Source organism: Hipposideros armiger, unplaced genomic scaffold (genome assembly GCF_001890085.2).
Source record: "Hipposideros armiger isolate ML-2016 unplaced genomic scaffold, ASM189008v1 scaffold_430, whole genome shotgun sequence".
NCBI lineage: Eukaryota > Metazoa > Chordata > Mammalia > Chiroptera > Hipposideridae > Hipposideros > Hipposideros armiger.
In genome coordinates, this window is record NW_017731780.1 from 1,251,554 (window position 1) to 1,352,694 (window position 101,141).

At 35.1% G+C, this 101,141-nt stretch overlaps 1 protein-coding gene across 1 annotated transcript; it reads right to left on the bottom strand.

Annotated features, from left to right (window-relative positions):
* Positions 1-23,061: 23,061 nt before the first annotated feature.
* On the bottom strand, positions 23,062-100,026 carry MICU3 (mitochondrial calcium uptake 3). Its single transcript, XM_019664790.1, has 15 exons — positions 99,632-100,026; positions 73,286-73,439; positions 70,503-70,534; positions 65,874-65,952; positions 62,309-62,356; positions 59,613-59,695; positions 56,674-56,745; positions 54,846-54,884; positions 45,259-45,354; positions 39,254-39,354; positions 38,559-38,730; positions 30,496-30,604; positions 28,301-28,458; positions 27,152-27,220; positions 23,062-25,384 (listed from the first exon to the last, which is right to left on the bottom strand). The coding sequence occupies exons 1-14, from the start codon at positions 100,019-100,021 to the stop codon at positions 27,152-27,154; spliced, it is 1,602 nt and encodes a 533-aa protein (XP_019520335.1). The 5' UTR covers positions 100,022-100,026; the 3' UTR covers positions 23,062-25,384.
* Positions 100,027-101,141: the final 1,115 nt, after the last annotated feature.

Genomic DNA, 101,141 nt, shown 5'->3' on the forward strand with positions numbered 1-101,141 from the left:
GGTCCCCTTCCCGACCCGGTGCCTCCCGCGCCGGGCAGCCCAGGGGCGCCCCGGTGGGAGTGAAGGTGCCCACCCTGACCCTTCGCCTTCTGGTTGGGCCCTGGATTCGGGGTGAACCCGAGGAGGCGGGTGTCGCGAGGCAGGTCGGCGGGGCCGCTCGTGGGCGCGTGGGGGGCGAGGGCGACCCCCTCCGCGGCGCCCGCCGCTCAGGGAGCCTGAGCGACCACACTTGGAGCCGAGAGGCCCTCGGGGAAGGGGAGGTGATAGCGTGGACCCCGGAGATGGCCGTTCCGGACGGGACCCCTCACCTGCCCGAGGCAAGTAGGAGTAAGTCGCCCACCCGGGTAAATGCGCCCCCGGAAAGTCTTTAGGCGCCGCGGCCAAGGGCCCTTCCTGCCTGCTGCTTGGAAAATTCTCGCTTCCACTTGTGGCTCCCGGTAAACAGGCGGAGGGCGGCGAGCGCCGGGCTGCTTTTCCGCCCTGCAGGACGGTGCGGTTTGGGCGGGGAACCGTCTTCACGCTCCGGCTTTTTTGGGGGGAAGCCGGAATGCGCCGCTAAGGGGAGTGCGGAGCCATCTCCTGGCGTGAAAGGGGCTGGGAGTGAGGAAGGTTTTGGTTGTGAATCCAGAGACCACGGGAGTTAGAAACACAAATTATATGCTCTGAGAATTTGAACTCGTCTGTTGTTTCCTGACTCTTAAGAGTCACCATTCCCACCGCCCCCTCCAAAGAGTAGGGGGTTCCTTCCGTGTCCCCTTTCCCTATCCTTTTCTGCGTTAGTGTTGTCTTGTGTGGTGGCAGTGCTAAACTTAGCGCAGAGCTGGGTCTGAACTGGGTGCTGAAAATCCTGGAAAGAATCCTAAAGGTAGTTAGACCAAAGGCCTGGTTTTACGATGGACGAAATGGAAAAAATACGAATGCTTCTGAGAGACCCCCCCCCCCCCCCCCGCCCATCTGATTGTGAAAACGCCTGATTCTGCACGGAAACAACTCAGTAAATGCAGTGTATCTGAATTATATACATAGTTGCTATGTATAATGGGCACGATTGTACTTAGCATGAATGGATATGTATACATGTACACCACACAGCCACCATGTTGAATGAGAATATTCATATGGAGAATGAAAAGAGAAAATAAAAGTTAAAAAAAAGCACTGATTTGCGTAAATTTAGTCAAAGAAATCGAAGCTCTTATGTGTTGGCGATTATTTTTCTGTGACTCGATTAAACAGCAAGTTAACCTCTTCGAAAATAGTTACTATATTACACACACATCCAAATCTCTTTGCCCTTCCATCAGAAAAAAACATAGAAAATGCCAGTCAAGTTTCTGTGGGCTTTAAATAATAGAAATGAGAATATTTTTGTCCCACGGAATCACTTTATTTTGGCATAGTACATTTTGCCCTCTATTGGATACCCTGTAGGGTAGATTAACAGTATAAACATAACTTCCCTGGAAATCGTAATTTTTCCCATGGATGTCAACCTCATGCTCCCAATCAGAAGAGACTAAAACAAGAAATCAAAGTCCCTGCCAGGACTGAAATACCCTCACAGAGATGAGCAAATCCATGATTGAAGGTCACTCAAGACACTAAGGAGTGAAAAGTAAGGGATCCAATTTCCCTCAATGGAAGAAAGTGCAAATTGTGCCTCTTTAGATAGCAGATGCTACAATGCCCTGTGCTGCTTTTATTCTAACAGTCTTACAAGGTCTTGAGGTTAGAAATGCAATAGAATTCTATAATGCATAGTTTTCACATCTTAACTTTTCTGGGAGAATATGCAGGTGTAACATCTTTGCAGGAGGCTACATTTTTTTTACTGATCTAAAATGTTATTTGTTCACATTTATAATAAATCTTTGTGAAACAATTGCAACCTATTCTTAACCACTTTAAGAGTAGTACTATTACTGAGTTCTCCAAGGGTACCACTCTTATCTTTAAAAAAAAAAAAGTCAAGCTCAGGAAGAATCCTCTCTCTGAAAAGCCACGCGATGACAAGTTTTATCCCTGCACAGTCACTAATTAGGCATAAGCACATGCATGCAATGCACATATGTGAGCTCTTTGGTAAGAAGCCAATACTTAGACAGTAGGCTTTGATGAGAGTGGAAGGATAATTTTATTTTTTAGGAATAGAGAGCCTTGATTTTATTATTATTATTATTATTATTATTATTATTATTTAGGACTGTATCAACAGGAAATAATTTGAAGGTCATAGACAAGAAGAATCTTCACTAGAGACTTAACTCTTTAGAGAGAAGTACAGATGATTCAACTCACCAATTTTAGATAATTACAACAAATTGTGAATTAAATGCAATCGTTTTGATAAAACTGATACAGTCATTTATGAAAAAGAGTCAGACACAGCAAAGGAGGGAGAGGGCAGCACTAAGGAGAAAAAGAGCAAGGGGATGGCCAGACAGGTGGGAGGGCGAGGGGAGCATCCCAGAAGAGGAGAAAGGCTCCCTTACCCGGCCCACCCAATCCCTAAGAACCATAATTACATCCTTACCAGGCCTTGGCTTGGATGCGCTGCCCACTCATTAATTCATCAGTCATTAACCTCTCAAAATTTCAAAACCCCTGTTATCGAATCCCGCTCCCATGAAGGAAACTCAATCTTGCTCTTTGCCCTCTAGCCAAAATCGACCTTGAACCAGTCCCCCAGATTCTTTAGTCCCCCAAACTTCAACTCTATCTTGCCATCATGGTTAATATTGCAAATTTCCCTCCTTCTTCCAGATCCAGATTAAAATTTTCACTTACTCTCTTTTCCATTATATGAATCAAGAAGAGCGGGCCCACTGACCCACCTTGTGGCTAGGGAGCATGGACCTCTCTTCCTGCTGCCTATACCAACCTCATCTCATCTTTTCAGTCAAACCACCTACCAGAAACTTTATTAGGTCACTTGCTTCATATTTATTCCTTCCTTTTGAAAGTGTTGTCAGAGGTTGCATCTTTGAAAGTAAGGTCAATTTATTACTCTCAGTTATGTGACAAATTGTGTTGATCTTGCTACCAGTGTATGGTACTTGACAAATGCTGCCTTCTAAATTTTATAAAGACTGACAGGAATGAAGCTGAGGTCTAGGTCTGCTCTTTTACTTACAAATCTCTCATCTTTACTAGAGTGATCTGTGGAAATACTGGTAGATCCTGTTTCATTGTTTTCTTAAACTAAGCTTATCTCCTTTTGGGGGAAATATCTCTTTGGAAATCAGCAGTCCATATCAATGACTCCAGCATTAATTGCACTTTTATGATAGTGGCCAAGGTATTCTCTGTAGGAGAACTATAGCATGCTCAAATCACATGTTGTTTATGGACACATGTAAAATAAAATCAGTCTTAGGGAAATTGGTTTAGGGTACGTGCTAAGATACTGTTGGGCTCTCAGAGATTTATAGTTTGCAATTAACCTAGGGATGGAATAGAATATCATGAATATAATTTCAAAGGCCTAAGCAATGTATGGTTAATTGGGTCAAAACATTGGAAAAAATTGCTAAAGTGGGAAAAACTGGCAAATCTTGCCATTCAAGCACTCTATGATCTCTATGATAGTATTACTGTATTTTGCCACTAGATGGCAGGCTCACACCAAGCAGCATAGCTCTGCCATCTTTTCATAGAGATTCAGTCGCATCACCATCAGCTTAACCAAGCCAATTATAAATTATGAATTATAACTTCGTGACAAATTATATATACTTATAACTAATTATAATTGTACAATTTTATGTTATAATTCAGTGGTTAATGATTAATAAAAAAACCATATTCAGAAAATTGAAAAGAATTAAGAGGCCATTTTTCTATGTAGCAGATCACTCTGATCCTACTTCCACTTCTTTACACTAAGGTTAATCTTTTTAGAACTAAAACTGGAACTTTTCATTTAAATGAATCCTTTGCCCTACATCCACCCCTCTCCCTTGCCCCCAAATGGGGAGAAGGCAGTGTCTATGAACCCAAAAGGTAAGCAGATAGTTTCTCCCCATGGACCAGTAGGGATCTTTACAAGATGACACAATTGCACAAGTTAAATTAGAGATTATGAGAAGTGACTGGTGTGGAATGGAGAGGTCAATGGCCAGCAGAGTGGCCAAGGGCAACAGAACCCTGAATGTGGTGGCTCACGTCCAGTGGTGTCAAGGCCAGAGATGTCATCGTAGGCAGACTGTCTTGATGCAAGGTCTTGGCCATGGATCAAATTCATCTGTGCCAGCTCAAGCTTGATTCTGCAGGCTTCCTACTGATTCTGGGGGGGGGGAGAGGGAGGGCGGGGGAGGGGTTTCTACACCTCCAAAACATTTTTTTGGTGTGTTAATTAACTAAGATTGATTCTGTTTGCAACCAAGAACATTGACTGGAACATAGCTTTAATCTCATTCTCCATTTCTTTTTTTTTTTTTTAAGATTTTATTGGGGAATTAGGGGAGGGGAACAGTGTTGGGGAATTGGGGAAGGGGAACAGACAAGTTGTTCTTAAATCTTCGTTGTGGAGGGTGCCAGTTGCCATCTGGCTTCCCGTAGGCAGCTCGTGGCCTCTAAGCTCAAGGTGCTGTGTTCAATCTTAGTTGTGGGTGGGCATAGCCACCATCTCATACGGTTGTCGAACCAGCGTGGGCTACGCCCACCTGCAACTACAACTGAACTCAGCACCTTGAGCTGAACTGCTGCCCGAATGGCTCAGTGGATAGAGCGTGTGCTCTTAACAACAAGGCTGCTGGGTTCGACCCCTGCATGGGATGGTGGTTATGCTCATTTCTTAAAGAATCAGTTTCAGCTCATGGAGACTGAGGCACTATGAGACATAGGAAACAGGAATTAGTGATGGAAGATCCTCCTTGTTGCCCTTCAAGTCACATTCTCTAGACATGTACTGTCCAATAAGTAGCTGCTAGCCACAAGAGGCTATTCAAATTTAATTAACATTTATTATAATAAAATAAAATTTAAAAATTCAATTTCCTTAGCTGTAATAGCCATGTTTTAAATTCTCATAGCCACATGTGATGTGGCTTGTGATGACTGCATTAAACAGTAGAGCCCTATCTAGAACATTGCCATCATCACAGAAAGTTCCACTGGACAGAATTGACTAGATATTTTATCTCGTCTGACTATTCACGAGGTAGGCTTTATATTTATAAATGCAAGAAACAAAAAGTACGCTTTCTGAGTCTATCTCTACTGTTTTGCAGAAACAACAAAATGAGAGGTAACAGAAAATTGAAGACACCTTTAGGTTCACAGTATTAGGAGCTTTCTTCCCTTGAAGACATGAGTCTAAAGAGCAAGGAGCCAGTTGGGTGAAAATAGAGGAATAAGAGGTAACACTTTAGATTCTTCAACCTGAGGCTTGTGTACAAATGATTGCTTTCAAAGGATACACAGGGAGAAACTGAGAATACTATACTCAAATTCTTATACAGAAAGCTAAATCTTGGATTTAGCTTTTCAACCACAGTGCTTGAAGATAGAACCTTATTCCTGGATAACTCTAACCTTGAAGCACAGAATTGTCTATCTTCATTCAGTGGCCATCAGAACTCTTTCTGTTCTGTTGCATGATCAGATACTCACTGGGGCACCCAGACAATAATTGGTTATATGCAGCTCTGTCTCTCTCAAGCTGTAGGCTAGATTAGTCATGCTGGGTTTTCTGTATGGCATATGTGGGAGGAGATGGAATTAATGTGTCTTGACCAATGATCTGTATAAACCCACATTGGCTCTGGCTCAAGACACTTTCTTTTCCTGAAAAAAAAATATACAAAAATTTAATGCTTCATATTAATAAGTAGTTCCAAGTGTTGTCAAATAATTTAAATATAACTTGGAGATCAAGCTCACGTTGCAATTTGTAATTATAAAAGGGAAAAAGTCTAAGTAAGTTTTTCTCAGGCTTTCAAAAAGAGCAGGCCAAATGAAAAAATAAATATTTAATGATGACATTTAACAGAAAAGGCATGTTGGCCTCAGATTCGTAGTAGAAAAATTTTTGATCATCAGGGACTCTTCCATCAGCTAGAATTTGTCCAGTGTAAATTATGTCTTATATCTTGGAGTCTTTAAGTCTGTAATTATTTTCAAGTGATACTTAGATAGTTGTGAATTTCTTTTTTTCTTTTTAAACCTTTCTCCATTTAATCATATTTCAGTCTCTTTGATAATGGGTTGTGCTATTAAGTTCTATGTTGGCAGTGGAATATCAGTAACCTTTATATCTGGAATATGAGACAACAAGGGTGATTTTTCTTTTCTTTTCTTTTTTTTTTTAAAGATTTTATTGGGGAATTGGGGGAAGGGAACAGCATTGGAGAATCAGGGAAGGGGAACAGACAGGTAGACAAATTGCTGTTTTGTTCTTCAGTCTAGTTGTGGAGGACGTCACTTCACTGGCCCATGTGGGTATTATCATTGTGCTCTTCCTGGGTGAGGCAGTCGGTAGCCGGTCATTGGTCGGCCGCTCACGGCGGCTCACTGCAGCTCACACTGGCTGCCAGCCACTCACATAGCTCACGACAGCCCACTGCAGTCCCGCTGCAGCCCACGCCGTTGCCGGGGACTCACAGCAGCCCAGCTCCAGGTCGAGCTGTTGTTCATCATCTTAGCTGTAGAGGGCACAGCGTGACTGGCCCTCAATGTGGGATCCGAACCGTGGCCCTGCTGCTCAGAGCCGGCGTCCCAAGTGAGCTCTTAACCAGCTGAGCCCCTAGGCCAGCCCCAGGGGTGGTTTTTCAAAACTCAGTATAGAGGTTGAGGGTTCAGAATACATATGAGTAGAGGCACCCCCTTCAAGACAACTACTGTTAGACCAACAAATGGTACAGAATAATGGAATGTGGGGTTATTTTTCCACAATGTTCACTCATATAGAAAAAGGGTACATTTATGTCAAACTATATACTGAAATATTCTCATTTGGAAGAACATTAAATTTACTCCTGGGGACACTGAAGAGAAGATGACACTGCATCACATTTGCATTGCAAAAGCACGGTAATATATCAGGCTGGATATTTAGAAATAACTGAAGGACCAGTGTCAGAGTTTGGTCTTCCTCAGGGGTTGCAACTGAAAAATCTGGGTGTGAATTTCAGTTCTGCCACTTACTAGCTCTTTGATCTTAAGCAAGTTACCTAAATATTCTGGCATTTCCTTTTTTTTTTTTTTTAAAGATTTTTTTGGGGAATTGGGAGAGGGGGACAGTGCTGGGGAATCAGGGAAGGGAAACAGACAAGTTGCTGTTTTTTGGTTCTTCAGTCTAGTTGTGGAGGAGGTCGCTTCACTGGCCCATGTTGGTATTGTGATCATCACGCTCTTCCTGGGTGAGGCAGATCAGTCGCCGGCCTCTGGATGGCCGCTCACAGCGGTTCTTGGAAGCTCACACCGGCTGCTGGCCACAGACTGTAGCTTATGGCAACCCACTGCAGCAGGGCCTGCAGCCTACGCTGTCAACTCATGGCATCCCAGCTCCAGGTTGAGCTGTTGTTCACCATCTTAGCTGTAGAGGGCAGTGTCACTGGCCCTCATGTGGGATCCGAACCGGGGTCCCACTGCACATAGCTGGCGTCCCAAGCCAGCTCTTAACCAACGTGCCACTCGGTTGGCCCCTCTGGCATTTCTTGAGGATATTTCTTGTTTCCTCAACAAATAAACTGGGAAAGCAACATGTGAAAGTCCTTAATAAATCCATTCACTCATCCATCCAACACATTTTGATGACTTCATATGTTTGAGGTATTATGATAGATGATACATGGTGAGCAAAAAACCAAACCAAACCAAACACAATGAGCATGACTTAGTGAAGCTGACAGTATAGCTAAAAAAAAAATAAAATAAAATTATTATTAGGATAAGTTTATTAGAAAGTTCACTGGTATGGTTGTCATAAAAAAAATGTCCTGCTGGTTTGTAGACTGTCTATACTTGCATACAACCTGATACGAGATATGTACATCCAGATGCAATAATCAGTGTGAATTGCCATGATCTGAAGTGCAGGCAGTCCGTGTTTAAAAGTGAAACTATACATGACTAGTGTGATATCTGGACATGTTTATATGAACAATTCAATGCTGAGATGTATATTCCTCAAACATTTCTGATGTCAATTTTTAGTATAAAAGGTATAAATTGCTTTCAAGAGCTTTGCATCTCCTCACCAAAGCAGAGCATTCCCCAGCGTTTTAAATAACCCACTGTGCTGGAAATTCCCATTTGTTCTTCCAGATCCATCCTTTACCCTTCTTTGTGTTATAGGAGGCTCACCTTTTAAGACCTACATCAAAGGACTGCCTTACATTCTAATTGGTTCAATTAATGAGAGGAGAGCAGATCTACAGGACCAGACAATAACCAGGGGGTGTTAGTTTCACCTCCCCCAGACTCATCAGTGACAATCACATTTTCTGTGAGCTACAGCTACTCTCTCCCTTTGCCTTTTCCAGGCTGGAGCTTGGCGAGTACCTAACTCCTGAGGCTGTACAACCATACCCTGTTGCTCTCCTTTAATTAAATTCTTCTCAATTACCACTTTTGGGTGTGTCATCTCTTCCCTACCTATCTGTAAATCTGAGTACAATCTATTTTTTGGTACATAGCAAAAAAAAAAAAAAAAGCAAACCACAAATGCCTACTGACTCTTTATTTAGGAAGTCAGTATTATCTTTAATTATCTCTTTTAAAATAAAAAATCATAACATAATTATACATTACAGAACAATTTGTAACAGAAATTTTAGAAACAGCTACATAACAGAAAATTTGGAAATAGAGAAAGATAAAAATCTCCTATGATTTCACCAATTAGCACAACCATTGTTTTAGTATGTTCCCATCTGGTCTTTTTGTGCATATTTTTTCAACATAACAATTTTGTGTTCTCTCATAAATGTTTCATCACAAATGTTTTTTTCATGGCATTATACTGGCTTCAGAATAATTTTAAATATTGCACAATATTCTATTCTGTAGAAGTACTGTAATTCATTAAACCGTTACTCTGTTGCTAGTTATTTAGGTGTGTTTTCTCATTTTTTACTAGCATAACATAACACATTTTCCTCGTATTTTGTTTTCTTTGGATAAAGTCCAGGAGACAAAAATTAAATCAAAGAGTCAAAGTTTGAAAAAATTATGCAGCTGTAGCGATTTTAAATATGTCCACAAAGTTTTTGATATGACTTCTTTCAAGAAGTGGAGTCTAATTCTCCTCTCTTCGAGTACGGACTGGATTAAGTGACTTACTACTAATAAATAGAATAAAGCAGAATTGATGGTGGATAACTTAGCTAAGCTGCTCCTGATCCCTGGCTCTCAGAAACTATGTGAGATAATAAATGTTTTCTTAGGCCACTGCATTTTGTCTTATTTGATATGCAAGAGATAAATAATACAGCAGCAAAGGGAATATTGTATTGTAGTGTTATTCTAAATAAGTTTAAACATGAGGTCCTTAGTGAGCATCTCAATTCCCCGGCAATCACGGCAAATTATTGCCAAAGTAAAAGGAAAGTGTCAGTGAGAGACATACATAATACATATGATGAATACATGTTAACTACTATCAGCATTTACTATCACAGAAGGCAAATTCACCTCATTGAGGCCAAAGGATTTTGGCTGTTGGGACATGGATTTTACTGGGAAACTCTCAAGTATGTGATTAATTGCATTCATTAGTTTTAATATTCCTGAAGGCAAGGATGTAGTTTAGGAAATGTGTTAAGAATAAAGTAAAAGCCAGGCGATGACTGTTTGCTCTTCAGGCTTGATATGCCAGATTTTATTCATTCATTTATTCATACATTCATTTACTAGATACCAGGCACTCTGCTAATCACAGGATGATGGAGCAATGCTTTTCAACAAGAATAAAGCTTTATTTCCACTTCTCAAAGAGATATTATACTTAAGAAATAAAAAAAAGGTGTTGTGTGGGAAAATGAGCGAGTAGGGATCTGAAGCATATAAAAAGTATGCTTCAGATATATATATATATATATACATATATCTCAGGATGACTGAATTTTATTTTAAATTAACTTTGAGCAATAGAAACAATTTTCTGCTATAAAATGAATGTATTTCAGCTTTTGACTTTACTTTTTTTTTAACTAAGTGGGAAAATGCTAATTATGTGATTATGTAATTTGGAATCCTTGAAATATCAGCAGAAGGAGCTGAGAGGAAACCGGAATTTTTTTTTTCATAGGCATTCCTCTGTTCTGTTTTTAGGAACAAGGAAAATTAGTAGACAGAAATAGTTCTAGGTACACGGACTACATATTTCACAAGCACAGCATAAAATATTCAGTAAAATATTGAGTAAAGTAGGTGCCTGAAAACCAAGAGAATTCCATAGATAAACATAGTGACAACATTTAAGATAGGAAATATATACAGAATAGCTTTGCAGTATTTGGTAGTACCAAAAGAAATTTTTAAAAATATATTTTCTTTTTACTATTTTCATTCCACTTTAATGAGTGCCACTTTCTATTTTCCAATAGCCTATGAATTTTTACCTTTGTGTTAATCTTCAAGGTCAGGTGTATGAACTTGATTACAAATAAACTGACTTTAAATGAATAGGGATACTATTTTAAGAATAATAATAACATATTTATTGTTTGCTGAGCTCAGTGCCTTACAGGCAATTTCCCATTGAATTTTCATAACCCTAAGACTCAGCTGTTATCATTATCTCATCTTACGCATGAAAAAGCTGAGGCATGGACAATGTAAGAACCTTGCTTAATTACAAAGGTAGGGAGTGACAGAGTGAGGATTTGAACTCAGGAAGTCTGACTCGACAGCCTATGCTTAACCATGCTATCTGACTGGATGGGACAAGTGTATTTCACTTGTTCTGCGTATTTCCCAATTTATCCTTTTAGAAATCGTTATGTCTTCTTGGATTCTGCTTTTCATCCTTGCCATTTTCTCAATTATATCCAAGGATCATTTAACTTTATAATTATGCAGGCCCACAGCTCTCTGAAGGATACACTGACTCATTTATTTGGTTGAAAGGTAGAAACCAAATTGATTTTTAAAAATACCACAGGAATCTAATTGAAAATTTTCATGAATCACCTTAATGAGAAATTGTATCAGTATCTTGAGTACAGAGAACCTCAGACAATTGCTTTTTCAAAAGTGCTAATCAACTACGTAGTCATCTTGAATAAAAATGCCTCTAGCAAGACATTGTACGACAGCAGTAATCATTAAAGTGTAGGATGTGAGCGCCGTTGTAGTAGCTTTTAAAGAATCGTTCCTCATCTGTCTGTGTTTGATGATGATGCATCTATTTATTACTGCAGTATGAGGTGAACAGTCTTCTTTCTAGCATTGGGTAAATTAAAGACAAAATTGATATCATGACTTGCTAGTTCTTGCATTTTTTTCTTTGCAGTTGTTATTCATCATTTCCTTGCGTAATCTGTCCCAAGACTGGGTTCTCTGTGACAGTCCTCTGCCCAAACGCCTTAGCTGTGCTATAACAGCTGAGGATATGTTCTGGGTGTCCTTGAAATCCCCATTTTACCCAAATAGCTTCTCCCTTGTGTAAAATAAAAAATGTTATAACATCTTGCTATGATTCTTTATAAATTTACATTCTACTGGAGTTACGAAGTTAACTTTGTACCTTTTTTTAAGTGAAAATATTTGGAATTTGGTTAAGTGGAGCCACTAAATCATATTGATGAAACTTGAGAAACCAATTTAGACAGTTCATCATAACTGCTCTGCAGATATCAAATTCTCCTAGAGCTTAATGCTTTGTTGTTGGCCATATACTTTGGGTGTCATGAGCAGCACACTTACCATCTTAATATTCTTTTCTCTTCGTTTTCTAATACAAAAACCATTTTCTCCATTGTAACTTCGAGAAAAGCCATATCCACTTCCGAACAGCTGGCCCAAATTTCCATATCCCAGGGAAAGACTGGCTACATAATTTTTGAAACTTGCTGCACAATGACAGTACAGGGCTCTTTGTTCAAAAGAGCAAGAAAAAGTGCTAAGATATTAAAATAGTAAGTTTTTTTCTTCTTTCCGTGGTCTCTTTCTCCACTTGCCATGACGTTTTTTATTTGCTATTTATTGTCATTTTAAATAAATTAAAATTTAAAAATGTAAATTATTAGCATAATTTGTACTATTCATTATATCGTGTGAGCCAGTTTTAAATGCAAATATCAAAGCATTTAACTCCTACGTGGCATCACTAAAATTACATAATTCACATGTCATAGCACAGCTTCTAAGGGTGCTTTCAGTTGATCAGAAGAAGCTACACAAGTCTGACTCCTGAATGATGGAAGGAGGAAGAGAATTCTTCCAGCACAAAGGAAGCCAGGTACTTGCAAGGTGAGTGTGGACCTTCCCAGGTGCCTTGGGACCCTATCCATGACTCAGGATGCATTTGCTCAGGCCTGACAGCTGCCAGGGTCCCTCTTATGTGAGCTGCTGAACTGATGAGCCCTGCTCCAGCAAGGGGAACACCCTGGGGAAGTCATCTCTGCTTTCCACGGGCCTGATACCCCAAACCACAGTGGACGGGCAACTCCCAAGGGTGTTGCAACATCGGTTAGAAAGCTCTAAGTACTTGGCTTAGGAATGGGTGACAGGCTTGTCTCCCAAGTTGTGGCCTCTGGCTGGCTGCCAGCTGATGCAGCATGGCACTGCCAGACTAGGGCAGGATGACCTCTACCATGCTCTGCCTCAAAATTCTGTGGTTGTGTGTACTCTGCCCCATTCCTATCAATACCTACACCAAGGGGGTTGGAGGGTGGAGGCGGCTGTTGCACAGGGCAAGTCAAAAGGTAGCCAGGAACCCATGTGAGGGAGTGGGGAGGAGAACTGTGTGTGAGGAGAGACTCCAAGCCCTTGAACAAGCTCTTGACCCACTGATTTCACTTACAAAACTTCAAAGATAATATAATTAAGAATTTCAAGATGATAACTGCAGAATATTATTAAACCACACAAGTGGGGACCTTCTGTTGTAGGGCTTTGTGCAACTGTACTGGTCACATGACCATGAAGCCAGCCCTTCCCAGCAATGTTTTGAGGGAGTTAGTATTTGACCTTCAAGGAAGTAAGGGTAAACAGACAACACAGTTGTGAAATAAGATGAGAGAATAAATCCTTTTTATTGTTCCTTCCCATGATTCATACATACAAAATTTAAAATGCCTATTTTATTTTATTTTATTTTATTTTTTTAGATTTTTATTGGGGAATTGGGGGATGGGAACAGCGCTGGGGAATTGGGGGAAGGGGAACAGACAAGTTGCTCTCCTTTTGTTCTTCTGTCTAGTTGTGGAGGACGTTGCTTCACTGGCCCAAGTTGGCACCATCAATGCTCTCTTCCCGGGCGAGGCAGATCAGTTGCCAGCTTCTGGACGGCCGCTCACTGCGGCTGCTGGCCGCTCACACTGGCTGCTGGCTACACACGGTAGCCCATGGAAACCCACTGCCACAGGGGCTGCAACCTACGCCGTCGCCGGCGACTCACGACAGCCCAGCTCCAGGTTGAGCTGTTGTTCAGCATCTTAGCTGTAGAGGACAGTGTCACTGGCCCTCATATGTGGGATCCGAACCGGGGCCCTCTGGCATCCCAAGCCAGCTCTCAACCATCACGCCACTCGGCCAGCCCTAAAATGCCCATTTTATTTTCTTTAAGAAAATATGAGCAACATCTCACTCATGAATATAGAAAATCCTACAAGAAATACAATTTTCCCCATTCAAACCATATTCAAGACTCTTGGTTAATAACAATAATGATACTATTACCTGAAATACCCTATGTGCCAGGCATTGTGCTAGGCACTTAATTTATATAAATTTACTCTATGTGAATCATCTAATCCTTATAACATGGTAAAGATACAACTTTTTAGCCCCAATTTAGAGGCAAGGAACCTGATGTAGAAAAGTCAACTTGTCTAAGACTAGGAAATGAAAAGAATGTGCTGCCACGATCAGCATTTAGTATAATAATGTAGAATCATTTAATATTAGGAAGTCTATAAAAAAGATACATCACATCTGGAGGTCAAATTGGAAAAATGGTATAATCATGTCAGTGGGAGCTGAAAAGGCATTTGAGATGATCCAACACTCATTTCTTTTTCCAGACTCTTCCAAATCCAGGAAATAAAGGATTCTTAACAAGATAAAAGTATTTATCTCAAATCAACAGCAAAGTAGTAAGCTTAATTTGAAACATTAGAACAGTATTAGAACGTATTAAAACAGGAAATAAAAATATTTTACTGTTGCCATTAGTATTTCACATTGTTCTGGAAGCTATGACTAATGCAATAAGACAGGAAATAGAAATAAGAGCAAAAATACAGCAATGGCAAGGACACATTTGCCATCATTTGCATGTAATATGATTGTCCACCAGAAAACTCAAGAAAATCAATTGAAAAAAAATCAGAATTACTAAGAGTTCAGTTAAGTGGCTGAATATATCAACTGCTTTTCTGAATACCAATGGTAATCAGATAGAAAATCTAACAGAAAAATTTCGAACCTTAAAAGCAACAATATACATGTAGGATCCAGAAAAGACCTGATGAGAAGTAGCGTGACCTAGATAAAGACAGCCATAAACCTTGAGAATAACTGGAATCATTGTTCCTGGATAGGATGAAAATATCACAAAGTTAATGTGGTGGTTAGTTTTTGTCATCTTGACTAGGCCATGGAATACTAGATATTTGGTCAAGCATTATTCTGGGTGTTTCTGTGAGGGTGTTTTGGATGAGATTAACATTTAAATAAGTAGACCTAGTAAAGCAGATTGCTCTCCATAATGTGGGTGGGCCTCATCCAATCAGTTGAAGGCCTGAATAGAACAATAAGGCTGATTCTCACCCCCCCCCAAAAAAAAAATTTTCCTCCTGCCTGCCTTTGAACTGAAACATCAGCTCTTCCCAACGTTGAGCCTGCCAGCATTCAGACTGGAAATAAACCATCAGCTCTCTGGTTCTCAGGACTTCAGGCTCTGATCAGAATACACCCCCAGCTCTCCTGAGTCTCCGGCTTGCTGACTCACCCTGCAGATCTGGGGACTTGTCATGTGAGCCAATTCCTTATAATCAATCTCCCTCTCTATGTATATATCCTATTGATTTTGTTTCTATGGAGAGCCCTAATATGTGTCACTTCTTTCCAAATTAATTCGTAATTTTAAAGTGATTCCAATAAAAACCCTATTTGGAGGAGATATGATAAAAACAATTCTAGAGTTCACCAGGAAAGATAAACAAGAAGAGTTAAGACAAAGTCTGAAAACAAGAGAAATTTAAGTGTAACTATTGACTAATCTTATGAAATATGAACACATATTATAAAGCGAAAATAATTAAAACAATGTGGTTACAAGGATAGCCAGAAGTCCAAGGAAGAGACTAATATCTTAAAAACAGATTCAAGTTAGTAAAATATTTAAAATATAATTTGTATTATATTAGGTAGCAAAAAGGAAGAATTATTCTGTAAATAGTGCTGGATAAATTGGTTAGAAATGTGCAGGGAAATTTAGAGTTAGGCCCTCATTTTTTTTTTTTACCATGTAACAAAATTAATTCTAGGTGAACTTTATTTAAATGCAAAGAAAATATAAACTATAAAAATATATGATAGACTATCAAATTAAGAAAAGAATTTCTAAGTGTAAAAACAATGGAGAAAATGGCAAATAAAAAATCATTTAAATACATAAAAATTAAAACTGTTGATATATATGTATATATATATATACATATATACATATCCTATATAACTTAAACAATACATTGAAAGACTATTTGCAATTTATAGGACAGTCAAATGATCTATATATTTAATATACAAAGAGATTGGATGATTTAAAAAAGCTAAAGACCTCTATATGTGTGACAAAGGATATGAATAATCTACAAATGATGAAGTGCCACCCTCACTGTAGAGTAGCCTTACTCTAAGGCACTTCCTTAATTCTGGGACTGTTCCATGAGACCTTCCTTCCTCAGCTGATCTGAACTCGGCTGTCTCCCAGCCCTGTGTGACCTCCAGGAGCTGTTTCCTGCCACGCCTCCTGGAGCCTGGTGCAGCTTAGCATTTAGCCAAAGACTAAGAGTGCGAGTGCACCTATGCAGATTTCCGGTGCCCCATTTCTGCACAGCTCCCTCTTCTCTGGTCTTCTGTCCACAGATTCCAGCCACTTGAGCGATGCTTAACTCTGCTCTCATTTCTTTCGTCTCATGAAACTTCTTTTATTTTTCTGTTTGGGCTTCACTTCCGTCTGCTGCAGTTTGCAAAGTGCTGCCAGGCAGAAAGCCAGGCTGCATGTAGAGGTCACCACATCAATTTCTTTTCTCTCAAGGATCAAAGCCCTGAAGTGTTTGTTGTATAATGGAGTTGTTTATGATGAAAGGACCAATCAGTTAGTCAGGGCTGTATCCCAAACTCTCCATTGAAAGTTTGATTTTAGCAATTACATTTTTTTATTTCTAAAAACTCTGTCTGGTAAATGTATCTGTTTAGTCCCTATAATTTTTTTGAAGCTCATTTTGTAATTTCATAGTTCATTTCATACACAGCTCTCAGGCATTCTGTATTCAGTTCCAACATCTTCATTCTTTGGGGTCTAAATTTATTGTCTGTGTTGATTCTCACTCACAGTGGCTGGCCTTATCTGGATTCTGTTGTCTTTATTTAAGAGGTTATGCTTGATTGTTATCTATGAGTCTTGTGGGATGATTTCTTCTGCTTCAGCCAGTGTGTGTGTGTGTGTGTGTGTGTGTGTGTGTGTGTGTGTGTGTGTGTGTGTGTGTGTGTGTGTGTGTGGTGTGTGTACACGCTTGTTTTAGGACCCTTCAGGATCTCCTTGAAGATTTTAGCTCAGAGGAGAGGGTCTTGGTTCTCTGCCTCACTGCCGTTTTAAGGCTCAATATACTATTAATAACATTTGTAACAGCATAGAACTCTGGCCACAGGGCCATCCTGCCCCCCACAAAGCCTGCAGGCTCCCCATTGTTCTAATTTCAAGGGCCTTTGAACTCTGTTGCTCTGGCCTGACATCCTCTCCTACGTTCCTTGTTATTTCCTGCAAGTACAATTCAGGTTCCAAGCTATATAGTCTTCATCCCTGGCTCCGTGGGGCTCAACTCTTGGATATTTTAAATTTTATTTTACCCTTTCTTCTTCAACTTTGATGGGAGAAATCCCTGGAAACTAGAAATGTTTCAGTGTATGTTGCATTTGGGCGTCTAGCTATTATGCAGAAGTTAACCTCCTTGCTTTCCAAACCTCACGTATCAATGACCAAAAGCACATGTATTAATTGTAAAATCAGAAAAATATTGAAAATGCAACAAATATCTGTATCTGAATTACTAATGTACATATTTATGTGGTAATTAATCACTATGAGAACTTGATTAGTATCTATTTAGCATTTTCGTGTTGCTTAATTTATTTCTCAAGTCCAAATACTGTACTAGCTAAATGATACTTTCCATAGACTTAATCTTTATAAATTTTAGAAAAATATTGAAGCTGACAAATGAAGGCTAACATTTGGTCATGCTTTAATAGGCTGAACACCAGGCAAATCCTAGTCCTTTATTTGTTCATTTTGCAATAAGTCTTAACATCACCTTCTCCTCTTTCTTAAATTTGCTTATTTAGCAGGGCACAATGCAGTTTTGATGTGCAATCTGATTTCAAAAGACTCTTTGAGACAGCTAATCTTCTGTACACTCACTGTAATTAAATATTACAGCACAACTGGTATATAAGATACGTACTTTCTTGAGAACCTCTTAGCACTGAAGAGCAATGACATAAAAAAGTATAGATTTTCAGAGTGTTTTGCAGATTTTTCAGCTTGAACTTTTAACTCTTATAGCACCTAGAGCTTGCAAAGAGCCAAGCATTCAATACCATGAATGGAAATATCTTTATTAATTGTCTTTCATTCTGTCCTAAACTCTTGTTTCACCTCAGTTTACTATCTGTTAATAGACTTACCTTCAAGCTGCTTGCTTCATCCTTGAAAATATGCAATAGGAAATGTCATACTGAATTAGACTAACAGTCAGGTTTAGTTCTTTGTCGCTTACAGTAATTGCCACCAAAATATGTTTTGTAAGCGAGTATGGCTGCTATCTTTGGCTTCTTTAAATCCAGTAGGTGATTTCCACTGATGTTCCTTTATCAATTAATCCCCTTCCCATCCCTATCATCCAAGCTTAAATTATGTGATAGTTCCATAAATTCACAATCACCATTATACTTTTATTTTTCTTAAAACCATCTCTATCTGCGTCAAGAAGTGACCTAACTCTGGATTTGGTGACTAAGTCCACCCAACACATGACCTTCATGATTGATTCCCAATTTTTCCAGACTGAGATCCTAAGTTTTAAAAATGTGCCTTTCTTGGGGGACGTGGCTCAGTTGGTTAAGAGCATGAGCTCTGAGCAACGGGGTCGCCGGTTCGATTCCCACATGGGCCAGTGAGCTGCGCCCGAGCTAGCTGCCACTGGGCTGCCAACAGGCGGCAGGATGGCTCAGCTGGTGAGAGCACGTGCTCCTAACAAGGTTGCCAGTTGGGCAACTAAGATTGAACACGGCACCTTGAGCTGAGTGGCCGCAAGCTGCTGACGGGCAGCCGGATGGTGACTGGACTTGGAGCTGAGCTAGCTGCGCCCTCCACAACTAAGACTGAAGGACAACAACTTGGCTGTTCCTCTTCCCCAATTCCCCAAAAAAACTTTAAAAAAAATGTGCCTTTCTTAAAAAGTAAACAAAGACATGGTATAAACACTCAAACAGTTCAATAATAGCTCATAAAATATATGGGTTTATAGCCTCCTTCATTAAATATACCTGTGGCCCCATCTTCAAAAGTCCTGCTGAGCAAAATCACAGCTAGGCTTTGAATTACCAGGCAGGAGAGATCTCAACAAAGGGAAAAGACCTACCAATACTGATAGTCGAGATCTCTCATGTGAAGATCTCTCATGGAGATCTCTCAGCACAGGAATGAGTGAAACCCATCAGATAAGAGCTCATTCCATGCACACGGAGCTTCCAATTTGTTTTAAAATATAAACATACAGCAAAAGATTACCAGATATTTGACAAAAGCCTCTAATGTGAGACACCCAAAATACAAATAGAAGAAAGAAATGAGGCAATGAAGGAAGCAGAAGAAAACTTCAAAGAAACTAAAATTAATAATCAGAGGGAGAATAAAAGCTGCTGAATACATGAAACAAAAATAGGAGATAATAAAAAGGTAAAATCAGAGACAAATAAAAAAATGTATGATGGAATAAATAAACTGAAGAGAATGGATATAAGGTAAGAAAGTCCTCAACAAATTTATAAATTCTTTAAGAAAGGTACAATAAAAAGCAATGATGGCCATCGGTAGACGACTGGATTAAGAAACTGGGGTACATTTATACAATGGAGTATTACTCCGCTATAAAGAAGAATGAAATCGTACCATTTGCAATGATATGGATGGACCTAGAGACTGTTATGTTAAGTGAAACAACTCAGTCAGAGAAAGGCAAATACCATATGATTTCACTTATATGTGGAATCTAAAAAACTGAATGAACGAGGAAAGTAAACAGAAGTGGTCTCAGAGATATAGAGGAAGAACTGAGAGTTGCTAGTTGGGAGGGGATGGGGATGAGGGAGAAGGGGAAGGGATTAGACAGCATAAATAGATAACTACAATAGTGCCACAGGGACATGAAAGACAGTTCGGGGAATATCATTAATAATGTTGTAAATACTTTGTAGGGTGTCAGATGGTCACATGTCTTGCTAGGGAGAGTGCATCATGGATGGGGAAGAGGCTTGATCACTGCACTGTACACCTGAAGCTGATGTTGTATAATATTGTATGTCAACTATAAGTGAATATATATATATAGTCACGGGATGTGGAGTATAGTGTGGGATTTTGGAGTCAATGAAATTTAATAGATATGTATGATATTGGGGGGAAGTGGGGCGGCGGGTTGAGGGAGGGGGTTGTCACTTTGAGGGGTAAAAAGTATAACTAGTACACTGTGTTGTACAGCTGAAACTAATTAAAAAAAAAGACAACGAGATGAACACTAATAAAGAAGAAAAGGAAACTTACAGGATGAGTACAGACGATTCAGGATCTGAATGCAGGTATGCTCCCACTTCCTGAGTTTGCATTTTGTTACTTCCTTTTTACCAAAGACCTACATTAGTACCATGACGACTTTTGTCATAAAGCAAAAGTCCTCTTTGGATTTCTTTTGGTTAGTGAAAACAGGCACTAATATAGGTCTTTCCTAAAAGCCAAGTGATGGAATGTGAACGTTTGGAAAGCAGGGCGGGAAGAAAAATGGGAGAACCCTGTAATAGAAATTCCAGAAAAACTGGACAGAGAAGAAAATACAAGACGGAAGGCAGTTCTCAAAGAAATAATTCCTTTTTCCCCCCAGAACTGAATGCTGTAAGTTTTTAGATTGCAATGACTATTGAGTGCTTAGCAAAATCAATGAGTAAAAGATCTTTATCAAGTTATATTAATGTGAAGTTTTAGAACAGTAGGGACATAAAGAAGATTCTACTAAATTCCAGAGGTGGGGGGGGAAACCACATCAAGAATCAGACAACTGATTTCCTGAGAACAACATTAAAAGTTGGAAAACAGTGGGGCAACGCTTTCAAAGTTCTGAGGGAAAGGGTGTCATTCTAGATTTCTACCCCTGGACAAATTGTTGCCCAAACATGAGGTAGAATAAAGGAATTTTTTCAGCATACAAGATCTCAAACATTTATTTACCACATAGCCTTTCTCAGGAAATATGGAGGATTGTGCTCCACTTCAAAACATGAAAAGATAAGGAGGAAGACCTGGGAGATGGAGAGGGTAAAACAGCATCTTTGAGAGACGAAGAAGGGAGACAGACCCTAGAATGACAGTTCTGCATCAGGACTAGGGAACAACCATTTTAGATGGGACAGTAAAATAGAGAGATCCAGGAGGCATTTCTAAAATTATAATAAAAATTGACACATTACTGGATGTGTTAGAATGTATTAACAATATACGCTTAGTTCGGGAGATGAGTCTGGGGATGAATTAATGGTAGGTAAATGAGTAGTACACAAAAATTAAGTAAACTGAAAAGGAGAAAATTATTAATTTAGGGAAAGTAAGCAGATGTATAAGGAAGGGAACAATAATGATGTATTAATTGATTTTACAAATTATGCTCTAACTATACTTAAAGGATGGGGAAAGGGAAGTGTGAGTGTGAGTGTATGTGTGTGTGTGTCTTGGAGGGGGTTTGTGTAACAGAGTCAAATCCTCATCTTCTATTATAGGAAGTCAACAGTTAATCATCTAAAAACTAAATCAATCAAGGAATACTGGAATAAGCATGTTTTCTTGAAATATGAAGGCAGATACCAAAAGAAAGTGCTAAGAGATTTGAAAGGGATTGTCTCTGAGGAGCAGAAATGAGGGAAGAAGGATGCTGTATTTTATTTAAACTCTTAGAGTCCTCTGACTTTCAACAAATTGAACACTTAACTTTGATAAAGATATATTAAAACAGAGTCCTATGCAATGAAAGTGTGTTTGGAACACAAACAGTAGCATATGGTATCTCTTCTGTATCTTGCTGTGATCCCATAAAAATATCTGGTAGATCATCTCAGATCAGTGTGATAAATGGACTTCATTCTTTTTCACAGTTACATACTGTTTCATTGTTGACATAGATTTATAAACATATGGATATTACAATCCCAGAAGTCAAATCCTAGGTCAAAACTTTGAGATACTTCTATTTCCCTCCAAAGATGTTACACCCAAATTTATAGCCTCACCAGCAGTTGCCCCACACATTTACCAACACGATATGCTATAGAGCCGTTGTATCTTTTCAATCTGTTATGTGAAAGGACGTATTGACAGCATTGTCATTAAGGATTTAACTTACATTTCTTTAAATTTATTTTTTAAACACTGTCTACTCAATCCAATTTTAAAAACCTTTCCTCATTCAGATCCTTTCTCCAGTCTCTTCTTATTTTCTCTATTCTATTTCTCAAAAACACTGTCCTTCTCTTCAGTTACAATATAGCACAAAATTTATCTTTTTCAGAAAACTTTTATAATAACGTTTTAACTTCCTCTGAACATTTTATGTTGATATGCATAGAGTCACAATTATAAACATATTTCTTAGTTTAAGATGTGTGCAAAAAATACTGATTGTGATATAAAGAGAATTATAAATATATACATGTGTAAAGAGAATTATATCTTTGCATTGATTTTCACTTTATATATTTCACAGAATTTAAGATGTAATTGATCGCAAGATGTACCATTATTTTATGAGCTACTAAGGAAGTAAAAATGCTGCCAATTAAAAGAAAAAAAACACACTGCTTTCTTATCACTTAAAATTTTTATCTTATACTTATTGAATATTATACAATTCATATTTTTACATTCTTTGGAAATAAAAGTAGCATGTAAAAATGTTAATTTATTGTATGGCTATAAAAAGTAGGATAATTACTGTATTTTGAAAACTGGTAAATTTCTAGGAGTTGCCTTTGTAAGATGATAAATAACCAACATTAATACAAAAAGGGGCTGCTGTAGTGTTGGTTTAATAATTTTAAGCCATTTAGCAATCGGTTCTGCAAAGCAAAACTAATCCTCCATTAAGTCACATGTAACCTTTCTGAAAGCATCCCAGTGCCAATGACTATAATTCTATAAAGTACGAATTCCTGTTATACACTGAGAGGCTTTATGTGGTTTATTTACCTACAAAAGTGCTACTGAGGTTAATTTCATTGGCATGAATTATTATGGCATGTATATGATCAATGGAGGTTTTGTAACCAAAAAGGAGTTCCAAAGTTTGGGGGTGACGTTTCAGAAAGACACTCGTCCACAGATATACATAAAAGCAAAGTACTAAGTTTCTTGATTCAGAGCAGGTATATTTATTTTAAGATAATGTAAGAATGCTAGACAGGTTGCTTTATAATTATATTTTACAAAAAGAACAATAAACTGGAATTTTGGTTAAATAAATTTCTTAATATGAAACGATACTGAGAAGTATCACAAACCTTTTATCATGTAGACTCTCTGTAAAGAGTATGATAACTAAAGTTTTATGTATAGCTTTATCTTTCTAAAGAATAGTTTGTAGAAGAAATACAAAGAGAATAATATAATAGCATACATGTATATAGTACATTATTTTAATGCATTTAAAATTTTTTCAATTGATGTAAACAACAATCCAGTGCATTATTTGTACTTCTCATTTTATAGAGGATAAAGTTCAAGAGTGAGAGTGTGTAGGAATCACTGTAATTTACTACTCTTTTCCATTTTAATTGACTAGAAGATTTTATTTATTCTGATTTCAATATTATGCTGCAGTCCTACAAACAGATGACGACCCATTTACTCTAATAATAAGGAATAAAGATTGCACATGTAGTATTCCTCGGGAGAATGGCAGAATTATAAATAATTTTAATGAGCTAATTCAGCTTTTAATGTACATCTATAGGACTGTTCTAAATGGCAATTTTTTTTCATGTGTGCAAGATAATATAACTTATAGTCAAAGATAAAAGTAAATTGCATTTTTTCAAGAGAACATTCAGTGTATGGTACAATAGGCTTGGGGTATGTTAAATGAGTTGGTAGGCATTTTCATTTCGTCAATCAATTGAATCAACCTTGAAAACAGGTGAAATTAAATTATTATACTGTATGGAATCTTCAAATTTTGAATCATATATTTCTATATCAATGTAATAAATAATAATCAGATAAAGAATGTAAAAAGTCAAATACATAGTCAATGCTAATAAAAACATTTTCTTGGAAATAACATTACTTTTATAAATAGGCTGATGCACAGCTAGCAATTTCACATTTAATAACTTATAAAAACAAAGTCAGTATTTCCTATTTTCATATGCAAAAGCAAGGTAATAGTTGGAGTGTGTGCAATTTACATTAAATACATCTTGGAAAAGAAGATAAATGAATATATCTTCCACATACAATACATTAATATATTAAATTCACTGTTTTACTTTTATACAGTATCCTTTTATAAAGTAACTTTTTTAGTTGAACAGACTTAACCATTAGGTACTACGATGTTATTTTCTCCATGTGAAAATCTAATCTAATTTTGTTTTTCAAAACAAAGTTTTTTTTCTCTTTTAAGACGTATTATTTTGAAATACTAAATTATATTTAAATTATTATGATTGGCTGTTTGGCATCACTTTTGCATGTGGTCCTTTTGCAAGAAACAAAATATTAACTTCTACCTAATATTTACATCATTCTTCTAAACCATTTTGTAGTAGTCTGTTATAGTGTTCATTTTGATGCTATAAACATTTACTAACACTATGCAGTAAGTTACAGAGTGCTAAGATATTATTGTGACTGGTATTATTAACATATACCATCTGCAATCAGGAGCAGCATCGTGTTAAAACAATGACAATGAGAATGACTGCTGCAACAACTACCACGATTTTACCATCAATATGTGACATTTTTTGAGACAAACAACTCTACATTTTAAATTTCTGTATACATAAAAGAATACCAGACATTCTGTTGACTTTGGTAAATGAACACAGCTTTAAAAACACTTTATGTGATTCAAACAATGTAAGTTATGTACTTTTAAAAGTATAATGTAAACCATCGTGTTGTATAGTAGCTTCTTTTTCAAAACAATTTCAATATAATTAAAAACCAGATAATAGAGATTTATCGACAATTCTAGGGCCCTAAGATAAATAAATCTTAGGGAATATCCATTTTCTTAAAGTAAGTTCACAGTCTAAAACCAAAGAAAACATGTCGTTCTTCATTTTTAAGTGATCTACATTCCAGGAGCCATACATTAATTCGAAGTTAGGCAAATTTCTAATAAAATTTTTAAAATATTTAAAATACATTCTTATATAGTCATTGGAGGTATCGATATACTTCTGAAAGGAATGAAGAAGTGCAGAGTTCAGTAAATCAAGGCAAAAGCTTAACCTGATAAAACATAACTTTTGTAGCTAGTAAGAAGATGCATTTTATCTGTCTTACATTCAAGAATTCAGTTCAAGAAAAAAAAATATAGTGTTTCACCTTTTCCTTCATTTCTACAAGTTCTGATCTCAGACCTGCTTCTGTTCTCTGAAATTTTTGCTTCTTGCGTTTGTCATGTAGATAATAATCCTCTAAAGTTTGCTTTACAAGTACCTAGTCAAGGAAAAAAAAAAAAAATATATATATACACACACACACACACATACATATATCTCACACACGCACACCCACACCCACGCAATATTTATTTAGGATGAAATTCGGAGGTAATGGCATTTATCAAATATTATTATGATAATACTATTAAATGGTAAGGTACATAATAAAAAAACCAACAGAAAATATAAGAATCAAAGACTTAATCATAAAACATTTCCTTTAATTGAAAAGTTCAGTGTTTTGTTTAGTAACTTGTCTAATCAGTCTTACAAAAGTGTAGAATAAATGTAGTCATTTTTATCTATGGTTCTATGTACTACTACATATAATAGAATCAATAGTTTCAGTGTGACACTATATGACGAATTAGTTGGGAACACTACTTTTATGGACATATAAACAGTACAGTACGGTCCTACTTTTTAAATGTTTAAGTTCTTACAGGGCTGTATAAAGTTCTTTAAAACAGAGATTAGGAAGACCTGACTTCTTTTGTTAGCTTAATCACAACTGTTACCACCTTAGATAAATAAATACGCCTACTTGCTGCTAAACATTTTAGATCAGCACCCCCCTAAATAGGTTCCGTAAAACATTAGGCCTCAAAGCTATTTTGGAAAATACTGAATACTACCCTTTTCTTTTAGAGAGACAAACGAATAGTGGTATAGTAAGATCTCATAAGTTCTAAGGGAGAAGGAACCTAATTTAACCATGTTTGATATTTCTCAAAGTTATTTGACTAACCAGTACTTTTTTTTAAAAAACAATGTACTTTTTTTGAAGAATAATGTGCATTGGTATCCTATGGGACCACTTTGGTCATACTGCTATAGACAGATATAAATGTTTCAAGCCTGAGAAAAACAGCAAGAAATATATATTTGCAAACGTGTAAATGAATAAAACCTTCAAGTAGAGACCTATCTAATTGGAACCAATAATAAACCAGAATTTCACAGTTCCATTTGACTTTTTTTTTTTTTTAAAGAGAAGAGGAAAAATAAACCCCTCATTTTGGAGATCGGCAACAAGTTTGAGACATTTCTCTGGATTGCTACAAATTTAATGATCTCCCGTATCTTCTTCAAGACAGTGATAGTTAACAAATAAGATGACTTTCCCATTAGACAGAATGAGGATCCATCCTAGTTTGCGACTTACTAGCAAGCTGTCTTGGGCAAATTATTCACTAAGCCTGTCTTTTCTCTGCTGTTAAACGAGATATTATCTGTGAGGATTACATGAGATACTACACGTGGAAGAACACCTAATATTAGTGCCAGGCACCTCAAATACCTAAAAAATGTAGCTGCTATTATTGTAGCAGATGTTTGGAATCATGATCCTAAAAAACAGTAACAAATATTCCCTAGGTGTTAATAATCCTAGATTACAACAGTCCAATCTAGAGTCATTATTTTGTATCTGCTCAGATACAAAGCTGCAAGCTAAACAAAAAAATTTTTCAGTCAAGTCACTCCAAGAGAATTCCAGTTGGATGACTATTTATTCCAGTTCATTTTTAGATTACAACTTAATTACAACAAAGTGGTGCTTTGTTATAATGACTAATTCTTAAATTGAATTACTGGACAAAAATAAATTCATTAAAGAGTAATTCTTAAACTGAATTAGTGACCTAAAGATTCAAAATAAATTCTATTTCTTACAGCTAGTTCTTAAATGTCATAACAAAAAATAAATTCTGACTCTTCCTTTATTGTTACTGAACAAATTTAGACAGAGAAGCTTACATACTTATCTGCTATGGAGTTCCTTCTTCAGACAGGATTTGAAAGTGGGATACTTCTGAACTGTTTTATAACCCTGTGGAACAGAGGATTAAAAATGCCAATGTAAATAAAATGTTATGGGCCACAAACATGCAATACAGAAAGCAAAAATAAAAACACATAACACCCAAGAGAGAAATACAGTGTCAGAGGCTTATAGCGTAGTTTATATTTTAATTTGATCTTGCTACGCTAGAATTTTTGAGGAGGAATAAATGATTTTCAATATATGCCCTTTCAGGTATTCATGCCATCATCCCAAATGTTAACAGCTAACCACTAGGTGGCAGTTAAGTACACAGTATCTTACCAAGACAGCTTAGCTTTCAAAAAGTCCTTACAAAAATCTTTAAAAACATTTTCTAAGATGAATCTTGATTTTTTTTTTGTATATATAACTTTTTCTCTTTTTAAATATACTTACTATGCTTAGGGGTATTCTTACCAAAGAGGGAAGTTTGAATATTCCAACTGTTATTAGTAATTGTTTTTTTCTTTTTCCATTTGTGGTACCATCCACAAATGTTAGATGTGTAAACATTTAATGATTCATGTTATATTTCATTCTTTAAAATGTACTTCTGAGAAAAAAAAATCATTGAATTTCTCATAATTACTTTTCAGTGTAAGATGTTAAGAGAAAAAATGGTTCAACAGACAAAAAGTTTTACTTTATTTTCCATATAAAAAGTACTGAATATGCAGTGACTTAAGCACCTCAAGTTGCCTTCTGGAAATCAGCATGATATCAAATGAGAAACAGTGATATTTCTTTGTATACTAACAAGTTTGGCACTCAGTGTGCAGACTGAACTAATAAAAAATATTTGGCACTTCCCCCCACAAATTGGGATGAAGACATTAAACTAATGAAGTATGAAAATAAGTTAGTAAAATTCAAATTGACTTTATATTTAAAAAAAGCCTTATCTTATTTTTTAATCTCAAATTGTTTTTGAAAGTACGTTCATAGGGTCTCATATTCTTTGTTTTTCAAATATAACATTTCATGTTTATACCTGTAAAAATTTATATTATTTCTGAAACTTAGATGGATTTTTTTTCTTTCAGTTTTTAAAAAGGATATCAATAGGCTTGAAGTTTATAGGTTTACCCGGAATCCTCTATGGAGTCTGTCTTTCATAATTCCAATAAATTCTTTATAACTTAATTGATCATCTTTGTCAACGTCAAAAATCTTGAAGACTGTGTTCACTAAATGTGGTGAAAGTTTGAGGCCAGTAGCTACATAGACGGCACGCTTAAATTCATCTAGATAAATGTTACAGAAAAGGAGTAAACCGTTAACATTATTTTTATAATATGTACTAATTACTAGCAAGGTTATAAAAGAAGTTTTCTTTCTAAACATGGGTCATTTTCTTATGTAACATACATGACTTTCCATTAATCATGCTATCTTTCAGGGAATAAAATATTTTTGTAGTTTTAATTTAAAGGCCCAAGGATAACTGTATCTTAGTTTAACAATACATTCATATTCACTGAACTTTTAATGAGCACCTACTATCAGCGACAGACACTTTAGAAGTTATTAAGATGAGCAAGTTCTCAAGAAACCTACAGTTCATATGGGAGATGAGACACCTGCCCAAATAACCATCACACAGGACCACACAAAAAGTACCAACCGCGAGCTGTGAGAACCTGGAAACGAGTGATGACGTGTGTAGTGTGGAGGAGGGAGAAAGAGGGGCGGTGCTAGGAAAGGCTGCGACTTTGTGTTTGAGCTGAGCTCTGAAGGTAGATGATTTCAGCTTGTAGAGATGAGAGAAATGGCAGATAAGATGACATGAATGAACAAAGGCATGGAGGGAACAGGAAAGAATAAGGGGCATTCTGAAAACAATGAGCGATCTGGACAAATAGGAGCTGGAACTCTGTCCAGGGACTTTGAGGCGAGGAACCTGTACATTCTTCAGCAGGCAGTTGGGGAGCTGAAGGGTTTTCCACAGCAGGTGTGTTGTAGAAATGTGATCTGTGTTTTAGAAAGAGTATTCTGTGAGTTGTCTGGGAAACATCGGAGAGGAAGGTGGGTAATGACAGGAACACCACTGAGGTGGCTACCGCAATGCAATGGTCCTTTTGGGAGGTAATAACCTGGATTAAGGTGCTAGTAGTTGTGACAGAAAAGAGTTAGATATATTCCTAGCATCTGCAGGAGTACGCAACTGATTTTTTCCATTTCCTTGTTCCACCAAGTAAAAGAGCACCTGTCCATTCTGACCTGGGGAAGCAGATATTGAGATGTTTTCTTTTTCCTTGTTGTGGTTAATGAGGTTTATCATGGGAGCAAACACTGGCCTGGGAAGGCAGGGCTCCCAAAGGTTCTGGTTTTAAAACACTAAAATGGGTTGAGTTGAGAAGATGCTTTATTTGAACATCTAGACTGGACAAAGGGTGAACTATGACAAATTTTGGGGTTCCTCTTCTTCAGTGAATGAATGAAGCTATGAGGGATTTATAGCTGTTTTGGGGAGAGCTATAATTATCACTAGTACTTAGGTGCTGCAGTTCGGCTTCTCCTTAGAACTTGGCAATAAAATAACGACTGTCCTCTAAGGTTAAGTTTGAAATGACATTTAATAGATTATGACAGAGGCAGGTCAAATCACCTTAACGACATGAGCAGACAGTCCTCATATGACAAGAATACTTAAAAAGGATGTGGCCGTGAGGGAAGAAGGGACAGCAGTCATAGCCACAGAATCCTAGAAAAAGGACTTGACTTGTTAGTCTACCTACAGAGAAAGGAGGTGGTCCTGAGGTCAACAGCATTCTCTGTTTTATGATAGTTATATTATTTTATAAATTAAGCAAAATCAACATTCAATTTTATTTATCATTCTTAAAACTCGGTTAAGTCCATGGCTAGGAGGTGACTCTGTTGACAAAATTCAGGTTGCTGAGCCAGCAGGGATTGTGGGTAAAATCAGTACTATCATCCTGTGATGATGTCTGAGGCATGACTGGCTGGCTCTTCTATAGGTAGACACACAGCCCTCAATGTTACCAAGCGGCCATGAGGTTTCCTCCTCTTTGAACCTTTACAAACATCATTAGCTTTTCCCCCTAATATGAAATGAAGGGCAGTAATAAGTTTAATACAAAAATTTAGTTATTACCTTAAACTTCCCTTGGGGAAAACAGATTTTTCATTGAATTACACAACAAACTTGCAGGCAAGTTGATGGCTAATATGATATATCTAATTAATTTGCTGTCAAAGTCCCTAGAAACAATGTAGAATTATTTTTTACTTTTAAGTTTTAAAGGATTTTTACTTACCTTGCCCTATAGAACGACTCGCAAAGTTATACATATTCAAGGCTATTGCAAAGTCTTCCAGGTTGTTCAAAAACTGGAAAAATGACCTGAATTCATCAAATGTGATGCCCTATATAGGGAGAATATATGTAAGTATATTTAGTATTGCCAAATTTATTACAATAAGTGTCTATACTTACTAGAAGTAAATAGATTAAGCATGTGCAATATGTCTTGTAAGTAAACATTTCAAGGATACATTCTGAAACCTTCTTTCTCCAAATGGGATGTAAAATTAACTCACATTTTTTTCCAATGGGCAGTGTTGTTACCATTACAATGATAGGTGAAAAAAAATATATATATTTTTTAGCTGAGCCATCCTGCTACCTGTTGGCAGCTCAGCGGCTGCTCAGCTCGGGCTGGACTCGAACCGCTGTTGCTCAGAGCTCAAACTCTTGAGCGAGCTCTTAACCAACTGAGCCACTCGGCCGGCCTGAAAATATTTTTAAAACACTATCATATCAGCACAAAGTTAAAAAAAAAATACTACAATAAAAATGGATATAAAAGCGTCAGTTTTGAACTCTGCATTTCAGACCTGAGTTTTTTAAACCCTGAAAGGTAAATACAAGGACGAAGGAAAAGAAAAAAAAGATGAAAAGAAAAAACCCACCTAAAAAAAAATCGTTCTCCTGTGCATGTATTCCTTAAGTACAATTAAGCATTAGGTAATTAATGTCTTTATAATGACAACACCAAATGAAAATGCTGAACAAGGCGACAGTAGTGCGTTTTCACTTGTTTCTGCCATAATAATGCTGCCAGGAGAGCAGGAGGAAGTACAATGACAAGGCGAGTTTTGTACTTGCAACACAGGGCGTGGTGTGGAATCACAGAAAGACTCTGCAATGTCATTTGCATAAATTGCAGTTATCATCACTCCTATTACTTCAATTAAACAGGAAAGTTATTTAAACCAAGCACAATGTAGCTCAGATAATACAAATTTGGATATGAAGAGCTGCATTTAATTAATGAGCTCTCCTCAACAAAATTAACATGATGGGAAAAAAATGAAACAGAAAAGGGCAGAGGGCCAAGAGTTTAGGCTTAACAAGACCCTAATGTGGGGTTAAAAAGGAAGGGAAACTAACACTGCAGCACTGGGAAGGCAGGGAGAGGACCGACCGGGACAGTCTATTTGCATAAAAGTCAGCTGCTAATTAGGTGATTTGTTAGCAAAATCATATTATCAATTTATTATCAAAGTAATAATACCCAATTTTGGTATACATTATTTCCACTTCAATTACAACCCTTCTTTATTTGCAAGGAGAATCCTCATTGTCCTTTCTCTTCACATTTTTCTTTCTCTTTCCTTCGTGGCTACTGCAACCCTGGATTCTGCTCTGTGACCCAATCCCACCTGATTCCACCTGCTATGTATCCTGGAGAGGACTGTATGAATCAATTAGGGAGACTGAGCCAGAAGAGGTTTGTCTTGATGTGGAGAGCTTGTTGCTAGGGAAACTGGTCACTGCTCTGGTTTTGTACCAGTTTACCCAGCGACCAGCTGCCACAGCAACAGTCTCTGTCTTAGGGTGACAGGTTAATGCTGGTAAAAGTGAAAAACAGGAGGATGGGATATTTTTAAGCAAAGTGTAAACAAAAACGTCAACACTTTTACAGAGCATAAAGTGAAAAAGCAAATCAAAGAATGACAGGATACAAAGTTCACCCTCTGAACCTTTATATTTTCAAAATAGGGCTCTCATGTTTGGAAAGACAGTAAAATTCAAAACCATACAATAATTCTCTTGTGTAGATTAAACTTTTGTGTCTGGAAATATGGAATTATAAATTGAAAAACAGGGCAATCATATTGATGGAGATAATTTAAAGCAATTCACTCTTAACAGCAGTGAGGGGAGGGGTTTGGAGAAAGGGGAAATAGACATTTCTTCTTCTCACTCTCACCCCAGAGTCACTTCTGTAATGAACCACTGGGACTTGAAAGAAATGTGCCCTAATTGTTAGAAGTAGAGTGAAAAGAAGTAGGTTACATTCTAACAAAAATAAAGTGATAATAACTGAAAAACTTAAAGCATCAAAAATACATACATACTGAGAGTCCAGAAATAAACCCAAATATCTATGGTCAACTGATTTTCAGTAAGGGTGTCAAGACCATTTATTGGAGAAAGAACAGTTTCTTTAATAAATGGTGCTGAGACAACTGGATAGCCACATGTAAAAGAAAGAAGTTTGACTCTTACTTCTCTCCATATATAAAAATTAACTCAAAATGGTTCAAAGGCCTAAATTTAATAGCTAAAATAAAAAAAAACCTGTGTGCATTAAAGGATACTATCAAGAGAGTATTGAGTTGTCAGAAAAATCATGGCGCATTTTTGCAACGAAAAACATAGAGAAAATATGTCATGACTTTTCCAACAACCCAATAAACAGACAATCCACAGATGGGATAAAATATTTGCAAATTGTGTATCTGATAAGTCTAGTGTCTAGAATATATAAAGAACTCTTACAAATCAATAACAAAAAGACAACCCAATTAAAACATTGAAAAGGACTTGAATAGACATTTCTTCAAAGAAGATACACAAATGGCCAACAAACACAGGAAAAGATACTCAACATCATTATTCCCTGGGGAAATGCAAATCAAAACCACAGTGATACCACTCTACACGCAAGAGGATGGCTACAATTAAAAAGGCAGACCATAACAAGTGTTGGTGAGGATGTGGAGAAATTAGAAACTTAATACATTGTTAATGGGGCTGAAAATGCTGTAGCTACTTTGAAAAACAGTTTGGCAGTTTTTCAAAATGTTAAACATTAAGGTAGCCATGTGACCGAGCTATTTCACTTTACTCTGAGGTATATACTTAATTCTTTGGAATTTAAAACGTGCCCACACAAAATTGTACACAAATATTATAAAAGCATTACTAGAATAGTCAAAATTGAAAACAACTCAAATGTCTACCAACTAACAAATAGATACAATGTGGTACATCTATGAGGTGTGATCAAACAATATGGTGAATGTTTAAATATAAAAAAAATATTATAGTAAAAAAGATACATTGCCATTAATCCCTCTCAAAATACTCCCCCTTGCTTTGAACACACTTATCCCATCTTTCTTGCCACTTTCTGAAGCAGTTCTGGAAGTCTTCTTTTATGAGTGTTTTTAGTTGCACTGTCATGGCTGCCTCAATGTCCTGAATCATTTTGACTGGGGAAGAGCCAGAAGTCGCACGGTGCCAGGTTTGATGAATAAGGTGGATAAGAACACACCATAATGTTTTTATTTGACAGAAATTGCTGTATATCAGAAGTGTTAAGTGACACGGAGCATTGTCATGATGGAGGATGACTTATGGCACACTTTAAAACACACCTGTCAACCATAGCTCACACCTGACTGGCTGCACCAAACAAGTTGAAACTTCTCACACACTGTTACTAAGGTTCAGCATGCGTTTTCTCATATTGAAGATCCCTCCCTTTCCATTGGATGGCACTTGGCAGCAGCATTCACCGTATTTTGTGATCACAATGGAAAGGCTCCGTGTCACACATCACTTCTGGTACAGCAATTTCTGTCAAATAAAAACATTACAGTGGGTCCTCATCCACCTTATTCACCAGGTCTGGCACCGTGCGACTTCTGGCTCTTCCCCAAAGCCAAAATGATTCAGGACATCAAGGCAGCACAACTAAAGACACTCATAAAAGAGGACTTCCAAAACTGCTTCAGAAAGTGGCAAGAATGATAGGATAAGTGTGTTCAAAGCTAGGGGTCATATTTTGAGGGGGATTAAAGGCAATGTGTCTTTTACTATAATGAATGTTTTTTTTTTATTTAAATATTCACTGTACTTTGTGATCATACCTCACATATAATACAGTATTATTTGGCAATAAAAAGGAACAAAGTGCTGATATTTGCTACAAAATGGATGAACCTTGAAAAAGTTATGCTAAGTTAAAGAAGCCAGACACAAAAGGTTACATATTATATAATTCCACTGATATAAAATGTCCAGAATAGACAAATCCACAGAGACAGAGGCAGATTAATGGTTGCCAGGGGCTGAAGGGAGGGGCAATAGGGAGTGACTCTCTCTAATGTCTACGAGGTTTCTGTTTGGGATGATGAAGAAGTTCTGGGACTAGCAGTGATGGTTACACAACACTATGAACAGGCTTAAGGGCACCAAATTTTACTCTCTAAAATAGTAAATTATGTTATGTATATTTTACCACAATAAGAAAATTACATATACTTATTGTAATACGTCACTGAGGATGTGAATGTACATATATAAGTACGCTTGAATTGAACTGTGACAAAGCGTAAGTGGACAAAATTGAGATCGTTAATAAGACATATTTCAATAAAAAGACAAACCAGAAAATGCTGTGCATATGAAACTGCAACTATAATTACACTGGTTGTGCTGGTTGATAATGTGCTCCATCTGTAGTCATGACAGTGCTCCCAAGTTGTGCACTTGTTTATCTTTGGTTGAGGAACATAAGCCTGAAATCCTTAGAAGATTAGGAAGACAATGGGGGAGTGGGGGAAGAGGGTAATGTCATGGACAATGATGGAGTAGGGTGCTTAAAGAATTTGTCCCTCCACCCAAACAACCATAAGCTGGGAAATACTGATAGAATCAATTTTTTGAAACTCTGGAATCTAATCCAAAGTTTACAGCAAACAGGGACTGATTAATAAAGGGAAGGGTGCCTGAAATTCAGTAAGAGAGTTTCGTGGTGCTTTAGTCCACTGAACTACCATTTTTCTCTTTCAATGCTGTGACAGCTTTTATGATGGCAACTGGTGCTCCTGGTTTGGCTTCCTGGTAATGGGGGGCTAATCTGGACCTTATTCTTAAAATGTCATGGCATGCGATCTGACTCGTCTAGGGGTTCCCTGAGGGATCAGCACAGAGGATGACTTTTGTTTCATGCCCTCCTCCTTGGACTGGAGTGGCTTTCCAAGTAACAGTGATATCTATCAAAAGATTTAAAGACGTATGCACACTGTGCCAGCCTGAGGCAAGGAACGACAGAAGGGACAAGCCGCAGACAGAATACAAAAGCCTGGAGTGGCTAACAAGAATGGTTATTGGGAGAATAGGGACTCAAAGGGCCACTGTATATACCCGAGAAATTGGACATGCCCAGGAACTGATGCACACTTTGAAAAGACCTGAAAGGACACTAGCTTACCACCTCTGGCAGATCTATAGGCTTTCAAGTGCTGAAATAAAAACAAAACAAAACCTGTCAACCAAGAATTCTTTATGTGGCAAAACTATCCTCCAACTACAATAATCCAGGCAAGAGAGAATGGTGGCTTGGGTGGTAGCAATGGAGATGGCAAGAAGTGGTAAAATTCTGATAGAGGAAGTGTCAAGAAGATTTGCTGTTGGAGTGTATGCAGAATGTGAGGGGAAGGAGTCTGAAAATTTTGGCTAGAACAACTAGGAATATAGTTTACATTAATTGCAACAGGGAAGATGGTGTGTGGAGCAAGATTTGTTGCAATGATCAGGAGTTTAATTTTGAAACTATTAAGCCTAAGATGTCTATTAAATACCCAAGTGGAGATGCTGAGTAGGCAGTATGATGTAGAAGTTTGAAATTCAGAGGAGAAGTTTAAGCTGGAGACAACTTAAACACTAATTATTACCAAAACTAGTCCTGACTGTACCCTTAATGACAATAGTCAAATATCCAATTGCCTGCACAATTTCTTCACTTAGATATCTCGTAGGAATCTCACACTTAACTTGTCCAAAATAAAACTATTGATTCTTTCCTAACCCCAAACTTGTAGTCTTCTTAGCTCAGTAAATAGCACCACTCTTTTGACCTTGTGATTCAGGCCCAAACCTAGGAGTTCTTGATTCCTCCTTTTCCTTCATATTGAAGTCTATTCCAGCAACAAGTCCTATCGGCTCTAGTTTTTAAATGACCCAATATCTGACCACTTTTCCCTACTTTGACCCTGGCCCATGCCATTCATCTCTTTCCTGCCCCTCCTGTAACAACATCCTAATTTGTCTTTTTCTTTCAAAGTGGGTCTAACTAAAGTCTATTCTGTACCAGCCAAGATGATCTTTTGAAACATGAATCAAATCATATCTTGCACATGAGTCAGATCACATTTGAGTGTCACAGTGAACACAAAATACTTGCTGAATAAATACTTGCTGAATGAACAAACATCACGCCTATGCTCGAAAGCAAGGTTGGCAAACTTTGGTATCTGCTGTTTGCTTTGCCTAGAATGCTCTTCATCCAGATCTTTGCACAAGTCACTCCTCCTAGTCTTTCTTCAAAAGCTACCGTTCAGAAAAGCTTTCCCTAATAATGCATCTTCTTTCCCACTTCCCACAACTTTCAGTCCTCTTCAGAATATTTATCGTTATCTGAAAATGTCTTTTTTTTTTTTTTTGCATACTTGTTTGTTGTACCTCTCCACTAATTCCATGACAGGGTATTGCTTATCTTGTCACTTGCTCCACAGTGGCTAGAATAAGGCCTAGTAAAGAGTACATGCTTAATATCTATTAGATACATGAATGGAAATTAAAGTATTTTAGAAATGTAAAGTGCTATCTATTGAAACAGTAGTTATTGTTTCGGAGAGAAGGGAATGAAGGGAAAGACATAAGCAGGGTGTGATAGCAATATCATTGGCTTAGGGTCTTGGGTTTGAATCCTTGGGCAAGTGTCTAAGTATCTGAGAGCCTCAGTTTCCCCTTTTCTAAAAGAAAGATGTCAATAGCTGGAAGGTGTTCTAAGGATTGATGAGACAGTGCAAAAAAAAAATCAATGAGAATCAATGCTAGTTTACATGCTAAATTTTTATTGTAATGATTTGTAGTGCTTATGATACTTCTATCAATTAGAAGTTTTTAAAAGCTGAATTTAACTTAAAAGAAAACTTTCTATTTTGAAATAATTTTTGATGTGAAAAAATGTTCTAAAAGCAGTAAAGAGATCCAATATACTCTTCACCCTGGAATTAAACTTTTTGAGTTACAGATTTCTATAAATTTCCATATGATGAAAGAATTAAAAAAAAAAAGATTCTTTAAGGCCCTAAAAGTACCCAAGTAGTTTGACATAGTATATTTTCCAATATTTATTATAACTAGTATAATTTCCAATATTTTCCAATTTATGAATTGAAAAAATCCAGTTTAACATGTAAAACAGATAAAAAGAGATTATATAAACTAATGGCCAAATGCATCAAGTCCTTTTTTCTCATTCCTTAGGGGATGTGGAGAATTGTTAGCACTGTCAGTGTATCCATTTTAAACAAAGTCAAACTATTTGCGAGTTTTTCTTGGGTAGATTAACTTGATCCTTCTACAAACACAAGTAGAAGGCAATATATCCAAAACATCCCATGCTTGAAGGGGGTACTTGTAACACCAGTTCTATTTGGTTGCAATGATGCATTTAAATACCACTAGATAATGCACAACTGATCAGAATTGCTGACAAAACACTTAACTACTAAACAAATAGACAGTCAGTGTCCCAAGGTCTTAACCATTCATGCCATCCAAACTCTGGAAAAAAGACCTCACTTCAACTGCTGATAAGATCACTCACTCATCAATGGCCATCTTCAAATGACCTTTTCTTAAGGATATTATAGAAATGAATCAAGTGTAACTGAAATGATATCAATATAAACTGCTTTATATGAGGTGTTTATGTAGTAGTAAAAGCATAGAATGGAAGAGAATTTTCTTGGAAAATGATATTCATAATCCAAATAAAACAACTACTAACAACCATAAGGTTTTTATAATACCTAAGAAAAATATGGATATCTACCCAGAATTTTAATCAATTTTAAAAATTTAGCCAAGGCACTTAGGACACATAGGAAAAAAGAATGAAATATATCCAAATATTTCTATTAATCCACAGAGGAGCAAAAGAACTAATAGGACAAAATATATTTTTTGACCTACATAACATATGCAACAAAATAAATATGGGGGATTAGATACCTTTTCTTCAGGTATACTGTAACGCACATTTTCCAAAAATACTGATGTATTTTCCACATTTGTATATCGTAAAAGAATATGAGCAAAATCTTCTTCGCTGATAGTATTCATCCCATTCGAGTAGGAAAGGAATTCTATTTCTAGAACTTCTGTTTGGAGGTTATCCATGAATCTATGACAAAAATATATAAAGAATGAATGAGATAAATGAAGAGTTATGGTAACAGATGGTACTTAGCCTCTCAGGGTTTTGGCTTCCTCATATATAAAAGGAGGAGAACAAACATACCTTGCAGGGTAGTGACGAGACTTAAAGGAGTTAAGGTGTAGTGTCTAGTGTTTCCTGCAGTAAATACTATATACATTATTATTTATTATTATTATTATTATTATTATTATTACTACTTTGGCTTATTGAGACTAAGAAATTGGTAATATACTTTCTTCTGATTATATAGGAAATGACAATACATATATCCAGACATTTTTTTTTATCATTCAGTAGCTTCCTGTTATAGTTATCAATGTAAACACTGGTAAATAGAACTGATGAAAGTGGATATTTGTTATGCATAGTACCTTCAGCTGAGATGAAACCAGCAAAAAGATTTGTATCACTGCACTATATGATTCTAAAGACTTTTCTGACTTTAGCATGTTAACATTTTTTAATACAAATAAAAAAGTAAGCTCACCTATAAAAATCTTCAAAGTTGAGCTCAGCTTTTCCTTTTTTTCCAAAAAAGTGTACAAGAAGTGTAGTATCTGTTACTAAACTTGTAATGTCATCAGCACGCTTAAAAAAAAAATCACAATTTAAAAATTAGCAATAAAACAGAATAGGGATACCCAATACCCCTCAAAGAATTTTATCAACACATAAATATCAAGAATGTAAATATATTAACATTAGATTGAAAAGCATAAGGCTGTATTAATAAATGCTATTATAGTTAAAATGAAGTTCAAAATTAGAAAATAGAAATATGAATAAAAATCTATCTTTATCTTCAAAAACATTTTTAAAGATATTTTAGGAAGTTTTCAACCTCAAATTGTGCATACAGGGTATCTATATTTAAATTATCTACAATAGTTGAACTCCTTTAGTAATCATGTAAATATTTTATTTTTATTTAAGTAATTTAAAGTATAAATTTTCCTACTCAGCCTGAAAAATCCATTTTTTCAGGATGTTCAAAGAGGTGAAGTCTTCAGATGTACTGAACATATGGGGCGGACAAAGGAATGGTCTCAAGCTTCACAAAATAACTTCTCTTAACCATGATACTCTTCTATTCTATTCCATATTTATGATACGTTAAATAGGAGATACTATATTTTGAAAGAGAAACTACAGTAATATTACTTTGTAATTTACATCATCTATACTGTTTTTCAAAGAAAAGTCTAACATTATTTTTTGAATGGATAAGAAATTAATTCCAGAGGGTTTTTCCTTCCCCACTCAACTTGATAAACCAAGTTCCAACAAGTGTATTCTTAAAATAGCTTAATTATAGTCCTTTTAAAGTTCAATGTCTATGGAAATCTTCCTTTCCTTTTATGTAGCTTTAGAGATTTTTTTCCTTTCTTTCTTTCCCTCCCTCCCGTCTCTTCATTTCCCTACTCTTCTTTTTCTTTCCTTCCTTCTTAAGTTGTCCATTAACTCATGCCTATCTTATAAACTCAAGCACAGTAACATTTACATGATTATAATTCTCCCATATACTCCATAGAAAGCATAAGAAACAGAAAGCATATACTTCTCTACAAAGGATCAGTTGTCTCACCCGTCTTTCACACACTAAATTTTGGTAATCCTTTGATTCCTCATAGCCTCTTTCCAATCTTTCACGAAGATGGTTTCATAACATTTATAGGATCTTTATTTCATTTCTCCCTAAACCAAATATTAGTCTCTTCTAATGACTAGTATGGGATTATAGCGACTGCATCTTCTGATTGGTCTTTTTCCCTCCAACATGCCCTTTTTCAATTCATGACACTTTTTCTAAACTAATCTCTCCGCTACATTGATTAACTCATGTCTCTTTTAAAAAGTCCAACATGTAGGGTATCTTCTATTTTAAATTGCCTAAAATTGTTGAAATTCTTAGTAATCATCTAAATAATCTATATTTATGTTATTTAGTTTGGATTTTTCTAAATAACCTCTAGCATATAACCTCCTTATAACTGGTTTAGAAGATCTCTGTTATTTCTCAGTTTAGTTTGCTGACAAGTTCCAAGTATTCTCAGGAGTTGGAATAACCAAGATGTTTCCTGTAATACAACCAACTTCTTTGAAGCTCTGATTGCTGGTGGGGGTGGGGGAATAACAGGCAGGAAGCCAGATGTCACATACTATCTTTTAAATATACCTTCTTGAGCAAACCTATTATGGATGCTGAGGAATATTGTGGTGCTCGAGTTTCATTTGACAGTAGACTCATGTAATTTTGAGTCATGTTCAAAAGGCACTACTACCTTCACCAGTAGCTTTAGGTTGAGTAGGGAGCCTGCAGTATCAGAAACAGGACAGGATTTAAAATCAGAAGGCCGAGGGTCACCGACTTCTTTGACCTTCAGCTACCTTATCTATAAAATGGGAATAACCCTATCTATAATAACAATTTTGAGGATGATTAGAATATGAGTGTCAATGAAGTATACAAATGTTCTTCTTGGTAGTCATAAGATGCTTTGAAAAAAAGCGTGAAACCTTTGGGGGGAAGATATTTCATTTTAATTATAGACATTCTTTTGTGATTGTATATACTTAAGTCTAATCTGTCTATTATGCATGGAACAGCTTAAATTAGTAGGGGAAGGAAATATTTGAGAAGGTATGCCTAAATGGATCATAAGGGTGGACGCTCTCGACAATCAGAAGTCAGCATGAAGAACCGGGGTATCCATCTGGAAGCTAGAGGAATGGAAGGTGGGGAAATGGGTGAGAGGAAGGGGGCTGGTGTTTTAGAAAAAGTTGCTTACTTTTTATAAGCAGTAGGTGGTGAGCAAATACGATGATGAGCTTGAGAGTCAGATTTCTGGGCTTGAATTCTAACTTCTTTCCTTATTAGTTAAGTGACTTTGGGGAAGTTAATTTCTCTGAGGATATTATTATCCTCAGGAATAACAACAGTTCCTACTCTAAATGGTTGTTGCGAGCATTAGGTAACACATTTGTAAATCACTTAGCACTATAACTGGCATGTTGTAAATGCCTAATCAATGTTAGCTATTATTATTTTTGCCATATCAATATATTTCAAGAAGTTGAAAAAGGACTAGACAAGATAGAAAATAATGGTGAAGCGTACTGCAAACAACAACAACAACAAAAACACTTTTAAGTGGGATACTTTTACTCCTGTTTTGTTATTGGAACTACACATATTAACAGAGATCTGAAAATGAAAAGCCTTAAAATGAGACGTTACAGGACAACAAAAGTTAGTGAGCTCCAACACCGTAATTATAGAACATTGTCTCTAGTACTGTGATGTCCTTTACCTCAAGACACATACATGGAAATAAGATGGCTGTGTTTTACACAGGTTTTAAATAATGACCTCATTCAGCCAGTTTTTCTCATGCCCGTTGAGCAGAGCAGATCTTCATTTACAGTCTTTCATCATCAAAATCTTATTAGACTTAGGTTGCACTTATCCAGATAATCCAGACCCACAGAGGCATAAGTAACCGTTTGACATTAGAGGGAAAAAATTAGAAAATGGAAATGGTGAAAACTCCCCCCCATGACCAATTCAGTGAAACAGAGCGCTGTTGGGAGTCATTGAAAACTATACCACTGTCCTTGGTATCCAAACAGTGTTATGTAACTTAACTCACAGGAGGATTGAGATAAAAATAGAGATTTATCCCTTTGATTCTTGCGCTCATTGTTAAAATAAAATGAATTCAGGTGTTTTCATAACAAAGCGAGAAAAAGACACAAAAGAACTCCATGGGTCATTTACATGAAAGGCCATTATCTAACTTTGTTTTGGTAGAATTTACTTAAAATGATTTAATCAACATTGAAATAAACAAATTATTAAATTTGCATGAAATAAAGATATGTCAAACTATAAAAATAAAAAGTTTTAAGGATATTACTTCAACATATTTTTATTGGTTACAATGTAATAATCTTATCAAGCTCTATTTGAGGGCTGGAGGAAATCTTCAAACTCTTGATTTGTTAGCAATGTTCTGAATAATCTATTGAAATTTATTAAGGACAGTAAAGTTTAAAGCAAATAAAAAATTTTTAATTTGACTTATAAAACTCAAAACAGTATCTATAATCTGGTACTCATAGACTGTATTCAACAGTTATAAGATAGGTTTATATATTGTACTATGAATTTATTATCTATTATTGTAATTAGAAAGTGGTATCAGCTGTGGCATATTCAAATTTTTATTATAACATGATTTTACCACAACTGAAAAAAAATCTATTGTTAGATACAGCCTTGGAATAAGAATACGAGGCTAATCTCAAGTTCATTTACAATATTTAAAGAGAAATGCTTTATTTCAATATTTACATTTTAAATATATAAGAAACAAAGAAATACAGATATATTTCCAAGCTTTCTTTCCTAACCAACTTGAATCCTGAAATACGGATACTCTAAACATTTCAATTTTACACTGGCATCAGTAGTAACCTATCTATAAAGAATTAGAATATGTTGTAACTTAACTACAGTTAATTTTCCATATCCTCTCTAATGTGGGAGGGTAGTAAGAGAGGTAATTCCCAAATAATTATTTTACTTTGGAATACAATAGAAGTTTTGATTTATTTTCTTCTTTTTCTTTTCTACTTTCTCCTCTCCATCATATTTATTTCAATGTTTGAGTCCATTAATTAATTAATTTAGCAGCTTATAACTATAGTATGGATTGATTACAGCCCATGGTGTGCTAGTAAACTGGCAATTGGAGGGGAGCCGGAGGGCGGGCGGGGGGAGGAATAGCCTGATTTGTAGTGTTTGCCAATTTCTATGGTATTAACACTCCTATCATGGCCACTTCCAAGGTACCATGTTACAGAATGATGAGTTGGGAAGAGATGGGCAGAATTCGTTCTGCAGAGCCATAAAAGCCAGCTCCAGCACACCTCTGACAGAGCGATACACATGTTCAGAAGGTCTTATAATCATATCATATGATCTTTGAGTGTGAGAGCTGACTTGTCTTCTGATATTAAACCTCCCAAGATTTAGATTAAATTCAACATCTAATTAGCAGGTTGTGTCTAATTGTGAGAATTTCTAGCAGAGTTAAATGAGATTAAAGATAGGTTGGAGGCTGAGAGGTGGGTGGGGAGAAACAAGTGACGTAACTTAATTTGAAGCTAGGCCACAGTGGCTTATCGTGGGGACTTTAAGAGCTGGTGTCCCCAGTTGCTCTTACTCTTAGGCCATGAAAAGTAAAGGCTCACAGTAGTGCCTTTACTTTGTGCCTGTATAAATAATTACAGAATTACAAATTTCTAAAATATCTGTAAATGGAACGTCTATCACCACTTTATGCCTACAAATAATTCAAATTTAAAAGGTAATTTAAAAAGGTTAATTGCTCATCATAATTACATATTTATATGTCACAGACAGATTAGAGATAGGGAAAAATGCTGTATTTGTTTTGGAAATTTAAAATTGAGCACAAGGACAAAATGAACATTTCCAGGTGTTTGCCCTAGTCTAGAGGTATCAACTGAGTAACACTGTGTATATGGATAATAAAAGTTACATATGATTCCAGTTTACTGTTCCAGATATTTTTTAGGTGTAATTTTTAAGTCAAACTTTGGAAAAATAAGTGAAAAAAAGATAATGGAAAATACATCTCTCAGTATTTACTGAAAAGTCCTTTGTGGTAAGACTGATAGGCATCTCTAATAAAATCTTAAAACTTCTTAATTGGAAACATAAAATAGTGTTTATCTACAAGACATAGCCCATCTTTTAGGATGACAAATCCTTACGAGCAGTGGCATAATCAAAGTGGGATGGTGGAAGCAGTCTACCTGAGTACAACAATAAGGTGTGTGTCTCTACAAAATTCAACAATAACAATGAATAATGGTCAGGGTGCTTTTTTTGTTTTCTATGCACTGGCAATTCTAAACAATATCAAGGTGAAATCTTCCGCCCTTCCTTGACTGACTTGCTCATACCACACCTGCTCCACACCCTTCTCTTGGTAAGGTACTCACCATTAATATTAGGAAATTTAATTGTTTAAATCTACCGTAACTGTAAAGCATTAACTATCTTTTACCAAGTTAAAAGTTTCAACATTTCATGTATCATTGAAAATTGTAAGGTTAAAACAGTCAGTGAAACTGTATACTAAAACAGTATTTTAAATTTTCTGAAAGTGATCTTTCAGTAAAAAAATAACAACATTTCCTTTTAATGAAGTTGGAAAGGCATGCTTTCTACAATAAGCAAGTTGATTTAATATAGACTCTTATAGGTAACCCTGCAGCCCCTGCCAGCACAGTTGACATATTCAAATATACCATTTATATATAAAAATCATTGCTTTACTGGATTAAAAGAAAAACGATAAAATATATTTTTGGTTTCATCATTGTGACTCTAAAATGAAATGAGGACTAGATTAACAATATGGCAAATAGTACAATGACCTGGTTGAGGCTTAATTATACCTCTGCGAGGTCTGAAAAGAGCGCTTGGCTTGTGTTACGTCTCAGTGTATCCCAATAGCTTCTGGAGACAAGTTCCTCAGCATCTGTTTTAAGTACCTGTAGAAGTTTTAAGAAGCACAACTGAAATCTAAAGAATAGTCACAAAGAATGATAATTTATACACTTTAAATCTCTTCTAGCCAACCTTGAAAAGAAAACACATTAGCTTACCTTTTTTTGTTTTCTGCCGCACACAACAGTATCACATTACATTGCTGGTAAACCCAGGGTATTTTAAAGGTGTAATGGTATATAACCACTATTTCTAAGTACAATGTGGCTTTGTCAAAGAGAAGCATATTCTTCACCCCTTCCCCCATGTCATTCTACTGAAACATGCGTAACTTCTAAGAACGTGTGAAATAAAAATTGTATTCACACCTTACGTGAATTCATTTGTAGAAGAGTTTGGTAATTTTGTAGCAACCTATAAAAATCCTGTTTAATTTAAAAATGAATTATTGTTGGCTAGCATACATTGTGTTAGTGCATCATAGAATCAAAATGACCATATCCATACTTTAGAGAAAGAAAATTTCAACTAATCCAAAACTTGTCAAAAAGAAACATGCCAGTTTAAATCACTCAAAACTACTCAGGGATTTGATAGGAGTGTCTATTGTTAATAGATAAGGTATTTCTAATCTATTACAAGGACAGAACACTAGCTTCAAACTCAGTATTGGATAGTCTGGAAAAGGTGATATCAAGATTAAGAAGGGTAGTGTAATCTTGATATGAAAACATAGAACTATAAACTTAAGTGTTTATAGAGAGTCTATAAACATATAAGTTTATAGAAACTTGGGTAAACAAAAATAAGTAAAAGCAGTTGCTGTCAGGATTTATCAGGGAAGATTTCACAGGTTCTCAGGCTTGATGTTCTTATGGTTAACGTGAGAAAATAATACTGCATAATATACTTAGGAATGAGTGGCTGATGATAAGAGAACTTTTATTTGTGCATGTGTTAATTTTTAAAAGTCCAATGCCATTAATAAAATTATAATGCATCTGAGAATTACTTCAAAGATCTGTTTTAATTCATTATTAACTAGAAAATACTGTTTACTTCCCATATTTTAATAAAATCTTTTTAAAAAGACAATAATATAGTAATTTAGCAGGAATCACTTATATAACATAGACATATTTATTATTATAAATGTAGCAATATGACAGAATCCACTCATCACCCTCTTTATTAATTAAACTTTGACTAAACATTTATAAACTAAATAAGTATAATGAGCTGAATATAGAACTAACACAGCTCATTTTCTTTTATATAGGAATGGTAGAACTTCAATAAATGGTAGCTAGGTTATAAATACTCTGCAAATATTATCTAAATATTTTGAATGTGGATATACTTTTAAATTATAACTTAGAAAGTTAGTATATGATAAAAAAAGGAATTATTAGACCTATCAAACTAGAAAATAAGGCTTACTATACTATTATTAGGAGGGTAATGGGAATGATTTGCTTTGTGAGGCCATGCCTCTTGCCTACTTCCAAACACTCGTCACCATCTCTCTCTAATCTCTCTCTCTCTCTACAGAAAAAATATATTTTCTGAACATAGAAAAGAGGTAAATATGCTCAAATATATTGATTACCTTTGAATGGTGGCATTAGAATATTTTTTATTTTCTTCTTTTTACTTTCCTATATTTTAAAATATTTTAAGAATGTATATTTATCTATCAGGATAATATGCAACTTTTTAAATAAAAAAGTCTTATTTAGAATACAACAGCTTACTAGTCCCCTCCTACAGAAAGCTATCCAACTCTTAATTTAGCTCCAAAGATGGAATTATGATAGTATACATAATAGATACATAATAGAATTGCTTCAAGTGGCTATATTTGTTTTTGTTTTATCTTATACAGTCTTTTATAATGTTTATGAGAGAAGAGACATATTCTCACAGCAACTATGTCATGCCTTGTATTAAATAAATACATGATACATAACCAACAGAAAAAATAGCTAATATATCGGTGATTTTCTTGGCAATACATAGATTCCTATATATACATGTGTCTGTTAAGGAGCAAGTATTTAATTTTTAATTAATGACTTGGATGATGAAATTAAGAGTAAATTTTCACAACATGCAAAACTAATAGAAAACTTTAATACCAGAAAATATAATAGGATATTTAAAATAAACTTCAGGTAGCCATAAAAATCAGAATAGATTGCAATAGCAAGAAATGCAAAGCAAATACAAAACCACAACATATGCATACAGGCTAAGGGAAGACTGATAGGGGAAAATGCCCCAATATAACTGAGCACTGTGATGGTTATGAAACAGGTATTAGAATGTTTGATATGTACTATAAATAGTGGAAAAAATTGCAGACTTCTTGAAGTCTTCTTAGTGTCTTTGATTACTATATGAGCTTTAGGCCTCCTTATCAGAGTATACATTAGGTGTAAACCTTTATTAAAGGAGGTAAAAGAAGAAATAGATGGTCCAGAAGAACTTTAAAATGGATGGCACAGTCATAATGATGTCCTGAATGTACTGTCTACTGTAAGTTTGATATATTTTTAGCCTAAGTTTAGTCTGTAAATAGTAGACCTTCCCTAAACTTTGAAGTTTTGGTCAAGCGTTCCCTATGCATTTTTGGCTGACCCAAAATAGGATCCTATTCAAGACATTCTGTGATACTTACAATAGGAAGGAAGGAAGGAAAGAAGGAAGGAAGGAAGGAAGGAAGGAAGGAAGGAAGGANGGAAGGAAGGAAGGAAGGAAGGAAGGAAGGAAGGAAGGAGAGAAGGAAGGAAAGAAGGAAGGAAGGAAGGAAGGAAGGAAGGAAGGAAGGAGGAAGGCAGGGAGGGAGGGAAGGAATGAAGGAGCTATAGTCTGAAAAATTCATATGTTGATATCCTAACTGCCAAGGTGATGATATTAGGAGGTGGCGGGGCGTTGGAGAGGAGATTATGTCAGGAGTGCAGAGCCTTCATGAATGGGAACCTCTTGTAAAAGAGGCTCAAGAAACCTCCCTTGCCCCCTTCTACCATGTGAGGACACAGCAAGAAGGTGTCTTCTATGAACCAGGAGGTAGGCCCTCATCAGCCACCACACGGAATCTGCTGGCTCCATGATCTTGGACTCCCCAGCTTCCATAACTGTGAGAAATGTTTGTTCTTTATAAGCCACTCAGTTTATGGTATTTTTGTTACAGCAGCCCAAATGGACTAAGGTAGAAGGAAAGAAGAAAGCATGAAAATAAAAGAAAGTAAAGATGGAAGGAAGAAAAAAGGAAGGAAGGAAAGAAGGAAGGAAGGAAGGAAGGAAGGAAGGAAGGAAGGAAGGGGAAAAAAAGGAAGTTAGGAAAAAAGAGGACTAATTTAGAGATGGGAATAGATCACTGTGGTAAACAGAATAATAGCTCCCTAAAGTTGTCCATGCCCAATCAGACAAATACCCTATATACAGTTAGGGTGTGAGAAAGGTTTGCCTACTCAGAGAGAAGGCAAACTATGAAAAAAAAACAAAAAAGCAGCAGCCCATAGAATCAGATAGTAAATGGTCGTTACTATTAGTGATATTTAAAAACACACAGAGAAAAAATAAAAACAAAGAAATGAAAGAAAGCTATATCTTTATAATCTGTGCCACTATGACAACTGTGGCCTGAAATACTATAATCTGAGAATTTAATTTAAAGTTTCATGGAACTGTAGTTCCCGTCAGGGTGTTATAGACACACACACACACACACACACACACACACACACACACACACACAATCTTCCAGGAAAAACATACCCTTAAACCAGTTCTTAAATAATCCACACAGATGCATTACAACAAATACATACATACTCACAACACAAAATTACTAAACACAAAAGAACATAAGCTATCATAAGTGAGAACCAGCAGAAATAACAAACAATAGAAACAGACATTCAGACTTCAGATATTCAAATTATTAGATATGGAATACAAAATAAGTTTAAGCTTAAAGAATGTGAAGCTGTTTTGAAAGGATTTTTCAAGAAAAACAGACTACCAAGAATTATTAGGCTGATTAGAAAAAAACAATACAAATAAAACTTCTAGAAATACAAAAAATGGAACCACTGAAATTTAACATCATATTAAATATAGCTAGAGAGGGAATTAGTGAACCAAACAATAATATGAATAAATTATACAGAATACAATGTGAAAAGATAAAAGTATGGTAAATTATTAAAGAGAAGTTTAGAGACATAGAAGACAGCATGAATATCTATGAAAGTAATAATAGAGAAAATGGGAAGAGACAATATTCAGAGGTACTGGCAGTGAATATTCAAGAATTAATGAAAGAAAACCATCTTCATATTATTTGAGAAGCTAATAAATTTCATGATAGATAAGAGCAAAAAGAGACATATTACAGTAAAACTGTAGAATACCAAAGGCAAATGGAATCTTAAAAGAAGCAGAAAGAAAAGAGATTAGCTACAAGAGAATAATAGTTAGACTATTTATTTCAACAACAGAAGCCAGAAGACTGGGATGATATAATTTGCTGAGAATGAATGTCAACCTACAACATATCTAATAAAACTTTCAAAATAAGGGCATCTATACATATATTGAATCATTATGTTGTACACTTGAAACTACTATGTTATATGTAATTATATTTCAATTCTTAAAAGTAATAAAAATTTTAAAAACCCAAATTCATAGAATCATAACAGATTGGTGGTTGCCAGAGACCAATGGGAGTAGTGGTGGAAGTAGGGAAACGGGTGAAGGTGGTTAAAAGGTACCAACTCCCAGTTATAAGATAAATAAGCTCTGGGGATGTAATGTACAGCATGGTGACTATAGTTAACAATACTGTATTGTATATTAAAAGTTGCTAAGAGAGTAGATCTTAAAAGTTCTTTCACAAGAAAAAATATATGTAACTATTAGATGTGATGGATGTTAACTAAACTTATTGTGGTCATCATTTTGCAATATATACATATATCAAGTTATATTGTACACCTTAAACAAATACCATGTTTTATGTCAATCATATCTCAATAAAACTGGGGGGAAAATAAGGGCAAAATAAAGACAGTTCCAGAAAGAGGGTTTTTTAAAAAAGTTTACCAGAAGACCCTCACTTGGGTATATACTTTGTGAGTATAAGCTTATGAGATTTAGGAAAGGGTGAGAGTAAAGAGGGAATTAGTGAGTAAAGAGTATCAAATATGTAAGTAATTCTAAATAAACATTGATGGCATATATTTAAGAAGCCTAATTTGTGGATTAAAAAAAAAAAACCAAAGATAAACATTGTGCAATTTGAACTCATACCAGGAAGGGAATGAAAGATATTTAAGTATTTTAGACTATTTTTAAGAAAGAGAGTAAAGATATGGCCTAATTTAAGATTGTATTATTTTAAGTACACTTATTAAAATTTCAAGAATAACTACATAGAGAATAGAAATATATGTCTTCTAAACTAACATAGAGGAAAATAAAGGGGAAACATAATCTTCAGTTAATTCAGAAGAAGGTAGGAAAGAAGTATACAGAATGGGTAAAATAAATCCAAAAATAAATCCAAGTAAATTAGTAGTCACAGTAATGTAAATTGACTACATTTTCCAATTAAAGAGCAAGATTATCAACCCAGATAAATAGAAACAAATACAGAAAATATGCTTATAAAAAAGATACACCTAAAAATATAAGGAAAAAGAGGATGAAAAATATGTTCAAGGCTTCTTTTAATAAAAGGCTAGTAAATATCATTATTTTGACTTTGATACTGTGTTGCACAATGGTGCAAAAGCAATGGTGGGGAAAATTGCTGAAGCCTTAGTATAATGACAGCAGTGGCACCAAAGACCAAAGCCATTACTTTCTTCAGTTCCATATAACCATACTAAAAAAATTAAAAAGTTTCACTTAAGAACGTACTCACTGGAGAACAAACTTATAATGTTGTTAAACTGACCTTGAGCACACATTTTTTAAATATTTGGTGTGATGAAACTGGAAGTATGTATAAGGCACTTCTGCCTACTGAAGTAATGTGGTTGTCTTTAGAAAAAACATTTGTGTGATGGTTTGTACGAGTATTGCAAAGTGAAGTAGCCACTTTTTTCATGAACAATCATTTTTATTTGAAAGAACAGCTGACAGACAGTCTATGGTTGTTCAGACTTTGGTATTTGGCAGACATTATTTTGAAAAAGAGCCAAGTGAGCCTGTCACTCCAAGGGAAATGACTGATTGTATTTGTTGCCAAACTAACATACTGCAACAGATTGAATGCAGAAGCATCTATGAGGAGCCTGCTGTCCTCTGCTAAGCTAGACATTAAAGAGATTTGCAAAGAATGTAAAATACCACTCTCCTCACTACATTTTTAAGTTATTTTTTATAAAAAAATGTTTATGTTAACATGTGAGTTTTTAATTTTAAAAATGAATTAATAAGTATTTTTAAATTTCTTAGTTTTAATTTCTAATATGGTAAATATAGATAGATATAACCAATATAAAAGCTCTTTTGGGTCCTCAATAATTTTCAATAATGTAAAGGGGTCCAGAGACCAAAATGTTTGAGAACTGCTACTTACAGTAATAAAAGTGAATAAACTAGGACTAGATACAACAATGAAAATGAAATGGATAATCATAATGTTGAGTCAAAGAAGCAAGACACAGAAAAACTCATAACATAATCTCATTTATATGAAATATAAAAATGGGTAAAACTATGTTGTTTATGGTGCATATAAATATGTGGTAAAACTGTAAAGCAAAGAAGTGATTTACATTGTTATGATTGTAGTTATCATTTAGGAGAGAGGGAAGAATTATGATTGGAGAGACATAAGGGGTGTCTTATGGCATGGCAATGGTTATTTTTTATCTATATGGTGGTGAAACTTTTATTATTTATTTTATTTACATTTTATTTCTAGTATATTTCTGAACTAAAACTATATTTTAAAAATTGGAATGCTTCATCATCAGTAGATGAAAAAACAGAAAATAAAAAAAACATAAAGCAGAAAAATAACACAAAATATTAGTAAAAATAAAGGTATATATTTATTCTAACAACAAAATAGATTTTAAGGCTAAAACATTATTTCTAGAGATCTAGGGATAATATATAATAGAAGATTCAATGCATTAAAAAGACATAAGTATATTTTTATATAGGCAATGATGCTTCAAAATATAAAAATAACAGAAGTACCCGTAGAAATTGACAAGTCTATCACTGTAATGTATAACTTAACATACTAACTGACAGATCAAGCAGACAAAAACATTTGTAATGATAGAGATTTAAAACATATACTTAACATGTTTGATCTAATCTATCTATCTATCTATCTATCTATCTATCTATCTATCTATCTATCTATATGTATCTTAGAAATATAACTCTGTACCCCAAGTTGGAGAATACACAATTTTTCAAATATAGGTCATTTATGAATATTGACATTTTTTAGTCCATAAAACAAGTCTCAACACATGTCACAAAACAGTATAAAACTTGGTACATTTTCTGACCACAATGGAAATAGGACAATTAAGATAATCTTTACAAAACTTTAAAAAGTCACATATGACATACCAAAATCAAATATAATTGACTTTTACATTCTTTATTCTTTTGAATTTTTTATATTTCTTTTCATTACTGCGGTAAGATAATTAAAGTTGACTATATGAAAAATATGGAAAAAATCAAAGAGTTGCTTGTAACAGAGAAGGTTATTAGGTAACTAGCTTCATGAATAATAAAGCAAGAAATGCAACAAGAAATAATTTGACAGAATATAGGCATAACCTACTGTAGGAGTGATTAAATTTTGGAACAGGCTACTACAGAAGCCACAGAATCTTACAGTATAAGTCAAGAGGGCCTCTGCCTTTACTGAGAACTTCTTCTTAAAGGCAGCATCTAGGCTACATTCAGCTCCATGAACTGTACTGAAATTAGATACTTTTTCATTCCAGTTGATCTACAACTCTAGGAGTTAGCAGATAATTACTAGTTAATGCATAACATTATACTGATATATTTGTATAATAACTATACATCATATTTTTTCACATAAATTTTCAGGCTGTCTGAATTGTTTTTTAATTTTAAATAAAATTTCCTTACATTTTTTTAAAAATTATTTATGTGTTTAAAGGAAAAATATAAATTGCCATAGTTGGAAAATAGCTCATGCAATATGACATATTAAATTAGAAAAATAAATAATGAAGTCATAAGTATTAACATTTATTAAGTTTCATTGGGCATATGGCATAATTTTTATCTTGCACATTCTTATAGATTTTTTAAATGATTAACAGGAATCTTTTTAAAATTTTAAGAAAATGATAGATTTTATTTAATAGAAAACAGTAGTGAATATTATAAAAAAATTTTAAAGTATCTCATAAGGGATCAAAACAATTAGCCCATCATATGGGTCCCATGGACTTGGCTTGTTTTCCAACCCATTCTAGGTCCATTCCTTGTGACTTGGGCAAGATATCTTAGGTTTATTTTATGCTGAATTGGCTTCCCGCATATATCTTCACATCTAGAACAGAATTAGGTTTTATAGTTTGGACTTTTGATTATCCAATACAGGAAGAAGCACAGCTACTTTTAGTGTTGTACAGCATAACTGAACACTTTCAGCAGGATAATGCTGAATCAGTCACCCTGAATTCAAGGGCTTCCCTCAGGTGGACTTAGCATAATTTGAGGGATCCTTCTTCTAACCTTGGAGAAATTAAATGAACTGTGCATGTTTGCAAGTACATTCAAATGGGGTCAGGGCTTATTCTTAGTTGTTTAGTAGCTGGCTAACCAACAAGCTCCAATTTTCCCAGAGAAAGCAAAGAAGAAAAAGCTTAGCATGAGAAGAGTACATTTGGAAGATCATTTGTAGGAACTCCCAACTTTTCGAGGAAAAGGAGAGTCTGAAAATCATAATCCTCTTTGAGAAATATCATGATACATTGATCTATTAAACATACCAAGTGCCATCTTACACCACTTTTGTATAGACCATAAAAAATTGGCAGGCATCAAGGTTTTGGAAAAAAAATGGGTGAAAATACTGAAAACTAAGAAGTTTATCCATTAATATACCTCTTTATTAAAATTGAGAAAAGAAAGTATCACATAGATAGCTCTAGTTCTTAAAATATCTGAGTTCTGCAGGAGTATAGCCTGAAAATCTGTTCCATGATTTGCATTTAACTTTTCAAATACTGCTGAAAATATAAAATTTCAATTGTTTTATCAGAGTTTTTAGTTGTTCACTCATCTTTTCCTTGTTTTAATCTGAATTTAAAGATATATAATTACTCTATAAATTTTAGTCATCTCATAAATCTAGGAAAGAAATACAAAAGGTTGTACCGTATGATTGTCAATAAATTCCTAAACATTTTCAATAGCAAATACAGCTTTATATAACAAAATAACATTATCAAGTATAACAGGTGAGGGCTATTTACATAAAGAACATTTAAAGTATTGTACATACACTATTAGTAGGTGAATGGTATCCATAAAGTTGAAGACGCTGACATAGAGCACAAAGGGCCAAATGAAGTGTCACATTTCAGAATGAACCGAAGTATCGCAAAAGAAAAAAGAAAAAGATGACAAAATAATCAATTAGGACGGGCAAATCATTATGCTACATTCTATATAGAGCACACACACAATACAAGTGGGATAAATGTTAAAGATGAGTAGCAAAGTTTTTAAAATCTCATATAATTAAACATTAAATGAATCTGTGCTCATTTCAACCATTTTCATTGTAACTTTCTGATAGAACTACTGCTTTGAATAATATGCTCCTCTGAAGCACGCCGTTTTATTTAGACACACTTCAGCAATTCTATAGAGATGGGGGAAAATCTAGATGTAGCGGCAATGGCAGTGGGAATGGTATGAGACCTGCGGTGGAATCTTGTTCTCCTTTTATTAGTGTTACAACCATAGGCAAGTTAACGAATCTAAGATTTTCTCATTTATAAAACAGGTATGATACTTACCTGGGAGAACGTAATGAGGACCAAATGGGAGTAACATTTATAGTGGCTATGGCAGAGTGCTCAGCACATAAACATTGCAAGAAATGTTATGTTCATTTCCCTGTTTCCTTCTAAAGCAGTTTTATTTTGGTCATTTTTAAAAATTTACTTTTGATTTAATTTTGATGTAAATATTCGATTCAAAGTGGTATGTGGCTCTACTAATTAAAAGAGAACTTTAGGTTTTACAATTAGTTAACCTTTTTGAGTGTTATTATATTTCATGAACGTACTGTTGACTAAATGTTTTAGTTCATTTAACCCCATAGCAATTACATGTGGTCATTACTCCTATTATTCCTATATACAAATGAAGAAACTGAGGCACAGCGAGGTTAAGGACCTTGCTCAAGATCACCTAGGTAATAATGAATTGGCAGAGCTAATTTGCAAAAGAAACAATTACCATTTACATGCCAACAAAATTCACCGTGTTTCTGCTATCTAAGTATTAGATGAAGAAATATGCTGGAGTGGGTAAAAACGTAGATTTTGGAGCTGGCCAGCCATGGGTTAAAATCCTGGCTTTGCCATTTAGTAGCTATGTAATTTTGACAAAATACTTAACCTTTCCAGCTATTAGTTTCCTCATCTATAAATACAGATAATAAGAGAACTGTTGGGTAGTGTAATTGAGAAAATGCATGCAAAGCATCCAGTATAGTGCCTGATAGTAAGGTTTCAGTACCTGGTTGTTATTTTTTATTATGTGAAACTGGGATATTGTCAGGTGAAGTACTTGGGACAAGCAAAAAGAAATCTGGTAGGAAAATGTAGTGAAATGTTGCTTAACTCTACCTTCAGAATTATATGAAAACATCACTATCCCAGAAGAATCTATAATCTACATTTCTAAGAATGCAAAAAAAATATTATTTCCTTGTTTTTGCTTCAACATTCATATTGTTAGAGTACCACTAAATTCACTCACATGTGTAATTAAATCTTTGCAATTCACCTTTAAATTTTTACATGCATAATGATGTATATTAATCTATTATATGATATACCCTTCAAATCTCATGGGTAACAACAATATGAATAAAAATGATTTAATGAATGTAATATGGATACAGATGTTTAATATCAATATTTGATATAAATATTGATATTGATGCATATAAATACTGAAGCAATTTTTCTACATAAGGACTTTAGAAAGTTTTCAAGAAAGGGACAGCTCCAAAGTTACAGACTATTGTTTTTCAACATGAATAAAGTAATTCTCATCTAGAAAACCCATCTGAAACTACTATAAATTATTCTTACCAGCATTGCACGCTTTTCTTCATCTCCTTTAGTTTCTCTCTTTTCATTTTTTTTCCTGAATATCTCTTGAAGCTGAAAATGAAACCAATCAAGAATCAAATATCAAGCAAGGGTTTCTGGGTACCTACCTACCACCCTATGCTAGGTACATTCTGAAAACAAAGAAATTAGTTAGCTTCATCCATGAATGACATTAAAACTACTATAGATATATTTTCTAATACCAATTTTCTTTCCTGAGAAAAATACATCCTTTGTTATTAGCAATCCACGGTTAAGTTAAAAGTACAAAATTATAGTTTTACTTTATCTCTAAGACACACAGACATGGAGCCTGTGACACACACATAAAACGGGATGAAGCCTACTGAGGCGTAAGGATCACTGGAACAGAACTCAGGGTCTCTGGGTTTGAGCCCATCTTTAGTCACACACAAACTTTGTGGTGAAGCTTTCACTCAACCCTCTCTGGGCTCCAATTTGCTCATAAATGAAATGAGGATGGACCAGAGGGCCCGGAAGGTCTTTTTCCGGTAACTGAGCATTGTGGTGGGAACATAGACTCTGCACACACGTATAGCCCCTTGAGCAAGTTACTCCAATTACTTAGGGCTTGTTTTCCACATCAGGAACATGGAGATAATGCTTTACCTTATAGGAAATTCTTTTTCTCCAGCTTTATTGAGGTATGATCGACAGGTCTTATAAGAATGTTGTGCAGAGTAAATATTACAAGTAATTAGCACACTGACTGTCACATGGTAACTTTTCAATAAATGTTAGCTATTATTATAAATGGTATTAATTGCTCTTTAAAATCCTACTTTACAAATGGAAACCTAATCCTGCCTCTATTAAGTTTTCTGGTGAGGTCATTGTGTAATATGAACAGATATCTCAACTCTTCGTTTTGCTTTGTATGGCAATAGTTGAAAGTCATATAAAATGCTATTACCTCCCAAAATATGCGATAACAATTAAAAATACAGTATAAAATTATAAATGATTTATTAACGCATACATTTATTTCCACAGTGTTTCTGAGCAAAAAGCTTTTTTTTTTTTTTTTTAGCAAAGGTGATTAATAATCACTTTATAAACAGGTATGAGAATCATAGTTTTTAGGCCTCTACAAATAATAGCCCAACTCCACCTTTTGCTTTCAGGAACTCTTTGCTATTTACAAACAAAAAACAAACAAACAAAAACCATCACATATGAGGAAGCAGTACAGCCACTGCAGAGAGCAAACCACTGCTTTAAAGCAAGGGCAGCTTTCATAAGAGCTCCCTCTCTCCACAAACGGACAGTATTCCAAAAGACATCTATACAGGCAACTTCCAAAAGTTGACTGAGTTCCTTCCGAAAGTCAATCTTTAAGTCAGTGGGGTGGAACTTGGCAGTGTTGCCATAGAAAGCTTACTGAAAATCATTTAGATTACTAGGCCCATGAGGAGAGCCCTAAAATACAGGTGTACACTAACAGAACAAAACTGTATTAAAAACTACATCTGTCCATTTTAGGATGTGAGGAACATATTTCTATCATTCCAATGAACTGAAAACTCTCACCTCCCTACATCCTGAAAGTCACTAGAATGAGGGGTCCTCTCTGTTGCAGCTCCAATGGCTTGGCTCAGGGGCTGTACACAGCTACGGTCTACATGGGTATTAGATTAAGCCTTTTGCGAGATACTAGTAATTACACTGCTTGCTGCCTTTTGAATGACTACTAATTAGCTTTAAATGAGGATTTTTATCTCTTCTCTTTCCTACCATGGAAAAGAGTGATTTCATAGTTTCTCTTCCATGTTCTAGTGTCTGAAAAAAATACTAAGTTGTTGAAGAGGTTTTCTGAGGAATTTTTAATGGCTTGTTACAAAGGAAAAATAGAAAATAAAATGGCTATTTATGTCATCTTTCCCTTTTCTTTTTACTAGGAGAGTATAGGTGAATACAGAGTTGAACATAAATGCTAAAGTTAAACCTTGTTAATATAAGGAATATATTAATGTTAATCTCTATTTTGGAAGAAAAAAAACCCCCAGAATACCGTATTTCCCCATGTGTAAGATGCACCCTTTTCTGAAAATTTTGGTGTCTAAAAACTGGGTGCATCTTATACAGTGGTTGTATGAGCACAAAAACAAGCGCGAAAAAAGCAGTAAATGCAAGTAAAAAATATCTACAACCACTGTATAAGACGCACCCAATTTTTAGACCCCAAAGTTTTCGAAAAAGGGTGCAACTTATACATGGGGAAATACGGTAGGTATTTTGCTTCAGAAGTAGATGCAGGCTACATGGGTAAAAGAAATTTAAAAATTCTGAAAGGCGGGTGCGGGTGATAAGATGAATGAGCAGCTGATGATGCTGCCAGACCAGCACCAATGCTGGACCAGTCAGGTGAGAAAGATGGAAAGACAAATACCTAACAGCAATCTTACTACTTCCACTTTAGATCAGCCTTTGGTCAAAGACAGATGGGAACAGAAAAATGGGAACAGGACTGGAATATAAGGCAGTAATGAGTGAGAGAAAAAAGGAAAAACAAAAATCATAAATCCTATAATGAGAAGAAAGGGAAGTTCCTGAGGCAGAGTTGTGGTTAAGTGGCTGAAATGATGGGGATTGAGTATTAACAGGGCAGGTAAACACCTCGGGATTGCCTGTATCCACCCAATGGAAAAATCCGACACATTTTAAACTTCTAGAAAACGTGTAAACGACTATAATCATCTTTATATACTGAATATCATTTATATTCTTACAATGGAAATATTATTCAAAGTAGTAAGAATATACTTATTTATTAAATTAATGTGAAAACATAAAATTTTCACTTTCTTCTACGAAAGTATTCCAAGTAATGCAAAAACATAAAAATATAAATAAGCAATATTTAATTATGGATAAAATGCAGCATAGCATATACATACCACCAAAAACTCCTTTTTATCTACCATCTCATTGCCATCAGTGTCAAACATGTTGAAAGCTATTCTAAAGCCTGCATGTGGCTCTGCCAGAAAAAACAGAAAAGCATTTGTGAAGTGCAAAAATGTTTTCAAAGAATAAAATCCATATTAGCCGTGAACAGTTATTCATAGTCTGTACAGAAATACTTTCCTTAATGAAGAAATTAAAAGGAATATGTTACTATTATTTAAATTTAATAAGATATATAAGTATACATATTTCTGCTTCATATATTAGCTCATTTAGAAACAGAATTGATAATACACTTTAAAAGTAGTTGTGTGATACTTGTTGCATAGCACTGAAAGTAAAATTTGACTACCTTCCTTCCAAAAATAAATATTTCTTTTCCTTATCCAAAGTTTGTCAGTTTGTTTAAAAGGAACATATCAGCTCATCACATATGAAATATTTTCAGTATGTTCAATTACTAAGAACAGAAGAAAAAAGAAAAATATGACACAATGGACCAGTCCAAATTTTTGGGAAAATTATAATGGAAATGATCCATGAAAATAAATTTCAAGCATGAGAGATTACATATTTGAGTTTAAACTTCTAGAAGTTTCAAAAACAGAAATATAAAATAAAAGAAACTTGAATAATTCCCAATTCCCCCCAAAATACAAGCAAGTATTGCTTTTCTCAGAAAGACAAACTTTCACACACTATGAACTGCTTTAATTTTATGAACTCTATAATGAGGTTCAACCCCTTTCCTCTTTTCACTTCTAAAGCATAAAGAAGAAAATTTGGACAGAAGCAAACTTGAATGTGTCCCTCAAAGAGGAGTTCAGTGTACATGATTTTTTTTTTTCTTCAAAACATTTGACCTACTCTTTTGAGATGACTGGCAAAATGTTAAAAATGGGACCTCCCACAGACACACTTGCCATTACCTGTTTGGAAGTCTTAACCTAGCAAAAGAGAAGCATATAGACCTACTTTATTAACCAGTAACAGCTGTCTCTGAAAATAGAGGAAACGGAAGCCAGTCTTTTATGGAAGTTCATTTCTTGCATGTACTTTAGGAATCTAAACTTACTTTCATGATTATTCACTTGAGAAAGAAACAAAAAGTTATATACCATGTCTGATAATCAAGTTTTAAGCTTTAAAAAGATCTTGAAAATACACCTAGAAAGGATGTCCTTACAAGCACTGTTTGGAAGGGAAAATAAAGTTAAAATAATAAAAAGTAGAGGAGAAAACTATAGACAGGTAACAGATTATCTAACTCACTTCCTGCCAGCTCTCTTTCACACTTTTCTTGGTTTTCATCTAAACAACATCCATGATTTTAAAATTCAAACTCGTAGAAGTTTCTAAGACGGGTCCAAAAAAAGATTCACAGCATACAAATATTCTAACCTTTCCATAGAAAGCAAAACCCACCATATGTATTTTTCCCAACACCCTTAAGTCATACCCTGTCCTGTCTGAACAAGTGACTTTCTTAACCAGTTCCATTTTATTCTAACCTATCACTGCTGGGTTAGGTACTTATGACTTCAAATTTTGCATCCAAAGTTGTTCTAACTAACAAGATGACTTTTTAACAAGTCTCTGAGACACTCTTTGGTACCCCCTCCACTAATTTTCATAGTGGCATTCATCATTGATTGGACTCGAATCATCATAGTTCTTGTTTCTATACATCTCCACAAATCCCCACAATTGGAAATTCCACTAGCGATATTTTCAACCATTCCTTTTTTCATTCATTTATGGACTGCTTGGAGAGGCTACCACGTGTCAGACACTGTTCTTGACACAGAAATGGACAAAAAAGATAAAATCATTCCCATCATGGACCTTGCATTCAAGTGTGGTGAGACCGACAAGAACATGTAAACCAATAAACAAACACTTTCAAATCATGTGGGTACTATGAAGAAGATAAAACATTGTGAAGGGATAAAAAGAGAGAGAGATGGGAGAGGGAGCTATATTAGGGAGGATGATCAAGTAAGGATTCTCTAAGAATTCACATTTCAAAGGAAACCTGAATGATGTTTATTATGACGAGGCTGTTGAGGCAAAGCACTTACGCAGAGGGAGCAGAAAGTACCATTTCCTGAGGTGGGAATAAAGGGACAGAAAGGTCAGGTGGCTGCAGTATAGTGGACTAGGGCATGTAAGTTCCACCATTACGCGAAATGAAATTTAATTGAAAACCTTAGTAAATGCTTCATATACGTAGTTCATGAAAACTGCTGCATATGAAAGGAAGAGAATAACAAAACCGTTTTAGGATGTATCATGGGTATTCTGATAGACTCACTAGTTAAAAGCCTCATTCTTTCACACTAGTCTTGCTGAGAATGTGATTTGAATGAGTAGGAAATTTACAAATCACTACATGTCCTGAACTTTAGGCTCTCAGGTAGATTAAACCACAGGGATTGATAAATGATATTCATTTACAACTTATGAGCATTTTACTACTATACTGTAAGCCATAATATTTATAGTTTTGACTCTTGTTATGCCATGCTTACCATTTTCCGTGGGCATTTAGACATGAATTTTGCAAAACTGCATGGATAGATCTACAGTGATTTTTAATAGTAAGAGAATCTCAGAATGATTTGTTTTCCAAGATTCTGATTAAAAAAGATAATTGCATCCAGAAATATATTTAATGCGAACTTACTTGTTAAAATACATAAAAGAAAAAGATATTCTGTGTAAGAAATCACACCTAGAAAAAAAAACAGTATTAGTTATGCTATATAAAAAATATTATCTTTTCTTATCAAGTAAAATATTATTCTTATAACAGTAATAAGTAATAGTAATAATAATAATAAAGGACTTAAACTTTTAAAGAATATGTTAAATATTGTTTTAAATGAGACTAAACTGTTATTATAAATGATAGCAAAAGAAGCAATAAAATTAATTTTACTTTGTTTCACATGTTTTTGTAGAAACCCATATAAAATTCCCATTAATGATTCCAGATATAGTGGCAAAAAACATCAAAATTATAATGTTTACTCATGGCTGTAATTCTTAAACTTGTTGCTAGTTTTCAGTACACAAATCTAACAAAATAAAAAAGTTGGAAATGGTTAACACTGTGAAGTACTTAATTACCTCTTAGTAACACCTGAATAAAACATTTAGACATTCTTGCTTAGAATTTTGATTTCTGTATTACATTCAAAAGACAAAACTCTATAGTTATCCCTTTTCTGCTTTCAAGTTATTATTATTATTGACAAACTTAATGCGTCTTAAATGTAATCTAAGAAGTTTTTATTTTAATTGAATTGAATGGCTTATACTTTCTGTGTATTGCAGCCTGAGATTTCTGTAACCCCAGAGTTACAAACTTTAAAAGGAGTTTGTTTAGAGTAATTAAAAATATGCATTCTGGTACTCAAATTCTTGTTTTTGGACTATAATACACCAGACTAGAATTAATGCCTTCATTGCCTTGCCGAGTGGAGCCTGAGAAAATTAAAATCAGAAATAAGCCAATAACACTTACCCAGATATCAGATAGTCCTGATGTCTGGGAAGAGGGTATAAAAAATCCTTACATAATCAGATTGTGAACTTTAAACCTCCATTTTACCTGATGCTCTTTGAGGCTACCCTCTTTGTTACAGAACAAAGAGGAGTCACTGTCAGGCAGTTTGTCAGAAGGGAACAAGTCAGGAGGCCCTGAAAGCATTCCCTTCTTTTGTTTATACTAGAATATTGTGACCTATAGACATAGTTCTGGTTGATTGCCATGAATGTTATGGGAGAAAGATTCTAGAACCGTCAATGTATATAAAGATACAATACTTAGATTCCATAGGGATCCCTCAAAAAAAAAAAAAGGAGAACAAAAAGAAGAAAGAAAAAGAAAGCATAAATGCAGGAAGAAAAAAGGGAAATGGGATTAGGAATTGGCTGTTTCCACAATCCCAGTTTACTGGCTGTTTTTCTAATTGGTTTGGTGGAATACACCACAGAGATGTTGGTTGGTATGAAAAAGTTTAATAACTGCTATATATCTTTTATTTGATAATTAACTGAAGATTTTGTTCACTTAAGGTTACTTAACAGTGAGAGTACTGCTCATCATTTCCAATGGTAGGCACTTGTCTGTAGGACTAAATGGTCTTTAAGGTCGTGTGATTCACAGAGAAGGAAAACAAAGTGATACATGATATAATTATAATAGTAAAAATGGTTAAGGAAAAGAAAAAATACTATTAAACATAAAATGTGGATTCTTAAAGCTTTCCAAAAAAATATGGAAAACTATTACACTAACTCTTCAATTTATGTTAAGACCACTTAGGGTAAAAAATAAAATAATAAATGCTAAGCATATAGTAATGCTGCAATCTTTAGAAAAAGAGGATGCAAAGATGTTAACTAGGTTTCTTTTGAAAATTCAATTTTAAAAAATTCTAAGGGAAGTCCCTTAAAAGCATTACACTATTTAGTTCCTATATTATGATATACTACAGTTGGCTGTTATAAGTAAGACTATGTTTTAAAAAATGTTGTATACCAACTAATTTTTTGTAAAACTAAGTAACATTTTCTTATTGGGTAATATTTTAAGCAGACAAAATTCATTTGTAAATTAATCTTCAACAGTTCGAAATATTTAGCTTTAAAATTCCTCTGCCACCTAATCTCTTTTTAAAAAAGCAAGGCTCTCTGTAACTCTCTACCTAACCTAGTGGTTCTAAAACTTTTTGAGTTCATGGATTACCTAGATAATCTAATCACTATGATAGATCTGCACTGTCTTACAGGGTAGCCATTGACTATATGTGGCTATTTCAATTTAAAATAGTTAAAATTAAACAAAATTTAAAAATTTGTTCCAAAGTTACAGAATCAGCATTTCAGGTGCTTCACTAATAGCCACATTAGGCTAGTGGCTACCATATGAGACAACATAGAAACACAACATGTCTGTTACTGCAGATAGTTCTGAATAACACTGAATAGATCATCTCCCTTGAAAAAAATATGTATATAATTTAAGGAGGATTAGGAGAACCTAAATCAAACGCTTCCAGATTTAGCCCTCCCTTTAACTAAAAAGAATTTCCTTCTTCCATGAATTTATTTTTTTCAGATTATATTTGATCTAATTTGGTATTAAGGAAATATTTTTTTAAATTCACCAATTTACCTAATGTATCTGAGCTTAAAATTTTCCTGATCTTTCACCCCACTCTAAAATTTGAATGGCAATCTTTAAGACTACTTCCAGGAAAACATTTCTATGAGCTTTAAAGATACTTTGGAAGATACTTTGGCCTAGATTTCACAAAGATTTTAAAACCCTAGTTATGAAAAGCCTGCAATAAAAGATAAGGTGTCTCCTCCTTTCAGATTCCATGAGAGCCAGGTGGAAGCAATTTGAATTTCTAATTCTACTTAGATAAAACATATGGTAACTACTCCTTTAAAGTAATTGTCTTCATGCTAAATATATTTTCAAACCAATATTGGTTGAAATTGATGAAAAAGAAAAAGGTAACTATGTAATTCAGTATTTTTATTCCATCTATTCTCATACTTGAGAATATAAAAAAGTATATTTCAAAGAAACATTCCTTTTTAAGATTAAATAAACCTTAAAGATTTTACTAATTAGTTTTTGCTATAAAAATGTACAAAAAGCACACTGTAAAAGAAAATTGCAATAAGAGTCATATAATTTGATTGCAAGAAAATGTATGAATTAATGAAATAAGATATATAGATATGGATACTAGAGTATGTTGAAAGAGGTGAATTTTGCAGTGAGTGTTTTTTAAAAGAAACATGTTCAAATTGAGCAGCCAAAGATATATCCAGTAAGTTTTCCTATTGATTAAATTTAAGAAAACCTATAATTCCTTAGAAATAAAACAGACATTTGAGATCAGTATTTTTGAAAAATGCTTTCTGTGGGTAAATATAGCCTATACTTCTCAATATAGTTAAAAATGTTTTTAAATATAAAAGTTCATTTTATTGTAAAAAATTTGGGATATATAAATAATATATATAAATAGTAAAATAACAACCACCCTTAATCCCATTACTTAGAAACAATTAATATGTTGGTGTTTTTCTCTTCAGCTTTTTCTCTATGCACACATACACACATAGTTGTAAAATTATTTTTAAGTACGAGGAAATATGTATATATGAATAGTATAGTAGTATGGTGTCAATATTAACATGTGTAAGTACTAACGTTAACTTACCTCTTTCTTTAAGATTTCGAAACAGCTTTGATGATCCTTTCCAAACTGGTGGTGTTTCTGAGAGCATTTGATTTAATTCCTATGACATAAGGTATCAAAATACTGATTGATAGGTAAACCAGTGCTTATAAAATAGATAAAAAATATTTAAATGCCTATGCAAAAAAATTCTCCACTCAGAAGACCAGAGACATGGATATTTTTATCCTATTCTATACCTGTGGTTCATTCAACGACAAAACCCAATATTTGCTCACAGTCTGAACATAAAATAAATGATAAAGATGCTACATGAAATTCAATTAGAGCTACCAAAAATTTCAGATACATTTTATAATTGGAATAACATATATACGTATGATAATTAAATTAAGATAAAACAGTTTAGGTTCTGGAGTCAGTTAAAAACATTTCTTGAAAGCTACTGGAAAAAGTGGATTTCCTAATTAAGGTCGAGATGATTACCTGGCTTCATATACTGTCCTTTCTTTGTAACCCTCTTGGATTTAGGGGCCTTTGTGGTAGAAGTAAATGGACAAATGATTATATTGGGAAGGAATGAAAAGTATTTTAATAGTGACTCAAAGAATGATGACATTAGATGAAGTGGGAAGGACAGGGGTATGGAGTTATTGTGGACACTGTTTCAATTTTTTTTTTCTAATTTCAACTTACATATAAAAAAGTAAAGAACACAGACTTCAATTACTGATTATGAGGAGTCAGTTTCTTTTTTAATCAAAGTATCACTGCTAGGAGGAGGGAAAGATTTTGGAAAATTTTAAACATTTGAATCACTGCTCAGATACTATAACAATTTTGAATGTATTGTACATACTGTGTAAAAAGTGAAAATTATAATTTGATTAAATGTGAAGAAAATTATTAAAGGATTTGGTGAGATAAGTTGAAATAATCTGAAATTTAAAAATTAGTCTGCTAAGTAACACATTGAAAAAAACCCACTAGAAACCACTTCTTTGTATAAGTCTGCTTCTTGCTATCCAAGTGTGCTTCCCCAATACCAGGCATCATTACCTGGGGGCTTGTTAGCAATGCAGAATCTCAGTGCCCATCCCAGACCTACTGAACCAGAATCTGTATTTTTAACAAGATCTGCAGGTGATTTTTATGTACATTCCAGTTTGCGAAACACTTTGGACAAACCCTTCCTGATGCGGTTGTACCTAAAAACGTTCTGTGACATTTATCAACTATCGTTTTCATCACAAGGCAGAGTTGCCATGCAAATAAGGAATCCTTGGATGCCAAAAGCAGGAGAGGTATTTTCAGGGGATTTATGGACTCCCCGAAGCCCATCTGTGAATCCTGGCTTTCATTTCCTTCAGAGCATTATCTCTGCACTGCAGGTAACAGATGCCACCAGGCGATGGGTAGCAATGGCACAGAGGTAAACATTCAGGTATGAATAATGAGAAGCTGGAATATTTACTGTCTAAACAACAGTAAACTTATAAATATTTTTGTTAGAGCAAGAAATTAAAAAAACATTCTGAATGTATTTTATACACTTTAATTATACCATCTCTATTATAGAAATATTGGGCTGTCGGAAAAGTTATGACTTTTTTTTCTGTTTTTCATTGCAAAAATGCGTCATGGCTTTTCCGACAACCCAATATTAACAAACAGATGTTAATATTTTAACTGTTTCCATGTATTTGACTTAAACTCAGTTACATTTATGACCAAAGAGTCATAGCTACCTTTTATTAAGTGCCCTCTATGTGGCTGGCAATGGGCTAATACAATATCTCATTTCATTCTAATAGACTATCCTCATTATGTTTACTTACTGAGTCATGAAGATGATAAGTAACTCACCCAAGGTCACATGACTAGTGAATGGCCAGATTCCTACTGATTCTAAGCACTTTATTTTAGTAATAATTTAATTTCTTTTGGTCTAGATCATCCAGCTGACACACTGATCTTTTCTGTCTTCTGTTAACTTTAAGGACTTTTAAATTTTATTAAAATCTGTATTTCCCCTCAGGCTGGGAATCTCTCTCCACATCCAGTGCCTATCTTAGTCTCTTATATGCATATATATATATATATATATATATATATATATATATATATATATATATATTATATATACCGGCCAATCTAACTATGTTTGCCCATTTTTTTCTTATGGTGCTGATTAACTTTTCTAGATTGATTTACCAGAGTTCTATATGACTACAAGATACTTAAGCTTTTCTGTTAATATGTTGCAATTCTCCTGTCATACATCTTTTAACATTGTTGATACTGTCTTTTGGTGTGCTAAAGGTTTTGATATTTAACTTGGTAAACTTTGCCACTAACTTCCTTTGAGTTTTGCGTTGTGTCCTATCTAATAAATCCTTCCAGGCCACTCAATTTGCTTTTAATACCTCAGAATTTTTGTTTGTCAAAATAAGAACTTAATCCATCTGAAATTTGCTTTTGTGTATGGTGGTCAGTTTGAGATCTCATTTTATCTGCTCCCATGTTGGAAAGACTATTGTTCTAATACCTGAAGGCAAATCCTTTCTCCAATGATTTATAGATCTTCCCATACACGCCTGGATCTGTTTCTGGACTCTTGAGTCTGTTACTTTGGTCTAATTTAAAAATATTCTTATAAGGATATAATACTATTTTAATTATTATAATACTACAATATTATTTATCTTAATATGGAACAAGCCCAATTGTTCTCATCCCAATTTCTCCCCGCTCCTTCCTTTTTAGAGTTGTTCTGAAAATTCTGGGTCCTTACTCCTCTAAATGAATCATCTAAAAACATGATATATTTCTGTGTTTACTCATGTCTTTTAAAAAATATAATAACATCTTTTACCTTTGTTAGGTATCTAAGTATCTAATAATTTTTGTTATGTGTTTTAAGATTGTATGTTTACAATCTTAAGATTGTAAAATGTATCTTATTTGATAGTACATTTTCAAATTGCTACTGCTGGTACAGAAACATTTTATTAACTTTGGTTCACAGATGTTACATCCAGAAGCAACCTTGTTAAACTTTTACTAAATTTGAATAAAATGAAATCTATATATTTTTACATTTTTCTCTCAGTCATATTGTTTGCTGCTGTTCCAATCCTTTTTATTTTATTTTTTTCTGGTCATAGTACAAATTATAGGCTGAATTGTGTCTGCCTCAAATTCACACTTGAACTCATAACTCTTAGTGCCTCAGAATGCGACTGTATTTGGAGACAGGGCCTTTAAAGAGATAATTTAGATTATTAAATGAGGCTATTATGGTGGGCCCTAATCCAAATGACTGGTCTCATATTTAGAAGAGATTAAGACACAGACACACACAGAGGAAAGATGTGAAGACATCGGTGGGAGAAAATGGCCACCTACAAGCCAAGGAGAGAGGCCTCAGAAGAAACCAGACCTGACAACACCTTGATCTTGGATTTCCATCCTCCTGCACTGTGAAAAAATAAATTTCTGCTGTTTAAGCCACTCAGACTATTGTAGTTGTTATGGCAGCCCTAGCAAATTAATGCACTACATTAGCTTACACCTGTAGTAAAAGAGTGAGTAGTAGTTGTAATAGCAGACTATATGCATTATATCTAATTTTAAAGAGAATATCTCTAAAGTTTCACAAGTAAATAGGATGTTTGCTGTAGGCTTTTGGAGGATTCTTTTTAACTGGTTAAGGAAGTTCCCTAGATTGCTATGCTAATACTGCTTTCTCTTTTTATATTGAAGTTTATAATGTATATATAAAAGTACAAACAAGAATATATGTAAAATTTAAAGTTAGAAATTGTTAAGAAATAGAAAATAACCAGCACTTTAGAAGCCTCTTTGCATCTCTCATTGATAATATTCTCCTCCATATCCCCAGAGGTAAATACTATCTGGAGCTTTATATTTATTATTCCTTAGTTTTGCTGCCTATGAATGTATCCTTAACAATATGGTTTCATTTCCTCAGTTTTGGACTTTATATAAATGGAATTATACTTTATATTTTTTGTGTTGGTTACTTTGTCATTATGTTTCTAAGATTATCTAGTTAAAGCATTCCTATAATTCATTTCTTTTCACCATACAAATATATCATAACTTATTTGTCAATTCTACTATTGATATTGTACCATAGTCTTACATTGTATCCCATTCTTTTGGGCCATCATGAACAACCTATGGGCATTCCTGTGAACCTCTCCTGCATACAAGAAAGTTTCTCTGAGTATATACACTGGTGTGAAGTTACTGGATCATAGGATATATTCAAGTTTAACTTTACTAGGTATATTTGCATGCACTGTTGTACAATTTAAAGCCATGAGTAGAATTGCTAGGTATAGGGTATGTGTATCTTTAATTTTAGCAGGTATTGCCAAACTGTTTTCCAAAGTAGATTTACCAATTTACATTCACACATGAGAGTTACCATTGATCCACATCTTCAAATGGCACTTTGATGTGATTTAATTGGCAGAAAAATTACATATATCACATTATACAGAGTGAGAGAGAGAGAGAGAGAGAGAGAGAGAGAGAGAGAGAGAGAGAAGAGAGAGAGAGAGAAAGAGAGAGAGAGAGAGAGAAAGAGAATTTATACGTACACCAAGAGCTTTATTTTACCTGTTTGGAAAGTGACTTCCACGTTTTAGCAACTATAATAAACAAACATAAAAGAATCAGATAATATTTCATTTTATATCCAAATTCAGTAACTATGTATAACCATTATTCACAACACCAAGCTTCTATATCTAAAAGGCAAAGTTTGTTTAACCTTAACAAACTTTGATATGGATCTATGATATGATTTTGTGTCATGTATTTGTTTCATGTACTATAAACTATTTACAATAAATAATATAAGTGGACTAGGAAACACATTTTCTATAATCATTATCTTATTTTGGGGATTTCTGGATGTTAGTTAACTTACTCCATGTTAAATAGCATATAGGTTTAAAAACACAAATAATGATATTTATTAAATATTCATACTAGGATATACAATATTAACATAATTACGATTTTAAGGTGTTACCCATGATCTCTACTGTCTCAGTATCTCTGATTATAATTCAAATGTCAGGTCTCTCTAGGGTAAATGGGAAGGATGGGAGCAAAGGGAAAAAGGGATGAAGCAGAAAGCAAGTAATGTGAGATGGAGCGTCTCATCCTGTTTCCCATTCTTTTCCTCTAAGAATGTTATAGTTGAAAAAAATACCAGGGATCAGTTTCTTTTTCTGATTCCTCTTCACATCCCTGCAGATCTCAAAAACTATAATTCTTATAATATTAGAAAACTGTGAGCCATATTACTGCTGTTTCCTTTGCTCAGATTTGAACACTGTGAATAACTAATGACTGCCCAAGAATTTTCTCTGGGTTTATATGTAATTAAGTTCTATAAAACATCTGCATGAAGAACTGGTAAATATTAATTATTTCATCTACATTATAATAATGTCAACCAATAATATTTCTACATGGCAATGTGGTTATTTCTGTATAATTAACCACAGTTAATGTAAACAATAAATCAAATTGAAGATTATAAGATAGGCATTTTTTTGCTATATAACTTTTTAAAGCAATATGCCATTTTAAGATCAAAAGAAGTATGTTCTAAAATTTAGCAAACTGATTTTCATGCAGATAGATTTATTCACAAGGTAGCAACAACATCCTTTCTTTACCCAAAATAGTTTATACAAATGTGTAATCAAGTGATTAAAATCACAGGTCTATAAAGTGGAATTTAGCATTTAAACTTAATTATAATAACTGTATACATTCATTTTAAAAGACATCCTCCTTCATAATGAACAGAACAATGTAAATAATATTTATATTCTGTTGCTTTTGAAAAATAGCAGTAAGAAGAAAAATAAATGGTACAAAAGTACATGCACATGCTCTTATGCAATGTTCAGAGGCTATTTATCAAAAGAGGAAGTTAGACACACTCTTGAGTTTTGTAGGGTTTATGAGATTTCCAGGGTAAATTATTCACAAAAGACATATTCATTCTGCCGGATATGTCACCATGTTCAATATTATTAGCTTTTTTAAAATAAAGACTAAAGAGCCATTAAGATTGCTCTTCAAAGGATTTTCTGATTTTCTAAATTCCTTATTTCATATGAAGTTACTCCATATATAAATATAACTTGGGTGAAGAGGGACTTCAATTCTATTGGATATATTTTATTCCTTAAGCTATAGGTTGATGTTCATTATATTTTTAATATTTCTATGTACATCTGAAATTTTTCAATACATTTTTAAACTAAAATTAAAATAATATTTGAAGCTATATGAGAATAATCAATTACTTATTTTAGTTCTAGAAGGGAAATTCACCTTTTAGGTTCTATTTAAGTAGGTAAAATAAGAGATTTTTTTTTTATTTCAAACACAAAGTTATAGTCAACAATGAGACGTACATCTCAATTAACATTTATTTGAACTATAATTATTAAGCAAATTTTTACACAGCATATCATTTTCTTTCCTGTTGATGTCACCATAAAATTATATCAACCTTGGTTATGAGTTCAAGTGATAATGATGATAACAGCTAGCAACATTTATTAAGTGATTATTGTGTGTCAGGTACTACAATAAACATTCAATCCTCGACTGACATATTCAATCCTTAAAAAAACAACCTCATGAGGCTGTTCTTATTTTTATTTCTATAAATGTGGAAACAAAAGATTAAATAAATTAACCAAGTTCTCAAAGCTACTAAATGAATTCTGAGGTTTAGACACAAGTCTGTTTAATTTTAATATACTTATTCTACTTTTCTACCTGTGAGGCGTATTTTGTCATATACTTCATGAAAAACAGCATATTACAACAGATTGAATACAAAAGCAGATATGAGAATCCAACTGTCTTCTATTAAGTCAGACATTAAAGAGATTTGCGAGAATGTACATAATGCCAAAAAGTTTGAGAACCACTGCTCTAACGTATGGGAAGGTTACATTTAGCCTATATTTACACTGCACGAGCCATGAGAAATACAGAAGAGATAGAGGCAGAACCCTTACCCAGGTCTAACATCAAAGCCAGTCTTCTGAATTATTCTGCTCAGGGTGGATATAAGAATGGACTAGGCAGAATATGAGTCTATTATACAGATTATCAAAAGTAAGGTGGTGTTTATGTTTAATGTCCTGAGAAAGGGAGCAACAGAAAGTTTCTGAAAAGAGGAGAGATACTAGTAGGAGTTTACAAGAAATATTAATCTGGTAATGTTGTATAGCATAATGTCTTTCAAAATACCGCATTATTTGGTTAGTTCTGAAAATCTTAAACTGCTCCACACATTTACAAACAAGAGATAAGAAAAAAATCTTACAAAATTATTAAGATAATTTAAAAACTATACTTACATTTGGGCTCATCTGTTGTAACAGCCAAAATGAAATCATATGGAGACATGAATAACTGCCCTTCACATTCTATAGAAGCAAACAAACGAAATCGCCTTTCCCGAGATGTAGCATAGAGGTCCAAGTCTTCAACGTCTGTTCTGCCAACAGCAGCCTAAAGTTAAGAAAGCAAACAAATTTGAATCATGAGAAATAACATCTCCCTTAGAATATAAATACTTTTAATTATGTTAAAAATGAATTAACAAAGTAAATGAAAATTTGAAAATATTGTCTTCTGAAGAACTTAATCACTTTATAAATTATCCAGATGAATACAATGATCAAGATTTGAAAGATCCTACAATGAAAATATTAAGGGCCTGAAGATTTTAAACTGACACTTTGAAGGCCTTGTAATTTATTTCTTCAGTTTCAGCCTTGGAGAACATTACATTTCTGAGCGAGTAGTTTCTTTAAAAGGAACACTAAACACTTGCTAAATGCCTACTACGCATGTTCTATATAGGCTTATTTATTTAATTACAAGTCTATTCATTACAGTTTATTAATTTTCTGAAAGAAGAAAGTGAAATGCTGATTGATAGGCTGTTCATGGGTACCACTGAGGAAACTGTTTCATGGTAGTGTTGAGATTAGAACTCAAGTTGCTAACTCTAGATCAGGTAGTGTCATCCCACCAGTAGTTATTCTGAATTCTACCTAGGGTTAAGATGAACAGAATTAGAAGGAATGTGTATATGGGGAGAAGCAAGCCTCTTTTGTTTTCCTTAATTTCAAGACCTTTCCCTATAAATAATTTCTCACTGTTATTTTTCTCTCTGAACTAACTATAATAAATTTATTTTTTAATAAAATGATTTTTCCTGAATACAAAAGTGGCAGTTATCATATGTAATTTAAAAGACAAAATCTTAAAAATTTAGATATAATTTTTTTCAGTTTTTTGGAGGCAAAAAAATGCAGTTTATATAATACTGTCCAGAAATCTCATCTTTCTTACTTATTAATATAACAGGGCCATTTTCCCAAGTCACTAAATAATCCAGTAGACCATTTTTAATAACTGTAATATTTCATGGTAAATGTTTATAGCATAACATAATAAAAATTCCAAATGGTTGAATGTTTAGGTGATTCATAGTATTTTACCATTATAAAACAATGTTACAATGATCAACTTTGAAAATATTCAGGAAGAAGAAAACATGAATTTTAATATCAGGAAGAGGTATGAACATTCTAGGTTTACACAGCATATCTAAAAGATGAATAAGCTTCCTGAAGCAGAAGACTTGCATTCATGGAAAAGGGTAGAGATAAATTGGTAACAATTTCTGAATGCCAGACTAAAGCACTGGGATTTAATCTGACAGAACACAAATGGATTTAGGAGATTCTTAAGTGGTGCAATGAAACAAAGAAAATGGCACTTGAGAAAGATAAAGCAACCTGGTACCAGAGACAAGCTAGTTCAGCAGTATATTAATAACAATCCTCAGGTAATCCACAGGTATTAGGAAATTGTTTTGGCTCTGCCGTGGGTGAGAAGTGGACAATGAACAACTGAATGTCAATAACGGGCAATAAACTCCCTGAATACTCCTCAGGGATCAGTCTTCCGTTTTAAGTCCCCTTCGACACATATTTCCAGGGGTTTCTTCTTCTTCCCGGGGCAGGGAAACCAGTCTTGTCTGTGACCCCAGTTTACTTCCCTGCTTTCTTCTTGCGAGGCCATTTCTTTGGGCCTAGGTGGCCCCCAATCAACCATGACTCTTCTCCAGTAAATTTCCCGGAGGACCACTCGCCGCTGTTTTTGCATCACAATCTGAAGTCATGCCACAGTCTAACCTTCTGAACCACAATGTTTGCCTTTAATGTCTGTTTGCTATGACCTAATATGGACTTGATCTGTGAATTCTACTACCTGTGCTGCCATTACTGCTTATGAGGGGCCTGTGTTTTTCATCACTTCCCTTCCCTAGCAAGGTCTATCATTTGTCCCAGCATGCCAAAACAGCTAGACCACTGCAGCTGAGAATTTGATCCATCCTCTGTGAGCTAAAGCTCACAACTCCTCCTTGTCCTTAACTTATGCTAACAATCAGCTAACAAAGCCTGTTGTTCTCCCTCTAGTTTCTCACATCCACCCACTACCACTACATTTCTTTCAGCACTCACTACTTCCCTAAAAGTTTGCAGTAATGGCCCAACTGTGATTTTTGCCTCTAATCCATCCTATACTGAGAGAAAGAGAAAACAGGCAAAACTGTAGAACCATTTGTATTCTTTAACTATTTGAGAATGGGTATCAGAAGAAATCTCCCAAATAAAGGTTTTCATTAAAATTCCACTGTATGAATTCTACCCTTTGTTACCTTAGCAAAAATACACATCATTTTTGATAATAGCATTAGGTGGTGCCCACAGGTCTATTTAGCACCACCTTTAAATAAGGTCTGGGGAGGAATTTGGAAATGGTTTGTTCCCCTGGGGGAAAAATATATATAGCCTAAAAGGGGAGAATATGATTTATGTATACAAGAGATAACCAGAGCCTGGGTGCTTAAAAGGGCTTTCTGCTACTGCAGACTGAATTCGTCCATTGCCTCTGCTCAATTTAGTGTAATATATCACATTGGCACTTCTGAAATGAAACATGGACTGGTAAAAAGTGAAAACCAATCTTACCATGATATCCCATTAAACTGGCCTGATCCTAGAACAGTCTAATCATCATCAACTAGGAGAATATGGCTCATCTGGTTGGAGAATGGAATGGGATGGAGAGCACAACAGGAAATCAATACCTGGGTAGGTTTTTATAGTCTCTATTCTCTTCCACTGACTTATTTGTCTCTTGCTACTGAAATGTGTGTTTTAATTACTATAGCTCTTGGTTATGTTTTTGACATTGGGTAAAACAAGGCTCCATCTTGTTGTAAATCCTTTAAAAATATTCATGGTGATTGATATGCAATTTTCTCTTCAAAGTAAACTTTGAAATCAAAGTATCAAATTCTATTTTAAAAATCTTACTGGTATTTTCTTTGGGATGACATTGAATTTTGGCGTGATTTAGAAAGACTTGATCTTCCCCAACTGGGAACATGGATGTCTACTCAGATCTTCAACTATGTCTTTCAATAAAGTTTTGCAGTTTTCTTAATATAAATTTTAGATACTTTTGGTAGATTTGCATTTATAAATTTTATAGTTTCTATGTTACTGTGAATTGGGAATGAAACCTTTTATTCCTATTACATTTTTAATTGGTTATTTCTTGGATTCGGATGGGAAAGCTACCACTTTAGTATGTTTGCTTTGTATCCAACTAACCTTATTATATTCCTTCATTAATTTTAATAACTTTTTCTTGGACTTTCTAAGTAGATGATCACAAGTTCTTTCACAATGGTGACAATTGTATAGCTTATCCTTTTTAATATTTATATCTTGTTTTCATTGCCTTAATTACTAAAAGTCTAGATCTCTAAAAATGATGCAGAATAGTGTCAGTAATATTAAGCATTCTTGTCTTGATCTATGCTTTGACGAGAATGCTTCTAATAAATTGCCATTAAATGCAGTTTGTGATTGGTTTTGATAATTATCTTCTATCTTAAATCAGGACTGGGCTGTTTACCTGGTCTTCTTTGTTCACTGAGAATAAATGAGTTTAGAGCTAGAATTGCCCTTAGAAATAACTTAGTCCTTTTGTTTACCTTTTTACCACAACAGAAAAAAATATGAGTCCCCAAACAAAAATTAAAATGTGTTGGGCAAGTAGAAGCATAAATAAAAATCCCCTCCAAAAAACTCAAAGGGTATTGGACAAAACTCTATTATTTACATATCTTTATTAAACTATTTTTAGTTTCTAAGATGAATATTTACCATCAACTAATGAACTAATGTGAATTTATTCTTTCATTCAACAGGTAGTTGATGTGTGCCTACTATATACAAATGAATCAATTAATAAAATAATCAGTCAATTGGAAGATGACTTACTTTATCAAAAACTGTTTCAGGGAAAAATACGAATAAGCAAGCTTTGTTTAATCATGCCTCACTATTTTCAAACCTTACCATAGTCCACATGCTTCTTTTTCTACAGTTTATGAACAGACTGTTTCCTTAATTAATAATTTTTTATGTATTTTTAACTGTGGGACAGTTCTAACCAAGTTAAACTTTACGGAGTTTGGGAGGCTGACTTGGAGCAGCAGTCCATAAAGCTCAGCTGGGGATTCCGGACCTGACCTCCCAGGATCTCTAGGGGGAAGGGGCAACATCAGGACAGTAGACGACCAAATGTTAGAAGGAACTCAGACCTTGAAAAGATTCAGCTTTCCTTCTGAATTTTTCAAAGTTTGAAAAATCTAAATCTTCTGAAGTTTTAACATCACTATTATGAATATTCAGAAACAAGAATCAATAAAGGTGGAAAATGATATTCAGACCAGTTTATTTCTTAATCCTCTTGGCAGTCTTGCTTACCTATACGTGACAATGATCTTGTATCATGTTAATGTTCTGGGACTTTAAAAAAAAACACAGAAGTAAATATGCTGTGAACAGCCATTTCTCTGGAGCACACTGGCATGAATCTGTAGGTATCATCCCTGTATTACAAGGAGCAGGTTAAGTACACCTATATTCACTGGCTGATCTACTTTATTTAATACCTTTCTTTTTGCTCATCTTAATCCAATAGAACTTTTAAGTGAATTTCTAAAGCCTAGAATTAACCTAGACATCTTTTAATAGTATATACTGTCTCAGTAAATGATTTTTTGCATTACAAATTGCCGTGATAAAAATTCATCAGTAAGTATAATGTATCTAAGGCTAATCGGAATGCTAACCTGAAAACCAAAAAGCCTGAATTATATCTATGTAGTTGTTAAAACATTAACAGATAAAATGAAAATCTTTATTATCAATCCAACATAATGTACTTAAAAAATAAGCCTTTCAAAAGTGGTAAAGTATAACAGACCATTTCTAAACCGCAGGAAGGAGACTGACAGTAGTTACAGAAGTCATGTTCATTTAAGAAAAATTCTTAATAGCTTAGGTTGATAGTCAAATGAAAAAAACACACTTATTTGGGAAGTTGAGGAAGTGACAGCCTTTAAATTGTTAAGAAATATTAGAGAGAAAACGCTAGCACTTATAATGGCCTCTCTAAGAAGCTGGAGAGTAGTAGAAGCACAGATAGAGCTGAAGACTGGATTAGCTTTTAGGAAATATTCTCTCCAAAGTAAACACAGCACAAAGTTCCCACGTTCCATCTCTTCTGGAGATGCCTCTTTAAAATGGACTCTTATAAGGTGAAATTCCTTATCTACATATACTCCTGTCTTTCCTTTCTTGTTTTGTTTTGTTTTTATTATCAGCACTGAGGAAGCTCTAAAATGCAGGAAGATTGAAACATAATTTTTGTTAGGCAGTAAGTAGCACATCAAACCACGGAGTGGAACTTATTAATAATCGATGTTAAAAATTTGCTCTAATTAAAAATTCTTAGAGATTCAATATGATTAAAATTGTACCTTGAATTCATACATTCCCTGTTTTTTATATGAATCAGAGTTTTTTGTGAGAACTCTGATACTAAAATAGTGTCCTTGACTTCCTCTTTCTATAAACATCTGAGGTTGAAGCTACTTATGTACTATGTGTGGTATTTGCTTCACATCTGTGTCTGGAATCAATCTTGTCCCAAGCTAGAGGTAACCAAAGACTTTCGGGCCAAAGATTTGGGTGGTGGTGTCTGTCCTGTTCTGGGACCAGGAACTGAGTTATTGATTCCGCTCCTATAATGAGAACCCATCCTTTATTTCCCAATTGTAGTACTTGGGTTCGTACCTGTCAGACGGTGCTTGAGACCTTTTCCTGATATGCAGTTTCCCTGAACTATAAGTGCGTGCTTACCTCCCCACTCCAGCACTTGGTATTAAGGGCTATTTACCAGGTCTCCTTGATGCTTCATTCTAGACTCTCTGCTATAGAGATGTGCTAGTTATCACCACATTCAATGGTTGTCTTCTGCTGGAACTTCGTGAAACCAACTAAGCTAATTCTATCTAGCCAAAGTCTTGTCCTAACCTGTTGATAAAAACATGAATGAGTCTAATTTCACTCCATGCCTGGGATGAGCTCTGGGAACTGTAATGGTCTCTGAGCTATGGCCAGCTCCAGAAATATTTTAGATCAACTTCAGTTTTCTGCTTAGCTTTTCAATTTCTCTAGAGGTAAGCCCTGGTACCTTTGCAGTTATTTGCCAACGAGATGAATCTTTGCTCCATATCGAACTGTCTATGTGATTCTTCCACTCAGACTCTCAGGAAGGAGGCCTGCAAGAAAACTGCTGCCATGCCCTCTCTACTGTATAAAATACCACTCCAAATCAATCCTAATTAATCACATCCCTTATAATACTGTATCTTAGACTTTGAGAGCACACCTTCCCTGAGAGTCAACACTGAACCTTGGATAAGGCCTAGCTATTTCCTTTATATATCCCTATTATGTCACTTGTTCTCCTTTCCCCCTTCACACTGGGTTGCACTTACCTGTTTCCATAGTGGTCTCTGCCATTTAACCATGAATTCCTTGACAGGGGCAATATTTCTTACTTTTAAGAACTTACCCAGTGATTAACACAGTGACTGGCATATCTAAGAGGCTTGGTAAATGTTTACTGCATGAATAAATGAATAAGATAACTGGCAACTGGGTAATAAAGAGCCACAGAGATACTGAGTCTGGGTAAGGGTGCAGTTAAGGGCAACCAGAGGCGAGGCTTCTGATTCTAGGCTAGTAATTTAGACTGAGATACTCAAAGAGAATCCAAAGCTTTAGTGAGAAAGATACCACATCATAACTTAACTTCTCTCTTTTAAAAGTTGTTCACAAACATCATCTTCAAGACTAATGTTGGTGAGTTTTTTAAGTTTGGCTGTTTTAATAAGGCTTATGGGTTTCATTTTTCAGCTTAATTGTTCATTATTTTCATGGAGTAAAAATTCTGGTAAAATTAATCTCTTCTTAAGCAGGGATGTAGGCAAAAGTAACATGTGGCTTAAGTCTTGAAATTTGGAGCACTTGATTCTCAGGCACTACTCCCAAGTGAATGCAACATAAAAAAACTGAGTATTTCCTTTTTTTTTCATATTTAGATTTTAAGAGAGGTCTATGTACTTCAAATTTTAAGTAATTATAATGTTACGAGTTACATATTACTTCAGCTGGCTTCTTTCAGTTCTATATTACCATTTTTTTTTACAATAAAGAGTAATTTTTGCTTCTATAATATCTTTCCAAAAAAGATGAATGAAATTCACTAATTCTTCTAACCTTTGACTACAGGAACAAGAACAAATGGACAGTATAGCTGGTGAGAAGTCTATCAGTATATGAATTATGGAAGGCCAGAAAGTAGAGAATACAGCTTTTCAAATTGGAATAAAGATTGGGAGCTACAACATACAAGAAGGTCCTCAGTTATTGTTGGAGAAAAAGACAGGCAGAAACATGATTCAAAAGAAGACCCAATTTGGCAGATTATCCTTTTGGCTACATGGAAGATTGCACGAAGTGGCAGTAGTGAAGGGGACAAGAAGCCAGAACAGGGAGGTACAGGAGATGTAGTATATGATTTATTTGGCACAATCCTAAACCAAGTATAAGACACAGACTGTAGATTGCAGCCAGGGATACAGGTGATACACAGAGATTCAAGCGGCAGGCCAATTGGCTGAAGTCCATTATTCAAAGAAGAGATGAGTAGACCAAGTAAAGAGGAGCCTCAGTTCAGGAAGAAGAAATTAGTCCATTGGATACTGGCACAAAGTCACTGGGATATAAGATAGGGATCCCTAAGACTGGGGATTAATCACAGAAATGAGCCACATTAACCATGTCAAAAGTGGCCAATTCACCATTAATCTGAGGCAATTTATATTCTCCTGTTGGTCTTAGTGTCTATGGTGAGGCTGAACCTACAGGTGGGTGGTCAGGTGAACTCTCATAGCGGGAGAATACAGGAGATTACTCCAGCTGACAAAGTTAATTTACCCTCATCAAAAAACAATCATTTCCTCTGTCATTAGATGAATGGATAAAGATGTGTGTGTGTGTGTGTGTGTGTGTGTGTGTGTGTGCGCGCACGCGCATCCATGCGTGTGTATCCCTCTAGGTCCATTCATATTGTCACAAATGGTAGGATTTCCTTATTTTTTACTGCTGAGTAATATTCCATTATACTAAGTGAAATAAGTCAAACAGAAAGACAAATACTGCGTGATTTCACTTATATAGCTAAAAAAAAAAAATGAACAAACGAACAAAACAAAAACAGACTCAAAGAGAACAAACTGATGGTTGCCAAGGGAGAGGTGAGTAAGGATATGGGTGAAAAAGGTCAAGGGGAATACAGTTAATAATATTGTAATAACTTTGCATGGTGACAGATGGTTACTAGAATTAGTTTGGTGATCCCATCGCAAGGTATATTATAATGTCAAATCACTAGGCTATAGATCTGAAATATAATATTGTATGGTGACTATACTTTCATAGAAAAACTAAAAAGAAATAAAACATAATTTCCCTTCATAATAATCAAGGCCTTTACCAATTAATCCTTTCTTTAGTATATGAAGTAGGGTAGGCTAAATTCCTCAAATGTAATGGCTCAAATATAACAGAATTGTGTTCATTTCTCTCTCATAAGAGTCCAGAGAGGACAAGCTAGGACTGGAGTTGGGGGTCGGATTAGGGAGCTCTTTTTCACACAGTCATTCGGAGACCCAGGGTGATGATGATGGCCATTATCCACCCAGGAAGGTGGACGCAGCATGGAGGAAGTTCATGTGAGGAGCTTTTATAGACCAGGCCTAGAAGTAGTGTCAATCATTTCTGCTCACATTTAGTTAAAGAGAAGTGAGTCACATGGCCATACTTAAGTGCAAGGGATGATGGAAAATGAAGAACTGGGCATCTGCAGTCCTAACTATTATAGGGGAAGAGAAGAGATTATGGTCAACAGCTTGCAGTATCTGTCACATCAGGTTTTGGTAACAACATCAAGGACTCAGGGAATATAAAGGACTAGCAGAAAAACATTAGAATTATATATAGCATGTTTAACAAAGACTTTGAGAGATTCGCTTCCAAAACAAACCACATCTGTAGCCTCATGGGAGGTGAGACTTCTAAATCACCTTCATCAATTTTTCTGGAAATACTAACTTACTGTGATTCACTTATTGATAGTTCCACACATTTTATCCTCTGCATATTGTATTTCTCTTTCCAAAGTCTTAAACACAGCTACTTTTCGCTTGAAATTTAATGTTGTTTGCACTTACACGCTCCCAGCTTTGTTCTTCCAAATTTGGCAAAATGCTTCTGTAACTCTGACCTTTACACAAAACACTGCAGCGAGCTTAAGAAAACATTGGGTCTGGTCTTCTATCCTTGAATATTGAGAGATGTCGAATGTAAACAGGTGTTTTATGCTCCACCTCACAGACCTACTCAAGGTGTATCTATGAGAGGTTGAACAGTAATTACTGTCCAATAATTTAATTTACAAAATCTGAATTGAACCATCTATAGGTAAGAATATGATGGTCTTCAAATTTTTTATCTATGATTATAAAACTGAGCTATTACTAAACTAAATTTGGTGACCGATTATTATACTCAAAATATCCAGAGAAAATAACTAAAAAACTCTAAAATTTAAGTAACAGAAACAAATATATAAAATTATTCCCAAATTCATATGTATGTAAACTTAAGTTTTAAATTCTAACAACTTCATTTCTTTCATTTAGTAAAATTTACTCTGAAAATAAAGCATCATCAAACTTCACAATAATGAAACTACAGATTGTGTGATTTGACAAATAGTACCTTATTAAATGCAATATAATTATGATTTCTTGGCTTCATGTGGGCATATTCTAACTAGATATGTTAAAATTTTTCACAGAATGGGAACATATAGACATCCTAAGTTTAAGGTAAGGGATCACTGCAGTATTTTTAGATGTGGCAAATTTTGTTGACGAAATGGTATTTTTCATATCAAAAAAGATCTTGCAAAACTGCTATTGAAAGAAAACTACCCAAGCATTGGTCTCAGAGTTAGCACATAAATTATCTTAATTGTAAGTGCATGACCACACACCAGGAAAATGAAATCGTAGAAATCTAGAGGTAGAAGAGAATTTAAATTTGCCTTTACTCCTCATTTACTCATTTCACTCCTTCTAGGAAATTATTTTATGGGAATTATTTTTAAGTTTGCTAAAAAATGTTTAGGGAATCTTCTTTCTAGCTCCAGAAAGCTCTATCTTTTGTTTTACTGAGAAATGGAGGGCTACATTCTAGTTCTTTAATTTCAGTTTCCCTACTTATAAAAATGGAGAATTTCATGGAAATAAAACTTTCAAACACGCTTGTAAAATAATATAATTTATGCATAAAAATAAGCAATGATAATTTTCAGGTAACTCTGTGAATCCTCTAAGTCATGCTGGCATAAGTAAGATGAGTGTCTTAAGAAGTGGCAGCAATGATAAAAGTTACATTTTTTTTTTAATTACCGCATCTTTACAAAAGAAATAAAAATATGTGTCAATGCAATTATATTCTCTGGAATTTCCAAACTCAGACCTTTGTAACTAGTACTTAGATGTTACTTCTTAAGGTAGTGAAACTAGGGCCTCAGGCAACAGAGTACATCATTATCCTTCCTAAGAATAACAGAAAGCAAAGGTTCACTGCCAAGGCACAGTCTCACGTTACTTCAGGTCAGCAATTTGAAAATTTACTCTGTGGTAAGGTCTGGTTTTCCCAGGGAGGCAAGATTAAATGCCAGATAAAGGATTCACTACTTGACAATTAGAGAAACTGATGCCTACAAGCTGATAATATCCTAAAGAGGTAACTTGAAACAAATATATCAATTATCTAAACACTGTATAATGCATTACCTTTTAGCAGCTGAGAAACAGAGACATGAGAATGAAGAATGGAAGAAAAGAAAAATAAAAACCATTTGTATTAGCCAAAATATTTAGATTACTCATCTTTATAAGTTTCTTTTTTTAAAAAAACATTTGTTTTATATTAAAACAAATATTAATTTTTTAAAATAAAGAATGATTAGAAAATTTGCTTGACTACAAGTAGGAAGTTGAGAATTTGGTATTACACCTTTCCTGATATTGGCAGCTGTACCAACATTTTATAAAACATTAAAGAGCACATATCTTTTAAATGTGAGTTTTTATTTTATATTTTCTGGGCAAGAATCTTATGAGATGTATATGAAATTATATTCACATCTATTTTTATTCTAGCTAAAAACATGTTCATGGAAGTATTACACTTGGCTTTCTCAAATGGCTTCAGGCTTACTTAAAAGCTTCTAAGAAAGATAAAAGGGGTAACATTTTCTTTGCTTGTTGGGTGGTCGAAAGGTTAAACATCAAATTTGCAGTGTGGGAAAATCCCAAAGTACTCTAGGTGAAATTTTTTGATGCTTAGTAAATGTATCCATGTGGAAATACACACAGCTGCAGACCAGCCAATAGTATTTCCCTGGCTGAGATGAATTAGTAAAAGAAAGTTGTAAAATAGGAGGGAAAAAAAAAAAAAGAGTACCTGACCATTCATGACTTTAAAGTCTCCAACTGTATTATAGTAGCTTACATTGTAGGATTCTTCACACCATTTCTCTGCTGCTCTTTACAAGCTACTGGAGAGCACTCCCTACGATTCCTGTCTCTGATTTCCTCTACTTCAGCAGGTTGTCCCCTCTACCACTCCAGTAAAGCTGTATTCAAGGTCATCGACGACCTCGTTTCTAAATCCTAAGGTCAATTCTCAGTTTTCATCTTATAGCATCTGACACAGTTGAAACTCTCTTTTCCTTGAAAAAATTTTTCATGGTTTGTAAGACCATACTTTCCTGATTTTCTTCCTACTCCTCTGGCGGTTTCTTCTTGATACTTTTGCTGGTACTTCTCATCTATATAGTGCCCTATGTAGAGGACCTCCTCCCTTGTTTTCATCTATAATTACTTTCTTGATGATCTAATCTATGCTTTACATATTATAAATTCACTACCAAATCCAAATAGGAGGTCATTTGCTTGAGACAGTGCAAGGTGGGGTGTGCTGCAAGTACAGTGGGACACATCTTGGAATAGCTTTTGTGAGGATAAGGAATGGAGGGATCAGGGACATGTAAAAGGATTGTTGAACATGTCTCCTTGAGCACACGTTTCAGTTTCTCAAGGGTGTATACCTAGACAGAATTTCTGAGTTAAGTAAGACACATGTCAACCTTCAATTTAACACATAAGGTCAACCTATTTTCCAGAAATTTATACCTCTGCCATCAGAGTGTAAGAATATTGGTTGTCCCACATCATTGCCAACATCATCGTCAGTATTTTTAATTTTACCAATCTAATTGGTGCTTTATTCTGGTTATAATAGTGTTTCCCTATAATTAGTGATGTTGAACATCTTTTCATGTGTTTATTGGTTTTTTCAATAGATTTCTCTTCAAGTGCCTCTTCAGATCCTTTGTCCTTTTTTCTATTATGTCCTTTTTCTTACTGATTTGTAGATCAATGTTATATATTCTTCATGCTTATTCCTTGCAAGTGCTATGTAATATAAGTATCTACTTACATTCCAAGACTTCTTTGTATTTTATTAGATATTTTTGTTTTAATGAAGTGAAATGTAGCAGTATTTTCCATTCTATATTGTGCTTTTTGTCTTGTTGAAAATCCTCCCCTTTGTAGGGTCAACATTTTATTTTCATATATTCCTCTAAATATCTTACTTTTACTTGTCACATTCAGGACCCTAATCCACTTGATTATGTCATGAAGTATGCATCTAGCACTTTACTGTAAGCAAGCCCTATTCTCTTGCATATATTATTGTTCAATATTTGCGAACCACCATAGTTTAACTCCTTTCAAAATAAAAATTATTATTGTGATATGTAGTCACTGTTTAAGAATTACCCCATTTTTACCAATTTCTTCATTCACCATTGGTTTCTTGAATTTCACCCGTCTTTTTATGCTCATTTCTTCCTGATGTTCATTAGTAGTTCTTTTAATGATAATCTGAGACTAGTAAACTCTCTCAGTCTTATGAAAATAAATTCATTAATATTTTGTCCTCATTCCTAAATTATAATTTACCTAGGTATAGAAATCTATGTTGGCAGTTATTTTCTCTCAGCATTTTGAAGACATACAATAATACCTTGGGTTTGCAAGCATAATTCATTCCAGAAACAAACTACTCGTATTGTGAGACATCGCTTGTTTACCATGTTAAAATGTATTAGAAATGTTTGCTTGTCTTGCGGAACACTCTCGCAAACCAAGTTACTCGCAATCCAAAGTTTTACTATATTCCACTGTCTTCTGGATTCTCTCCATTGCTACAGATTAGTCTTCAGTCAGGGTGACAGCTATCCCTTTGTGGAAATCTTATCTTTGATTTTATAGTTTCACTATGACTAAACATATATTTATTTTTATCTATCCTGCTCAGGACTGTTTATGGTTCCCAAACCTGAGGACTGTCTTTGTTACTTTCTGAGAACTGTTCAGCCATTATTATCTCCTAGAATACTGCCTCTCTCATTCTGTAAAATCTCCTAGTCTATAACCCCAGTAGATGAATTTTTCAACCTTCTCTATTTTCCATGTCTCATAAACTGTCAATATTTGCCATTTCTTTGTAAGTGTATTACATTCTCTGTAGTTTCCTCAAAATTATCTTTCAGATTACTAATTGACTCTTCAGTTATATTTTATATGCTGCTGCCTAACCTATCCAACCTGCAACGGCCATATTTTACATTTCTAGAAGTTCTATTTGAGTCTTTATTATAATCTACCTATTCTTTTTCATACTGATTTTTCATTATGTATTTAACAATTTTAAATATACTTAATTTATAGACTCAACCAAATTATCCAATTATTAAATTGCTAGGAATCTAACCTGTTTGCTCTTTTTCATAGAACTTTATATATTTTGTAGTTTTGGATTATGAACTTTTCCTCGTCTAGATCTTATCTGTGGCCAGTGTGCAGGACATTTCCCTCGAAAGAACTGTTGCATTTCGTTCTGCCAGCTACATCAGCTTTTTTCTCTGCTTGGGTAATACAAGTTCTAACATTGAATCCAAATGAAGTAGTGTGGGACCATGTTTATACGTTCTCAGGAAAGTCCTTTTTTCTACTTAGAGACCAGACAGACATCTTCAAGTTTCCCTGTCATTAATTTGTACTGGGGGGCATGGTTTTTTTCTAGTCCATTCTTTTGATGCGGGCTCTGGCTTTAGGAAAATCTTGTCTCCTGTCCCCACATAGGCATTAACTCAAGTCCTTAGAATTCCATGAATAATGACCCATATATCCTCCAAGTAAGCCACAACAGATACTATTCTATTATTAGTTTCCTCTTTATTTCTGCCCTTGGCAGTTTCCCTTAATATATTATAAGTACAGTATGGTATTTAAAAGGATGTTTAAAATATCTTAAGGACAGGTTATGTAGTATTGCTAGAACCAGAAATCTAAACCATTTATTTTATTAAATGGGTATTCCATAATTTATTTATGTGCATTTTCATTTCATTTAAAAGTTATTTTCCAAGACAATATACAGTAATACCTTGGTTTGCGAGCATAATTTGTTCTGGAAACAAACTACTCGAATTGCAAGACATCTCTCGGTTACCACATTAAAATGTATTAGAAATGTTTGCTCGTCTTGCAGAACACTTGCAAACCATGTTACTCGCAATCCAAGGTTTTACTGTACTTCAAAACTAACAAAAACTGACTACCTATTACCTGTTCTCTAATTTTTCCTTCGAAAGAGTACTCTGATTTTTAGCTAGGCACAACACCACACATAATAAATGTTACATTTCTCAGGCTTTGTGGCAGTTAGATTAGGTCAATTGACTAAGTTCTGCCAAGTGAAATGTAAATTAAAGTGTTTTTTCTGAGACTTCCTGAAAGGCCAATTAAAAGGTACTGACTCAGCTATACAGGGAACAGTAAGTAAAGGCAAAGTCATTATCTTGACTCATTTCTCCTGACCCCAAGCCAACTGCTCTTTATTGCACCCTGCTTCACTTATTTCAACCTATGTTATTTCCATAATCACCTTAATCCCTGAACTTAAAGCTGTTGTGGAGGTTACTCAAAAGTAGATATGAACAAGGAGATCACTGTAGAGGGAGGACATAAGGGAAAAGAAAGGGAAGAGGGTCTGCACTTTCCCAAGCATGAGCTAAACAACTACATGAAGATCAAAATGGCTTCTGAATTAGGATGTAGTGCTGTAAGTGAAGCGGTACGTATACCGCAGTGTCTTCACCAATTTTTCTAGGTGAGATACCTCTGACCCTTCTGTCCCCCAGTACCTTGTTTTTCCAAAGGAATTAAACTCTCTAGGGAGCCACTCTGCTCTCCTAAATTAAGAAAGCACAACTGCAGATACTTGTATTGTACAGTACATCTAAGAATGCCACTCTCTGTAGATTCTAAGGGAACACTTCCTGAATAAAACATATCACCAAAATATGAAAGAGACATGTTTCTAAAACTTCTCTGTCAGCCTGTCATAAAACAATATATCCCTACTACCTAACTTCTCTTGCATAACTGATATTCAGATAATCCCTTCTCCATATCCTTCCAACTTTCATCATTCTACAGAAGACCAATGTTCAACCCAAGTTATGCCTTTAGCCATGTTCCAAATTCTGTTGGGTAAGGGTGTGGGTAGAGGACCAAAGACACAAAATGCTACCCTCCTATAATTTGCCAACAAAATGGCAGGAACCTTGAGAAGCCCTTCTGTTTGCCTACAGTTTTACAAAAATTAAAAAAATATCTATTATAATAATTCAGACTAAGTTCTAGATTGTAATTATTTGGTGATGTATGTGGGTAATATTTTTGATAAATATTTAGTTCACAAGAGCACCCAGTATTTGTACTTTTGACTAATAAAATTTAGAATATTAGATAAAAGTATTAAGTGTAGATTTTTAACCTTACTTCCTAAATAAGATGTCTTGACTTTGACTAAGTCATGTGTCATAAAACACTTGAATCAAAACATTTACTTGGCTTTTATGATGATCATCAGGTACTCACCAGGGTTAACAGATCTGAGGAGAACATGACAGACGTGTGTGATACCATGTTTGCCCAGTGCTGGGCCAAAAGGTTACTAAGACTGTGCTGTTTGCTGTGAGGACATAAAATCCTGCTGTGATCCATTGACGTGGATGCGAAGCAGTCTGAAGGAAGCCATGTGACACCAAAGATTGAATGGTGAAAGGAGGGAAAGTTTAAATCACACTGATCTCCTTTTCACCACAGACCTTAGTCCAAAAGCTGCCTATTATTGTCCTTAGGATTCCATCATTAAGCTTGATGGTAGTAATATCTCAAAGCCTTTCTTCATCTCCTGGGGACAATGAGTAAATGTACTTGTATGTACATTGAGAATTATAAATCATATCCCATTTTTAGATTAGTAAGAATAAATTTAAAGTGACTGGAAGAAGTTTAGACAATCCTATTTAAATAGAACTAATTTAATGGGTTGGAGCTGGCTTAAACTGGACCTAACCTATGACAGCCTTTCTGACATGATATGAATGAAGGCTTTCAGAAAAAATTTACTTTGATTGTTGCAAGCAGTTTGAATAATCCATTATAAGCCTTCCAGGAAGAGAGGTCATCCAAATATCTCACCTAATCAACACAACATCAATTGGGTCGATATCATCCTTATAAGAAAGCAGGAAAAAAAAATGGAATTATTTGAAATCCTTATATATACACTTCCTGTATTCTAAATTCTGGACACAGAGTTGAGTATTAAAATGGATAAAAGGCAATTTAGCGAATGGAGAAAAAAAGCAGAAAACATGGATTCTACTTTTCCAATTTGCAAAAAAAATTATTTAATTAGCAAACACTGACTATGCTAGTCAATTAAGTGATACAGCATTAAAGTTCCACATTTTACTTAGCTTATATAATCTATCAATACATCAAAGACTAAAAGAGTAAGGGTTACAGAAACACGAAGGTGAAGAAATCTATTGATAAAATCCTGTTTAGTACACAAATGACTAGGCATTTTCTTTAATACTAGATAAATAATGCCATAAATAGAAGTTGTTTTATTTTTATAAATACATTCTTTTCCAACACAAGAGTATTTACATTACACAAAATAAAGTTACTCAAGTTCTCAGAGTTTGGCACAATGACAGAAGAAAAGTGAGAACTAATATTTTCCAGTTTAAACTTGCCTATCAAGTTTAAACAAAAGAATAAAATAAGTTTGCTGTATTTCTTATGTAAGTTAAATATTACATTATGGGTTTAAAAAGTATAATTAGCTCTTATTACTAAGGTTTCTACATCTCAAAAATAGGGATAACATAAACAAGAAAGAATAGCAAAAGTTGTGTCCACGTAAAAATATTCATTGAAAAATTTCTACATTTTATAAGTTAAAAAATTGATTTTATCATTTTAAAAACTCATATTTAATCTTGCAAATACAAAACAGGAATAAATTAAGATTTCATGGTTTTCTAGTTTTTTAAAAATGGCTGTTTGAATTCTCTACTCTCCCCCAAATCTCTATGGTTACTCCACAAATTTCTATTTTCTTGCTCTCAGAAGACGATACCATTTTCTATTTCACAGAGAAAATAAAAGCCATCAGGAAAGAACTCCATCAGTTACTTGCCAATAAACATGTATACTGTCTGTCTCCTTCTATCCCTTCCTCCTATCCATCATTCCTATTAGCTAAGATTAAATAAACTCTTCCCGTGTGCTTTAACTTTCATCTCCCTTCTCCACCTGGGTCCTTGGCAAATCAATTATCCTCTCTTTCCTTTGGGTCTAGTGTTTCTCTTCATTTTTTCATTATTTAAACAAATTTCAGGGTTTTTCATCTAAAAAAAAAGAAAAAAATCAGCTCTGTGTCCTCTAAGCTACTGCCTTCTCTCCTCCTCTTCAGGGCCAAAATCATGAAAGGGTTGTCACTTACCTCATCCGTCTGCCTCACTTTTTCTTTACTCTTACTCTCAACATATCCAAATACGAGTATAATCTGATTTTCACTGCTGAGATCTCACCAAGATCACCATGACCTCCTGATTGCTAAATCCAACAAACACTTTCTAATTCTCATTTTAGTTGAACTTCCTTTGGTAGTTGGTGTTCAGTGTAACTGACTACTTTGTATTTGAAGTACTAACTTTTGTTGGCTTCCATGACTTTCCTGGCTTTCTTTTATCTTTTTGCACCTTACTTCTCAGCTTTTCACAGAGGTCCATTTCTCTGTCAGTCTTTTAAATCTCTGATGCTGGCCAGGGCTCTCTCCTTAAGTGCTTTTCTCTTCTTCTACATATTCTGAACAATGTCATTCACTCTTTTGACTTTTAACACTTGATGATTCCCCAAACTATTTCTATAGGTCAGATTTCTCTCCTGAGCTCCTGACCTATGAGTCCACCTGGAAATTTCCCTTCCGCTGTCCAAAAGACACCTTGCCCCACTGTGCAATTTAAAAACTCATCATCCATACCCACTACCTCCAACCTTTTCTTTCTCCTGAGGACCCAGTCTCAGTAAACTGCTGCACCATCCGCCTAGTTGCCCAAGATGAAAATCTGAATATCATTCTAGACTATTCCATCTCCCTCATCCCTAAATCTAATCAATGCAAACCTGTTGATCCTAGCGCCTTAATCTCTCTCCATTCTAGCAACTTCTCACTGCTTCTCTGCCATTTACCTGGAAAAGCCAAAACTATCTCTTGTCCAAAGAAATATTATGGTTAAAAACTGCTTGCCACGTCCCTTTATTAATGAAAAGAATATGAGAATCTAACAGTCTCATCTAAGAAGCAACAGCATCTCACCTGACCTCCTACTTTTCAGCATTGCATCCCTCCACTTCCCATCTGGTCAAAATGATATTCCTAAAATGCTATTCCCACAAATCTGTCAATGCCTCCCTATTATTCTTAAGATAAAGTTCAAATTCCTTAATAGGCCTTAGAAGGTCTGTACTTGTATATGCCTCCTGATTACCTTCTGAAGTCAGATCTCTCTAGCCTCAAATTTTCTGCTATACATCCATACTGACCTTCTTTCAGTTTTGGGAACACACTATGCTTGTTCTCATATGCGAGGTGTGATCAAACAATACGGTGAATGTTTAATAAAAAAAATTACAGTAAAAGACACATTGCCATTAAGCCCTCTCAAAATACTCCCCCTCCCTTCAAACACACTTATCCCATCGCTCTTGACACTTTCTGAAGCAGTTCTGGAAGTCCTCTTTCATGAGTATCTTTAGTTGCGCTGTCGTGGCTGCCTCGATGTCCTGAATTGATTCAAAAGGTTTACCTTTCATGGTCATTTTGACTTTGGGGAAGAAGTCACACGGTGCCAGATCCAATGAATAAGGTGGGTGAGGACACACTGTAATGTTTTTGACAGAAATTGCCATACCAGAAGTGATATGTGACATGGAGCCTTTCTGTTGTGATCACAATCACAACAGAAATGATGCTGCCGAGAGCAATCCAATAGAAAGGCAGGGATCTTCAATATAGGAAGTGGCACATCAAACCTTACTAACAATGTGTGACAAGTTTTCAACTTGTTCTGTGCAGTCAGTCGAGTGAGAGCTACGGTTGACAGAAGCTGTGTTTTAAAGTGTGCTGTAAATCATCCTCCATCATGACAACGCTCCATGTCACACATCACTTCTGATGTATGACAATTTCTGTCAAATAAAAACATTATAGTGTGTCCTCATCCCCCTTATTAACCAGATATGGCACCATGCGACTTCTGGCTCTACCCAAAGTCAAAATGATTCAGGACATCGAGGCAGCCATAACATCGCAACTAGACACTCACAAAAGAGGACTTCCAGAACTGCTTCAGAAAGTGGCAAGAACGATGGGATAAGTGTGTTCGAAGCAAGAGGGAGTATTTTGAGGGGGATGAATGACAGTGTGTCTTTTACTATAACAAATTTTTAAAATTTTAAACAGTCACCGTATTTTTCTATCACACCTCAGTTTGCTTTATCCTCCACCTAGAATACATTGTTTCACCCCTTCAGCTCCTTCTACCTAATAATTCCTACTCATCCTTCAATTCTCAGCTTAGATGTTACGTCCTTCAAGAAGCCACATTTAAGGTCCCAAGTATGGGTTCTATGTTCTTCCTGCATGATCCCATGGTATACTCTATTTTTCGCATCATATCACTTTACTATATTGCATTATAATTATTCTGTATCCTCTCTAGATTGTAAACTGCAAAAGAACATGAATTTTATTTCATCCACCACTAAATCCCTAGTACCTGCTATACTTCAATAAATATTTCTTGAATAAAGTATTTGAATGAACAAATGGATCAATGAATGGACAGATACATTTATTGTTTCCAAATAGGACATGATATTGAAATCTTTATTTTATAGCTATGAAATTGAAAGAAACTGCTTAACACATTTAGTCTTAAAACATATTAATCCTTTAGAAAGAATCATGTACTCTAACACATATGATTTTCCCTAATCCTTTCCAGGACCAGAAAATATAATATTCTTCAGCATATTAAGGACCACTAACATAATATATATCATTTAAAAGAGGAGGGGAAGGGGTTAAAGGAGCCATTTGCTGACAGGACTGTTACGTTCACAGCAACTAAACAACTTTTGAAAACTGATATGGGAACTGGGTGGTCAACAGTTCAGATATATAATTTTCCATGTGTAACCATCTCAAAATAAGAAAAACATTGGAGCATTTAATACTAAAAGACTAAGGACTCCAAAGAGAATAAATCTGTTATCATATCTTCTCATATGCTTAGAGAGAGAAAAACAAAAATGCACTCTGTATCTCCTATCTCATGAAATTGTCATTAGTTACTAAATTCACATTTGCTACTAATGCTATGACTCAGTGTCCAATCATTAGTCTTCACAGATAACACAATGAGGTAATACTTCCCTTATTCTACTTTGTGTTAGTTTAGATGATCTCCTAATCGCTAAAGTCAAATGCAAATTTGCATGGATGAGATGACTTTGTAAAAGCAAGGTTTCTAAAGAACTATATAAATAAAAATATTATAATTTATTTCTGGATTGAGAATTCATTCATTTAGTCATTAAATAAAAATTCATTAAAATCTTATGTGATACAAGGCTTATGTGCTATAAGGGGGGTGAATGAAACCTCCCTCAAAGGCGCTTCAAAAATTTAGGGTTAATGTAATTGTTTTAATAATCCTAAACGTCTTCTTTAATCTTTAGGGAGAAAATGGCATCCATTTTCAAAAATTATTAAAGATACATTATATATTCAATCAATAAGAGGACAGCTACATTTTACATTAGTGTTCATAAACAGTCCAGCCCAAAATTATATAAACAGAATTTCATGTGAAAATCAATTAGCAAGTCACATGAAACCCATATACTATTTCCTGAATTCCAATTAAAAATATAATCCAGTATTTTTATTTTTTTAATGTGGAGATTATATAGATCAAGAAAAAAAAAACAGTTCTACATCTTCATTGAAACTGATTACTATGCATTATTGGGCAATTTCTAAGTCTTGGAAGAGAATTAAAGAATTTTTTTAAAATTTAAGTTCAAGGTCATGTCAGTTTCATTTCCTGATTCCCTAATGAATCTGAATATAAAGGTATCCATAAAATGCTGTAACTATCTTTCATTGCAACCCAGAGAAGCAATGCTGTAACTCCTGGTTTTTGTATAACCAGAGAGGAATTTCCAAATTCACCCAAATTTTATTTTGTGATTTACTAAGGAAAAAAATCTATACTCAAATTGTTGTAAGTCAATCTACAACATGGTCAGGCCACTAGATGGGATGCTGGTAGACCTGGTGAATTTGTCACAGAGTGATTCAGAAAACCAAAAGAGGGGATCATCTAGTTTAGCTCCCATACAATGTTATTCTACACAGAATTAACCTATCTTCAGTTTCACATCTATGTGACTTCCCTCACGCTGTAAAAAGTTAGGACTTTTCTACACTTACACATCTGGCAAATTCTTTAATATTCTGGAAAGAATAAACATAACCTCATGTCTCAAGATATGCTGCCTTAAAAAGAGGCTGGAAAAGATAGGAAGTGAAAGAAAACTTAAAAATGCATGCTTATTGGCAATTATTACAGAAATATACAAAAGAGATAAAAATATTGTTCTCTTTTCCACGTAAGAGTAAAATTAAGTTGCTTAAAGCTTAAGATGAACAAATCATAAAATAGATGTTGTGTTCTGTATAATAAGTAAAAGACTGGATTAAAGTGTATTAAGCAATCTAGTAGATTTTTAAAAATTCCAAACCTGAAACAAAAAGGCAGTTATAGAACAAAAATTTTTTCCACTAATAAAAATAATGCCTTAAGGCTAAAACTGTGAGGTTCTGGACAGAATCTTATCAACATCTCTTTATAATATTAATAAAATTCAAGGCCATGTTTACTGAAAAATTTTGGCAAGCCAAACTTGCACAATTAAAATAAATACAGTGTCACGTGATTTGGTCTCCCAAAGCCTGGAATTTTGACCTTGACTGAAGTCTTCCCAATTCTAATGCTATAAATAGCTACTTTAGCCAAACAAAATATTAAACTATTAATTCTCACAGAATGTGGTTGTGTCTTTTCAACGTGTATATCCCATGCAAATATTTAGTATGGGCTTACTCATTCAACAAATATGTATTGCCTATCTACCAGGGTTAGGCCCCATACAAGGCAGTGATGATATAAAAGTAATCAAGTCCAACACTGAAACGGCTAAGACAAGCCTTAAAGACAATTAACAAAAAATTGCAAAAACCCATCATCTGGGAGTATACGATCAACAGGGATATTTTAACAAATCTATAGAGTTGGAGAAGGCTTTCCGGATTAAGTTCAGAGGCAATGTCTTTATACAAAAATCTTCAAACCTATGGTAATAGAACTGTATGTCTGTAGGTTACTGATGTTCTCACCATCAGATAAATTATTCTCATAACACACACAGGTAATTTATATGCTAGGCTATGTTCAATATAATATGCTGCTTAATTAAAAGAGGCTCTATAAATTAAAGGCTCGTAGCTATAGTTTTAAACATCAAAAGGGATTATTTCTACCATTTCAGGAAAATGAAATAAGCATAATAAATGAAGTGTCAACACAGGTTTAAAATATTTCTGAAAAATGGCAGATTGACCTTATGAGTTTCTTTCAATCTCTTCCTCCCAAAACCACATTAAAATCATAATAAAGGAAATTTTTTTTAAAAGGTGTAAACATACAGGAACCAAGAAAGAGAAGACCAAAACACTCAAGAGAATTCATCAAATTTTTATGAACTTGAAGAAATGGAGGAGTGATAATTGACCAAGGGGAGCAGAGGCAAAACCTGGGTGCTGTGGAGGACCAAAGGGAAGTAAGCTAATTTGCGGTACTGACCCCATAAAGAATAAAGCCTTGGAACACAAGGAGCTGCGGATACAGAGCAAGTGGTGAGGCTGAAAACAGAGGATTAGATAACAACATGTAAGTACACCATGGATACTCCCCCGAAAGACACGCTCTCACACATACGTGCACGTTCACCTGCATCCAGAAGATTACTGCTTCTCCTACCTCTCCTATTCTTTGGAGAAGCTCAATGACACCAGGGAAGATGATGTATAAAATATTGAAACCTGAATGCCACGCTAATGAAAAGCCCAAATAACCAAATGAAAAGTCATGCTCATGTACAAAGAGCTTCTGAGTGGCTCTCAAATATTGACAGGCAACAACCACAGATATATGGGGAAAACCTCCAAGATCAAAGTGAGAGCTTAGCTTAGAAAATCAAACATAATAAAAAAGAACATGGAAAAAAACAACAATGCATGGAGCAGAAGACTAAAAACAAAACTATGATTACATAATATCCTGATAGCAAAAAGAGAAATTTAGCAGCCATAAAACAAAATATTGGGTTGTTGGAAAAGTCATGATGTATGTTTTCTATGTTTTTCGTTGCAAAAATGCGTCATGACTTTTCTGACAACCCAATAGAAGGCTGTAACACATGAACATCAGGCAACAGAGAATAGTTCTTTGAATTAAAAAATTAGGATAGCTGAGATAAAACGTTGAATCTAAGAAAGATCAGAATTAGAATTAGATTAGGATCTGTCAGACTACTGGAGGATTCAGAAAAAGAAAACAAAATGGAGAAGAGAAAATTGTCAAAGAAATACTACAAGAAAAGTATACAGATCTTTCAGACATGAATTTCCATGTTGAAAGGGCCCTCAAGTACCTAGCACAATAAATGAAAAAAATGCCCACACAAACATCAGTTATTGTGAAATTTTCAGACACCGGGGATAAAGACAAGATTACAAAAGTTTTCATAGGGAAGGGGGGGAAGTTCAAATAAAAAAGGAATGATGCAGAATGTACAACTAGAGGCTTGGGAAGGGTAAGACCCAGGACTTTAATGTTATTTGACTTCTAAAACAATGTACAGGTATTTTTATAAGTAGTCAGCAATAATAATGTAAGTAAATAAGTACATAAGTAAATAAATGAATAAAACAAAAAATAAAACAAATTGATTGAATGCAGACTATATGCTAGAGGTGCCATTCTTTTTTAATGTATTATCTCATTTAACTCTCATAACTATGAGGAAGACACTAACAATCTCATGTTACAGATGAGGAAACAGGCAGAGAGAGGTTAGGCAATAATAGAACTAGTAAGTGGTAGAGCCAGAGACCCAGCTTTCTGAGTGTGATCTTTTAAAAACTGCATGATACTGTCTCTCAAATTTAAAAGTAAAATTAATTTTAGAAAAGAAGAAAATACTATTTCAATGTTTCCTACATTCCTAATCTGTTTCCAGATCAACTATGGTTGATTAAAAGTTCTGACTTGATCAATCAGGACACAATTTTAAGGTTATGTGTGCATGTGAGGGTATGTGTGTGTGTGTGGGGGGGGGAATGAAGGTTTAGAATATTTGCTAGTATTTTAAGTATTTGTTGTATATAAGTACTTTATGCTATGTATTTGTGATTTGCTACCAGAAGGTCCTTAAATTCCAAAACAAATGCATCAACAACATCCACCAAAAAAATGACCTCCATCAGATCACCACTGTGTATTTGGGCAAAGAATAAAGAGTATATAAATTTCATTGCTTAAAAACAGAATAACTGCCTTTTTTCTAAATTATTGTCATCTAAGCCCTTCACACTTTTCTAGTCTTGCAAGGAAAACATCCCTAGACAATTTTCCAAGTTATTTACATGACTACTTAGTAAATATACTGATGTAACACAAACATGGTTCCCCTGTACTCACCCTTGCCTGACACTCATCTTTACCTCATAGTAAGTACATAATGATACCTGAACATTTTCATTTAAAGTTTCTCTGTAGGAGTTAGCCTCAGTTTGGCTGTCCTATGGATCTGCTCACTTCTTGTTCCTAAAGAGGTTCTAGCTTTGGGGGTGATGGGGTGGATGGGATATACTATATTTTGAATAGTTTTTGTTTCTTTTCCAATCTTGTGACATCTTCATTCTTTCTGATCTATGATAAAGGAGGCTACACAGTTTTGGAATTTCGTGTCCCGGGGCTGATAAACTTCCACGCAATAACGCAGTGGCTTTTGATACCTCAGACCACTGCACTGCACCGCCTGGATCACTTGCTGTTGCCCGGCCCAGCCTGGTAGTTCCTTTCTCTATCATATGCAACCCTCCATTTTCTGCCTGTCATGCCCCCGACTTCTGAGTCGGTGTTTTGTTTTGTTGTGGTTTGGGGTTTCCGTTGATGAGTGGTAGCTGCAGCAGCCTTTAAGGTTCTCATGCATCAATGACAGCATCCTCTCTGTCTTCCCAACATCTGGGTGAACAGACCCAAGGCTGCCCGGCCTAGAAGGTCTCGGTCTTGGTCACAGGAGGTCCCCATCCAAGGTGCTCGCACTGCGACATTCTCCACTGTCCCGTGTCAAGGAGGCCCACAGTGTCAGGCGCACCCACGCACGGGTATCACACCGTCCCTCCCCGAACTCAGGTGGAACACCTGGCGGCCCTCGGGCGTCACCTGCGGGCTGGCCCGGCGCGCGCACGCGCTCGCGCACATACCGTCTCCTTGGCCGCAGCAACCGGGATGGGAAGCAGCCCCCGGCCGCGGGGCGGGTCCTCCGGCTCTACGTCCTCACTCTCGGAGGAGCGCCCGAGGGTGGGCACCGGCGCGGCGTCGGCCCTGGGGTCCCCATACAGCTGGTAGCACACGAGGCCCACCAGACCCCCGCCGGCAGCCGCTGCGATGCTCAGCTCCCCCCAGCGCCGCCGCCGCCTCCAAGCAGCCTCCGCCACAGCCCCGTCCTCCTCCTCCCGGCAGGAGAAGGGCCGGCCAGGCGGGCCCGGGGCCGTGCACACAGGCCGCCCCCACGGCCCAGGCAAGGGATGGTGAGGGGAGGGCGGAGGCGGGAGCCGAGGCGGCGGCCACAGGAGCCTCCGCAGCGCAGCCATAGCGGGGGCTGGGGAGACCCTGGAGGAGGAGGCTGCGGCTCGGCCCCGCACTCCCAGCCGCGCCCCGCCCCGCAGTTATAAATAACCGCTCCTGCCCCTGGGGGCACCTGACTGCGCGAGAACCCAGCACCGCGGGCTACGGCCAGGTCCGCGCAGCGCACGGGAGCCCGCGTGGGCGGCGGCGTCCCCGCGCCCCTCCGCTGCCTTGGCCCTTCGCCTCTGCTTTACGGACGGGGTGGGTCTTGGATCATTGGTGGCGTCCCTCGGAGAAAGTCACCTACCCTAACGGTGTCCTGGTCGTCTGACACAAGGTCAAGTCTATCTGAAGGTGTCCAACAAAAAAAAATGAAGTATAAAAATTTGGCTCAAGTCATAAAGATGGCACATTAAGTTGAAGGGATGTTTTGACTACACAATGAAAGCTTGAAAGCTTCTGGATCTTTGATGGGGGAAAGCTAATGCTTTTTTTCAGTTACCGCTGTTTTTAAATATTTTTTTTAAAAACATTACCATACCTGGGGTCCCTTAATTCAACAAGTCAGAACTGTCTTGAAAGCTACCCTTACTTTGGGGGGAAACCTGTTGGTATAAATATGAAAGAATGGATAAGTGTATCATCTTTATTTTATTGCTGTACTTGTGTGTTTGCTACACAGTCAGGATCACTTTTATGAGAATATATATATGACATTCTTACCAGTTTCCCACCCGTGACCCCAGTTTTGGTAACTGAGTTATGGTAGCTGTGGTCTTTATATCCTAAAATGGTGCTGTGAGCCCCTAAAATATTTTGGGTTTAGGGGTGTAGACAACTAAATCCAGGATTATCAGTCACAAGAGATTAATTAGATCAGTTGATTCTGGCAATTCTTATGAAGACAAGGGTTTTTCAGAGGCAAAGAAAATGAGGTTTTCTGGACCAGATCCTGCTGTTCCCATTCCTCACTAACCACTTGCCTATCAATAATCTCTCAGATACACCTCAGTCTCATTTTACTATAGGTTAATGGAATTTTCCCTTCTTAAAGACACTGAAAGTGACAAAAATTCTCAATAACATATGAACAAAATGTGTCTATTTCAAGATGCCATGTCTTTTTCTTTCACGTTTCTTTCATGT

Coding starts and splice junctions, on each gene's coding strand:
- MICU3 (XM_019664790.1), bottom strand. CDS start 100,021: ATGGCTGCGCTGCGGAGGCTCCTGTGGCCGCCGCCTCGGCTCCCGCCT. Junction 65,953..70,502: donor GGAAGTCACTTTCCAAACAG/GTAAAATAAAGC, acceptor CTTATGTCATAG/GAATTAAATCAAATGCTCTC. Junction 30,605..38,558: donor ACAGTATACCTGAAGAAAAG/GTATCTAATCCC, acceptor CTCCCTATATAG/GGCATCACATTTGATGAATT.